Below are 144179 nucleotides of genomic sequence, written 5' to 3' on the forward strand. Positions count from 1 at the left end.
GGGAGATGAATCGTTGCTTACTGGATCCATGGTACGGTGATGCAGTGGACTGTTTATTTTCAGCATACTTATTGTCAACTTTAGAGCCTGATGCTATCCCAAAAGTGCCCATTTTTCTTTCAACATGGAAGGCGGGGTAAGTGGGTACTTTGGGGCTGTTATTAGGCATAGAAGTGCCTCAAAAACCACCTTCGTATGGGGCTGATCATGAAGGAATGCGGGGCTGTCCAACACCTTGCTGAAAATGCTCATTCTTACAGTACTTTCTTGCATATCTCTCAGCCAATTCGATTGCATCGAATAGTGTGGTAGGTTTTTGGGCCATGACATCGGCCGATAGGCTCGGTTCCATTCCATAGATGTACTTGTGCAATTTAGCATCGTCGCTAATGCTCTCCACATACATGGTCAAGTTCATGAACTGATTTGTGTATTCATGTATAGTGAGGTTACGTTGGTGAAGAGTGTACCATCATCTTGCCAACCGTTCTTTTTCACAGGGGACACAAAAACTTGGACCATATGCATTTTAAAATCTTCCTAGTCAATGAAGTGCTAATTCTCTCAGTTGATATAGCACCACCATGTGTGGGCAAGCCCTTCCAAGTGGAGAGAAACAAATTATTTTCTGATCATCAGTGCGGAGGTAAATATTCAAGTAGGACTCCAACTTGGATGTCCATTTCTCCAAGTTAGATAGTGAGGGGGATTGCCCATTGTACTTTGTTAGGATGACCTTGCCATGCAGATCATTGGGGCCATGCTGCCCATGAAATCCTTGCTGTCCATACATCCCTTGTGGTGCATTAAGCCCATGTTGTGCATTATAACCATGCTGTCCATGATTGCCATGCTGGCCATTTGTACCATATTGTCCTTGATGGGGCTGATTCATATGGGGTGCATGGGGCCTCCTAGGGAGAGCAGGGGAAAGCTGGGTACATGGGGGCTCCTAGGGAGAGCGGGGTGGGAGAAGGCCTCAGATGGATGTTGGCTGCATGGTGGATGGGGAAATTCAATAGGGGCTCATCATGCAAATGAGAGGGTTCCCCAATCTCATAGGTAGAAGGGGAAATTCCCCTAGCGCCAAGTATACCATGTGGACCATGCAACGGTTCATGATGTGGAGGACATCTAGACTCATGCCTAGAGTCATTGGTCTTCTCTTGGATTGCATCCAATAGGTGTTTTGCCCTCAGGCAACTATACCAAATCCCATGTACCATTTTCAGCCAAAGCTGAATATTCCTCATCCATAGCAGCACGCCAATTCTCATCTGCACAACTGCCTCATCAAACTTGGTTCTCTAAAACCTGTTACTTTTGTCATATAAGCATAATGACGGGCTGAATATCCAATGTAAGTATACCTGTCAACAGGTTGTCTGACCCTCTCTGATCTCCTGAGCTGTGGCTCACTGTGAGCTTGCCTCTCATGAGACAACACATAATAGCTCTGCCTAGCACCTGGCTTCATAACAGACGGAATCCCCAATTCACTGTCTAAGCTGTCACTGCTAGATGAATCATAACCTATAGTGAGTGGACCTGTTACATCTTCAAAAACCTTTTCTTTTCCCTTATCTGTTCTCCCCCTCACTGACATATCCATGTCAGTGGATGCAGTAGTGCGACTTCGTAACCGTCCTGTCCAAGGACTCACTGTAGATGATACATCACCAGTCTGACCACTCATGGAAGTACTCTCTGTAGGAGTATTTTCAGCATGACCCATACTGGGTGAGCCATCAGTAGGCACTGTCACACGATTCCCATACCAGGATGCTAACTCATCAAATACCACATCTCTGCTTATGAGTGTCTCAAACTTTTCACTGCCTTAGGATCCAATTTCTTCCTCTTCTCATCCGGTATATGGCCATATGCAATGCTACCAAATACCTTCAAGTGTGAAATATCAGGTTTATGACCATACAGCCGTTCACATGGAGTGACATCATGAATCCCTGTTGTAGGGGTTTGATTCAGCACACATACAGCAGTCACCACTGCTTCAGCCCAATAACCATTTGGCAGACATTTTTCATTCAGCATAGCTCTAGCTGACTCCATCAAAACCCTGTTTTTCCTCTCTGCAACACCGTTTTGCTGCGGTGTATAACTGCATGTGAGCTGTCTTCTGATCCCATGTTTAGCAAGATACCTGTCAAAGTAGTTTGAGACATATTCACCTCCTCCATCTGATCTCAAGCATGATATGTAACAGCCCAATTCATTTTCAACATGTTTCTTGAAGTCTTTGAATGCATCAAACACATCATCCTTATGCTTCAAGATATAAAGCCAAGTGTACCTGCTGAAATCATCAATAAATGAGACATAATACTGTGCACCGCCAAAAGAAACATTATGTGAAGGACCCCAGACATCAGAGTGCACCAACTGTAAAGGCCTAGTGCTGTTTTTTACATGTCTCATGAAAGGAAACCGTGCCTGCTTCCCAAACTGACATGCAAGGCATACATGACCAAAATCATTATACTTGAATTTAGGTAATCCAAGTACTACTTCTTTCTACTGCATGGATTTCAGCTTTTGTACATTGACATGTCCAATCTGCTTGTGCCAAATCTCTACATCCCGAATGGCACTCTCATCATGTGCAAACATGGCTGCCTTGAGTCCCGAAATGGTCGCATCCAATGTAAACATCCTGTCATCCTGTCTGCCCTTGGCAATTAACTTGCAGCCATTTCCATACTCCTCAATGAAACACCTATCTTTGTTGAACCTCACTTGCAAATTCTGTTCTGCCATTTGACCCACAGACAACAGATTCTTTCTTATGGTTGGTACATGTAATACATCATGCAGGCCTTTCTTCTTGCCATCAGGCATCATAAGAGAAACAATCCCTTTATGCTTTATGTCATGTTGGGTGTCATCCCCAGTACATACATGACCATGTGTACCTGCAACCATCTCATCAAACCACTCTCCATGTGGGGTCATGTGGTTTGACGCTCCAGAGTCAATGTACCATCTGTCATCTCTATCATGTCTCGATGCATTTTTTGATACATGCTGCATGGCAAAGAGTCTATCAACTAGCTCATCATGAGCACCACTGGAAGATGCATAGTGCCCATGCTGTCTACCCTTTGCCTTCATATCTCCCTGCTTCTTGTAACAATCCTTTGCAATATGCCCATATCGGCCACAATAATGGCAGTCCTTGTCCCTGTTGGACTGATCAGACGACTGCCATGAACCAAATCCACCACCTCTACCTTGGGGTGATCTCCTCCTACCTCTAAATCCACCAAATCCACGCTGGCCTTGTGTATTTGCACCATGCCAATTACTCTGCTGCTGCTACTGTCCATAAGTATTACGAGTGTCACCACGACCTCGAAATGAACCACGACCTCTAGATCCTCTGCCACGCTAGCTAGAGTATAACACGGTGTCTCTACTCTGAGATGCACTAGAACCTGTATTCAAACCAAGTTTGACTTTCTCATGCAGCAACAAAGCAACTAGCTCTTCCCAGCTAGGGGGCTCTTCTCTGACAGAAATGGAAGTGTCAAAAGCTTTATACTCTTTGCTTGAGCCATTCAAGGCAACAACAATCATATCATCTTCTGATACACTTGAGCCAATAGTAGCAAGTTGATCAGCTTTGGTCTTAATCTCCGTGGTATACGTCTGGATGTTCTTGCCATTCCTAGACATGTTGTTGAACTATTGTTTCAACTGGATCTTTCTTGCATGTGTCATGGTTCCATAATTTTTCATCAGTATGTCCCAAGCATCCTTCGGAGTCTCACATCCAGTGATTTGAATTAGCATAGCATCAGATATACATAAGGAAAACCAATGCAGCACCTTGCATGCTCTTTCATTCCATAGCCTGTAGGCTCTTTTCTGTTCATTTGTTGGATTGTGTGCAGGCAACTTAGGAGGAACTTCATCTCCTGTACATAAATCCCAATAACCTCTACCAACTAGAAAGTTTTTCATTCTGAATTTTCATAATGCAAAGTTCTTATTATCCAACTTCTCTCCAACTATCTGAGTGATATTGTCAGTCCCATGTGCATTAGCCATGATGCAATAGATTGTCTATCAAGTGCCTAACTCCCTGCAGTCCAATAAGAATGACTGACTAAGGTCATCCGTAACAGTTTATGACAGTTTTCTGCACTAAATTGCAGAAAAAAACCAAGGTATTTCAGCCCACTGACACCCCAAAACAACCCACAAATAAGTGGTCTCAATTGTAGATATAACTATCAATACATAAGCTATGTGTTTGCTTCAGCTTAAGCTTCTGTAACCTCACTGCCAGGGTACATACATGCAGTCTAAAAACTGTAAACTGTGAGTAACCAGTAGCAATTTCAAGTCCAAAACTGAGTGGTAATCATGTCATACATGTTCCAAAATCTCCCAGGTAGCTGCTAGTACATTTTGCAGTCAAGACATGAGCATAAAGGCACATAATAGTGCATAACCAGCACATACAAGTGTCAACGAATTCAGTTGCAGGTTGCAGTCAACCAAAATTTAGCATAACAAGCTCCAAACCACTTCAAAGTGTCTTCAATCCAAATCATACATTTGCTCCAGTATGACAAGGTCAATGCATGACTATGTAGTGACCATAGACTGTTTGTCTCTAATGAGCAAAGTCATACATTACTTCTGCAATTTGTACTCAGCCAACAAGATAAGATTGCATTTGCTTCAGCTCCAAAAATTTCAGCATTCAGTAGCACTTAATGCTTTTCTCAACCCATAAACATTCTGACATACACATGTCAGTACATACATCTCATAGATGTCACCAAATATCAAACTATGCTTCAGTAAGGAACAAATGCTTGCTGTCCATATTAAATGACAGTTTTCAGCCTGTCTGAAATGCTCCACATCTGAGTATTTCAATTACAAAAATCAGCTTGTAATGGATCACAACAAGTACATATGATCTCCAGCATATATTTATGCTCCAAGAGTGCTTCTGGGCTTGTCAGAGAGCTTCCAAAGCTCTTCAATGTGTTGCATATACCATGTATACTGTGTATACAGCAGTGCTGCCCTTTTTTTCAGATCTACCCACTCTGATATGAGCTCATGTAAGAGCTTAAGGTCAAGCATTTGCCTCTTGCCATCTTAAAATTCTTCATACATGTCATAAACAAGCATTTGATGACCAAATGCACCAGCATTTGATGAAGTGCAGCCCAACAACTGAGTGCAGGAAAAAGGCGTAGTTCAAACAGATCTGATGCTGATGGAGCACACCCTAGTGCTCAATACACCCTTCACAAGGCTCTGAACAAGCCACAACCTGCAGCTTGACCCATAGAGTAGGTAATCACTCAATGCATACCTTCAGCTTACAATGGCATTCAGCCTGTTTGAGAAAATGACACAAGTCTTCAACTGTAGATCATCTTCACTCCCTCTTGCTCCAAGAGGTCCACCAAGTAAGGCTTTGATACCATGTTCAAAGAAGAGAGAGAGACAAGGAAAAACACCATATCCATGAGCCTTCAGGCTCTCAAGCTCACTTCTTCATGTTCCACACACTAAACTGAAAAGCACACACTCAACAAGATAAAGTGACCTAGTGTAAATGTAGACTAGACAGACTAACTCTAGTCAGGTCACTAACTGACTACTAACCCGACTTATTTAATGTAGTCACATGTAGACAGCTGTACACACTAGCTGTCATAGATGTTGGTCATAGATGAAGACACACTGACGGTGAGCTTGATTTCTAACATGGACCCATCTAACCAGGAGGTCCATCATCAATGTCCGCATGTGTTGAGCTTGTCATCTCAACACTAAATGCAAGAAAAAATCATAAGGGAAATACCTACACTACTACAACATGCTTTTCCAAGTCCAAAAACCAAAACTCTACTTGCTAAGGAGATCAAATACCTCTTCAAACTCCCTCACTTCCTACCTATCTACCTCAAGCACGGGTTCAGGGAAAACACTACTTCGATGCTTGATTCGAAGTGCACAAGCGCTCAAGACTTGAATCTGTGGTCCCGGCAATGAAACCAAAATGTAGAGGCGATCAACTGTCGAGACCCATGGACCGCTTATTGCTTCAAGCGTTCCAAGCCAAGCACTAATGGCTACCTCTCACATAGCTGATGCGCTATCCATCTCTATGGGTGTAGTGAGCTTACCTCCATGCCTGATTGAGTTATCTCCTCTCTCGAGCACTCCGATAGCTCCACGATCCAAGTTCAAGCTTCAAGCAAGCTCCATGCTCCAAGCTCCATTGCCACGAGCAAGAGAAGAGAAGAGAAGAGAAGAGAATAGAAGAGAAGAGAAGAGAAGAGAAGAAGAGAGGAGAAGATGGAGAGCTTCTCCACCACGGTCCCTCACCCTTACACACTCACTCCCTCACACTCTTACACTCCCTCTCTCAAGCACAAGCTCAAGCAAGTAAGAATAAGAAGAAGAAGAAGAAGAAGAAGAGGAGAGCCACTTTTGGCCACACACAAGAACGAGCTTCTCATTTTCTTTTCAACTTTATATACAGAACCCTAAATCCCTTTTGGGCAGTCATTCCCTTATCCCCTTTTTTACATGGCCATAGGCTCTTTTTCCCATTGTCCTCCTATCTTCGTATCACCCATCTACCTTTACAAATTGCACGTGTGAGAACTTAGCACTCTTAAAATAAATCAAGGTGACCTACTCTTTGTCTTTTTTACAAAAATATTGACTTACACTTTTTCTCGTGCGTCTTTCTCCTTGATTTGGGACTTTTCTACACTTCTTATGTTTCCAAATTCTTCTTGGCGCATCTTTGTCCTCTGTTCACTTTTGCCTTGGCCTTGTCTTTTGCTTTAGATTTTTCGGCTTTTTCACCTTGTTCGTTTGAGGGTTAACAAGAAGAATGGAAAAATCAGAGTTTGCATTAATTATAAGAAAGTCAATGTTGTGACGAAAAGAGACAACTATTCACTACCACATACACTGAGCATATGCTCAAGAGAGTGGCTGGTAAAGAAGCATATAGTTTCTTGGATGGCTTCTTAGGTGACAATCATGTGCAAGTCCACCCCAATGACAAGAATAAGACTGCATCTGCTACCAAATGGGACGTCTTCGCCTACATGGTCATGCCTTTTGGGCTAATAAATGCACCGGCCATGTTCCAATAACTCATGTGTGTCATCTTCAAGGACATGCTTAGGAGAGAGTTAGAAGTGTTTGTGAATGATCTGTGTGTTCACTCGAGTTGGCAGGAACACCTAGACAAACTCCGCACAGTCTTTGAAGGATGCAAATTGTATTATCTCTTGTTGAATCCCCTTAAGTGCCAATTCTAGGTGAAACATGGATGCATTCTAGGGCACGTGGTGTCCAAGAACGACATTGCCATTAACTTCCCAAAAATCAAGGTTATTGTCGATCTCCCACAGTCAACCAACTACAAGGGAGTTTAGTGCTTCTTCCTAGGACATACGAGATACTATTGTCAATTTGTGTTGAACTATGCGTTAATCGCTAGATCACTCTACAAACTGTTGATAATATTCTAATCGCAAGATCGCTAGATCGCTATTTTGTGTCAGCCTAGAGAACACAACTTAGACTATCCTATGAGTTTTGCTAGCAGACATGGTCTAAGTTTTGCCATAAAAGAGAGGGTTTGGCCATGGTCTTTGCCATAAAGAAATTCCGACATTATCTTCTGGAAACACATTTCACCTTCTTTGTTGACCATCAAGCCTTGCTTTATCTTGTAAATAAACCTTGCGCTACAGGACACATTGCTTGATGGTTACTTTTACTTTTAGAAATTCCAACATTATCTTTTGGAAACACATTTCACCTTCTTTGTTGACCATCAAGTCTTGCTTTATCTGGTAAATAAACCTTGCGCTATAGGATGCATTGCTTGATGGTTACTTCAGCTTTTAGAATTTGGCTTCTCCATGGTGGTATGCAAAGGAAAGCAACACTACATGGCTAATCACATGTCTCGTATACCCATGGGGAAAGTCTCTAGACAGGGTATAGTAGATGACTTATCAGATGCACATCTCTTCAACTTGTTTAGTGAAAAGGACTTGTTTAGAGACGACTCAATGACTTGTTTAGAGACGACTCAATGCCATACTAGATGACACGGGACTTAGGTGACTTATTCTCAAGATGAAACCCTATTAGTTGATAGCCGATCAAGTCTATACATTAGGACAAGATGGATTGCTACGACGATGTGTGTGCAAACATGAGATGCATGACGTACTTACGGAGGCACACAATGAAATCGCAGGAGGACACTTCAATGGAGATATGATATCATGCAAGGTACTGCAGTCTCCCAAGTGTGGTGGCCCACACTTTTTCGTGATGCAACACGATTCGTGAAGCACTGTGATGAGTGCCAATAGACGAAAGTATCAATTTGCAAGGACAAGATGGGCTCACCCTAATCATTGCAAGATAACCATTCGAAAAATGTGGAATTGACTTCATTGGGTCAATTAGTCATGCAACACAATACTTGTAGGCAAAGTACATGATAGTCGCCATGACTACCTCACAAAGTGGACAAAAGCACAAGCCACAAGGAAAAATGATATAACCACGACCAAATTCCTTTGGGAGCAAGTAATCTCACTATTCAGCTGCCCCATTGAGCTAGTTAGTGATCAAGATAGGCACTTTATCAATGAAGTGATTGCCCACCTCCTATCTACCTTGCTAATCATCCATAGGAAAGCTGCACCCTACTACCCTCAAGCTAACACCCAGGCCGAGTTCACAAATAAGATCTTAGTGAATGTCTTGACTAGGGTAGTCTTTAATTCTCATAGTGATAGGGGCAACAAGTTGATGGCAGCTTTATGGGCCTATCGAACATCCTATAAAACAGTTGTGGGACAGAATTCCTTTAAGTTGACCTATGGAATTGAAGCTATTCTACCAGCAAAATTCTTTGTCCCTAGCGAGTGGCCATCCAAGAGAGATGGGATGGAAAGGAGGCACGAACGGAATGCCTAGTTGAGCTAGAATGCCCGAATTCTAGCAAACAATGCGTTGATTTGCAAAAATGTATGATGTAAGACCTTGTTTGACAAGCATATCAAGCACATCGAGACTTTGATAAGGGTGACCTAGTGTTGTTATAATTAGTGAAATGCCATAAACAAAATATGAAGTTTAGGGGATTAGGGCCTTTTGGAGTGTACAACATCAACTGAACTAGCAATGTTGAGCTTGAAACCCTAGACGACGAGGGCATAGGCTTCTTTAATGGTAGTCGCATAAATAAGTATTGCCCTCCCACACATCCATCGCACAAGCCTCCAATGTTAGAGTCCCTTGTGGACATACAAGTTGCCAAAATGATCACAGACATTGAGGACAAAGATGAGGAAGTAGTAGCACTTGCTTACCTATGCATAATAGTCATTGTCCCATAAACTCATACCTTCGATGCCTTGATCGATGAGGGAGCTAATTTTAATATCCTAACTCATTATCATTGGACTTGAATTGGTCAACCACAACTACAACTCACGAATGCTAAACTCAGCCAATTTGGGGGTCAATCGTATACCCTTTTGAGAAAATGCAAAGTCGTACTCTCTCAAGTTTGAGAGTGTACCCATGGTCTTTTATGTGTTGCCAAACACAAGGGATGTCAGTAAGAAATCACTGTTACGATGTGCATTTAAGAAGCAAGAACATTGATTACAAATCACGGTGCATTCACCTTCCCACACAGCTTTCAGTAAGGGCAGTGCAGCCATACCAAAGCCTACAAATCCACCAATAGAGAAACCTACAACCAAGCCTAAGGAGGGGGGGCATGACTTGTCACAACCCAGCAAACCTCAACACTAGCGCATGATTGAGAGGGCAATCAAAGCCAATGAGCCCAAATTCAAATGGGTACCTAAACACCTAGGACCACCACCTAGAAATTTGGAGACACGAACTTGCAATGCTAGAAACTCATATTCAAGACCTAGGAGGCAAAAAAGGCACTATAGGCATCGACACACGATTAAGCTGTGATGGGTTCCCAAAACCTTGTTGCAATCATAAGGCTATTATGAGGGCAATACCTAGATGTGGGTGCCGAAAGCCAAGATTGCCAAGAGCACTGCTCAAATGCAACCCTCAAACTTGTCTAGACAAGCCAACAACACATTTAAGGAGCTGAATCCACAAAAGACTCAAGCTGCGAAGCCCATAGAGCCCAAATCCACTATGCTTGCAAGGCCTCAACAAGTCTATCCATCAAACATGCAGCTTGTTGCCTCCAAACCACCTCAACCTAGCATTGCTAGTGTTTCAAGAGCCTCATAAGCATCTAGCAGCACAATGGCAAAATTGCAAACTATGACCATTGCTCGCGAATCAGAACAACTGACCCTGCCAACTCCATAGAAGCTGTAGCCATCAGCCCCGTTGAACTCTCTAGCCCAATTACAAACCCCAACCTCTTGTGCTAGACTTAAACACTCTTACAAGCTATGATCTCGACCTTAGACTTAGCTAAGAATACAGGGGATAACTTGGTTACTTGCATTCGATGCTTAGATGCTACATTCACCATGCTTGTTAAAAGCTATGACCGATTAGAATTAGGTCTTTTAAAAGAGCCTTTAGCAAAATTGAAGTGTGCATGCTACCTTGCTCCTGGGAGGAATCTGGATTTATATACGTTAAGGCTCCCATGGTGGTGCCAGACAATGAGATCTCTCACGAGCAAGAGCACAAACAAAGACTCATCACATCTTATGACACATGCACGATCTCCACCACGACCCATGAAATTGAAGTGTTAAAAGCCCTAACCAACAATGATTCTACATTCTTGCATAAATGGTATGCTCTCCAACTCCAATGGGAACAACAGTGCTACTCCATCATGACCAATGTAGAGCAAAGAGGTGCAATTAAAACATCAGAGTATGATCCAACTTACATGACTCCCACCTCATTTAGAGTCTTAGCCATCACTCACCATCGGACTTTAGATGACCATGAACTCACCCATCCCTATCTAGACCGCATCCTGACTGAGGAGGAATTACATATTGCTAGCCAAGTCACCTCTAGTGACTTTCTAGCAAATGTCCTGACCTACATAACATGTGCTGGCATTCAACCCTTTGACATGGACTGCCACACCCACTTGGAATACAATCCACACTTCTATACTTGGCTTATGCAGAAGTAAAACACTGTGAATGTGCGCTGACTGCCCTTAACCCTTCACCTCCTAATCCCAGGAAGGATCCTTCTCCTTTCCAAGGGAGGAGGGGCTAGGGTGGAAAAACATACTTTAAGTAAGGAAAGAAAAACATATTATGGAAAAACATACTTCAAGAAAATGTTCATGGACTTTTATTGGATTGTGCGGATTGCTTGAAGAAAAATTGTCTTTTTGTACTTAAGCATTTCATGTTCTTATAAGCACATAATCATTCTCTACTCATCTTCCTATACAAGGAATAATTTAAGAAAACTAATGGTGAGCTATGGTGTGATGACATGGACACACAATGGTAGGTCAGGAGAAAAGCAGCAAACTTCCATTCTTAGAAGAGCAACAAGCTAAGTATGGCTTGTCAATAGAGATAAGGGCCTCCAATGAGTTCTTCAGGCATGTCCTAAACTTGGAGATGTGGCCATGAAAGAACAGGTTGACAAACAGATAGTGAATCAATGTAATCTGCAGAAGTACCTGGAGAAAGTCAGGCAAGCTGTGGATTATGAAAGGTGTGTGGAATTCCTTCAAACCTTCAACTGTAACTATGCGATAAGAAGAGAAAAAACACTAGGTGTTGCCCAAGCTGAGCTTTGAGTTAGTGGAGAGAGCATTGGGCTGGCCAACAAGGTTAAGAGATAGCTCAGAAGGGATGTGTATAATATGCTAGGAATGGACAAGATTCTGGTCCACACCAACGATGGCATCAGCCTTGCCGACATCCTAGATCTGAAAGTCCAACTACAAGTGAAGATGGTGCATGCCTTGTTCTCGAGTCATGGGTACAATGCACTAATGGGTTGGATCAACACACCTATGCTGGAAAGCATTGCAGCCGAATCCCTGGACGAAGTGAACCTAAATGGCTTTGTGTGAAAGACGATAGATTGGCCATAGGTGGAAGACTAGTAGGAGGAGAGTCTTCAGCCTTCAAGGCAAGGAAGAAGTCATCCTCTAAGGCCACAACCATAGGATTTGGTGGGGTATTGATGGCCATAATCCAGGAGGTAGTAGGAGAGGTGCGAAGCGAGGAACAAGTTGGGGAGACAGCTGATAGGCTACCTTTTCACAAGCAAGCACAATCCAGTGAGAGAACGGTGAGTGAGGAAGGAGAGTATGATGCATAATCTAGCCAAGGAGGGGCAGAAGAAGAAGGAGACGACTCCCCAAAAGAAGATGGAAGAAGAGAGAAGGAAGAAAGAAAAGGCCGACTTCCTCAAGGCACAAAAGGAGTCCAAGAAGGCCAAAGAGGAGAGAAAGAGAAAGGTAGATGAAGAGGTTGAGAAGCTTAGAAGGAGAGAAGATGAGGACATAGCCAGGGCTATTCGCACGTTAGTAGAGTAGCCCTCCAAGGAGGAGGAGTTGGCTACCATACGCCCTTTGAGAGAAGAACATCTAGGAACTAGTGTCCAAGTGCCAGACAACATACAAGGGCAAGGGCTTACTTCACCCAATCTCCCCCGCATTCATGCTGCCTACCCCAGCTACCACAACCACCCAGAGTAGCACGATGCCCAAAGTAGATGCTAGCAATCTCATGGCTTGGGTGCAGTTCTTGGTGGACAGGGCATAGAAGACAACCCCAGATGTAAGCACACGAACCCCAGTGATTGGAACCAAGAGACAGGCAACTATGGTGGATGCCACCTTCTATAGGTTGATGAATACATCAAAGAACTTCTCTTGCAACTAGAGAAAGCAAAGGAGGATAATAAGATAACAACAGTCGAATTAGAGGTTGAGAAGGAGACACTAGCAACCTACTAACTCGAGAAAACACGCCAAGTGGTGAGTTAGAGGTTGAGAAGGAGACACTAGCAGCCTACTAACTCGAGAAAACATGCCAAGTGGTGAGCTATCAGAAAGAAATAAGTGAGCTTAAAGCAAGCTCAAGGCTAAAGAAGGAGAAGAAGATAAGTGGCTGAAAGGGTTGGAGGAAGAGCATCAGGAGCTAATTGGCCTGCAAAGGCAATTCAAACTTCTCATAGTCCAAAATGAAGAACTAACAGGGCAAATGTACAAAATTCAAGAATCCATGGATCAGCTCACAATAGAAGAAGTAATGAAAGCTCTAGAAGGAGGGGAGCATTAAAAAAAAAATGGATGAAATGATAGGTAGGCTGATGATGGAAGTGGAAGAGAAAGGGAGATTAGAGAGAGAGATCAAATACTGGAAGAAGGAGAAGAAGACAATAACAAAAATTTGGAAAGAGCAAGAACTGACCATAGCGGCCCGAGTGGAGAGACAGAATAAAAGCTTGGAGAAGATGAAACAGAAAGTCAACGAATGGGTGACGAAGAGTGAGAGAAGAGTGAAAGACCTAGTGAGCCACCTGGCCCTTGCAAAGGGAAATAGAGTATTACCAGAGAGCAAGGCAAAGGTTGCATAGACAAGACTAGAAGCCCAACAATGTGCCTTCCTCAGCACTATATTGGATGTCACGCAGTCAGAGGAGGAGGCTACTATTGAATCACTAAAGAAAAAGCTAGAGATCACCTGTAGAGCCATAAGACATGGGCTATGTCCTCAACCCTAGGGAGAAGGGACCAGATTAAGCCGACAAGATGAAAGAGATTATTTGCTAAGGACATGGCTAACGATCAAAGAGGTGGACCTACTAGGCTTCAAGGAAGGAGAACCACAAGAGCCCATGAGCGAAGCTGAAATGTAGAGGCCACTTCTAGAAGTAGGATTGGAATTTGAAATGGGATAGCCAGACGAGGAACTAGTATTGCAACCTCCCTCTCTATGACCAGAAATGCAGCAACAAGAGGTGGACACCACTGCCAAGAGAAAATAGAACTCAAGAAGAAAAGGGTGAGGATATTGGAGCACGCAAGGAGAAGATTAAAAGCCCAACCAACAATAGCCCTGGAAGCACCCATTCCACCACAAGTAGATTTCTTCCCAGTGGATTGGAATGCAGAGCTCATGGTGTGTGAGCAAAAAGAAAACGGCTACCAACCCTTCGACTTCACTTTTGAATTCCCCTCTACCCTATGCAAAGTGCTATTGACCAAAGTGGTGGAGGAGGTGATAATCATGGGAGGAAGGCTCGGCAATAGGTGGAACCAGGAGAGGGAGAAGAATTCGACACAATGGGGAATGGAAGCACCCGATTTTTATTGGAAAAATAAAGTCATGGATGTGCCCATGATAGTGAAAGGCTACGAGTCCCAACCACAGTGGAGAAGGATAATCTAGGACAACAACATGGATGCTTGGATGCCATTTTGCAACACACTACCCTTTGAGAGAAATAACCCCACATATATGCCATATCCAAGAAGGGTAGGGGTGGAATTTAACCCTGACATCTACGGTAGATATGATTTCCCAAAGGTATACAATGTAAATGCCACCAAGTTGGAGGATGCCTTGACCTTCTTTGAAAGTGACCTATGGGACTCAATTGCCATTTTCTCAATGAGCTCACTTTTTGTCCAGATCCCACCTTTATCACTACTTGTAATTATCTTAGATTACTTAGGGTGTTACTTAGATGGTATCTTACACCCCACAGGAGTACCACCTCCCACCCCTATTTTTGGATCTTATTGTCGGCATAGATAGCTGTGCGATGGCTAGTTTGATGATGCAAGATGCTCTCTTACCATATTTTTGCATGGCCCTCTTAGAGGACATGAGCGATAGCCACTTCACTTGATGCAACCATTCATTTTTGTCAACAACTCCTCTCCAAGTTAGAATAAACCTAAAGGGATATATGTAGGGAAAAGCCTTCCTTAACAAGTCCCTTAGGCCCCCAACTCCTTCTCACGACCATGATGACGAAGATTAGTTATTTGTTTCCTTTTTTTAAAAAAGGGGGAAAAGGAAATAAAAGAGTAATAAAATAGAGAAAAATCACAAGAGAAAGCTTGAAACTCACTACATGAGCACCAGAATCACTGCTCTTAGGGGTCCTCGAGTTAGGTACACCCAATTGCCTTGATTGAATGGCTTCGTCCCTAACCTTGTAGCCCCTTTTTTGATTGCCCACCTCATGCTTGAGCGCATCAAGGGTAGGACATACCTAGGGAGGTCACACTCTTCGCCTATGGTTAGACATGTCTCCCTAAGCTTCACCCATAGCACCACCCTTATGCATGAACTGGGTCCTCAAGAGTGGGACAACACTTAGACTCAATCTAGCTCCTAGTTCCACTAGTATGAGCACATTACATCACAAGGTAAGGTAGAGACATCCCCTAGCCAGCACACTTTTCTTTTTCTTTTAGGTATAGACGAAGGTGACCAATCACCGACCTTAGAGGCCCTATCATCCACGCGTCGGTATACCCTCGGCCTCCACCACCTCAATCATTCGATAAGCTTCTCTTCCATGGCCCATCCCCACAAGGCCTCATCATTGACCCAAGCAACCACCCTTCAACTCATCGAGCCCTCATCAACAAAGCACCACAAGTGCCATAGAACTAGCACTCGACTAGGAGGGGGGTAATGTTAACCCTAGAATAGGACAAGAAAAAAGAAAAGCAAAAATAAATCCAAGAAAATTTCAAAACATGGACCCAATGAAGTCAACAAGAAGGAGGAAAGGCAAAAGGTGCAAAAGTAATCTCAAAAAAATGCAAAAGATGGAAGATGCAAATTTAAATGAAAGACACCCCTAAAATTTTGTAAAAGAGAACCAGGCTCCCTCCTGTGCAAATTGTAAAATCTAGATGGGCATAGGTGAAGGGATAAGGTAAAGGGAAGGGAATAGGAAAAGAGGACCTTGATAAGACGTTCGGTCATGTAAAAAAGGGGATGGGTGCCCAAGGGATTTAGGGCTTGTATATAAACTCAAAAAGTAAATGAGAAGCTCATTCTTGGTGTGTGGCAAAAGTAGCTCTCTTCTTCTTCTCTTCTTCTCCTCTTGCTCGTGCTTGTGCTTGTGCTTGAGAGAGGGAGTGTGAGAGTGTGAGGGAGTGAGTGTGTGAGGGTGAGGGACCATGGTGGAGAAGTTCTCCATCTTCTCCTCTCTTTTTCTCTTCTCTTGTCTCGTGTGTACGGCTATGGTGGATGGAGCTTGACGGTAGAGGGTTGACCTTGCTTGAGATTGCATTACAGATTGTGGAGCTACCGGAGTGCTTAAGGGAGGAGGCTACTAATTTGAGCATCAAGGTAACCTCACTACACTCGAGGATCGGAGGCGTATTGGCTAGGTGAGAGATAGACACCATTAGAGCTTGCTTGAAACACTTGAAACAATAAGCGGTCCATGGGTCTTGGTGGTCAAGCGTGAGCTCCCACTTCAATTATATTTTGCATTAAAATACATGAAAATAAACTTACATTTTTAAAACTTCACATATGGTATCTAGGACCCTCTAAAGATAGTTGCATAACTACTATATACACCACTACTTCTCACAAGTATATATTGATGAGGATATAATATAATATAATTATTTCTAGTAAGTCTGTGCCAACTATATGTGCTAGGTGCTTTGGAGTTTGTTATCAAGCTTGACAAATGCCAAATTCTGAATGGACCCAAGTTGAAGAGAGTGGGTCTTACATTGATGCACTACACAATGACTTATACTAAATATTACATACTTGTCCCTCCATTTAGTGTGTAGTCAAAAAAATAAATTTGGTAGCAAGTAGAAGTTGTGCCCAAGAAGACCCACAATATTCTCTCCTAGATCTTCCAACAAACTCCTTATCTAGGGTAGAATTCCTAGCAAGGAGGTGGTAAAAAGCTCTATGTGAAGAAAGTCATAGAATTCAATTTTAATTGGCACTTGAGTGGTGATCTTAAGACACTAAAGTATATGTACAGTTGTGACACTAATGCATTAACATCCTTGCCTTATGCATTTTTTATGAAAGCAAGAAATTATTCTAGGGCATCAAAGTGATGTCATGTGGAACGAAAGAGCATTGGCTAACAATAGAAAGGTTCCACCAAATAGGTCATGGATTGATAAGAATTGGAAAGCCATATTCCAATTGACATTGAGAATGTCTATTTTTACACTTTGCATTGCCTCATGCGTGTATTTGATAAGCTATTGAAAGCATGCCAATTATGTATACACAATGAAGCCTTCCTGTAGACGTGAAGTAGGTATTGAGAAAATCAAGGAGCTATTAAATTCATTAAATGTATATTGAGGAAGGGTTAAGATTCAAAAGGACTAGAAAGCATTGGGCATAACTTATGATGTAGCACACAAAATATCAATGAGTGAGGCAAAGGGCAGAGATTCTTGAGCAACATGACTAGCAAGCCATCAAAGTTAAAGTGGGAGCTGTGAAAAGTTTTATATAAATATAGTACATATTTGGAAAGAGATACCAATCTTAAGAATGATCATGCCAAATTTTGATTTTTTTTATTATAAGGAAGCGTATATAATGCTAAGATTGTCAACAAATTCTTCTATTTAATCTGAATTTCATAAAGTAGTCTACAATTTTACAAAGCTAGCTGTGAAAGAAACCAATATCACCCACTACATGGTACCTATTCAACTTTACTATTTACATTATTTTATTTTTATAATTTAGCATTCTAAATCTAATGAAAATGGAAACATAGTCTTTTTTATTTTTATAATTTGACATTTCAAATCGTACCTTCTTAAGGCATCCTTCTTGAAAGCCTCCTGGCCCTTTTGGCAACTTGCAAATTCATTCATGTTGAATGTAGCTTATATTAATAAGATATTAGCTCAAAATAGTATGCAAAGTTTAAAAAAAACTCTAGATGGATGATTGTTGCACTTTTTACTCATCATCTTGGACTTGGACTTACCAATTGGTTTTTTTTGGGGGGGGGGGGGGGGGGGGATGAGATTTTCACAAAAACAACCTAGTTATTTGCAAAAGCCATCATGTGGTTGATGTAGTTGGGAGGATCATAGGGCACCTAATCCTCATTGGAATCCTCAAAGGCCACAACGTACTCTTGAAGTTTATATATTGGATAGGACATTGCAAGCTTGCATCATGGCACAAGATGGTATCATAATATTTGATGTTGGGACAAAAGACCTAGTATAGGTTTGATCTTCATACGAACTCTGTGCCTTGGAGAAATTACATGAAATTAGCAAAAGTGCGATCTATTGAGGGGGAGGTTAGAAGGTAAGGAAAGGGGTGTTTAGGAGAGTAGTGGTTGGACACTTTAGAAACTGAAAATGAGGACTAGGTATTGGTTTATATATACGATGTAATGTTAATTTTTTTTTAAAAAGGCATCCAAATTTTTGAACAAAAGATATTTGAAAAGTAAATAGACCAAATTACAAAAGGATCCAAGATACATAATGTTAACAAATCAAAAAGACATATAACAAGTGAAAAATAGAAACACTTAATATATTCACCACGAGTTTTCGATACATCATCTATCTTGACATAAAATTCTACTTGTTATAAAGCACTCAATACCATGCAATTTTTCTTTATTATTTTGTCCATCTAAAAAATATAAAATATTTAATTTGATTTAGAAAGTAAGCTCACCTTCCTACTAGGAGTTTAAAAGTCGAAGCTCTTTATACTTATGCTTGCCATTAGTATAAGATGCTTTTGTAGTTTAATAGGCTCCAACAATCACTCATCATTGTGACTAACTCAAGCGTTCCATATGGCATATGAATTTGAATATCAAATGCTTGTCCCATGTCTTCGGAGGTCTCCAAGGGAATCCACTGGTTTACCTTTGTCATCTAGCATCAGTAATAGAAGTGCGTGTATAATGATGAATGTGCAATCAAGCAATGAAGTTTACACTAGGAACCACCACTCTACACAAAAAGATGTCACCTTTGTGCACCTTGTACACCTCATCCCATCCTTCTTTAAAGTTAGAATTAAAGAAATCCTCACTTATATTCTTACAAATGAACATGGAGGAACAATGATGTGTATTAGTGATTTTGAAGATAGGAATAAAATATGAATTGACACAAACTATGAAAGGTCCACTATACTTTAAGCTCTCTTGGTTATAGCTAGTTGGTGGTCATAAGGACACATTTAGTCCTTAAATGGGAACTAGAGTACTTTCATAGTGGGAATCTTAAATGTTGTGTACCATGGGACTACTTGTATATTGGGAGCTCCCATTATCCTCTATTTTCGACAAGTCTTGTGGTAAAAAATGATCCTCAATTCTAGCCCTAATCAAACCATTCTATCATACCCATAGCATACTCGAAACATCATATTTCATCTTCCTATTTTTTCTCCAATTTAATTTATATCCTAGCCCTTATTTAGAGTGAAGTGAGTGAAACTTAGAGATGTTCTTGAGTATTTAGTGATTCAAATGATCTCCCTACATGTTAATGAATCTATAGAAGCATAGACTCATCATACTTGGAGCTTTTAGGACCTTTATGACACTTTAGATCCTATACTTTGGGAAATATGCTTGAAGACATCTAAATCACTATGGCAACTAGAAAAAATGCAATAGTAGTCGAGCAAGGTGCATCTACAATGGTAGCAAAGAAAACCATAGCTACAATGTGTTGGAATAAAGGCCAATGTGGGTGGTTGCTCATCTTACTCACTAACCCCAACTCATCTTACTCATACTCTCTCTCTCTCTCTCTCTCTCTCTCTCTCTCTCTCTCTCTCTCTCTCTCTCTCTCTCTCTCTCTCTCTCTCTCTCTCTCTCTCTCTCTCTCTCTCTCTCTCTCTCTCTCTCTCTCTCTCTCTCTCTCTCTCTCTCTCTCTCTCTCTCTCTCTCTCTCTCTCTCTCCATCTTTGTGCAATATCTATTCTCCTTGCATGTCCAACAATTGGTACCAAGTGGGCTAGGGCTACCAATATAAATATTTATGGTCTCCATTTTGGAACAAATTTACATATGTGAAGAGTTTGATAAAATCTTCTGTGAGCCTATAAGGATTGATTATACGTCCTTTCTTTATTTGAGGCATTTTTAAACTCCCTTTTTGACTTGTAAGTGCTACATATGTTGTTTTGTCTTTTTTTGCAATTTTGCATAAGTAGTTCAGAACCTATAAAACATGTAACTCTTATAATGCCCACTATAGAGATGATGTACATAGATTATTAGACATTGGAACATAGTATGCGATAGTTAGAAACAAGAAATTCTAGATTGCAAGTTGCTTGACATAAATTATAGATTTCACAAATTTGGAGTTTATTGTTAGCTACGATTGTATGTAGCAAGTACTGTTATTGGAGTATAGACTTTGATGTATATACTAAAGCAATTCTTGAGCTACATATATTACCATACTATCCATTCATATTTTCTTATCAATGAGTAAGAACACTGTTTTTTGATATACTATAGTGGTTCTAAAGAGATCAATCTGCTAATATACTTCCAATTGGATGTTGTTATGCTGTTATATCTATGAGAAACTATTGATATGATATAACTATATGCAATGATTTGCATAACATTTAAACCTACATTTCATTGAATTGTTAATTAACCCTATTTTGCTAGTTATCACCAGTGCGTCCCATACCACGGCCTCTTGAAGAGGATCTACCATGTCCCCTTCTTGAACTTGAGTAAAATACTTAGACCTGCTCACTATTTCTTTTAGATAAGTCACCCTATATATTGATTTCTTTGGTAATCGTGTGAGAGATCAACTCATCAAAATTTGAAAATGACTTTCGTACATATGTAGAAGTGCAAAATGATTTTCAAGCCTTCTCATTATTAAAACCACCCAAAGTAGATGAAACCAAATAATCATCATTATGCATTGCATCAATCGCTACCAAAGCATGTACAATGCTCCTCACATTAAAAACATACTCATTGACAGACATTTTCCCTTAGTATTCAACTCTTGCTTGAGTTAAATCTTCTATGCCTTTGTATTTACTAAAAATATGTGCTCAAAAATTGTCTGAGCACATGTGAGGTTTTGGCATTTTTGATATACCCATCATAGTATTATAAATAAGTGTATATAGCCAATAGATCACCTTTTTTTCCTTTGCATTCCATTTCTTTCCATGCCTTTAATTCATATGTAGTTGCAGGGTTACTCAACTCTAGCTCCTTTTCTTCACTTAAAATGAACTTCTAAAGATATTTTCCAATAAGGAAGTTCATCATATATGGAACTTCCATGATGGATAGTTGTTCTTGTCAAGAATTACGTGGTGGGGGGACTTGTGTTTACTGTATTTACCGCAGCACAGAGGAGCGGGAAAATGGAAAAAAGTAAAAAGTTTATTGTATTTACCGCAGCACAGAGGAGCGGGAAAATGGAAAAAAGTAAAAAAGGGAAATAGCAAAAAAGGCACAGGATAAAGGAAGGAAAAGGCGTCTTGGAAATTTAAATGCTCGGGCACGACCCCCGAAAATTGAAACTTTTAAAGTAAGTGAACATCTCCCTTTTCTTATGTATAAGTAAACCCATACTTTTCAAGTATGATCATCAATGAAACATACAACAACTCATAGTTGTAGTCATTGTAAAACTCCACATGCCAGAATGTATAATCTCAAGTGGCTTCTTGCATACATACTTTTCATGTGAAAATGCATGCCTTGCATGCTTTCTGAATTGACATGTTGCACATAGTTTATGCATCCCATCAACTCTAAACTTTAGTAAACCATCCACAATCTATTTTGACTATGTATATTTCAGTCTCTATACATTTACATAGCCAATTCGCTTATGCCAAATCTCAATGTCAACCCACAACACTTGAATCTTGTGCAAACATAGCAACATGGATTTTAGGCAAATCTACATCAAGAGTAAATAATTTTCTTGTATGCTTACCTTTTGCGATCAACTTGCAACCATTCCTAGGATCCTTTACATAACATCATTGAAGGGATCAGCCTTGAGTGGAAGCATGCAAGTGGAAGTAAGAGATATGGTGGCAGAAGCAAGAAAGCAAGAGCAACAGACATAGGATGTGGGAGCTCTAATAGTCACAATGTGTGACCGACCTTCCCTTATTCAAATATCACTAAAAGAATAAAGAATGAAATGATAGTGATGGGCACCCACCATTTGCAATGTACAGATATGTAGATATACTGTAAATGTAATCAATACATGGATGATTAGGCACATGTGTCTTTAACCCCAACAACCTTCCACTTAAAGGTGAATGTGCCCCGAGTGAGGAGAGAACAAGAAAAAAGTGACAAGGTACAAATGTATATAAAGTACAATAGGATGAGGAAATATGTCATCTCATCCAATGCCCATTAGCTTCGTAAGAAAGGCAAAACACTTTGTTGAGAGACTTTTAGTGAGCAGATCTACATGATTTTGGTAGTTGATATATTGACAAGCTTCATGGACTTGTCCTCAATGACCTCTTTAATAAAGTGGTAACACACCTCAATGTGCTTTGTCTTTGTATGGAAGATCAGCCAACTAAATGGCACTCATAGAATCTGAATCTAGTCTAGGGACAACATCAATAATACTAAGGTCTGTAACCAAATAGCCTAACCAGAGCCTCCTCGCAAGCCTCAATGGTTGCAACATACTTAGCCTCTATAGTGGATAGAACTGTGCATTTTTGCACCATGGACATCCAAGAAACAACACCTCTAGCAAAAATGAGGACATAGCAAGTGGTGGACTTTCTATTGTCTGTGTCCTGCATAATCAGAGTAGACATGGAAGTCCCCTCCTTCATACAAAGGTCCATGAGTTACTTCAGCCAATACATCTAAGATGGAGGACTCTGCTTATCATAGACATTACAAATCTTACCCCATAACTACCACGTGGTCTGCCCATCAAAGACAACATGATAGTAGACTTGCTTAGAGAGTAGAAAAATCATTGTAGATCTACATAACTCATCCAATTCAACCCAATCCTTTGCATCATAGTGTTCAAGCTTTACATCCTCATGTCTCAATGGATTAATATGTAATTTTTGCACTACAACCTATCAAATTTGTGCCTTTCAAGCTATAGTTGGTGCCATCCAACTTCTCAATATTGAAGATAGCACTATCATTCGGCCCACCAGCCATAATGCAAGAAATGAAAGCACAATCCAAGACAAATAGGATGCAATAAATGATAGCAAAATAGTCCAAAAGCATAGCCAAGTCAGTGTGTAATAGAGGAAAAATTTCAAGGAGTAGGGTCGTTCACTAATTGCCAAAGGATGATAGTCAAGTTAAGGCATTTGCCATCATAAATTATGCATAAACCTACAATTATAGCAAGTGTGAGCAATCAACCGATAAAATCCAATCTGCAACAACTGCCAAGTATATCCTACAAGAAGGGGGATATGTACAAACCACTAGTAGTCATCACTAAGCATGCAACCAATACCACGATTTGTAAACCTCAATGTGTCCGAGAGAGATACATCTAATAAGAATAATTGTCATGTATATAGTAGATCTCAAAGGTAGCAGAAGAGAACTACTACATACACAATTGATTGAGCAAGTATAAAGAGGCTCAATACATAGCCAAGCACGATGAATACATCACTCACAACAACTTGACAGAGATAGGTGCAGGCTCAAAACATGAATCAAATCAGTCCACTAGGAAACAAATGCATCCAAATAGCATCCAAAGAGCATAGACATAACTCAACCGAGTCCCATGGTCTCATTAAGGCAAGTTCAACTACATAAAACTAACACTATGCTCAAATGCAAAGGATCCAAGTAGCATAAGTAACTCCCACTCAAACAAAACGGACTGCCAAATGAGCAATGTAAGCTCAAAACATCAAGTACATGGCATCCGAGCATCCAAGATACATGAAGCATAAGCTAGGAGCATAAAATCCAACAGAGTATTCAAGCTTGTAACTACATAAGCCACAGAAGTAACGAAGGCATGTAACCATAGCCAAGATGAATGCCACCAAGCTTAAAATTGAGGCTCAAGAGCTTTCAATAGCATATTTGGATATAGACCATCAATGGCATACGTCAATAGACCAAATGAAGCATCTGAATGACATCCAAGAGCAATTTTCATGTGTAAAAGCTAGATGTCCATTGTATTGCAACACTTAAATGATAGTGAAATTTGAGCTATTATGGGCTCAAATCAGTCTCAAAAGCATTCTAATACAATGTCATAACTTCCCTCAAGCATCATGGTACCAAATGAACATCGGTAGACATAAACGAGAGCTGCAAACTCTAAGAGTATGTTGTCCCAAATGTTATTACAACAAATTGCCATGTATGATAGTGAAGGACTAAAGTATGGAAGCTCAAATCCAATGCCACATGCTCAATACCAAATGACGAGGAGGGTGGCAAGCAATGCCCATTGAATGCCAAGTGCTACAGGAGCCACGGGGGGGTTACCAATGCCTATAGGAGATCAGAGAAGACGAGGCCTTAAACAAGCGCACATCACACCAACTGGTTTGAGGATACTACCGTGGTTGTTGGTATCTTTTGAGCACTTAGTGAAGATCAATCAAGTCTATATAGAGCAAGTCTCAACGGGCCTTAACAAGTGTTGGAGTAGTAAAGCATCAATGCATACATTGTAATAGGGAAGGAGCCATCGTTGCCTTGAAATGAACTACTGTAGGTATTCACAGGATGAAGCAAACTGAAAGGAAAAACTCCTTAGTCTCAACTCTGATACTAGGTAAAGGGATGAATCTTGAGTGGAAGCACACGAGCAAAAGCAAAAGCAAGAGCTATGGTGGAAGGAGTAAGAGACACAATATGTGGAAACTCCAATGGTCACAATGTGTGACTAGCCTTCCCTTATTCAAATGTCATTGAAAGAATAAAGAATGAAGTGACAATGATGGACGCTCGCCACTTGCAATGTATAGGTGTGCAAGTACTGTCAGTGTAATGAATACATATGCAGTTAGGCATATGCACCTTTACCCCCAACAAGCATAAAATGTAAACACAACTTGCAATCCTAATTCCATCATCTTACTAACAAAAACTAGATTCTTAGTTATGTTTAGTACTTGGAGCACATCACTAAGTACTTTGTTTTACCATTTCCATACTCAAGGGAACATTCCCAACGTGAGTAATGGGTTGGGATGTATCATCCCTTGTCTCCACATAACCTAGAGACACTAGAATATGCATCTCTCTAAACCACTCTCCATGAGAAGTCATGTGGTTAGACACAGTTAAGTATACATACCATACATCATTCCAAGATGAATGATCAGCACTCATAGTATTTTTTTCCCTTTTCTAACTCTTCATATCAAAAGCTGCAAGCATAATCCCCAACAAGCATTTTTTGAAGTGCAGATACTCAAAAGTTGTCTATTAAGGCCTTTTGAGGTCAACATAGGGCCCAAAGTTATATTTGATGGCCAAAAACTAACATTGGGATTTAGAACGTGTTTTTTCATTCCATTATCATCCATGAGGAGTCATCAATGGCAGTGCTTTCACCAATCATGTTGGCCTTCTCCAAAGTTATTAGTAATAGAATGGAGATCCCTCTTAATCGTATATTATTCCTTGCTCCTAAAATATGCTTCTTGTTGCAACTACATTGTAGGTTGGGTAGCAACCAAGCAAACACCATCATATCATAGTGATGGATGGTACAATGCTTTGGAGGAAATTTTGATCCATTTGTTCAACATAATCTTGGAAATTTCACTTTAAGTAGTCTTGTTTTTTAAAACACTTACCATTTCTACTATAGGTGGTATTAGCAATATCAACTTCCACAACTTTCTCCCTACTTTCTTTTCATAATTCTTGTGCACCAATCCTATTCTCATTATTACTATAATTTTCTTCATGTTTGTCACCCTCATTCTTTAATCTTGACCACCTCCTTACTAAGGTTTCATCTCATCCCTAGAGGGGATGTTGGTCACACTCGTTTTTGTCACCATAACAACCAATAACATCTTAGGGGTTTGTGTTGTGTGCGTGTGTGTTTGTTTGTTCGTGTGTGTGTGTCTGTGTGTGCATGCACGCACGTGCACGCATGCACACACATATAGAAGGGGGAGAGGGGGAGGGAGAGGAGAGCTTTTTATATAGGAACAATTCCAAGATGTATCTAAGACATATTCCTATCACAATTGGTTGTCGAAAAGGTGGAAGCCCTATCAAACCTTTTCTACTAAGAGCCTACTAACAAATGGTTTGGCATTATCTCATTAAATGCACACACCAACTATTTCATATAGGCTATTTTACTTTTTGAAAGAAAAATCTAAGTGTCACATCAATTTTCTTTGAAGCTACTATTTTCAATGAGTGGACTAGAATATATAAATAACATGTGATCTCTTTAATGCATTGTGATAAGTATACTAGAAATGATACACTTTATTTCTTCTAGATTGTAAAGCACTATCAAGTTTCTTAGTTCAAATTTCTAGATATTAGCACATAGGCATCTTTCATTGCAATGACTATTCCTACTTACTATTTATCTAAAGTTTTGCAATATAGGTACTTGATATTTCTAATGTGTCAAGATAATGCCATTGATGCGGCCATGCTATCAAAATAGATCTTACAAGTGGTTTGAGCTTCAATATTTACTTCCTTGTAAAGATGATCACCTTGGACACCATTGATGTTAGGTGATGCATGATATCTTCCTATGGTAGAAGAAGGCCACTTTGTGTTGGCTAAAAATTCAAGCATTTATGTAGTAAAATACCATAGGAAGAGTAAGTTATCACTCAGACAATCTAAGTATAAAATATAAAGTATGATTCCATGTCCCACTTGAAAGCATGTTACAAGTAATTTGAATGTGTAAAGTAACTTTCACCACTTCATTTTTATATCCATGTAATGGCATAATTACAAAATTGTTGGGGAGGTGCTTTCTAACTGGCACACTTACACCCTCAATATGCATAGTTGATTGGAAAGTTTAAGATAATGGACTTTCTAAAGGAGAAATAACAATTTCTATATATAAAGTTTTTTATACAATCAAATTTCAATAAAAAATGAGGTCTCATGGGCGAGGGAATGGCAACTTTCTCAAAATCTTCAAATTTTAAAATTTGAAGTCATGAAGCTTAAATTTTACAACATTTCTAAATGTGAAATACATAAGTTGAGTAAAAAATTCATAAATTTGTTTATTGTGCTAGCTAACAAAATGGTTTTTGTGACCACCACTTTTCATCTTTCAACATTTCTAGAGTCACATAAATGTGGAAGGCATAACTTGATTAAAAAGTCTTCCCAAAATTTGTTTATTGTGCTAGCTAACCAACTGGTTTTTGTGAACAAAAATTTCCACCTACTGTGGATGAAGTTCTTTTTGAGGAATGAGGAATTCGACTCTCCTCTAGCAAAAACGTCCTTTAACAATAAGTTCTCCCTATGCCTTTTGCATAGTCTTGCATCCTCGAGGGCAATGCTCTAATACATCACATGTACCCTTGCTTTAATAGAATGTCACATTTCTTCTGTTTTGTTTAGTATTATGGAAGTGATAAAAATGGTGGCATATAATCATTTATCCTAGAACCACTCATATATTGTTGTATTTTAGAGAAAAGAACATTGAGGACCAATGTGGACAATGAGAGACAACTAAGGATGAGGTGGTAATTGTAACTCCACTAGAAGTTTCACGATTGCATATTATTAGATCTTATAGGTTTGATTTCATTATTAAATAGTTCCAAACTTAAGGATATTTTATCTAGTCTTTACAAGCAAAATAAGGATAAAGTTAGGGGACATTGCAAACTTATGCCAACCAAGAAATTGATCTTAACCATATTCCAAAATGAAGAGAGGAAAACAAACACTACACCTTTGGACCCTCTCTATTCTGCAATGGTACACTTCTAGATATTTGGTAAGCAATTCTCTTTTTTTGTTGGTAACATTACCTTATCATTCATTAGTAATAAAATTTTGTACATCACTATCTATGTTTATTTCATGCAACGGTATGGCATCGAAGTGTTGATGCAAAGGCATCGATGTAGAGGCACTCATCTATTTGACCTCCTCAATTTTCGAGCCATGATTAGGAAGTTGCTCATTGTGGTATTTTAGATGCCACTCTTGGCGGGGAACAACTAAAAGGAGTGGTGAGGATGAAGTATGTGGCCAAAAAGCTAAATAGAAAGATGAACCCCTTTTTGAGGAAGTATTTATGGAGTTGGTAGAGATTGGGGATAGAGGGGTATTAACAATTAGTAAATTGTTAGTTAATCTTGTTAGAGATTAGTGGTAGAGGGTAGTGGTAATCATGACTAAATCATTTATACTTGTGAATTGATTGTAGCTCACTAAATCACTTTCTAGCACATATATGCATGTCTTGTATACCATTGGCTAAATTTAGTATGCCTAGCCAAGTCAATATTAATGTTCTTTATATGATGCTATGTAGGTGATATGGTTTTGAACACTAAAAACTTTTATGATGCTATGTAGGTGATATGCTATGTAGGTGATATGGTTTTGAACACTAAAAACTTTTATGATGCTTACATATCTCCAAACAATAAAAAGCACATATGGATAGATATCAAAGATTGCAGTTACTTGACTTGTCCTATCTTTTACTCCAACTGTAACTCCTTGAACCTATTGGTGCATTTATGACATTTCCAAATACCTACTTCAATCATCGAAGCTCAAAGAGGAGCAAAATATGAGCTTAACACCTTGCATCTGTTGTCTTATTGAAAACATGTCACAAATTGTCAAAGGGCTTCTATGATTAGGCATGGTGTTTCCAAGCTATGAAATGTGTAACCCACACATGTAATCGATCCTTCATCATTGTAGGTTGCTTCAAAGCCTTAGAATGCCCAAAGTTCTTACAAAGAGCCCTTATGTTATTGAAAAATAGACACATCACAAAATGCATCATCTAGTTCTTGATTCTAACTTCTATAGAGCCATTTACTTATTGGTTTGCATTGGCATGATCATCATGACTTTGGAATCAAGCAAACTTTTGTGAACATGTAAACCAAGCACGACTTATCAATCTTTGAAGTTTGGCATTCCTTGGAAACTTTGATCAGATTCTTTGAGATACTTAGTCTTCATGCACTTTGCACATTTTCCCCCTAGTACCCTTTTACTTGTACCATGTATTGATGTTATAACAAGTATTAAGAGTTAATGCTAATGGAGCTCCATGGGATTGTAAATACTAAGTCTAATTATTAAGATAATGATGGAAGCCTTGACCCTACCTAGAGCCACTCTAATATCCATGGAGCCTTGCATAAATATTCTTAAAACAACTTGGGTGCATGGGCTATCGCCATAGCTAAAGGGTGGCTCGTTTATCATATGGTTGTCACCATTGTTGTGGAAGAATGTGGGTGAAGCCTCAACAAAAATGTCACTTAGACACACAAAGATAGAAACACTATACAATAAAGACACTTATACGGTCAAGACTTTGTAGCATGCTTCGTGATTTTGACTAGTTTAGACATTTTCCACATATTGTGGGCCATTTATTATATTCCCTCATTTTTCAAATATGTGAATTGTAGTGCCACACATGCCTCAAAGGAGACAATATTTTAAAAGTTGACATTAAAATGGTGGTACCAAAACGTCTAAAGCTTACAAGGACAACCCTTTAAATGTTGGGATCAAAATCATGGTGCCAAAACAAATAAAGCTTAAAGAGAAGCTAGAATTACAAGCGATAGGTTGGATCAAAATACAAAGCTCACAAACAACCTTAGAAGAGTCACAAAGAACGTACACTCTTATAAATAAATGAAATGATGACTTTTTTGAGGCTTTAGAGGCATTAAGATTGTACTCATGGGGGGCCTCATCTTTTGGTAGAGAGAGAAATTGGAAACATCAAGAAAATATAGTTCTTTTGCTTGCAATTCAATTTGCAACAACTAGAATGTTGTTTAGTCGAGAGGCTAGAATGAAAGTAAACAAGTAATGTGTTGATTTTGCATTTTCATTCCAATATGTAGGTACGTACTTGTGTATAAGAAAATCGTACGGCATAAATCTAGCCATACGAAATTTCCCTCGAGCTTTAGAGGTTAAGCCTTGATTGTTCGATGAACAACCATTCTTTCTATAAGATTTGGTAAAACCATCTCAAGGTCATTTGATGAGAGAACAATTTTTCTCATCTTTAGAGGTTGAAGCCTAGATCGTTTGATGAACATCCATTCATTCTTTAAGATTTTGTTCAACCATATGAAGGTCATTTGATGAGTGAGTAGTCCCCATTTTACTCAAAACACTAAGAAAAAATTAATGGACATTAAATCATCATCGCAACACGTGTCTTTACATGAATGGGATATAGAAGTTGCATGGCCCTACTTTGAGTTGGACCCAACGTTCTTGTGGAAATGTGCTCTTTCTTTCTCCATTCTTTATTATATGCTCCCCTGCAAAATGAAAATCTCCTAATAATAAGCACCGACCAATAAAACTTGCAATGAATGCATTGAAAGCAAGGAAAAAACCTTGTGACATTTGATATCGAGGAACTTGCATTATATGTGGGTAACATATCATAAAGTGAACATAAAAACCAATTTACACTAGAGTCACATGATATAGTGACCAACAATTTAACTCTACAGAGCCCCCAACAAGGCACTACGTATAAAACAAGGTTAAGGTTAGGACACAAAACACACTTGCTCCCACCTTGCATTTTTCATGTGTGCGTGCTTGTGTCTTGACCTTTGGTTAGACCATGAGAGGCTTCAAATGGAAAAATCTATAACACATGTTACACATTTTAAGGGATAGAAATCACTAACTATGGGTTTAGGCCGACAACTTAGAAAAGTTGCCCCTTTAGTTTACTTCTGCAAATGTTGTCCAAAATAAGGCATGTGACCTTTTCTTTTTAAAATTGTTTCAAGAATATTTGTAATCAATAATAGCATTTGTAAGCACTTTCCATCTTCTAGTCGATTGAAATAAAGTAATCCTAGCGCATGAGTAAGAAGTTCCTAAAACAATGTTCACGTAGAACTAAGCTTTGAGTTTTAGGGAATTAATTTAACTAGGAGAAAAAACCTCACAATTGCATAGAGAAAGGTTTTGCACTCTCAAAATTTATGCTCAGTTTAACTGTTATGTGACAAAACATATAATGAATTGGGTGAAGTTGAATGTCCTTTTTGTTGGGTGCAGGAGGAAATGCGAAAATGCATCACATTTACACTGTCTTATTGTAGTTTTTAAATCATCTAGTCACCCCGTTTCAAAAGTTTGGATTGCTAAAGGTAAAGGTCCTTGTATCAACTCCTAAAAATGTTTTCTAAGAAGAATACTTTTCTTGAAGCATATTGTCTAGCAATTTTATGTCTTGTTCTTTTAGGCAAGGAGGCAAGTTCATACAGTGTACCGTAGTATTTGTATCATCTAGGAAAGGATCCCAATGAAGCTTTTTCAAAGGCTTATACATTGTGAATGATTTGTAAAGTGTCAACATGGAACATGTTTTGTTCATAGTCGTGATGTTAGCTGCCTCTATGTGGGGATCACTATAATTTTTATCTGACAGAACAAACTTGTCTTGCACCCTCGAGGGGTCAAAGCTTGCACGTTGGTGATATTTCTCCCCGGAGCCACCTAGTGGGATAGTGAACACCAGCAAAGACGCATGTAATGTATCCACGGAACTGGGCTGCCACTTTGGGGGTACCGGGATTACCAATCAACGTTGGAAACATTTCCATGAATGCTATAAAGTGTCCTCAAGGGCATATATACTCACAAGAAACCTAATGTTGCACTGGCAAGAAATTTAATGTGACTCAAGAGACTTTAGTCTTGAGATGTTGTGTGATGTGAGGGCATGTTACGGTAAGGAACACGGCGACCTCCTCAAATCAAACAGGACCCGGAAAGAAAGAAATACGGCGGAAAGGTTTACAAAACAAGGACATTTGCGATGTCCGAAGGAAGGAGCGGTGCCGAATGTGGCGCCCACAACCCGCCCCTGCCCAATGTTAAAGGTGACGTGTCAGAAGCAGAACCCAACGTCGTATGAAGTACATTCATAAAATAAATAATAATAATAATAATAATTGGATGGAAAACGGATTTCCAGTCGCCGGGGGCGCAACTTGATTATCAACAATTATAATATATTAAAGGCCACGTTTTCTTACAGCTAATTGCTTTGTCAACTGGGATATGGCAACTTGCAAGCACAAGGGTGACGTCTCTCGCCTCCCCCCACCCCCCACCCCCCTCCCCTTCTGTCTCTCGCGCCTCTCGCGTCTCTGCGTGCGTGTGTCTCTGTCTCTGTCTCTTTCTCTTTCTCTGTCTGTCTGTCTGCGTCATATCCCTGCTGCCTGGACTCTAATTGCCCGCCTAGCAATTAAGCTTTCCAACTCAGAACATCCTTTTCCCCCATCCACCTCCCTTCCTTAGGGTTTTGGCCTGTTTCCCCCCCCCCCCCCCCACACACACACACACTCTTTCCTTCCCTCCATTGTCACCCCCTTCCCCCTAATCATCCATAGCTTCAACCCACATTGAGCACCCCTCTAATCGCTCGCCAAAATTTCATCCCTTTTGCCCAGCCTGCATGACCCTGCCCCATGGCTAAACCCAGTAGCCTGGATCCCGAGAGCAGCAGCGCCAATGGGCCGTTGGCGGAGCCCCTCCTCCGGAATTATTTCAAGAGTGCCAGTGGCAAGCGGAAGCGGAGATCCAGACGGTCTGATGTCTTCAGGGGGAGCATCGCCATTGCTGTGGCCTGTACATCCGTGGTTGCGCTCGGGCCTGTACAATTTGGGTTCTGTGTGAGTTCTGATGCTTCCCTCTATAAGTTTGCAATCGATGTGTCATAACCCAGACAGGGGAAATCTGTTTTTGGAGCACATTGCGGAGTATGTTGATGCTAGGACATCATGGATCGTGATAATTTTCGCTGTAAAGCATTGAGGACTTTGAATTCGCATCAATTTAACCGCAGTATCTTGCACAATAGATTAGTTTATTTATAAATACTCACCTCTCGTGGGATGGGCATCTGGAAATTCTACCAAAAATCGCTCTTTCTCTTGCGATGATTCCATTCATTAGCAAAGCCTATCCGGTGGTAACATCCCTCTGTAAGCATGGATTCGGAAGTGGAAAAGGCAAGGGAAGAGTTTCTATTCACCAATGAAATGATGTCACAGTATCGAATTGAGATCCATTGACCCCAGTGCTTACCACTGAATCTATTGAGAACCAACAACGGCATGATGTGGTGAATTGCTTCCAACCTGTAAATACAGGCCTTGCACACCCCCCTGGCCTGTTACACTTTGCACAAGACGTATTCACAATGAAGGGAATCCCAGAGGTTCTGTGCTCATTCACTGCCCGGCAAGTTTGAAGATTGATGCTTGCCTGAAAAAGATTCTTGCAGCCATGTACAAGGAGCTGCATGATGTATCTCATGTTTGGCAGTTATGCTACGGAGATATTAAGCCCCAACATATTCTTAGTGTGATATGGCATCGGATTGATCTGGAAATGTCCATTTTGGAACATCACACTGAAAGTCCTGTACCCCACACGGGGCCGCATATACTTGCAGTGTTCTGCACATTGGGTTGGACAAGACTGGTTTAGGTTGACTCTATCTCGTTATAGCATATTATCATTTCATGAACTCAATCATTGTTGACACTCTGGCTATTCATGGCAAATTTGAAACTTTTCTAGTGTGACATGTTTTAGGTGGATGCTTAACTCACATTTCATGTGTCACAGACATTCTAGAAATCTCACATTGGGTGTGCCAAGATTTTGAGTTCAAAAGAAAGGGGGCTTCTTTACGAGTTTATTAGCATGCTGCTGCTGTTACATGTAGCATATCATGAGATTTGACATGGGGCAATGCTAGTGAGAAGACAATGGAAAGAGTGAACAAGAGAGTTAAGGCAATAGTAGCATAAACAGAGGATTAATGAGCATAGTTCAATAATGCCTACTATGACTATGATTTCAATGTTTACACCAAAGTGAGCCTCCAAATAGCTTTCACAAGGTTGGAAGGCATAAAGAAGAGCCAACTGAAGTGAGCACCAAGAGAAAAATACAAAAGATGACTACCTGGTTTGGATCGACTAGGGCTGTCTTTTATATAGGCATAAATAGAAGGTACCTAGGAAACAAAACTGGAGTACCAAAATGAGTTGTAAACTGGCCTGAGAGGCTTTTATGTTGGCCACAATGAAGGAAATATCTCCAATAGTGTGGAATTATCTCTGTTGAGTGAAATTCCTAGTACAGTGACTAGGCTGCACTCTACATTTCTCACCCCCACTCGCATTAATGTTGCACAAGGTAGAAGGAGTAGAGTCATGTCCAAGAGGCACTCAACATCACAAAGGATAGACCATGATTCACTAACCATCTCTCAAGCACCAATATTGGGTTCCTCCAAAGAGAGAAAATACAATAGATACACCCAAAACACTAAGAAATTAGATGAATGTGTCACATATTCACAGTGATTGTATTGCATAGTGGTTATCATACATGCTTACTTTTGTACCACTTGTACGCCACTCTATGGTTGTAGTATGTTAGCATTTATGATGATTTCTTATATTCATGCTGCTCAGCTCCTGGTTGTGAACTTTGTTCCGGTTTCATTGCATCTCTTGCATTGCTTGTGTTCTTTGATTATCATGTTTTGTTGTTCTTTTGCTTCTAATGTCTTGTGTTGTTTTGTCATGATATTGGATGTTTATATTGAAGGAGTCTTGCTTGTGCTGATGTATGGACTAGATTGGTGTTGCATGTGAGCTGCTAGTTTGAGCTGTAATGTTGGCAAGAGGTTGCTTGCAGTGAATTCTATTCACGTGGCATGTTCTTGTGAGAGTGCGCTGCGGAAGAAGGAATACAAACACGGAGGGAGAGAGAGAGAGAAAGCAGAAAATAAGGAAGAGAAATCTGCACTGACTGAAATGAATGCTGAATACAAACGGGAAGGCGGAAGGAGACTGATCAGTCTCTGCACGCAGCCCACAGCGTCAGTGAGGGCACCAGATCAGGCTGATGATGATGGCAGCACCACCACGGGGGAGAAGGAGTGTCGGAATCTGCAAGAAGACAAGTGATCAAGTGGGGAGGGGGGCTGCCTATAAATAGGCAAAAGGACAAACCCTAACCCTAACTCTAAAATGGGCGCAAACCCTAAAAGTGCCCTAAAATGGGCGCCCCACATCAGTGACCAAAAAAGTGGCCGGGCAGCCAGTGGCTACCCACTAAAAGAGGCCAAAAAGAAATACACATCCTAAGACAGCCAGTCAAGAGTGACTAGCCTCCCCCATCATAACATATGACAGACATGTCAGAGCTCCTAATGTCCTTGTCTGACTCAGATTGAGGCTCACAGGCAGGAGATGACAAGGCATGACAAACATGACTGCTAACACCCCCTCTCAGATCCTGGATGTGGCTGAAGGCCGAAGAAGAAATAGATGCTGGGGTGGCAAGAGGAATGCCAATGTCGATGAAGTCCGTCGATGTAGATTGCCGCTGAAGGAGCTCCTCACGATCCTGGGAATCCCCCTCTAAAACACTAGGGGCTAGGGAATCCACAGCCGCATCACTGAGATCGTCCCCCTTTGAAAGGGATGGGGGGTACGAGGGAACCACCGGAGGAGAAGGTGGGGGATGGGAAGGAACCTGTGGAATAGAATGTGCACAAGCGGGAACGGGTGTAGCAATAGACTGCCGCAGAGGACCCTGCATCAAAGAAGGGGAATGAAGTAAGAAGGCTGGTGTAGAAGACATCAAACCGAGGCGATGGTAGCTGAGTCAAAAGAATCATAGCCATGTCTTCAGAAGATATTGTCCGACCGAGGGATGCAAGCTCATCCCTCATATCCTGTAATCTGTTGATGTGGTCCTTCATGGAAGGACTATTATCAATAGCGAGCATCCGCAACTTCTTTTCGAGAGATATCCGGTGGGCAAATGTCTTCTGTTGATAGAGAGACGTGAGCTTTCTCCACACGTCTGCTGCAGTCTTCAACCTGTGAACATGAACAATGACAGAATCTTGCAACCTCAGAAAGAGGAAAGATCTAGCTCTAGAATTGAGCTGATCCCATAAGGCTGCACAATCCAGAGATGTCCCATCTGCGGGATCCACCTTAGGCCGGGGAATAGGAACAGAAACAAGCTCCCAAAGATCGAAGGAGTCCAAGATACACTCCACCTTGCAGGACCATAGAGAAAAGTTGGAGCCATCCAACCGGTCCTCTTTGGGCAGCTGAGGAAGTACGGGTACCTGGACAGGGGGTACCAAAGGCTGCATCTTGGCCCACGGGAAGGGGCTCGCTGAGATACATGAATAGAAGGGGGACGGGAAAGAGGAATAGACTCCGGACGACGGTCCTCGTGATAGAAATCACGCCTTCGTTCGGATGAGCGTCGAGACAAAAGCTCGTCATCTGAGTCATCAAAGCCCGTAAACTGATGATAAGACATCTTCGATATCTGCAAACACCAAAACACAAGGGAAGGTTGTCGGTGCTGAAACACAAACACCAGAAGCTCCTGAGCTGGCCGCCTTGCACAAAACGCAAGGATGATGTCAAACGCAAGTGTTAACGATGCAATCACCACAGAAAAACAACCTCCTGCCTCAAAACGCAAGGAGAAATGAGGTCGCCAGCTTGGAGGAGTGCCGCCAAAGGTTGAGCGCAGCCACAGAAGCTGAAAACGCAGCTTGGTGGAGTGTCGCCCAGCTAGAGGAGGGCCGCCTAGGCTGAAAACACAAATTTTGGGGATGACGCCAGCAGCAAACGCAAAGATGTGACACCAAAACAGGCCGCCTTGATCAAGAAGATGGTGCAGAAGGTGACGCCTCTGCTGTTGGAGACGTCTTGACCAGCAAACGCAAGGTTGTGGGTGTTCTCCCGCGTAGATCTCAGCTCCGTGTACTCTCCTTCGGCTCTTATACCATGTGAGAGTGCGCTGCGGAAGAAGGAATACGAACACGGAGGGAGAGAGAGAGAGAGAGAAAGCAGAAAATAAGGAAGAGAAATCTGCACTGACTGAAATGAATGCTGAATACAAACGGGAAGGCGGAAGGAGACTGATCAGTCCCTGCACGCAGCCCACAGCGTCAGCGAGGGCACCAGATCAGGCTGATGATGATGGCAGCACCACCACGGGGGAGAAGGAGTGTCGGAATCTGCAAGAAGACAAGTGATCAAGTGGGGAGGGGGGCTGCCTATAAATAGGCAAAAGGACAAACCCTAACCCTAACCCTAAAATGGGCGCAAACCCTAAAAATGCCCTAAAATGGGCGCCCCACATCAATGACCAAAAAAGTGGCCGGGCAGCTAGTGGCTGCCCACTAAAAGAGGCCAAAAAGAAATACACATCCTAAGACAGCCAGTCAAGAGTGACTAGCCTCCCCCATCGTAACATATGACAGACATGTCAGAGCTCCTAATGTCCTCGTCTGACTCAGACTGAGGCTCACAGGCAGGAGATGACAAGGCATGACAAACATGACTGCTAATAGTTCTGCATTTGGTGGCATGTTATGTTGACATGTGGCTGGAGTGACACGTTTGATGATGCTTGTGATGGATTGGTGTGCTTATCTCTGCTGACTGCATTAAGCTGTGTAGCTGTTGACTTTTAACTTTCTTCATTGGTGAATGGCTGGGTGTATTTTGGCTTTGGTAACTCGTTGTGTTGACTCATGTTTTTTGGTTGCATGTGCTTGTGTCATGTTGCTGGTGTTGTCCTGGCATTGTTTTGTGGTTAGGTGCTTCATGCCTTCTGCATGGTTAGAAGTTCGCATTTTGAAAATGATGTGGTCAGCTTTGACTTTGTGTTTATGCTCTCGTTCATGTGTGGAGTTATTGCCTTCTTTGCAGGTGTCATCACTCGGACTTTTCCTCATATGTTGCTGAGAATCTATGTCTTTATATTTTCCATAATCGGTATTAGGTATCCCTAGTTTATATTTTGTGCGTCCTTCCTTTGTCAGCTACATTAACATGCAGGTTTTGTGTATAAGTTATTACAGAGGCTTAAATGCATACTAATTTGTGAATCTGAGAAGAGAAGGCTCTAGACATAGAAGGACATGTAACCTCTTAGATTTCCAAGTTTCTTCTAATGAGTTTGTTTTTGGTGCACCATCACACAATCCAGCACACCCATCCCACCCTCTTCTTCCATCCTTCTATTTTCCACTATTTCCACCCACACTTGTCCTTTTCATCTACCTCCTACCCCTATGAACTTGGGGTTTTACTCTTTCTGGCACACATATGTTGAGCCACTAAATTTAGGGGTAGCACTAATCTAAATTATAGTGCATTAGTCCCTATTTTATTCAACTTAAAACAGCCCCCAAAAGCATTAAATGCTGCTTATTGAAGATATATGGCTTTATATTTGAGCAGTAGGAGAAGTGCACCAAAATGCTCTATAAAATAGAGTCACTTGTGAGCATCCCTGCAACCCACTTGATCATTCATCATTTAGTCTTCAGCTTTTAGCCACCTATCCTCATACTGCTTCCCATACCCCATCCAGGGCTGCTGCTGGCTTGTTCTCATCCTGTCTCCATCTTCAGCCTATTGCTGCCCGTCTGGAGGACATCTGTATCAGTGGTGGCTTCTGCTTGGCTGCCACTCTACTTGTCCACATCATTGTTGACCTGCTGCCCAGCCAGATCTTATCATTTGAGCCATTTGCTGCTGCCATTTGGGCAGCTACTGCTTCATTTAAGGCTGCCCTGGTGTGCCTACATCATTGACCTTCATGTGTCATCATTTGACTAGATGATGTCATCTCGACTCAGACAGCTATATTTCACTACCATGTGCCTCCATTTTGCTGTTATCATCATTCTTAGCATCAGGATTCAGTTCCATAGTGGAGTTTGCCATTTTTCTCCCTCTCTTCATCTCCAACACCACTCTCAACTCACCTTACCCCAGTCCTTGAGGTTTGAGGTCCTTGTTGTATCACATCTAGCATACACACTAATTCATTCACTCATCTGAGCATTGTGTAGGTCTTGTTCCACTATTTTTGTACTTTCTACATTTCTTTGTCTGTGCTCTAGCATTTCTTTACATGGTATTAGAGCTAGGTGCATGGTGCTTATACTGACACTTGAGCGTTGATAAGAAAGCTTGGCACGGAAGGGCACGTGACAAGGCAAGAAGAGATGTCTTGGCCATCTTCAAGAAAGTAGTTTTCTTTGGAACCTATCTCGTCAATGTATCCCCTGTTAGCCTGATTGTGTTAGTCATGTCAGTCTGTCATCTCTTGGTTGTGACCTCCTGTCAGAGTCTGACGGAGACAGGAGCTCTGGCAGTTTGGGTGCATTTTCTTTATTTGTGGGCTTCCTCTGTGCATTCCTAGGCCAGTTATTGCTTTCCACAGTTAGGCCTACAACCGCTAGACATGCTCTTTGTCATTTTGGATTTTTACAGGGTGTCCCCTAGTTTTTCTGGCATTTCTTTCTATGTGGCCAGCATTTATTGCTGGTTAGCTAGCATTTTTAGCCTCTACTGATGCAGGTTGACCAGATTTGGGCATTAATGGCTATTTAATAGCCATTCCCCCACTTGGCAGACATGCACTCTCTTCAGTCTTCAGTCTTCCCCTTTGTAGGTGCACACTTCGACACTCCAACTCCGTGCTTGTGCTGCCATCATCATTAGGCTGATATGGTGACCTCACTGATGCTTTGGGCTGTGTGTAGGGGCTGATCAATCCATCATTATTGTATTAGCATTCTTCTTCAGTTAGTGCAGTATTCTTCCCTCATCTTTCTCTTCTCTCTCTCTCTCTCTCTCTCTCTCTCTCCCTCTCTCTGTGTGGCATGACAAGATGCTGGCGTGACAACTCTCTGGCATAACGGGATGCTGACATGACGACTCTTTGGCGTGACGACTCTCTCTCTCTCTTTCTCTCTCTCTCTCTCTCTTCCACGTCAGGTCGCGATCTTGTTTCGCCTACAACTCCATGTCAGGTCCAGTTCCGATTACCGCGACTCGTCCGCCTCGATTGCCACGACTTGTCCGCCTCAACTGCCGTGACTCGTCTGCCCCGACAGGCGCCTCGATTGCCACTTGCTTGTTATGACTCGTCCGCTCCGATTGCCACCTCGACTCCCGTCTTGATTCCTGCTAGCTTGTCGTCCGCCCCCCAACTCCCGTCTTGACTCGTGGTTGCCTGGCTTGACTCCCGCCTGGTGTTCAAGGTCGTGCTTGTAGTCTACGCTTTTCCCGTGTTACTCGCGATTAGGCCCAACACAACAAGACGGAGTTCGCCCCCAAAATGGAGAAGGTCCAGATAGAGCAGATGATTACCAATTGTTAGAGAGGATCACAGCCAGGCAGGTACAGCCAGGCAGGTGCAGTCCAGTCGGACTGCTGCAGTCGGACCTGCAGCAGTCGGACTGCCACGTGGCAGTCCGACTGCCTGCAGCCATTTTATTCCTGGCTGCGCCCTATTTTGGCGCCCCGTTCTAGGTGATTTTTCACCTATTTATTGCTGACGTTTTCAGCAGTCTGGCCACTATTCTCTGTCGCAGATTACAGACCGGTGCCGTGCAGATTTCTGTCTCTGTTCACAGATTTCAGACAGCAGACAGTGCAGACTGCAGCAGACTTCGAGGTGGACAGCAGGTCGCATCGTCGAGGTGTAGACACGCAGTCCAGCGCACTGCGCCGGTGTATATCTTTGTATTCAGCATTCTTTATACAGCAGATCTTCAGTGTACACTGTCTCTTTCTCTCCCTTCTCTCTCTGCGTTCTCTCTCTCTCAGTCCTACGCTTCCGCACCGCTGCACTCTGACATGGTATCAGAGCAGTGTTTGAGGGCTGACTGAGCGCAGAATCAACCTGAAGAGGAGTTTCCATCGCGACACAAATTTGCGTTTTTTGCGTTTAAGGGCAGACAGGAGGGCTGCGCCTTGGAACAAGGCTGAAACGAGTGTGGGCGCACAGGAAAGGAGTACAGGTGGTGGATTTGCTGCTGTTTACTGCTGTTTGACGCGGAGAAAGTTTGAGTTTTCAACCTAAAAGTGCAGGTTTTGCTTTTTCATCGCCTCCGGCAGGTGAAGAAGCTTCGGGACGCGGAAGAGCCTTAGCAGGCTGAGTTTACCCAGTCAGAGGGGGCTGCTTTTGCGTTTGAGAAGGCATTGCAGGTGAAGATGTCTACAGAGATGGACTTGGAGTTCCAGGCGATTATGGACTGGAAGGTGCCTGTCCTACCAGCTCTTCCTACAGATCAGAAGCTCGATGGCGACAACTACCGCATTTGGCGCGTTATGATGTTGGCCATTCTGGAGTCCTATGATTTGGCGGAGTTGGTACAGGAAGATGTTGACCGGCCTTCGGTAAGAGATGAGTCCAAACTCTCTTCCGATGCTCATGCGGAGTTGGCCAGGGCCCAGTCTCATTGGGACAAACTGAATGCCAGGATTCGATCCTTTCTCTTTCTATCATGCACTACAGCCGTGATCGCTCACATCGAGCACTTGACGGTGGCTCGTGAGATATGGCTGGAGCTTGATCAAATGTACAATCGGATGACCCTGATGAAGAGGGTTTCTTTGGAGGTACAGATGCGGACCTTGTCCGTCAATAAGTCTTCTTCGCTAAGGGAACACATTAACAAGCTAAGGCAGCTACAGATGCAGGTTCAGAATGCGGGGAAGCTGATCTCCTCCGAAGACATGGCGATCACACTATTGTCCCAGTTGCCGCCACGATTCGGTACATTTTACTCTGCCCTTATTGCTTCGGGGCGAGAGTCTACTCTTCGGTGGGAGGAGTTGGTTCCTATGGTCTTGGACCAAGAGGAACAGTTAAAGGGACAGAATGCTTCCAAGACGGAGGCGTTGACAGGTCAAGCCTCTCAGAAGAAGGGGAAGGACCAAAAGAAGAAGAAGGGGGATAACAAGTCCAAGAAGGACAAGGAGAAGGACAAGGACAAAGACTCCACATGTCATATTTGTGGAAAGACTGGCCATTGGAAGAAGGATTGCCTTGACAAAGACTCCAAGGACACCAAGAAGAAGGATACTAAGGATTCTGGAGCGGTGGTTGCACCCTCATCAGCTGCATTTCTACATCTAGTTGTCATTGAGGACGCTTTACCGAATGCTTCTAATGCTGCGCTGACGGCTCCCCAAGCTCGAGAGTGGATTGTTGATAGTGGTGCCTCACGGCACATGACTCCTTCATCAGATGGTGTTGCCCAGCTGCGCCCTTCACGTGGGCAGGTTCTCATTGGAGACAGCTCTTCAGTCTCTATTGCAGGTCGGGGTCAGATGCAGCTTATTCCGGATGGACGAGGTGGCACCCATACCTCAGAGGTTTTGCATGTACCAGGATTGGGGTACCATCTCCTTTCAGTCCATAAGATTTGCTCCCTTGGTCTTCTGGTGGAGTTTGACAGTTCTACAGTGCGAGTCCTTGATCGTGAATCGAGGAAGGTTCTATCATCTGGATATGAGGAGAACGGCATTTACAAACTGAAGTCTTCCACTGCCCTCTCTACTCTTCTTCTTACCTCACAGTCACAGTCTGAATTATGGCATGCTAGATTTGGTCACCTGAACTATGACTATCTTCGGAAGGCGTCACGGGGACAGCTTGTTCGAGGGTTGCCGGATATAGTGGTGAGCCAGCAGCCATGTGTCTCCTGCATAAGGGGGAAGCAGCATAGGGATGCCATTCCCCACACCGCTTCGCGGCGGTCTACTTCACCGATGGAGTTAGTATCTACGGATCTATGTGGCCCTATGAGGAATGAGTCCCTGCGTGGGAGCTCGTACTTCATGCTGATCGTGGATGACTATAGCAGGATGACATGGGCCTACTTTTTGGCACTAAAGTCAGAAGCTTTCTCGCACTTCAAGGATTGGCTTCTCTTTGAGGAGAACCGATCAGGCCGGAAGTTGAAGACCTTGCGATCCGACAAGGGAGGTGAATTTGTGTCTAATGAATTTGCTCGGTTTTGTGCAGATAGAGGAATTCACCAGGAGTTTGCCAATACTAATACTCCTCAAGAAAATGGTATTCTAGAACGGAAGAACCGCAGTGTGATCGAGATGGCGCGCACCATGATGGAGCTCCGACAGACCCCTCAGGTTCTGTGGGCCGAGGCTGTGGCTACTGCAGTCCACATCCTTAATCGATCCCCTACTTCGGCCGTGGAAGGGATGACTCCATTTGAGGCTTATTTTGGGACGAAGCCAGATGTTTCTTACTTTCGGGTCTTTGGGTGTGATGCCTATGTTCACATTCCCAAAGCTCACCGTGACAAATTCAAAGCGGCTTCCCGCAAACAGGTATTTGTTGGCTACAGCTCCCAGTCCCAAGGCTACCGACTGTATGATCCTGTCAAGCGGGATGTATATACTAGCCGTGATGTGCGGTTTGTGGAGGTTCCGGCTTCTTCAACGGGTGAGGAGCACCCCGTTCTTGGAGATCCAGGGGAGAGTTTGGCTCCTTCTACAGTTCCACTGGAGCCTGTGCCGTTTGATTATGATTCTGTTTCTGACACAGAGTCTACTGTTCCACCGGATCCTTCTGAGGAGTTACCACCGGTGGACATTCCAGAGTCTTCTACTGATGGAGAACGACGAGGGGAGGTTCGGCCTCCTCCTCGCTGGGCCCGTGACACACTCCGTGATTCAGGGATCGAGGGGGTTCCTGAGGAGTGGGGACCGCAGGATGGTCCGCGGCGGTCACGGAGGCACCAGGCACATTCTACGGAGCTTGTTTGCTCCAACTATTGTTTGATGTCCCGTGTTATGCAGGATCGAGAGCCCACCTCCGTGAAGGAGGCTTTACAGTCCGCCCCATGGAAGAAAGCTATGGAAGCTGAGTTGGAGGCTATTGAGAGGAATGGCACTTGGTCACTCGTGCCACACCCCCCGAAGAAGAAGGTGATTGGAGTCAAGTGGGTCTTCAAGACCAAATACCTCAGTGATGGTACTTTGGATAAGCACAAGGCTCGCCTTGTTGCTAAAGGTTTTGCACAGCGCCCAGGGATTGACTGTCATGACACTTTTGCCCCCACAGCTCGTATGGCGACCATTAGAGCTGTTCTTGCTTTGGCTGGTCATAGGAGATGGCCTGTTTATCAGCTGGATGTGAAGTCGGCCTTCCTGAATGGTGATTTGAAGGAGGAGATCTACGTTGAGCAGTCTCCTGGCTTTGGTTCTTCAGATGGGAAAGTCTACAGGTTGAAGAAGGCCCTGTATGGTCTCAAGCAGGCCCCGCGAGCTTGGAACGAGAAGATTGATTCGTTCCTCCAGACTCAGTTGGGATATCGGCGGTCCAAGGCCGATCCGCAGCTGTATGTTCACACTTCCGAGGATGGTTGTGTGCTGTTTGTATTATATGTTGATGATTTGATTGTCACAGGTGATGATGCACAGCAGGTCCAGGAGACAAAGTCAGCTTTACATCGGACGTTCGAGATGACGGATTTGGGGCTACTCCATTTCTTTTTAGGCCATGAGATTTATCAGTCTCAGAGGGGGATCTTTCTCTCCCAACAGAGATATGTACAGGAGCTCTTGGTGTCTTTTGAGATGGAAGATTGTCGGGCCCTCTCTACTCCTATGGATCCGAACTGGAAGGCCACTTCCCACTCAGCTTCTCCTTTGGCGGATGCTTCCCGCTATCGACAGCTGATAGGGTCTTTGATTTGGCTTCTCAACACCAGGGTTGATCTATGTTTTGCTGTTGGGCTCTTGGCAGGGTTCATGAGTGAACCTAAGACGGTACATTGGTAGGCTGCTCAGAGGATACTTCGGTATCTGAGGGGGACGTCTGATTTGGGGATTCATTACCCCGCAGGGACAGATGGGTCAGATCTTGTACTTGCAGGTTGGAGCGACTCGGATTGGGCCGGTGACGTGGACCACAGGCGGTCTACAACAGGTTACTGCTTTACTTTGGGTGCAGGTGTTATTTCTTGGAGTAGCAAGAAGCAGCCCACGGTAGCCCTTTCGTCTACTGAGGCGGAGTATCGAGCCGCGTCTTCCACCACATGCGAGGTTGTGTGGCTTCGGAGACTATTGGAGGAGCTTGGGTGCCCCCAGACTCGTCCTACGTTGCTGCGATGTGACAATGAGAGTTGCATTGCCTTGGCGAGGAATCCTGTTTTTCATGCCCGGACGAAGCACATTGAGATCCAGTACCACTTCATCCGAGAAAAGCTTTTGGATGAGACCATCACTGTGGAGTATTGCAAGACGGAGGACAATCTTGCGGATTTGTTTACGAAGGCGCTTCCTCAGGCTCTACTTCGGCAACATTCCAGATCCCTCAGGCTTCTGCCCTGCCCAGGCTCTGAGAGGGGGTGTTAGAGAGGATCACAGCCAGGCAGGTACAGCCAGGCAGGTGCAGTCCAGTCGGACTGCTGCAGTCGGACCTGCAGCAGTCGGACTGCCACGTGGCAGTCCGACTGCCTGCAGCCATTTTATTCCTGGCTGCGCCCTATTTTGGCGCCCCGTTCTAGGTGATTTTTCGCCTATTTATTGCTGACGTTTTCAGCAGTCTGGCCACTATTCTCTGTCGCAGATTACAGACCGGTGCCGTGCAGATTTCTGTCTCTGTTCACAGATTTCAGACAGCAGACAGTGCAGACTGCAGCAGACTTCGAGGTGGACAGCAGGTCGCATCGTCGAGGTGGAGACACGCAGTCCAGCGCACTGCGCCCGTGTATATCTTTGTATTCAGCATTCTTTATACAGCAGATCTTCAGTGTACACTGTCTCTTTCTCTCCCTTCTCTCTCTGCGTTCTCTCTCTCTCAGTCCTACGCTTCCGCACCACTGCACTCTGACACCAATGCCATCAAAGTCAAGGAGTATGACAACGGACTGAGCATAGTCAACAGGCAGCTGAACGATAAGATTAAAAAGCTGGAATTGAAGATAGAAGCCCAAGATGGGGAGATTCAATCACTTAGGGAGCTACTGATTGACATTCAGCTCAACCCCAAGCTAGAGGAAGGAGAAATCCAACCTAGCATGATCGAGGAGCTCACCCACATCAAAGAGGAAGTACAACTCCAAAAAAAGGAGACGACGATGGAGGTTGTTTCTTGGTAAGAGATGCTTAAGAAAACCCAACAGCAAAGTAGAGGAGGCGGAGCAATGGATTCAAATTGCAAAGAAGGGGAAACACCTAGCACACGCACCTACAACCATAATCAATGACACATTGGAGGAGGAACAAAAAAGGAAAATGAGAGCACTCCATGTTCGAGTGGCGAGGCTGAAGATGCATGAAAAAGTGGATGAGGACACCAAGGTGTTATACACGTTAATGAATATTAAGAAAGATACACATGTCTTTGCTTGGAGAGTAGGCAAGAAAAGCACAGAAAGGGAGAGCTCAAAAGAGCGTGCACTCATTCTTCGCTTCCCCACCATGGAGGCTAGGAGAGACTTCCTAGTTCAACACCGTACATTGAAAGGGACCGGTGTGTTTTTGGGTGACGATCTCACACCCCCAACTAGCCCACATGAGAGAGTGCATGCCAAAAATTAAGGCAGCCAGGGAGGAGGGCAAACTTGCCTTCTACAGAGAAGGGGGAGTGGTGGTCATGGAGAGGTGCCACAAATGACGGCGTGAGATCTATGGGACCAGCCTTGCAGTGGCAGTTTGGAACTGTAATGGAGCCCCCCGATTGGATGTGGAAGCTTTTGAGGAGACATTTAGAGTGAGAGATATAGCGTTCTACTCATAGACACATTGGGGACCACATACTACACTTTCACAGGTGATAGGCTATAGGTGGGAGTCAGCTTGTAGGAAGGAGACACGCACATACCACAGTAATCGCGGGTCGGGAGGAGTGGCAGTATTATTCTGGGAGGAGCTACAGCAAATAATCCAAGTGGCATTGTATGAGAGAGTTGTGGGAAGAGTCCGGACACCTGAGGGTCTTTCGGTATCTATTTACTCCACCATTGGGGTGAAGCAGGGATGCCCTCTCTCTCCGACATTATTTGGCCTGTACATGGATGGGATTGCTGATTACATGTCATAGGAAGGAGATAGAGGAGCTCCACTAGCTGGCACTTGGATACCTCTCCTATTGTATGCAGATGACATTGTATTGACAGCTGACTCTCTAGGAGGTCTACAGAGACACTTGGATGCATTATACTCCTTTACTTTGGATAGTGGGCTTGCAGTGAACCTTGGTAAAACCAAGGTGATGGTATTTAATACTACACCACAGTGGGTCAGGAGATTAGTGCCTAAATTCACATATGGATCTGAGGAACTGGAATATGTGGATTCTTACATATACCTGGGAGTTTTATTCACAAGCCCACCTTTTCTATGTGAGAGGCAACAGACACTAGACTGACTCGCGGATACACAACACTAGGTGGTTTGGAGAGGATGTGCTCATAGGTGCAATTCCAAGAACCCCGCACCAAGCTATGGCTCTTCGATACACTGGTCACATCCACACTACTCAGATATGGGGGCCCAGTCTTGACCACCGTAGCAGATCAGGCTGCACTTATGACGGATGGAGGTCGATGGAGAAACCCCTAGTGTCCATGATATCCAAGATGATCAGATGTAAGGTCTCAGTGCCACATGAGATCATCAAAGCCGAGCTAGTAGCTACATCGATTGTGGTAGAAGCCCTCACTCGATCGGTTGCATACATACATAGCCTATGGGACTTACCCAGATATAGATATGCACGGTTGGCCCTTGAGTCCTCTAGGCAACTTGCTAGAGAGGGTGATACTTCATGTTGGTATGCACAGATGTCGGCGTGGTTTGAGCTGCATGGCTTTAGCATGGACAAGTTACCCCCCTTCCAGTACTCCCTTGATGCACCATCTCTTGATCTGAGCAGGTTAGAGATTTGCAAGATCATCAGGATGGATCTTAATATATCATTTCATTTCTCTCTCTGTGTATGTGTATGTTTGTGTCTCTCTTCCGTTGTGCACTCTCACATGGTATCATCGTCTAAGTGAGGACACAGTTTGGAGATTTCTTGCAGAAGAGCATGCTTTCATCGTGGAGCAGCCTAGATTTCTCAAACATAGATTTTCAGCCTCTGTTTACTACCTGAACAAGTGGTCTATTGCCCGTTTGCACCCTGAGGCAACTAGATAATAGTCTCTAGGGACTAAGGGGCAGCTTTTTGGCATCAGGCTGCATCAACTATTGCGTTTTGATCAAAATGCAAATTTGCATTTTTGCAAGTGTTTCCTACTTGGTGCAAGCATTAGCATATTGCTGTAGGCGAAAGCTTTCTATTGTAGGCAAATGCTTTCTATTGTAGGCGACAACTTTTTGGTGGTAGGCGATAATTGTTTCTCTATCAAACACAGCTTTTTGGGTGATTGCAGGTTCGAAGATGTCTTACTAGTTCACAAGCTTTGACGACTCAAAGGAGGAGCTTATTTCTAGATACTCTTCTTATTGGAGACACGATTCTCGCGCTTATAGTCAGCATGAGGAGTCACCCACACGTCCCCTCTCTATTCATCTTTCACAGAAGGCTTCATTCTCAGTGACGATATTGTCCTTGATACCTTCGGTACTACAGGTGCCTGTCTTACCTTCATTACCTAAAGAAGACAAACTCGATGGTTCGAACTATTCGTTGTGGTCGTGTAAGGTGGAGTGCGTACTTGACACCTTCAATCTTTGGGCTCTTGTTTCAGATTTCTTGTCCTATCCTTGTTAGAATATCAAGCTCTCGTTACTTTTCAGTTAGTCTATCTTTATGTGTGTAACTGATATTAGCTGGATACAGCTGTACATGTGTGTGACATTCAATAAGTTGGTGTAGTCAGTGACTTAACCACAGTTAGTCTTGGTTAGTGATACCTATGTGTGAGTCTCTTTCAGTTAGTATGATGGAAGAATAATGGAAGAAGAACAACAATAAGTTGAGGCTCATCTTCTGCTCCACTCTGTCTCTCTCCCTCTCTTTCAACATGGTATCAGAGCTTGAACGCTTGAAGCCTGAAGGCTTGCCAGTGGCCATTTGACATCAAGACATTAGATTTGAAAAAAACGTCATCAAAGGAGATTGTGCATGGCGTCTGTTTTTTTGGAGAAGGTATATCTTGCTACAGGTTTTTGAAGAAACGACTCGCGATTCCTGATCGTTTCGACGTGGTCTACAACTTTGCAGAAGAAAGTTTTTTCAAATTCCTCACAGATTTTGAGATATTCAGCACGGATCTATGTAGACTGGTTGTTTACTGTATATGTCCTTATTATCATGCATTTGAGCATGATATTGGAGTGTTAAATGCTCAGTTTTGGAGCTTATTTGCAGGCTGGAAACAGAGAACTGGTTGCTGTCCTGAATTTGGAAACAATATACCTACAGGGTTGAAGTATCCGTGATGCTTATTTGCTAGTGACAAATGGTTGGATCATACCACTTGAGTGGTAGATGCTTTTGGGATATTGTGAGTGTTGAAAGTCCAAAGTTTGGACTGATTTGTTGCTGGTTATACTAGGGTATTGACTGGTTATTGTCTGCAGGAAGAATACCTATCATCTTTACTTGACATACATGCAATATATTCTGACCGGTTGGACATGTATCAACTCCTGCATAGAGTGGCTGAATGAGATGTTTTGGGGCTGTTTTGAGGTTTGAATATTCTTGTTTTAACAAAGAAAATACTGCTGGTTATAACAGTGGGCTGGTTGTATTTGGTACTGCTACTTGTATACACTACAAACATTGATACTTGTATGGATATAGTTTGTTGCTGGGATGTTTTGCCACTATCATAGAATGTTTTGAACTGATTTGAGCTTGGTTTATGCTCAGTTGACTGTGGTTTTTTATTGTTGGAATATAGTTTACAGCAAGCAGGTTGTCAGGAAAACTGTCTTGAATTATAGGAAAGTGCCATGAATAACAGGAAACTGGTTCTGAACTGTAAGCAAAGAAGTCAGATACTTACAGGTTGTATACATCACTGAATATCTAAGTTGCAACTATGGCAAATGCTCAAGGCAGTGACAATATCACTCAAATTGTGGGAGAAAAGCTGGACAATAAAAACTTTGCTTTATGGAAGTTCCGTACGAAGAATTTTTTGGTTGGCAGAGATTATTGGGACTTATGTACAGGTGATGAGGCTGAACCTGAAATGCATGAAAGGAATCCGACAAATGATCAGAAAAGGGCTCATAAGCTATGGACTGAGAGAGCATGCAAGGTGTTACATTGGTTTTCTTTATGTATATCAGATGTTATGGTTATGCATATTACTGGATGGAGTTTTCCAAAGGATGCATGGGACATACTCATGAAGAATTATGAAAATGTAACACATGCAAGAAAGATTCAGTTGAAGCAACAGTTCAATAACATGTCTAGGAATGGCAGAAGCATTCAGGTCTACATTACAGAGATCAAGAGCATAGCGGATCAGCTTGCCACCATTGGATCTTTAGTGTCTGAGGATGATATGATTGCGGTGACATTGAATGGACTTGACAAAGAGTATAAAGCATTTGATATGTCTATTTCTATGAGAGTTGAATCCCCTGATTGGGATGAGCTGATTGCTTTGCTGTTGCAGGAAGAAGTTAAGTTTGTGTTGAATACAGGTTCTAGTACGTCTCAAAGCAGAGATATTGTTCTTTACTCTAGCCAGCGTGGTAGAGGTGGCAAAGGCCGTAGCTCTTTTCGAGGTCGAGGAGATACTCGAAATGCTTATGGATAGCAACAACAGAATGCTTGGCATGTCACAAATACATAGAGACAGCGTGGATCTGGCGGTTTTAAAGGCAAGGGAGATCACCCCATGGTGGAGGTGGTGGATTTGGTTCATGGTAGTCAAATGATTTGTCAAATAGAGATAATGATTGTCATTATTGCGGTAGATATGGGCATATAGCCAAAGATTGTCATAAGAAGCAGGTTGACATGAAAGACAAGGGTAGAAAGTATGAAAATTATGCTTCATCTTCAGAGTTCTTGATGATCATGATGACAGGTTGTTTGCCATGCAGCATGTGTCTAAGGATGCATCTAGGAAGAACAAAGATGAGAGATGGTACATTGATTCAGGGGCTTCGAATCATATGACACCCCATGGAGAGTGGTTTGATGAGATGGTTGCAGGTTCACATGGTTATGTGTGTACTGGGGATGACACCCAATATGACATTCAGTACACAGGAATTGTTCCGTTGTTGATGCTTGATGGCAAGAAAAAGAGTTTGCATAATGTACTACATGTACCTATAATAACCAAGAATCTTTTGTCAGTTGGACAGATAGCATAACAGAATCTGCAAGTTAGATTTAATAGAAATGGATGCTTTGTTAAAGAATATGATAATGGTTGCAAATTGATTGCTGGAGGTCGAAGACATGGCAGAATGTTTACTCTTGATGTGTCAATTTCAGAATTGAAAGCAGCCATGTTTGCACATGATGATGGTGCTATACGGGATGTCGAGATATGGCATAAGTAGATTGGCCATGTGAATATACAAAAGCTGAAATCTATGGAGCAGAAGGAGATTGTGCTTGGATTGCCTAAGTTCAAGTATCATGACTTTGGACATGTATGTGATGCATGTCAGTTTGAAAAGCAAACAAGGTTTCCATTTATGAGACATGTACGGAATAGCTCACGACCCTTGCAGTTGGTACATTCATATGTATGGGGCCTGTCTCATAATGCTTCATTTAGTGGTGCTTGTTACTATGTATCATTCATTGATGATTTCAGCAGGTATACTTGGCTTTACATACTGAAACATAATGATGATGTGTTTGATGTGTTCAAGGACTTTAAGAAGCATGCTGAAAATGAGTTGAGCTGTAAAATTTCATGTCTTAGATCAGATGGAGGTGGAGAATATGTCTCTAATTACTTTGACAGGTACCTTACTAAACATGGGATCAGAAGACAGTTAACTTGCAGCTATACACCGCAGAAAAATGGTGTAGCAGAAATGAAAAATAGGGTACTGATGGAATCGGCAAGAGCTATGCTAAATGAGAAGAGTTTGCCAAATGGTTATTGGACTGAAACAGTAGTGACTGCTGTCTATGTGCTGAATAGAACCCTATAGCAGGGATTCATGATGTAACACCATATGAGAGGCTGTATGGTCATAAGCCTGACATTTCACACTTAAAGGTACTTGACATCATTGCATATGTGCATGCTCTTGATGGAAAGAGGAAGAAATTGGATCCTAAAGTTGTCAAGAGTGTGTTCCTTGGTTATGCATAAGACTGCAAAGCTTAGACGTGTTATGTACCATCTACACATGACACATTGATTAGCAGAGAATGTTGGGAATGACATAGAGAATGTGACCATGTATCGACAAATGGTGGGCAGCTTGATATACTTGACTATTACCCGTCCCGACTTATGTTATGCAGTGGGGCTGATTAGTCAGTTCATGCAGAAGCCTCGCAAGCCACATTTAGATGCAGTTAGGAGGATCATGAGAATTGTAAAGGGTACTACAGATTATGGGCTGTTTTATGTATATGAAAAATCTATTGACTTGACAGGGTTTACTGATGCTGATTGGACTGGTTGTACCTATGACAGGAGGTCACTGGTGATTGGGCAACAGTATGATTAGTTGGTAGAGTAAAAAACAGCCTATTGTTGCATTGTCTAGTACAAAAGCCGAGTACAGAGGAGCTGCCTTGGCGGATTGTGAAGCAGTTTGGTTGATGAAACTACTGAAAGACTTGGGAATACAGTTGGAGAGCAGAGTGAGATTGCATTGTGATAACCTCAGTAGTGTTATGTTGGCTAGTAATCTTGTCTACCATGCTAGGTCCAAACATATTGAGGTTTACTAGCATTTCATCAAAGAAATGGTTATTGCAGGACACATTGACTTGATTCATGTGAAGACTGAAGACTAAGTAGCAGATATATTTACGAAGTCTCTTGGTAAAGAAAAGTTCATATACTTCAGACAACTACTTGGAGTTTATTAGATGGTTTGAGCTTGAGGGGGAGTGTTAGAATATCAAGCTCCCGTTACTCTTCAGTCAGTGTATCTTTATGTGTGTGACTGACATTAGCTGGAAACAGTTGTATATGTGTGTGACATTCAATAAGTCAGTGTAGTCAGTGACTTAACCACAGTTAGTCTTGGTTAGTTATACCTATGTGTGTAAGTCTCTTTTAGTTAGTATGATTGAAGAATAATGGAAAAAGAACAACAATGAGCTGAGGCTCATCTTCTGCTCCACTCTGTCTCTCTCTCTCTCTCTCTTTCAACAATCTTAAGGAGGATCCCGCAGATGGAACTTCTATGGACCATGCAGCCTTGTGGAATTGGCTTAACTCTCAAGCCCGATCCTTTCTTTTTATGAGTTTGCAAGAAGATCGTGGCGGAATTGTGGATGAAGGTTGCGTCTTTGCATTAGCATAAGATGTTTGCCCACAAGATTTCCTTAGAGAAGAAGTTACGGATGCTTAGTCTCGATGAATCCTCCTCTATGAAGGAGCACATCGCGAAGATGGAGGACATTGTTGAGAAACCCTTCACCCTTCACCCGTAGTTTGCGTTTTTGCATTTCTCCGTTTTGCGTTCAGGGTTTGCAGCCCTAAAAAGGGGCGCCATCCTAGATTGACTATGCCTATTTATAGGCCACTCTCTCATTCATTCCTTACGGCTGATTCATTTAGTCCGTCACCTCTTCTCTCCAGCCTCTCCACTACCCTCACATCCCTTTAGGAGGACATTGCGGTTCGTGGTTCGTGGCTGTCTTTATCATCTTCCTTGTGCTACGGCACCCTTGTTCTCTTGTATTACATTCACTCCATGATTTAGATCATCATTCCATTCATCAGAGTCTTTTTTCTCTTCTCTTCTCTTCTCTTCTCCATGTTTGCCGAGTTTACTTCGTGTTTCTCCCCGCATACCCTACTGTCTCGCTCGCACGTCATCTTTTGACATGGTATCAGAGCTGGATCTGTTCAAATAGTGGCAAAGATCCTCCACTCCAGTGAAGGCAAAGATCGGTGGTGGGTTTTCCGCTGCATTAAAATCTCGTTTTTGTAGATTTCAGGTGTTTCAGCTTGTTGCCTACACCCCCTTCACGGAGGACACCTCAGCCGAAGCTGTCCATTGCTGTCTCCATCAGTTGGTGCCTGATTTCTAGCTCTCTTCACGCAGTTTGGAGCTGATTCCAGCCAGGCGACTGCTGTTCCTGTGCAGACTTGCTGCTGTACAGCCTGCCATGTCATCACCGTCCTGCTACCTGCGTTTTTTGTCTTTCTCTCTCTTGCAAGCTATCCTGCTTATGTTTTTAGTCTTTCTCTCTTCTACTGTCTGCGTTTTTGGTCTTCCTTTCCCCTCACCTGCGTTTTTCTACTAGTTGTCTCTTACTACTTGTCACATCCTCCTCCCATTGGCAGCTCCCTTCCAGCCCTTCCACTTCCCTCCCACCCCTTGAGGTGGACATTGCGGTTCGTGCTTCACACTGCCCTCACACACCCTTGAGGCGAACATTGCGGTTTGTGGTTCATGGTGGTTGACCTCTTTCTTCTTCAGCAAGGCACACTGGTATCCATGGCTTCTTTACCAATAGATGACCAGACTACTGGGTGCTCCTACTGTGGCATCACCGGCCACACCACCGATGCTTGCCGACTTCGACCTTTGCTCCCCACCCCTGTGGAGTATATGTGTTTTCCACCAGGCACTCCTTGTGCCATCGCTGCTTTCTGGGCCACAGGGATGGTTTTGCATTGGCTATCAAAGTACTATGCTCAAGGCAATAAGACACATCCGATGTGCACTAAGTTCTTTTGAGCACATGGAGGATCGATTGGTGCTACGATCTCTTGGAGATCGTTGTCGCAATGCCAGCGGCAGTCTTCTCCCACTTATTTTTTGATATAGTGGCTTCCATGACCTATGAATCTGCAGTCCGCTCCATCGAGAGATAGTGATTGTTTGATACCGTCTCCTCATCCGTCTGCTTCTTTGAGAGACAGTGGCTGCTCGACTCCTTTCTTTTCTTCGGCTATCCAATTTGCTCCACTGAGAGACAGCGACTGTTGCCCACCTCTTGCTCATTTTGAGCCCCACCTTTCCCCACCCTCGACTACTCAGGTTCGAGTGGCTACCTCTGGGAGCTTTTCGGCACCCTAGATTCCTTCTTCGGCAGGACCAACAGCACTTCCTTCATCATCAGACATTTCGGAGTTTGTGATCCATGAGTTTTTGGATTCCCTATCTACTTCAGAGAGGGATTCAGAGGGGAATGTTATTTCTTTGCCCTTAGAGGGGGCATCTACTTCTTCTTCGACTTCAGCGGGGGCCCCTCCACCTCCCACCTTAGAGGGGAAACCTACTCCACATGAAGTTCTTCACCCATCCTCTACTTTCATGGGGTGGGTCTCTTTGACTAGTCATCTCTTCTACTGATACCTAGGATCTTTAAGTACCACCTAGATCGAGACCTCGGAGGTTCAGCCGCGACTTGGTGATGAGGCCTTCGTATTCCTTCCAGCATGGATGCACGGAGCTAGTGGCTTCTGTCTGGAGGTGGTGTTTCGGATTCTCCAGTTTACTCTGTCTACTGGTCTTTACTGTAGGTTTCCTTTTCGGTGGAATTCTTGGATCTTAGGGATCCTCTACATCTTCTTCCTCCTCTTCTATTCTTGCCTTGGTCACTTGGTTAGCTCATTCAGTCCGTCACCTCTCAGAGGGGTTGGGGCCTGTGGTTTTGGCTCCACCAAGGCATTTACTGCAGGTACAGGTGGAGGGAAGAAGGTATAGGCCGAGGACAAGAAGTAGGAGAACAAGAAGGATAAGAAGGAGAAGAAGCTCAAGTGCCTACATTGTGGGAAGGGCACCTATCTCGAGGAGGATTGTTGGCAAAAGCACTTCCATTTGAAGCCAAAGGAGAAGGATTCGAAGGACTTGAAGGCTGCCCCAATGACGATAGAGCTTGTCTTTGTGCATGTATTTGCTGAGGGGGATATAGCTCTTGCTTTTTCCACTTAGGAGAAGCCTTAGCTCGTTGAGAACTGCGGGGCCTCTTCTCACATGACCTATTGACAGGATTGGCTTCAGGACCTGTGTGTTAGAGGAGACATAGTTACCATTGGTGACAATTCTATTGTTCTTGTTTGAGGAGTGGGAACTATTCCTTTATTGTTCGACATGTGGTCTTCTTCGGCCAAAGTTCTCTATGTACTGGATTTAGGTTTTAACCGATTGTTTGTTCATGGTCTTATACGGGTTGGTATCTGTGTGGTCTTTACATAGGACGCGGTGATAGTGAAGGATGCTTCTACAGATACTGTTCTTTGGATAGGCTCCTTGGAAGGTGAGCTTTACATGCCCATAGCCTTAGCTGCATGGTCTTCCCAAGAGCTTGGGCTGCTTTGGCACGCTCGTTATGGTCATCTTCACTTTGATGCGATTAGACGGACTTCTCGGAAGAAGATGGTGTAGGGACTTTTTGATTTCCTTCCTATTGACACTTTGTGCCCTAGCTGTTTGAGGGGTAAGCAGCATAGGTAGCCACATCACCAAGTTGCCACTAGGAGGGGCTTCTACCCCACTTAAGCTGGTTCACACCGACCTTTGCAGACCTATGGGCTTGGCCTCTCTTGGGAAGGCCAAGTATTTGATGTTGATCATGGACAACTTTAGTTGTTATGTGTGGCCTTATTTTCTAGAGTACAGGAGCATGCATAGTCTTAGGGGACGTAGGGAACACAGGCCTAGAATGCAAGGATCCTGTCTCGAAATAATGCAGGACGCGTCCCCATTGCGTCTTGAAAAGGGTGCATTTCCATGCAGTGGTCCATCACAAGGGGGGACGTCTCGGAACGAGTGGGACGGGAGGGATGTGTGGGATGGGACACAAGGGATGCCACGTGTCATGGGGTTTTTACTAGTTGGACTATTTCTTGTAGTCTTTAGTCCACTAGTTTTATTGTTTCTCGGCTTGTACTGTTTCTTGTAGTCTTTAGTCCGAGGACTCATTATTTGGTAATTACTGTTGGACATTAGTCTTCATGTCATATGGCATTTATGATTTCCTAGTTTTAACTTTTACTATATTTCTCAGTTTGTACTGTTTCTTGTTCAATGTTTACTGTTGGACTTTAGCCTTTAAGTCACACAACATTTCTCTGTCACCATTTGATATTGACAATTGTTGCTTTTATCCTTCAATTTGAGTATTCATTATTTATTTATGTTTCAATTTTCATGGTTCGTGTATTGTTTTAAACTTTTATGGGATATTTTTAGAAGGTTTTTGAGTTAAGCTATTGTATTTATTTAGTTTCTTTATAGATATTTCAATTATGTCTAGAATACATATATTTTTTAGGTCCTCATTCCCGTCCCCATCCCGGTCCCTATTTTTCTCTGCCCCCTCCCCCCCCCCCCCCCCGTTCTTGTTCTTGTCCCCCGTCCCCCTTGTCCCCTGTCCCTAATGACTATGAGAGCAAGGTGTTCTCCCGTTTTTGTGAGTGGAAGGTGTGCGTGGAGACACAGACTACTTCCAAAGTTCATGGCGTTTGAGCAGTATATGGTAGCGAGTTTACTTCTAACCTCTTTTCTTAGTTTTGAAGGGATCACAACATTCGCGTGTAGTATTCCTATCCAAACATACCTTCAGAGAATGGTGTTTTGGAGCATGTGAATCGGACCATGCTAGAGATGGTGTGATTGATATTAGAGCATAGGGGTCTTCTTCATACCCTTTGGGGTGAGGCAATGGCTACTGCGGCTCACATCTGCAATTGCTCCTTGACTTTTGCATTACAGGGTAGGACTCCTTACGAGGCTTTCTTTGGTTGAAAGCCTTCTGTGTCTCATTTTTGCATCTTTGGATGTGATGCATTTGTCCATGTGGAAAGAAGAAGAGGAAGACGAAGCATGACTCGAAGTCTAGGACCCATAAAATCCATTCCCCACTTCTCAAAAGGACCTAATGGCAAAATTGGATGCTGCTCATTTTGTCCAGATTCCTTGGATATCCATTCCTTTGACATTTATCATAGGCCTTAGCATACTAATGTGAATCTCTGATTACTGTTGGTAACCATAACCCACTCAAAAATATTTTTCTACTGGTTATGTCACCTAAAAAGTGACCTCCAAAACTTCATGTATGAGCTACATCAACTTCTTCTTCAATTAAGTTAAAGAAATACCAAAAGGGGCACAAATTTTGGGGCCAATAGGGTGTCCATTGTCCAAGATTGTAAGTTAATTTGAATTTCTTAGTTTTGTAATAAATGTTGTTGATGTAACTAAGTTGTAATTAGGGAATTATCACCCATCCACAAAAGGAAGGTTGGTTTCACTGATGCTCTGGCGCTATGCTTGGTGCTGCCATCATCATCAGGCTGATTTGGTGCCTTCACAGATGCTTTGGGTTGTGTGCAAGGATTGATCAGTCTATCATCATTGTATCAACATTCTTCAATTAGTGCAATATTTAGTATTCTCCCCTTATCTTTTGCTTTCTCTTTCTCTCTCTCTCTATGCTTCTCTTTTTGTTCGTGTTTCTCTTCCATTGTGCACTCTCACATCCCCCTCAATGGAGGCTTTAAGGGACTAGTAACAAACATCTGCTTCCTAAATGCAAGACCCTCCTCAGATTATTGAAGGGAGCCCTTTTAGATCCATATTAGTTCTCACATAAGATGAATACATAGAGCTTCTGAGATAAGAGTCATGAGAGAGCTGGCTAGTCAAGGGTTGAGCCCTCATCCACAAGGTACACCTTGTCATACTTCTGCCCCTTTGGCATACCATCCCAATGACTGTCAAAGCGGTCAAAGGTGCATAATAATTTGAGTACTATAAAAAGGACATACTGTCATGAGAATGGTGCCACATCCACTCTATCCAATTCCACTAGAATCAGCGGAAAGTATGCAAATTTTACTTCTGGTTGGCCTTTCTTTGTTAAGTTCTTCTAACGTGTAGGCTATGAGTGTTGAGCTAAAATAGGTGTGCTACTCCTTAAACCTTCATTAGCTCATCAAACAACCCGAAAACTCAAATGCACTTAGTGCGTTTTGGTGTTCCATAGGCAAATTCCTCACTTTTTGGTTAGTTTCTCATCTATAAATAGCGTGTGTGCTAGGTCACTTGCATCCTAGTCTATCCCCACTTCATCATCGCGTGGTTGCGAACTTCTCCTCTTGCTGCTGCCCTCATGGACAACGTTCAACAATCCTTCCATCTTTATGGGTTGCATTTACTAGCTGTCGCCAACTCCTCTAGCCCTTGTTGCCATCACTGCAGCCCTCTACTTGACTGGTGCAACCCTTGCTCAAGTGTACCTAGCTGCCACCCTAATCATTACGACTTGGTGGATTGTTGCTTTTTCTCCTTACAGATTGCTGTGCTGCTGTTCATCTTTTAGATCACTTTTCAACATCGGCCTGATCTGCATTTGCATCTTCACGAGGTAGTTCTTGTGTTTTTCAACACTTATTTTCATTAGCTTGTGCTATGTTGGTGGGTTACTCCACTTGGGATCCATCTCAAGTGGACGATACATTGTCACCTCCCTTGGCTTCATTCACTTGCTAATTCAAGAGATTTTGCTTTTAACACATCATAGTATTTTTGACTTCCACACATCCCTCCGACTTCACATATCCTTTTTGCTACACAATTATCTTCAAAACCACCCATTCCACGACACAACATCAGGGGTATTAAGAAACCACATCATTTGGTATAGTTTCCCTTATTCGTTCTCATTTTTGGTTTTCATTTCCAATCCCAAAAAGGCATTCTAGGGCCTTCCGAGAGCATAGCAGCTAAGAAACGCGTTTCTTTGAATTTGAAACTTACAAAACGTTTCTTAAAGTACAAAACGTTTCTGAGAGTAAAAAACGTGGGTGCTTTTATTTATTTTTATTTTTTTGGTGAGTTCAAACCTAAAATATGATTTTTTTGACAAAAACTATTGGGCAATGTTAAACATAATGATGATGATGTGTAATGACTTGTGAGGGCTCAAGATTTTGGATGAGAGACTCATTTTTTGTGATTTTGTTTAGTTATTGGACTTTGTCAATCTAGTATCTATTATTGTCTTGAGATTTGAATATTATATGACTTTAGTCTCATTTATGAGTTATTTATGAGATATTACGATTCATTCTCGATTTTGACATTTTGTCAGTTTGTTTTGAAATGAGAATCATGATGTTGCAACTTGACTCAGTCCATATTATAGATAGGCTATTTACATGTTAATTTCAATTTTCTTTGTATGATATGCGTGAATCATAATGTTTGAGTTCTAAACCATAGTATAGCTTGTCCAAAGACTAACTTTGACATAAGTGACAAGTCAATAATGGATCATGGATATGTAACGTATAATGTATTATTCTCAATTGACTCTATTATCACTCAAGCTCAATTAGCCATTCTTTGTCTAAGAGAGAGTTCCATAGAGGTTTAGAACCTCTTTTCCTAGTCAAAACTATTAAAAATCCCTATATTAAAAAACCCACGTTTCTTATTTTACCCCCTCTTGAAAGAAACTTACGAAACATGACGTTTCGTTTCTAAACGTTTTTGATGTTTCTGGCTGCTATGTCCGAGAGAGTTGGAGTGTCGCTCAAGAGACTTCAGTAGGCGATACTCGAGACTCTTTGTGTCTTGTATTCTGCACTACCCTTTCATTCTACACCACTTCATACTACACTCACCCACTGTGAGAGTGCGCAACAGAAGAAAGAACATGAACATAGAGACAATGGAATAGAGAGAGACTGCAAGAAAAGAAGAAAAAAATCTGCATAAAACAAGGAAAGAATGTTGAATATAGGAGGACTGATTAGTCTCTGCATGCAGCCCACAGCGTCAATGAGGGTACCAGATCAAGCTAATGATGATGACATCATCGAAGACGGAGGAAGATGATGGAGTTGAATAGCCAAATATCCCTAAATCTTGTTGACTTGACATTTAGAGCTAAAATATGACTGTGCAGTAGAAAAATGCTAAAAATGCTAAAAAGAATCTCTGAAATAGTGCACAATGTGTGGTAGGTAAGGCAAACTGGAAATACAGGAACTGCCCGAGAAATGCACACAAAATCCTGATTGGAGGAGAAAATGCATCGGAAGGTAATAATCTGAGTGCTTTAGAATAAGCTATTGCTTGCGTTAAAACAAGTGACAAACATGTTAGCTTCTAAAGTCCTTGTCTAACTAAGATTGAGGCTCATAGGCAAGAGATGACAAGGTATGACAATTATGATTGCTGACATTCCCTTTCAGATCTTGGGTGTGGCGGAAAGCCAAGGAAGAAATGGATCTTGGTGGCAAGAGAAATGCCAATATTGATGAAGTTCGTTGATGTGGATAGTCGATAAAGAAGCTTCTCACAATCTTGAAAAACCCCCTCTGAAACACTAGGGGCTAGGGAATCCATAACCGGATCATTGAGATTGTCCCCCTCTAAAAGGAATGGGGGCTATGAGGGAACCACCGGAGAAGAGGGTGGGGGATGGGAAGGAACTTGTGGAACAAGTGGTGCACAAGGGGGAATGGGTGTAGCAGCAGAAAATTGTCTTGGAGGACCATGCATAAGAGAAGGGAAATGGAGCCTACAAAGCCCGCTTTTGTGCCAATTGGTCGCTATAATAGCGCTTGTAGAAGAATCCTTAATACAAAACGACTTGCTCGATGAAGATTGTTAGCAGATATGTAAGTTCATGGTTAAGTCTACTGTCTCATATCTTGGTATATGGATTCCATTTCTCGAGTATCTCTTTGCTTCTGAGTTCCTTGTGCAGTGTTCTTTTCTTTTGCAATGTTTCTCTTTCTCTTTCCTTTGTCTCTTGTATTCAGCAGTTTTTCCACGCTTCCATTAGTGCATTGACTTGTGACAAAGACAACTTGGGTACCAAGCCTAGTAAGGCCATAAACTTAGAGTGGAAAGCCCAAGTTTGGAACATGAAGGGCTTGTGAAAGGGAGCTTGAAGCACGGTTGGGAAACAAAGGAAAAGTACCAATACTACTAATAGGCATTGATATAATGTTGCCAATAGTCACTGAACCCTTAGAAGGGCATAGATCTTGCAACAAATCTCATTGTGAAGTCATATGACTAGAAGCTTCACTATCAACAAGCCAAGGTCTCTTTGAAGGCAAGGCAATCATTGAAGAAGGCTCCTCCAACTCAACAATATGAAGGAACATAGATTTATGGGTAATCATTGGAGTAGAGATAGAAATCTCATATGTTTTAGCTCCATCCTTCTGTGAATAAATACCCTAACACAAAAACACAAATAACACCGTATGTCAAAAGCACATACTGATAGAAAAACACAGTTAGGGTTAGGGTAACTCAAAGACAATGAATATAGAGAATGAATGAAATGATATGACTATTGAATGTACAATGCTCATGTAGCAAACACACTATGTAGTGAATGAATACTATACCTCGACCTCCTGTATCTTAAGGATCAAGGCAGGGGTAATGAGCTAGAGAGTGTGTCGTACTTTGAACGGATCCCGTATCGCAGCAAGGCAACCTTCAAACGCCGGACACCATCAAACGCAACCAAGGAAGGCTGAATTTGATGTAGACGGCAGAGAGAGAGAGAGAGAGAGAGAGAGAGAGAGAGAGTAAAAACGCAGGTGAGGAGAGAGAAAGACTAAAAATGCAGGTGAGGAGAGAGAAATACTAAAAATGCTGGTTGTAGGAGAGAGTGAACAATAAACGTAGAATGCAGGAGAGAGAAAGACTAAATACGCAAGAAAAGTAGCAGCAACAGTCAACATGTTAAAATCAGCTTCGAAGAGTGTGTGGTAGGGTGGAGTGCTTAGGAAAGCATAAGAGAAATATTGGGATCGATTTCATATAGACATAACTAATTGTTTGACAGTGTCGTCGATGTTGATGAAAATTTATCGCACCCACTATTATCCCAATGCATGTCCTATATATTGTCTCGACCCCAACCAATCGGCGTTCATTCGTTGGGTCATGTGGTGGTCATACCGATGTTTATATACCACATGGTAAGGGCCTTTTCTATTATAACATTAACTCTTTATATCCTTAGGTGATGCAAAGCCAAAGCCTGACGGAAAACCTGTATGGGAAGGGAAGCTACAAGGTTTCAACCTAGAACCCCTATTCGGCTTCGTAGAGGCAAAAGTAACGTGTCTCGATATCATCAAGGTACCTTTACTACCCTGCAAGGATCCCAAGAATGGAACCCTAATTTTTCCCATTAGGACCTTCATGGGTATCTACTTCACAGAAGAGCTCAAATTAGTGGTAGAAATAGGGTATAAAGTTGAACTTAAGTATAGGTTGGAAACACGCACTATACTATTGTAGACAACAATGGCCAGTTTGGACCGCGATGTTCGCAGTTGGGGTTCGGGTACAGCAAGCTGAAATACCTGAAATCTAAACGAGATTAAGGATGAATGGAGGGCAGCATAGCTATTTATAGAAAGTTTGGGCCCTTCCAAGTGGGTTTGTGCTTATGGGATATAGACACTCTGTAGGAACACATTTCTTTTTAAATAAACAAGGTTTCTTTCTCATTTAAGCATGTTTGGGGCTGTTTAAGTGAAGCTAATGTATTTTTAGCTCAACACCTCTTCTCAAGCCCAACAACAGTGTCATGAGAAGTAGACTAGTCAGGCCCTTTTTTTTTTCTTGGTCTTTTATTTCAAGATGTCCCACCCCAAAGAAGCCAGAGCATTAGACAAAGAATGCCTGTTGGCTACCCAATGGCATACTAAGACTATAGAAGCGATGGTTATGTTATCAAGGGAGTCTAAGTGATCACCCTAGAGAGGCCAGGGCATCGGACAAAGGGTGCACATTGGTTGCCTGGTGGTAAGTCCTACAAAGGTGGATGGAATTATATATATATATATATATATATATATATATATATATATATATATATATATATATATATGTATGTATGTATGTATGTATGTATGTATGTATGTATGGAGAGCTTTGTAGTTTTGATAGATTGAACATTAAGTGAAGGTTTCAAATCACTGTTCGTCCTATTGTATTTGTGTCCTAAACGGGAGAGTGATAAGGGATGGTTAGACCTGAGACCTTCGCAGAACAAGCATACTATCCCTACCAGTAGTAGGTGTCGGTGAAGAACGAAAATGGCTAAGGTGTGGGTGACACAAATATAGCAAAGATATGAAGCAAGCAAGACAAGCAAGCAAGCTAGGGAGAAGTGCCTTGAAAATTGGCATGTGCAATGCCACGAATGTGGTGGATCCTGGATGTGGCTAATGTCTGGAAGCTATGGAACATGGAGCCCTTGGCTATCAACTCGGTAAGAAAAATGGGTCATGTGGTATAGGCCATTAGGCTGTGCCTCACTGTGAGCAATTACTAAATCAATTTGAGAGTCAAGGACCTTAATTATGGTCGCTATAAAAAAAACTGCTTGTCCAAATTGACAAAGCTGCTGAACAGATAACAAGATAACTCCAAGCTGAGGGACATAGTATATATTGTCCAACGAAGCTAGATCCGAACCCTTGTCAGTGGCAGAACTGATGCAACCTTGAGTCTGGATCTTGATCGAGGAGTTGTTTCCTACACGGACCCTGACTCTAGGGGCTTAGGTATGGAAGATGTCCTCTATAGGAGTCATGTGATGTGTAGCACCACTGTCCACAATCCAAATAGGTGTTGATGTGCTCGGCTATGATGAGTGGGCCTTTGCGGTAATCTCGTCAAGAGGCAACTCACAGATGTGGATGAGACTCGCATTGGATGTCTCTATGGAGAAAATGTGGGCCTTTGCAAACCAGTTAGACAAGCCTTGTGGAGTTGAGAACATTGTCGATTGAGATGGCTGACCGGTGGCAGTGTGGATTTGACCTTTCCATTGCCCCTTGCCATCACCTTGCCTCCCTTGAGGAGGGTTGGTCGATTGAGGGGCAGGAGTCTGTGACTCGGGTTTTGGTGCCATGCCTCTTGCCTTTGATCGATACTCATTGCCAAAATGGCGAGCCTTGCAACAATGTTGACAATACCTATTCTTTTGAGGTACATTTTGCCACCCGGGTTTGAGTTGAGGCCTGGGAGTTATCCTTGTGATTCCCTTGCTTGATTTTGATTTTGATTTGAAGTTTGATTTGGTGTACCCTTACCTTGCTGCCCCTTCTGAGAATGAACAATAAGAGCCCCCTATGAGGGATTATTCATGTGAAACTAATCAAATAGCCGTGCATAACGCAATAGCCGATATTCAAATTCATAGAATGTGGGTAAATTGGATAAAGAAACCACTTGCTGCACAAAATTGAAGTATTTATGTAGCAGCTTGTTAAAAAACAATGTGACCTGATCGTTAGAGGACTTAGGAGTCCGTGTAGTAGAGAATTCGGCAAGAAGATGGCGATACTCAGCCAACTGGACTTTCAAGTCATTGTGGTTAGAGATTTTGAAGTTCTGAAGCTCATGGTTAAGATTTATTTGATGGATCCTATGTTGAGCCGTATAGCGGTCAGTTAAGTGTGCTCATCGCTTTGATGCTAAGTCAAAATGTTGAAGTTGAGAATGAAACTTAGGTAATAAGTCTTGCATCAGCTCGACAATAGCGGAGGCATTCCTAGCTTTCCATGAGCGGACGACCTAGTATGGAATAAGTGTGGGATTTGGCTGGGGTTCCAACTCCTATACAAGATTGCATAGGTTCTGTGAGTCTAGGACATGTCTCATCAAGTTCAACCAAGTTGTAAAGTTTGACCCGTTAAAATGAGTCTTGTCATTGAATGTATGCTTGGCGAAAGATGAGGTGGAACCATGAGGTGTCAAGAATGTGGGGTAAGGTGGATGTGGAGGATAAGATGGTGGTGATGGTGGTGGAGGTGTCTGATAAGGAGGAGGGGGAAGAGGTGGATAGACAGACATAGGTTGTGAGTGTCCAACGAGTGCCGATTGATATGGAGGCACTGGAACATGAAATTTTTCATAAGATTCTAGCAGAGATGGAGGCATTGGGACATGTAAGCCTTGTCCAAATGTTGGCTGGGACGTAATGACCAAAGGATCCACTAGGTAATGCCATGGAGGCAAACTGTGGCACTAGTTGATCCACACTTGGGAGAGATTGGGGGGAATACCCAGGCTGCAATGATCCCGAAAGTGTGTGAGAAAAAGGTGGAACACCATTTGGTTAAGGAAGAGATGAGATCCTAACGGCTGTGCCTAAGTTTGAAGAATCCCCATGTGGTGAATGAAAACACATGCGATCCTACATGAGAGGCAACATGCGGTGTACTTAATGGAGGTTGAAAGGATGTGGGTGGGATGGGAGAGAGATTAAATGGATTTGTGATAGGTGTAGATATGGGAAATAATGTGGGTTCCTTTTGTCCATTAAATGCATTAAATTTAAATGATGATGATGAAGATGCACCTACTTCATTTTGACCTTTGAAAACAAAATTGTTTGAAGGAAAAGAAGGGAAAGGAGTACTCATAGTTTATTGTTTCAACTGCTTACCTAGTCTTGAGTTCATAAAGAAATATTTGTCTTCCTCATTACTCGTAAATTGGAAATTGTTTTGCATACGTCCTTTATCATGAAAGTCATCCATACCAATAGAAGAAGGGGAATCATCATCATCATTAACATTATCTGAAATGGTAGAAATATTTGGCACTGGAGAGAATAAGTATGAAGGCAATGGAGTGTACTCTATGCTAGTTTCCACTTGCGGATGGCAAGTCCTAAGCGGTGATTTCACCCTCCTTGCATGGTTACTAGATTGGTGCATCAAATCTAAAGGACGAAATTCAGACTTACCTTCTATTTTGCTGGGCTCTATGTATCAAAATGAGATTGTACTTAGCTGCAATGATCTCATAAGGTCGTGCAACTCCATGGTAGTCCAATGTCTGTCCAGCCATGTAGGGAGCTTGTGAAGCAAGTTGTGAGGCCCGCTCCTACTCGTTCCTTGATGGATTTAGCTCAGATGTGAGAAGTGGTGCGGAAGTAGTGTTCGAAGTTATCTGCCCTTCTGTTGTTCTTGCTTCTTGTGTAGAGCTTTCAGATCAAGGCCTAGGTTTCTCTCAGAGAACTTGGCTCTGATACCATGTGAAGAAAATGCCCTAACACAAAAACACAAATAACACCGTACGACAAAGTACAAATTGATAGAAGAACACAATTAGGGTTAGGGTAACTCAGAGACACAATGCTCATGCAACAAACACACTATGCAATGAATGAATACTGTACCTTGAACTCCTATATCTCAAGGATCAGGGCAAGGGTAATACTGCGATGTCCTCCGTGTCCGGGGTGTAGGCAGCAAGCTGAAATACCTAAAATTTGCAAAAACGAGATTAGGGCTGAATGGAGGGCAGCATACCTATTTATAGAAAGTTTGGGCCATCCTAAGTGGGTTTGTGTTTATGGAATAAGACTCTCTAGGAATGCATTTCTTTAAGTAAAAAAGGTTTCTTCCTTAATTAAGCATGTTTTGGGGCTGTTTAAGTGAAGCTAATGCATTTTTAGCTAAACAGGAAGATGATGGAGTTGGAGTGTGCACCTGCCAAGGAACGGGGAAGATGAATGAATGATTTGCCAACTGAGTGGGGGAGGCTATAAATAGCCAAATATCCCTAAATATAGCCGATTCGAAATCTGGGACCAAAATATGACCAACCAACATTTAATGCTGGTAAAAATGCTAGAAATGCCCAGAATAGTCCTGGAAATAGCAGACAATGCCCAACAAGTGAGTTACACTAGGAAATACAGAAATTATTTGGAAAGGGACACAAAATCCTGACCGAAGGAGAAAATGTACTGCAAGGCAATAAAATGAGTGCTCTAGAATGAGCTACTACCTCCGTCAAAACAAGTGACAGACAGGTTAGCACTCCTAAAGTTCTTGTCTAACTCTGAGGTTCGCACAGGCAGGTGATGACAAGGCATGACAATCATGACTGCTAACATCCACTTTGTGAGACCATCATCTCTCTCTCCTCCCTCCTTCCGCCATCATCATCTCTTGTTGCTAGGTGTCAATCGCTTTCATCAGGGCTGCGTTTTGGTGGTAGTCTCCCTCTTCCTCAGCTAGCGCTTCTCCTCTAGCTTTGGTGAGAGCACTAATCCTCTTGGTGTTGGCTTTTGATAGCTGGCATCAACTTCTTCTCCTCCAGGCAGCAACATCAGCTTGCGTTTGGCTATCTAGACTCTCCTCCATCACCTAGCGACTTCCTCCATAATCTTGGTGTTAGAGTTGCAGCCCTTGCACCTCGCGTTTGGTAGTTCGGAGGCTCCATCCATTTGCATTTGCTGCATTTGGGATCTCCACTATAGTTGGCAACTTTCTCCTCCACCAAATGTCGACATTAGAGGCTGTCTACATTTGTGTTTTCAGCTTTTGACTCCTCCTCCACTAGCGGCGTCACTCCCCTGCAGTTGGTGTCAGTTGTTAGGCTTGCGTTTGTAGACTTAGAGGCTCCTCACCCTTGATGATAGTCTCCTTGCTCCGAGTAGCACCAGTCTCCATTCCTACATTGTAGATTCAAAGTCTCCTCTTTGACGGTAATCTCCTTGCTCTAGGCGACACTTCATCATCCCTGCGTTTGTAGGCTCAGAGGCTTCTTCGACAATCTCCTTGCTCCAAGGCATCCTTTGTGGTACGGCACCCTTGTATCAGATTCATTTCATTATTTCATTCATTCATCTGAGTTTCTCTTCTCTTCTAAGTGTTTGTCGCACACACTTAGTGTTTCTCCTCACAAACCCTGCAGTCTCTTTGGTTGCTCAATCATTTCTTGACATGGTATCAGAGAAAGAGGCACTCAGTGAGCCTTGAAGATCCTTTGCATTAGAGAAGGCAAAGATAGGTTGCAAGTTTGGTGTCAAATTTGATTATTACTCTACTTCCATTGAGTCACTGGGAGATATCCTTATTCTCCCTCTTACCCTCCCTTTAACAGGTTGCCACTTTGGTACCATGGTGTCTCTACCAATAGATGGCTTGTCTACTAGGTGCTCCTATTGCGGTAAGACTTGTCACACAACCGAAGATTGTCAACATTGACCTTTTCTCCCTACCCCACCGGTGTATATGCGCCTTCCACCAAGAGTGTCACACTATCAGCTGGGGCCTTGTCACCATCTGCTTGGTTGCCATGCCATCCCGAGATGCGACAACCTTTGGCTAATGACCTTGCCTCGTCGATCATTGACATGCTACCGCTTGGACCTGCCGACACAGACCTAGTGATTCCTGCCAACAGTAATGTCACAGCATTTATTTGCTGCCTTTGGGCCAACACGCTAGACATTAAAAATTGTTTTCAAATATTGAGTCTTTTCTCATTTGTCTTCCAACTAGGCTGTCCATTGTTCCATCTAAGCACGAATTGTGCCAAATTTGGGGGTTTTCACCACACTCACCCAATTTGGATCAATTTTCAGCAAACTTTGGGGATTCTCCATTAATTTCACCAAATTCTTCATTGAATCGAAGAAATTTGGGAGTGTCATTATCAAGTTTGGGGCTTTTCATCAATTGGTCAAATTTTTCCCAAATTTCACTGCCAAATTCAGGGCTTTTCAAGAATTTGGGATTCTTCATTGACATTGAGGCTCAATCCATCAAGGGGCACGATAGTCGTCACTATTCGGATGAAAAATTCACAAAGAATATTTAAATTCTGCTTCCATTTCCTGATAAAATTTGGGGCTTTTCAACTTTCGAGCCCAATTTCACCCCAATTTCTTTAGAACTTTGGGGCTTTTCTGAAATACATCAAATTTCATCAAAGTCAGGGTTCAATTCAGCTCGAGGCGTAGCATTCAATAGTAATTGGGTAATAATTTTATCTGATTTCTTTAATTTCTCTTCAATTTTGGGGCAACTTTTGGGGCTTGTGCCCAATTGCCTGTCTTCAGCATACATACTGTCCCTCCAAACATTGTCTTCATTCTGCTTCATCATTGGGCTGCCAAAATTCGGGGCTTTTGCTTCATATTACGTCCTTTGGCTGCCACACATTGAAGATGTCTCTTACGGGACTATTTGTTGCTATCTCCATCATGATTGAAGATGAATTTTATTATTTTGGCGTATTATTGGGTGGATTTTCATCAAATTCTACTGCCGTTTGTGTTATTGGAGCACTTTTACCCATTAATCTTTGATTTCAGCATATTGCTGATTGCAGCCTTGATCGGGTAATATTTTACTTCAGAAAATAATTATTTTTTGCATATTTTTCTCTCCTCTCAGTAGGAAAATAGCAAAAAAAATTATTTTTCTTCGTATTATTCGACTTCTTTGAGGTAGGCAGCATCTCTTCTATCAGCGGCTTATTATTATTCCGGCATTAATTTTCTATTTCTTCACTTGCAAAATATTATTTTTTTGCTGAATTCCACTCATGGCCAACAATAATAATGATTTGTTGGGCATGCTTGGTGCAGACAAGCTTGATGGCACCAATTACCCAACGTGGGCTTACATGATGCAACTGTTAGAGATCATAGCCTGTTTGGCAGCAGCAGGGCAGGTTTGGTGGCAGTCTGCACAGTCAGACTGCCACGTGACTGCCTGCAGCCCAGTTGGCCGCATTTAATGCAGCCGACCTGTTCTGGTTGCGCCCTATTTCTGGCGCCCTATTTCCTGGCAGATCTTGGCTATTTATACCCGACGTTCCCAGCAGTCTTACACACTTCTCTGACGCAGATTACAGACCAGTGACGCGCAGTTTTTGTCTCTGTTCACAGATTTCAGACAGCAGACAGTGCAGACTGCAGCAGACTTCGAGGTGGACAGCAGGTTGCATCGTCGAGGTGGAGACACGCAGTCTAGCGCACTGCGCCCGTGTATATATCTGCATATCTTTGTATTCAGCATTCTATATACAGCAGATCTTCATCGTCCACTATCTCTTTCTCTCCCTTCTCTCTCTGCGTTCTCTCTCTCTCAGTCCTACGCTTCCGCACCGCTGCACTCTGACATGGTATCAGAGCAGTGTTTGAGGGCTGACTGAGCGCAGAATCAACCTGAAGAGGAGTTTCCATCGCGACACAAATTTGCGTTTTTTTGCGTTTAAGGGTAGACAAGAGGGCTGCGCCTTGGAACAAGGCTGAAACGAGTGTGGGCGCACAGGAAAGGAGTACAGGTGGTGGATTTGCTGCTGTTTACTGCTGTTTGACGCGGAGGAAGTTTGAGTTTTCAGCCTACAAGTGCAGGTTTTGCTTTTAGGACGCGGAAGAGCCTTAGCAGGCTGAGTTTTCCCAGTCAGAGGGGGCTGCTTTTGCGTTTGTGAAGGCATTGCAGGTGAAGATGTCTACAGAGATGGACTTGGAGTTCCAGGCGATTATGGACCGGAAGGTGCCTGTCTTACCGGCTCTTCCTACAGATCAGAAGCTCGACGGCGACAAATACCGCATTTGGCGCGTCATGATGTTGGCCATTCTTGAGTCCCATGATTTGGCGGAGTTGGTACAGGAGGAGATTGACCGGTCCTCGGTAAGAGATGAGTCCAAACTCTCTTCCGATGCTCGTGCGGAGTTGGCCAAGGCCCAGTCTCATTGGGACAAACTGAATGCGAGGATTCGATCCTTTCTCTTTCTATCATGCACTACAGCCGTGATCGCTCACATCGAGCACTTGACGGTGGCTCGGGAGATATGGCTGGAGCTTGATCAGATGTACAATTGGATGACCCTAATGAAGAGGGTTTCTTTGGAGGTACAGATGCGGACCTTGTCCGTTAATAAGTCTTCTTCGCTACGGGAGCACATTAACAAGCTACGGCAGCTACAGATGCAGGTTCAGAATGCGGGGAAGCCGATTTTCTCCGAAGACATGGCGATCACACTACTGTCCCAGTTGCCGCCACGATTCGGTACATTTTACTCTGCCCTCATTGCTTCTGGGCGAGAGTCTACTCTTCGGTGGGAAGAGTTGGTTCCTATGGTCTTGGACCAAGAGGAACAGTTAAAGGGACAGAATGCTTCCAAGACGGAGGCGCTGATAGGTCAAGCCTCTCAGAAGAAGGGGAAGGACCAAAAGAAAAAGAAGGGGGATAACAAGTCCAAGAAGGACAAGGACAAAGACTCCACATGCCATATTTGTGGAAAGACTGGCCATTGGAAGAAGGATTGCCCTGACAAAGACATGAAGGACACTAAGAAGAAGGAAACCAAGGATTCTGGAGCGGTGGCTGCACCCTCATCAGCTGCATTTCTGCATCTAGCTGTCATTGAGGACGCTTCACCGAATGCTTCTGATGCTGCGATGACGGCTCCCCAGGCTCGCGAGTGGATTGTTGATAGTGGTGTCTCACGGCACATGACTCCTTCATCAGATGGTGTTGCCCAGTTGCGACCCTCGCGTGGGCAGATTCTCATTGGAGACAGCTCTTCAGTTTCTGTTGCAGGTCGGGGTAAGATGCAGCTCATTCCGGATGGACGAGGTGGTACCCATACCTCAGAGGTTTTGCATGTACCAGGTCTAGGGTACCATCTCCTTTCAGTTCATAAGATTTGCTCCCTTGGTCTTCTGGTGGAGTTTGACAGTACTACAGTGCGAGTCCTTGATCGTGGATCGAGGAAGGTTCTATCATCCGGATATGAGGAGAACGGCATTTACTAACTGAAGTCTTCCACCGCCCTCTCTACTCTTCTTCTTACCTCACAGTCACAGTCAGAGTTATGGCATGCTAGGTTTGGTCACCTGAACTATGACTATCTTTGGAGGGCGTCACGTGGACAGCTTGTTCGAGGGTTGCCGGATATAGTGGTGAGCCAGCAGCCATGTGTCTCCTGCATTCGGGGGAAGCAGCATAGGGATGCCATTCCCCACACAGCTTCGCGGCGGTCTACTTCACCGATGGAGCTAGTATCTACGGATCTATGTGGCCCTATGAGGAATGAGTGCCTGCGTGGGAGCTCGTACTTCATGCTGATCGTGGATGACTATAGCAGGATGACATGGGCCTATTTTTTGGCACTAAAGTCAGAAGCTTTCTCGCACTTCAAGGATTGGCTTCTCTTTGAGGAGAACCGATCAGGCCGGAAGTTGAAGACCTTGCGATCTGACAAGGGAGGTGAATTTGTGTCTAATGCGTTTGCTCGGTTTTGTGCAGATAGAGGAATTCACCAGGAGTTTGCCAATACCAATACTCCTCAAGAGAATGGTATTCTTGAACGGAAGAACCGCAGTGTGATCGAGATGGCATGCACCATGATGGAGCACCGACAGACCCCTCAGGTTCTGTGGGCCGAGGCTGTGGCTACTGCAGTCCACATCCTTAATCGATCCCCTACTTCGGCCGTGGAAGGGATGACTCCATTTGAGGCTTATTTTGGGACGAAGCCCGATGTTTCTTACTTTCGGCTCTTTGGGTGTGATGCCTATGTTCACATTCCCAAGGCTCACTGTGATAAATTTGAAGCGGCTTCTCGAAAACAGGTATTTGTTGGCTACAGCTCCCAGTCGCAAGGCTATCGACTGTATGATCCCGACAAGCGGGATGTGTACACTAGCCGTGATGTGGGGTTTGTGGAGGTTCCGGCTACTTCAACGGGTGAGGAGCATCCCGTTCTTGGAGATCCAGGGGAGAGTTAGGCTCCTTCTACAGTTCCACTGGAGCCCGTGTCTTTTGATTATGATTCTGTTTCTGACACAGAGTCTACTGTTCCACCGGACACCTCTGAGGAGTTACCACCGATGGATATTCCAGAGTCTTCTGCTGATGGAGAACGACGAGGGGAGGTTCGGCCTCCTCCTCGCTGGGCCCGTGACACACTCCGTGATTCAGGGATCGAGGGGGTTCCTGAGGAGTGGGGACCGCAGGATGGTCCGCAGCGGTCACGGAGGCACCAGACAGATTCTACGGAGCTTGTTTGCTCCAACTATTGTTTGATGTCCCGTGTTATGCAGGATCGAGAGCCCACCTCCATGAAGGAGGCTTTACAGTCCGCCCCATGGAAGAAAGCTATGGAAGCTGAGTTGGAGGCTATTGAGAGGAATGGCACTTGGTCACTCGTGCCACACCCCCCGAAGAAGAAGGTGATTGGAGTCAAGTGGGTCTTCAAGACCAAATACCTCAGTGATGGTACTTTGGATAAGCACAAGGCTCGCCTTGTTGCTAAAGGTTTTGCACAGCGCCCAGGGATTGACTGTCATGACACTTTTGCCCCCACAGCTCGTATGGCGACCATTAGAGCTGTTCTTGCTTTGGCTGGTCATAGGAGATGGCCTGTTTATCAGCTGGATGTGAAGTCGGCCTTCGTGAATGGTGATTTGAAGGAGGAGATCTACGTTGAGCAGCCTCCTGGCTTTGGTTCTTCAGATGGGAAAGTCTACAGGTTGAAGAAGGCCCTGTATGGTCTCAAGCAGGGCCTGCGAGCTTGGAACGAGAAGATTGATTCGTTCCTCCAGACTCAGTTGGGATATCGGCGGTCCAAGGCCGATCCGCAGCTGTATGTTCACACTTCCGAGGATGGTTGTGTGCTGTTTGTATTATATGTTGATGATTTGATTGTCACAGGTGATGATGCACAGCAGGTCCAGGAGACAAAGTCAGCTTTACATCGGACGTTCGAGATGACGGATTTGGGGCTACTCCATTTCTTTTTAGGCCATGAGATTTATCAGTCTCAGAGGGGGATCTTTCTCTCCCAACAGAGATATGTACAGGAGCTCTTGGTGTCTTTTGAGATGGAAGATTGTCGGGCCCTCTCTACTCCTATGGATCCGAACTGGAAGGCCACTTCCCACTCAGCTTCTCCTTTGGCGGATGCTTCCCGCTATCGACAGTTGATAGGGTCTTTGATTTGGCTTCTCAACACCAGGGTTGATCTATGTTTTGCTGTTGGGCTCTTGGTAGGGTTCATGAGTGAACCTAAGATAGTGCATTGGCAGGCTGCTCAGAGGATACTTCGGTATCTGAGGGGGACGTCTGATTTAGGGATTCATTACCCCGCAGGGACAGATGGGTCATATCTTGTACTTGCAGGTTGGAGCGACTCGGATTGGGCCGGTGACGTGGACCACAGGGGGTCTACTACAGGTTACTGCTTTACTTTGGGTGCAGGTGTTATTTCATGGAGTAGCAAGAAGCAGCCCACGGTAGCCCTTTCGTCTACTGAGGCGGAGTATCGGGCCGCGTCTTCCACCACATGCGAGGTTGTGTGGCTTCGGAGATTATTGGAGGAGCTTGGGTGCCCCCAGTCTCGTCCTACATTGCTGCGATGTGACAATGAAAGTTGCATTGCTTTCGCAAGGAATCCTGTTTTTCATGCCCGGACGAAGCACATTGAGATCCAGTACCACTTCATCCGAGAAAAGCTTCTGGATGAGACCATCACTGTGGAGTATTGCAAGACGGAGGACAATCTTGCGGATTTGTTTACGAAGGCGCTTCCTCAGGCTCTACTTCGGCGACATTCCAGATCCCTCAGGCTTCTGCCCTGTCCAGGCTCTGAGAGGGGGTGTTAGAGATCATAGCCTGTTTGGCAGCAGCAGGGCAGGTTTGGTGGCAGTCTGCACAGTCGGACTGTGCAGTCGGACTGCCACGTGGCAGTCCGACTGCCTGCAGCCCAGTCGGCTGCATTTAATGCAGCCGACCTGTTCTGGTTGCGCCCTATTTCTGGCGCCCTATTTCCTGGCAGATCTCGGCTATTTATACCCGACGTTCCCAGCAGTCTTACACACTTCTCTGATGCAGATTACAGACCGGTGACGCGCAGTTTCTGTCTCTGTTCACAGATTTCAGACAGCAGACAGTGCAGACTGCAGCAGACTTCGAGGTGGACAGTAGGTTGCATCGTCGAGGTGGAGACACGCAGTCTAGCGCACTGCGCCCGTGTATATATCTGCATATCTTTGTATTCAGCATTCTATATACAGCAGATCTTCATCGTCCACTGTCTCTTTCTCTCCCTTCTCTCTCTGCGTTCTCTCTCTCTCAGTCCTACGCTTCCGCACCGCTGCACTCTGACAGCAACATGTTCTTGTTGCGAAGAATCTATGGCATATTTTCAATGGCACCGAGCAAAGGCCAACCTCTCCAACACCAGCACCACCTCTAGCCTCCACATTGCAAGGTGGCTCTCATGATGCCGAATCATCTTCCTCTTCGACAACGGTCCCCACTCAAGATCAAATTCGATGTGATGGCCATGATGCCCAAGTGCATGCCTCAATTGCTTTATCGGTGAAAAAAGGTATCATTCCATGCATCCAATCATGGAAGATAGCCAAGGATGCATGGCAAAAGCTTGCATCATTATATCAAGTGTGCAATGAAGCTCGCGTTGCTTACTTACGTAAGCAATTGGGAGGTGTTCACATGGAAGAATGAGGTAATATGGATGCCTATCTCACTGGCATCAAATATCTTATTGAATAATTATTAAATATTGATGAAAAAGTTCCAGATAATCAGCTTGTTTCCAGCTCTCTTAATGGCCTACCAGATTCATATCAAGGTTTTGCTACCACCTTGTGGTTGGTAACTATGGGCAACTAAGTTACCTATAGTTTTGACCAGCTTGTATCTCTTTTATTGCAGGAAGAAGAAAGCCCTCTCAACGGCAATGCTATGGGCAACCAAGTTACCTATAGTTTCGACCAGCTTGTGTCTCTTTTATCGTAGGAAGAAGAAGCATGGCAACCGAACTAGTCTTTTCTACCCACCACTGTGGAAAAGGTCTAAATCATGTGAAGTACAAGCATGCTGGTCAAAAACCAGCAAATAACCATGCTGGTCATTTGTCTTCTTCATCAAATAATTCCTTCAAGACATCTTCCCATGTTGGTCCATTCTCTTTCCATTCCTCCAAAGGTACATCCTACAAACCAAAGAAGTGCAATTATTGTCAAAAGACGGGCCATGACATCATTGAATGTCGTAAGCGCACGCACTGTATTAGAGAAGAAGAAAAAGGAGTATGGTCTCGTTGTCACCAATGAGATTGCCAACCTCGCCAAGCACAAAGAATATACTTTCTTCATTGCATGTCAGTATAATCCTTCTATATATGATGCATGTTTTCTTATCACTAATGTGGCTTCTACTTGGTATTTCGATAGGAGTGCTTCTAAGCACATCACTTCTTGTCGAGAATTATTCTCATCCATTTCTCATATACCTAAGGGGGGGGATAGTCATGTATGCAAACAATGCCTCTTATGCAATTGAAGGCATTGGTACTATGTAAGTTAATACTATTTGTGGCACTTCCATGGCGTTACAGAATGTTTTCTATGTGCTAGGCATTAAGAAGAATCTCATTTCCATTTTAGCCATTGCAACTTTAGGGTTCTTTGTCATTTTTGATCAAGGTTGCAGCCATACGTACCTATGGATCGATCTGTACCGTACGGATCGTATTGTACAGATCTGTACGCGTACGGATCTATCCGTACGTTTAGTTTTTTTGAAAACCCCTTTTTGACCTTCAACATACGAATTTGGGCTTATTTTGGAATTTCGCTTGCAGCGCTCTGTTTCACTCTGTCTTTGCACACTGTGCACATTGCAACCAGGTAATTCTCGCGCTCTCTCTCGCTCATGGCCTTGGTCCCCCATGATGCATCTTTGTCTCGTAGTGCTCTCTCTCTCTCAACCGCGAGTGGCCAATGTACTACATGATTAATCTCGTCTCTCTCGCTCCCTCTTAAGTCCCTCTCCCTCTCCCTCTCTCTCTCTCTCTCTCTCTTCCTTTGGAGTATGCTCTAAGCTCTGTCTCTCTCTTTCTTTGTGTCACACAGCTTCTAGGATCCAATATGCCGAAGCCATGCGACCCCTACTGGCAGGAGCACACCAATGTCATCCGTGTTATTAATATGCAGACCAAAGTTGGTTCTGGCATGCGTAGATGGTGAAGAAATCGATCAGGCATGGAGATAGAGATAGACAGACCTTACGCTCTGAGAGAGAGACAAAGAGAGTGCGAGTAAGCATAGTAGAGAGTGAACACGTTTTTTCGGTACAAGGAAGAGTGTACCACTTTAGGTTTTAGATTGATGTATGTATGAAAGTATAATGTGCTAAGGGTGTGTCCACACCCGTGCACATATAAAAGGCATGATGGCCCTTTATTCCCAACAACCTCCCACCTAAAGGCAATGTGCCTTAAGAGAAGAAAAGAATAAGCAAAGTCTAAGTATGTAGAAAGCTGAAATAAATATATCTATCCAACTCCCATCATCTGTTGGCAATGAGCAAACTGCTCTGCTGGAAGACCCTTCGTGAGAAGGTCTGCAGGATTATCATCTGTATGCACTTTGACAAGCTCAATGCTCTTGCTGTCAAGTACATCTCTAATGAAGTGATATTTCACCTGTATGTGCTTTGTCTTTGTATGAAAGATAGGATTCCGTGCTAGCATGATAGCACTCTGACTATCACAATGGAGAACAGGTAACTCTGTGATGCCAAGCTCTCCCACCAGACATGAAAGCCATAAAGCCTCCTTGCATGCCTCAGTGGTAGCTACATACTCTGCCTCTGTAGTAGACAATGCAACACACTTTTGTAGCCTGGAGATCCAAGAGACCGCTCCTCCTGTGAAAGTAAACACATACCCAGAAGTGGATTTCTTGCAGGCCACATGACCAGCATAGTCTGCATCCGTAAAGCCAACAACAGATGCCTTCTGCTTTCCAAAGCAGATGCACAACTCCTTTGTGCCTTTGAGGTATCTCATAATACCTTTCACTGTATCCCAATGCTTCTTGCCAGGGGTTGCCATGTATCTGCTAACCACTCCCACTGCGGCCATTTCAGCCTTCTCATCATCAGATGTAGGGCTGTTCTCTGCACTGAGTTTCACATATGGAGGCAATGGAACCCCAATTGTTTTCCCCCCCTCCATATTGAAACGTAGCAAAACTTTGGAGATATACTCTTGCTGAGATAGATAGAGTAAACCTTTAGATCTATCTCTGAGTATTCGCATGCCAAGAATGTGATTTGCATCGCCCAGATTCTTCATGTCAAAGTTGCCATGAAGACTTTGCTTCAATGAATCCAAGGCATGAGTATCCCTGCGAGCAATCAGCATGTCATCAACATACAAAACCAAGATAATCACGCTGCCATCTGCTGCCTTCTTGGTGTACTGGCAGTGATCCACTTGACTTCTATGAAAGTCTTGGGACTGTATGAATGTATCAAACTTATGATACCATTCTCTTGGTGCTTGTTTCAGCCCATACAAACTTCTTTTGAGTTTACAGACCATTTGTTCTTTCCCTTGTTCAACAAACCATTCAGGCTGCTGCATATATATGTCTTCATGCAGATCACCATGTAAAAATACAGTCTTTACATCCATCTGTATGAGCTCCATATCCTCAACTGCAACCAAGCCCAAAATGGTTCTCAATGTAGTCATCTTGACTACTGGAGAGAAAATTTAATCAAAATCAATTCCATGCTCCTGCTTGTATCCCTTTGCAACCAATCTTGCTTTGTACTTTGGTGAGGAACCAGAAGCGACCTTCATTTTGTAAACCCATTTGTATGGAAGGGTTTTCTGCCCTTTAGGCAACTGCACCAAGTCCTAAGTGCCATTTTTGTCAAGAGATTCCATTTCTGATAGCATGGCTTTATACCATTTCTTGCTGTCATGTCTGTCCATTGCTTCCTTGAAGCAAGACGGTTCACCATAGTCTGTCAACATGACATACTCAACCACATCAATTGCACCAGGAACAAATTTGTCAGGTTGTCTAGTAGCCCTAGACGATCTCTTGACCCAATGGTCATTGTTTGTTGGCTGTTCCTGCAAATTTTCATTTTCAGCATGCTGTCCTGGCATTTCAGCCTGCAAATCAGCATTAACAGCTTGCTGTCTTGGCTGTTCCTGCACATGTAATGGCTCACTTTCATGGGCAATAGCTGGCTGATCATTTCCAGCACCATTTCTTGCATTTACAGGCTCATTTACAGCAGGTATTTGCTGCTGTACAACGGGCACATTTTGCTGTCCAAAAGGTATTTCTTCCCGAAATACAACCCTACGGACCTCCTCAGTCTTTTCGGGTTGTTTGTGCATGCGATCTTTCCGGAAGATAACGTCATGGCTACGTACTATTTTCCTTTTCTCGGGATCCCACAATTCATACCGCATTTCACCCTCGTCACCATATCCTAGGAAAATGCATTTACAGGACTTTGGCTCAAGTTTGCTGCGTTTTTCTTTACGAATGTGCACAAAAGCCTTGCAGCCAAACACTTTTAGATGAGCATATGAAGGTGGCTTTCCCGACCACGCTTCTTGGGGAACTCCCTCCCACACCCAACAGACCCCCCCCCCCCCCCCCCCAACCCAAAAGACCTGTTCGGTGACCGATTAATCAAGTGAACGGCTGTCATAACGGCCTCTACCCAAAAACCATGGGGTAATGCAATATGAGACAGCATCGTACGGACCTTATCCTGTATGGTCTGATTCATACGCTCTGCAACTCCATTTTGGGGTGGATTATGAGGGGTAGTGCGCTCCCTCTTTATCCCTTTGCTGTCACAAAATGCCTGAAAGGATTTGGACACATATTCCCCACCATTGTCAGAGTCAAGACACTTAAGTGTCTTATCTGTCTGATTTCAGCGAATGCCAAGAATTTTTTAAACCTGTCAAGCACTTCATCCTTGCTACGAATAGGGTAAACCCATACTTTCCGTATAGCATCATCGATAAAGGTGACAAAATATTTCTTTCCCCCTAAAGATAATCCTGGCATTTGACATACATCTGAATGTACTAACTCTAGAGGAGAAGATTTCAAAGAAAGAGACTTTTTGTGAGAAGTCTGTGCATTTTTGCCATAAATACAATGATCACAGTGCTTAAAATCAGCATAAAGAAGACAAGGCAAGTAACCCAAATGAGAAAGCACTTTCATTCTTGTTTGACTTATGTGTCCTAATCGACCATGCCACAAAGAAACACTTGGTTGCTCGGTCACGGCAACAACATGGTCACGCACACTAGATACATGAAGTAGATACAACGTACCACTCTTGCAACCTCTGGCAATAACCCTAGATCCCTTACAGATCTTCCATTTTCCATCACCAAAGGTGGTATGAAAACCATCATCATCTAGCTGCCCTGTGCTGATCAAGCTCTTCTTGAGCTGAGGTACATGCCGTACATGCTGAAGTGTAAAGACAGAGCCATGCTGAAACTGTAACTGCACACTGTCAATACCTGCAATCTCACATGCATAGTTGTCCCCAAGATGGACAACACCATGTCGACCCTTTGTATATGCGGAAAACCACTCACGATGAGGGGTGACATGAAAAGAAGCACCTGAATCAAGAATCCAGGTATGCATGTCATTGTTTGTATCTGCAAGTAGAGCATGTGCCCCAAAATGTGAAGAGACAAAGGGTACATCACTCCCACTGTCACTGTCATGAGTGACTACATTTACCTCTTCAATTTTTACACTGCTTTTCTTAGGTTGACTGTTCTTCTTCTCTTCCTTGCAATCATCTGTTTTCTTGCCTTTTCCTTTCTCTTTCTTCCATTTGTAGCGGTCACGTTTAAAGTGACCTTTCTTGCCACAATGATGGCATTCAACATCTTTGCCACGTGATTTATTGCGTCCCTTGCCATCATATTTGCCCTTTTGCTGTGATATGCCCCTAGTATGCAAAGCACTGGAAGACTTACTGGATGCATTGTTTTGTCAATTCATCTCTTCCATAAGTAGAGCACTCTCTACATCAGCATACAAAAGGATCACATTAGAATTGCTCATGGCAGTCGTGAATGTATCCCAACTCTCTGGTAGAGTGCAAAGCAAGAAAGTAGCCTTAAATTTCTCATCAATCATGAAGTTCAAGGCAACCAGCTGGCTGAAAATGGAGTTAAACTCACTCAAGTAAGTAGACATTGCTGTAAGCTTTTTCAGCCAATACACTTTACTTGCAGCGCTCTTCTGTGCATACAGTTCTTCCAGTCTAGTCCATATAGCATATGCAGAATCCAAACCTTCAATGTTGAAGAGCAAGGCATCAGAAATCGATAGCGCTATGGTTGAGCGTGCAAGCTAATTCAACTCATCCCAATCGTCGTGATCCATATCCACTGGCTTTGCCCCTTTAGTTTTGATCGGCTTTGCCTTCTTCTTTTGTAACATGATATTGTAGGACTGTTTTTGCCACACTGCAAAATTATGTGCGCCTTCAAGCTTCTTTATATGCATCAAATTACTGCTGTCATTGCTGCCAGCCATGGTTTTCAGCTCAAAAGTGACAAAAAAATCAGTAAATGCAGGCCCAAATTGTCACCCAAGTGACCAAAGTACAAACAAGTACCAATCAGCAATAAATGACTATGCAGAAGTATAGATTTCAGATCTGTAATTCAGTTTTCAGAAGCACCAAACCAAGTGCTACAGCATTATCCAAGTGATTATAGCTGTTCCAAAGGGCATGTGCATCACATTACATGAGAAATCCCAAAATTTCAGTTGCAATTTCTGTTGTATGTGTACCCACAGGCATAAAATTTGACACGAACGGTCAAAAGCCCCAAAATTTTATGCTCAAAAGCTTTGGCGATACCTTTGTGTGAGGAGGCTACAGATTCAAAGAGTGCTAGACGGAGGAGCATTCATCGGGGGAAGCTGCCTGTTTGTACGCAGCGGACTCGGGCGAATGAGGCTGTCACTCTCATTCATACTCAGAGGGAGCCAGGAGATGATGATGTAGCACATGGATCTCATGATACATCTTTCATGTCATCACATGTGCCCATGATGACAGAGTCTGAGTATGACGACGAGGGCAATGTCTTGACAGATGGGGACTTACTCTCTTCTGGTGCATCGTCATCATCATCATCATCATCATCTAATGAGGAGTTTTGACTCTTAGATTACGTTTCATTGTGGAGGCTAGAGTCTGGACTAGCCCTTATGGGCCTTTTTGAGGACATTTCTATGATGTAGTGTTGCAGCTTGCTATGTAGTATGTGCATTGTATTCAGTTTGTTTTGATGCATTTGCAGCCTTTTAACATGGATGAGAGTCCAGACTTTTGTTGTGTAAACATTGATTCATCAGTTTATATAGAGCTAAGAGTGGTGATTGGTGATTAAAGATTGATCTCTGATTGAAAACTGGTTTTGGTATTTGATATTTGATTTTTGAAGTAACAAGTTTTACAATGTGCGGCAAGGGTTTTGTGATTACTAATCAAATGTGTATTAGCAAAGACCTTATTAGATTGTCTTGTAGGCCTCTCTCACAATTTAAAATGTATTTGGATCTTTTTATGTTTATTTTGATATGAAATGCCATATAGATTGATATATTTTACAATGGTATGTATTTTTACGTACACAAAAATTTTATATGTACGGAACAACGTACAAATACGCACTGTACATTATGTACAGTACGTACACATCAACCTTGTTTTTGATGGCCCTTGATGTGTGGTATATGATGATCAAGTTTCTTTTTTCATTGTCTTGATAGGTACCCTCACGAAAGGACTCTATCGTTTTGATTCTTATGATCAATACCTTGCTAAGTATCCCATCGATAGTGTCTTATTAACAAAGGAATCTTTTCATGATACACATTTATGGCATCAAAGGCTTGGCGACATAAACTATTGAGAGCATTGATGAAGCTCTAGAGGATATGGTTAAAGATCTACCAAAAATTTACTTGTCATCAAATCTCATTTGTGAAGGTTGTTTACTTGGTAAGATGCATAGATTCTACTTTCCTAAGGATTCTCATATTCATTTGCCATCTATTTGTTAGTTTGTCTATGTTAGTCATGTCAGTCAGTTATCTCCTGGTTGTGGGCTCTTGTTAGTGTTTGACGGAGGCATAGGAGCTTCGACACTTTACGTGCATTTTCTTTAGTTGTCGGCTTCTTGTGTTCATTCTTAGGTGTCATGAGGACATGCATTTTTGAAACCTCACTTAACATGTGGATTAAATTTTAATCACATGATTAAGTAAATGTTGCATATGTGAGGTGCAATTGGGATTAGAGTAAATTTACGAGCCCGGGACCCAAGAAAATCACGGGATGTCAAAGGCAAAAGTTGCTATAAGTTATGTTGCATAGGTACTTGGTGGTATTTGGTATCAATTGTTGGCTTAGGTCATTCATTTGGCCATAAGTGTTAGTTGGTAATGCTAGAGATGTGGCGTTTAATAGTATCTAATGCCGATCTAATGGTCAAAGATGGCATAGAGAGACTCGAGAGTGGAAGATGCTTAGCCAATTTAATTATTGGCCAGTCAGATAAATTTTTTGGGCATTGAAATAATTATTAGATTAATTTTCAGTAATTAAAGGCTGAAAATTAATATTTAATGATGGATAATGTTGAAAAAACCATTTGGGAAGGGTGCCACTATGCAAACTTGCCCATACAGGCTGGTAAAAGGCTGAAGAAGAGGAAAAACGAGATCATTCTTGTTGTAGCAAATGTGGGAGAGTTGTGAGCAGCCATGGCTAGCCTATTCTCAGCCATTGTAGCTAGCTACGAGTGAGTTTTGAGCAGGTGATTGTAGATTCGGATCCTACACAGTTGGGCGATTGTATCCAGGTACAAGGTGACATCTGGTTTGGATGTCTCAGCTCTAGGCGACAGCATTTAATGTTGTTGTGGCAAGGCAGCAGGTGCGTTTGATTGATTTTCAATCATTTTTCATGACAAAACTCTGAATTTTCTCTCTATAGCTTTCTCTCTCATCTCTCAGCCATTTCACACCTTGCTTCGAAGATCTCAGCATTTGGACCGTTGGAGGCTGAAAAATTGCAAATTTCTCTGCTAGAAATTAGGGTTTAGTAGCAGCCTTGGGAAGCATGCCAGAAATTGGAAGCTCCAAGACTTGGAACTAGCCAGCCATTGAATTTGGGGCATTTTCATCGTCTATGAAGTGGGTGAAGGCGAATTAAGAATCCGAATCAAGGGGCCAAACAGATTGAAGACTTGCTGGTCACTTTGGACAGCAAGGGAAGTTTGGATTGTGAAGGGGATCGGGAGAATCCCATTGTAAATCAACTTCTTCTTCAATAAACTTAAAGAAATACCGAAAGGGGCGCAAATTTTGGAGCCAATACGGTGTGTATTCTCCAAGATCAATAGGTAAATTTGTGTTTTTCAGATTTGCATTTATTGTTTGTAGTTGTAATTAAGTTTAATCAGAGATTTATCACCTATCCACGGAAGGAAGGTTGGTTTCACTAGGTTAGTTTCTACTTTCAAGTTTCCACAGTTTGCCTACACTTGCTAGACATTATCATTGTTATCTGGGATTATTTTTGGGCCTCCCCTATTTTTTTTGGCATTTTTTTTGAAGTGACTAGTATTTATTGCTGGTTGGCCAGCATTTATGGCATCTACAGGTGCAAGTAGCTAGTTGTTTGGTCTTCTAGCCATTTATAGCCACACCCTCCACTTGGCAGACACACATACTCTTTAGTCTTCAGTCTTCCGTTTGCAAGTGCACACTCCGAGACTTCAACACTTTGTGCTTGGTGTTGCCATTGTCATTAGCTTGATCTAGTGCCCTCATTGATGCTTTGGGCCGTGTGCAGTGAATGATTAGTCTATTCCCATTGTATCAACATTCTTCTTCAATTAGTGCAATATCTTTCTTCATCTTTTGCTTCCTCTCTCTCTCTCTCTTTGCTTTTCTTTGTGTTTGTGTTTCTCTTCCTTTGTGCACTCTCACATGGTGTCATCGCTTAAGTGAGGACACAGTTTGGAGATTTCGTGCAGAAGAGTAGTTTTTCATCGCAGAGGAGTAGCCCAGATTTATTAAACATAGGTTTTCAGCTTGTGTTTTCTGTACTTACTGCGCGTACAAGTGGTTAAGTGCCCAGGCAACCTTGTCTAGATATTAGGCGGCTCTAGTTTTAAACATTTTGTAGCAAACACAAATTTGCGTTTTGTAGGTGGTAGCTTTCTGGCATAGACGACAACTTCCTGGTGTAGGCGGCCCCCTTCTGGTGGTAGGCGACAACTTTTTCCTGACAGACAACATATCTAGAGTCCATGTAGTTGATTGCCTTCTGTCTCCATCCAAACATAGCTTTCAAGGTGAGTGCAAGATCAAAGTGTCTTACCAATTCACGAGCTTTGATGACTCAGAGGAGGAGCTTCTTTTCATACACTCTTCTGATGAGAGATACAATTATCACGATTATAGTTGGTGAGAGTCCCCCATTGACACTTGTCTCCCTTCTATTCATCTATCAAAGAAGGCTTTGTTTTAAGTGAAGATGCTATTCTTGATATTCTTGGTGCAGGTACTTGTCTTATCTTCATTATCCAAAGAAAACAAACTTGATGGTTCGAACTATCGCTGTGGTACTTGATACCTTCGATCTTTGGGCTCTTGTTTTGGATTCTATTTCTTGTCCTAAGGAGGATCTAGCAGATGGGACTTCTATGGACTTTCTAGCCTTGTGGGATCGGCTCAACTCTTGAGCCTATTCCTTTCTTTCCTATCCCCTTTGACGGATGGGAGTACTTCTTCTTCTTCATCACATACTTTCACCCCTTTAGCCTCCCCTTCGGAGTCTTCTAGGGATGCTCAGCTGTTAGAGGGGGAGCCTTCTTTAGATGAGGAGGATTTACCTTCCCTTGGTGAGGGGGAGTCCCTACCACAGATAGGTGCATTATAGGTACCGGAGGCTACTCAGTCTCTCTCATAGCAGGATAAGCCTATTCGAATTCCTCCTTGGTATTGGCGCTCATGCAAGATTTAGGTGTTTCTCACTTTCGTGCTTCTCCTACTGGTCCATCTAGATCAACTCTCTTACAGGCACAGTGGAATAGTTTACTTTGTGTGAACTATGCTCTTATATCATAGATTCTTCATGACAATGAGTCTACTATTGGTCCTAAGGGTATCAGGGCTTTCCTTATGAAGCATCCAAGATTGAAAGGAACTTCTAGCCGTAGACAATTTGCTCTTCAAGCTCTTGAACCCGCATGGATCACAGTCCGATAGATAGAACTAGTTGAGAAGGCTTTTGCATAGGATATTTGGTATCAGACCATGCAAGAGGAGCTCGATTCTATCGAGCATAATCAGACTTGGTTGTTGGTTTTGCAGCCCCCGAAGCGGAAGGTGATAGGTGTGAAGTGGGTCTATAAGACCAAGTACCTCACAGATGGCTCCTTGAACAGACATAAAACTAAGCTTGTTGCTAAGGGTTTTACACCTACGGCTCGGATGTCTACTATTTGGGCTATCTTGGCTCTTGTAGCCCACCAACACTGGCCTGTTTATTAGATGGACGTAAAGTTATCCTTCTTGAATGGTGTCCTTGAGGAGGAGATAGCTCACCCCTCATGTCCTCCATCTTTGTGATGTGCTCCTTCATAGAGGAGTCATTAAGACTGAGCATCTGCAACTTTGGAAAGGGGGACCATGTCTATAAATTATGGAAGGTCCTTTTTGGCCTAAAACGGGCTCCTGAGGCTCAGTACTAGAGGATTTGGTTGGCTCATGATCCCAACCTATACTTCAAGGTTGAGGGTAATAGGTGTGTTTTGCTCATCGTGTATGTCGATGATCTTATCATTACCATAGTTGTCAGGTACGAAAAGTACGGTATGGTACGGTATGATACAGTACTAAATGGTACCTTAAGATTTTATAAGGTACGATACGATATTAGTACGAAAAAAAAATTAACTTCATTATTTTGAACTATAGATGATAGAACAGATGTTTAAAGTTTAAATAGCAATGCTATTGGAGTATATAAGATGAATACTTGAGGGTAACACGCCAAAACCTCTATGGCATATGCCGCATGTGCAACATACGCTACAACTTACAAGTACATACATAGGAGTGGATATATCATACATGAATGATCATACAAATAAGAGGCATGTATGCTCGAGAGAGAAGGTTGAGAGAGAGAGAGAGAGAGAGAGAGAGAGAGAGAGAGAGAGAGAGATGAAATGACATTAGATGATTTATTAATGTCTACAAGAGGCCAAAATGACTTGTGAGACCAACAGTTACCTAACAAACCACCAAAGGTTTTGGTAAAAGATTTATGAATTTTGTTATGGTTTTGTTTAGCATTGCTAAGGCTAAAGTAGCTACCGATGATACATTCACTAATTCGTGTACTCTTAGAAGGTACATTAGGCCAAGCTATCCTCTAGCCTAGTTTTATTAGCAATGTGTACTAATGCTTTGGGTTGGGTGTGCAAAATGAGCTGTGAACAAAGGTAAAATCAATAGGATTAAGCTACTTGATGATTCTCAAATGGTGCTGAATTTATTTATTGATGACACTAACATATTGTGAAAAATGATGGAACATCAATTAGAAACATTTGGAACTGCTTGAATACCTTATGTATGGCCTTTGGCTCTAGGATAAATCATAACAAAACATGTATGAGGAGTCTAATCAAGCTTCCATCCCCTTTCTTGGTTGATTGATCAAGGCTACAAAATCACCACCACCACCATAACAACAACAGTCAACAATCCAAATCACCACCAACAACAACCACCACGCCCCAAAAAAAAAGTGCTTGTTTTTTGGTACGAATTTGTATGGTACGGTACGAACCGTACAGTACGAACCAGTTCGTACTACGTACGAGTGCAACTATGATCATTACAAGGAGTTATACTCAGAAGGTTGTTGGGAGGCAGTGTTTACTTGGGTGCGACGGGACACCACCTTTGAGCTGACGCCCAACCTTGGGGTATGACATCCCTTTAAGGGAATCCGCCGGGATTGGTAGTTTTAGCTGGTGAGAGTCCAGCACTACTTGGGCTCCTGAATCGGGGTGCTAGGTGCCTACCCACATTCCACCCTTTGGGTGGAATCTTCCAAGGATGTTGATCTTGAAGGAAGTAGCGAAATCATAAGCTAGTGGTACAGGGTTCCGCCTTTGAGTCTGATTAGGCACTCGGCTCAAAAAACAAAAAAATAAAATCATATTCCATAGATTTTGTGATAAGAATTTGACACGACGGATCTTGGGATCCTACACTTCTTCCTTGGGTTGGAGATCTATCAGATGGCATAGGGCATTTTTATTTCATAGCACAAGTACATGACCAAGCTTCTCTTGAAGTTTGGTATGGCCGATTGTGGGCCTATTTCTTGTCCTATGGACCTTGAGTCCAAGGTTTTGGCAGCCAGAACTCCCCTTACAGATGCCACAAGTTATAGATGTCTTGTTGGCTTCCTCATTTGGCGCATTCACACTCGGCTAGATATTTCTTTCGTTGTGGCATTGTTATCTTCTTTCATGAAGTCTTTCTTCACAGCTAGTTCTGGCCATTGTAGACTACTTCCTCTTCAACCCAAGAAATGCATGAATTACCAAGTATGAAACAATTACCACTAATGGACCATAGCAGCTAGAAACGTCAGAAACATGTTTCGTAAGTTTCTTTAAAGAGGGGGTAAAATAAGAAACACAGATTTTTTAATATAGGGATTTTTAATAGTTTTGACTAGGGAAAGAGGTTCTAAACCTCTATGGAACTCTTTCTTAGACAAAGAATGGCTAATTGAGCTTGAGTGATAATAGAGTCATTTGAGAATAATACATTATACGTTACGTATCCACGATCCATTATAGACTTGTCACTTATGTCAAAGTTAGCCTTTGGACAAGCTATATTATGGTTTAGAACTGAAACATTATGATTGATACATATCATACAAAGAAAATTGAAATTAACATGCAAATAGTCTATCTATAATATGGACCGAGTCAAGTTGCAACATCACGATTCTCATTTCAAAACAAATTGACAAAATGTCAAAATCGAGAATGAATCATAATATATCATAAATAACTCATAAATGAGACTAAAGTCGTATAATATTCAACTCTCAAGACAAGAATAGAGACTAGATTGACCAAGGCCAATAACCACACAAAATCACAAAAGAATCAATCTCTCATCCAAAATCTTGAGCCCTCACGAGTCATTACACATCATCATCATCATGTTTAACATTGCCCAATAGTTTTTGTCAAAAAAATCATGTTTTGGGTTCCAACTCACAAAAAAAAAAACGCCCACGTTTTTTACTCTAAAAAACGTTTCGTACTTTAAGAAATGTTTCGTAAGTTTCAAATCAAAAAAACGTGTTTCTTAGCTGCTATGTAGTGGACACCCTTGTGTCAAAACAACTAGCCCAATCATTGTGTGTAAAGGCATGCGAGCAAAGAGTAGTGCCTTTAGGACTGAAATGGCCTGATGTTTGATTGCCTTTCAGATAATGAAAGACACTTTTAACTGCTTGCCACTCACAAGGTCCAATCAACAGTATGTCATCCACATAAAGAATGAGAATCAAGAGGCTATCGCCATCTTTGCAAACATAAAGTGTGCTTTCAGTGTGTGAATTACTAAAGCCAAGAGCAATCAAATATGTATGTATCTTCTCATACCATGCCCTAGGTGCCTACTTTAAACCATAGAGGGCTCTCTCATGCAAATAACACACTTTGCTTTTTGATCCTTTTTGAACAAAGCTAGGAGGTTGAGTGACATAAACCTCCTCATGAAGATCCATTCAAAAAGTTTTCACATCCGACTGATGTACATATCAATCATAATGAGCAGCCAAAGCAATGACATTGCAAATAGTGGTCATACGTGAAGTGGGTGCAAATGTCTCATCATAGTCAATCACATGCTAGTGGGCATATCCTTTGGCAACAAGATGTGCATTGTAGTGATCAATGCTACCATCAGATTTGCATTTCAATTTGTAAACCCACTTGGTGTCTATAGCACGCTTGTCAGCAGACAAGTCACATAACTTCCATGTGTCCTTTTTATCAGTAGAGTTCAACTCTGATTGCATAGTTGCCATCCAATTTTCATTTTTAAGGCATCATGTAGAGAAACAAGTTCTTCATTGCATGTAGCGGCTACAAGTGCATGTGCAACCAAGTTACCTTGTGCATGGCGAGTGGCTGCTCTAGCTCTATTGGGAAGAGGAATAGGCTGTTTGGTGTCTCATAATGTATGTAAGAGCCATCTGGGGACTATTTTAGCTTCTTGAATAGAAGCCCTCTCATCGGCCACTTCATAATCAATAATGCCTTTGATCAATGGGCTCAAAATCAGGTTGCTGTTTAGCATGTGTTTGCTGCTGTAAACCCTCAATAGGTTGCTGAAATTGGCCAAAATCAGGTTCACTTTGCTGAAATAAAGGCAGCACACTGTCAAACATGTCCATAGGCCCCACATTGGGTTGATTTTTGTGGTCCATGAAGGGCTGACCAGCATGTTTAGTGAATACCACATCTCTACTAACAAAAATCTTGTTGGTGGAGGGTTGATACAAGCGGTACCCTTTACTTTTTGCACTATAATCAATAAAAATGCATTTGACATCCTTGTCTTCTAGTTTATGTCTTTGTGGCTGTGGCACCAAAGCATATGTCAAAAACCAAAGACATGGATATGTAATACCATTGGTTTCCAGCCATTCTAAGCCTCATAAGGTGTACATTCAGCCAATGTGCTGTGATTTAGCACATACAGTGCATAGATGATAGAATTAGGGCAAAACTTTGGAGGTAGCCTATTATGTGATAATATACAACATGCCATTTCCATCAAAGTGCAATTTTTTCTTTCAACCACACCGTTTTATTGAGGTGTCTAAGATGTAGTACATTGATGGATAATACCCCTTTTAGGCAAAATGGAGTTAAACTCCAGTGACACATATCCCCCTCCAACTTTTTATTGGTACATAGTGTAACTCGCTTGCATCCACTACCATTTTCAGCAATGGCCAATAATGGTTTAAAAAATGCAAACACTTTTGATTTGTGCTTCAAAGCATATACCCAACAATGACAAGCGATGTCATCAATGAAGGTAGCAAAGTACAAGTATCCTTTGATGGGTTTGACACACATGGGGCCACAAACAATACTATGCACAAGCTATAATTTCTTATTAGCACAAATATAACCATCCTTGGGAAACGAAGCATGGGGCATTTTGCCAAGTATACAACTTTCACATACATTGTGAGTAGGTGCTTTCAACGGAGGGAGATCAAGCACTATATTTTTGCTTTTTAGGTGAAGCATACTACTAAATTGAGCATGCCATAACTCAGTGTCATCTACAATGGTGACATCAACATGTATGCATTCTTTGATGCTCTCCTCTTATATAAATCAAGCTAATAGAGTCCATTGTACAAAGTACCAATGAGGCATCCCCATCACTATAGTCATAGATTCTATATTGATTCATGTGGACTTTAACCACAAAATTAGCACATGCAATGGTTGAAACTGAAAGCAAAATTTTCTCTATGCTTAGCACATATAATATTTTTTAAAGCATGATAGTTTTTCCATCCACTGCAATGATGAGAATCTTACCAATGCCTTGAATTGCATACGAAGCATCGTTTGCACATACAACAGATCCCCCCCTTTGATATATCTGCATATGATACAAACAAGTTACCAAAGGATGTTATGTGCTTAGAAGCTTCATTGCTAAAATATCATGTGTTGCAATTTTTAGTTATTGAAAGACCATGCTCATGTGAAATAGGATCATATGAGCAACACAAAACAAAGGATAGGATTGACCAATGTGCAAGGTGGTCAAATGTGCGGTTACATCCTTCACATTTGTTGAATTTTCAGCAATACTTGTGCACGATTGTTTTTTTCTTTCACTTGCGATCCTCTTTCTGCATTATTCAATAAGATGCTCCTTTTCTTGCACTAATTGCACTCCTTTTTCTTAGCACCATCATCCTTGTGCTTGAAGAGCCCATAGAAGAAGCCGCTTTGCCTTTTCCCTTTGAGTTTGAGGGCTGCCATGACTTGCCTTTGTTTCAATGGTTGGCTGCAAATGCTTGGTTATCCATACTTATATTAGAGCGATTCAGCCTTGATTGCTCTTCTTGCAACAATAGTGATATCAATGCATCAAATGTGTATGCATTAGCATCTCCTTGCAAGTAAACAAAGTGTAGTGGCAAAGCTTTGATAAGTGACCAGCCAAGACTGTAGATACAAGAGATGCATCGGGAATGATTTTATCAATATTGCTTCGTAATGTCCTTGAATTGTGTAATGTATGTATCCACAAAATCACCCTCTGTCATGTGCTCCATCTCAAGCTTCTTACACAAATAGGCCACTTGAGTCTCATTGTGCACCTGACACAACAAAGCTAGCTTATCCCAAGCATCCTTGACCATTGTGCACAATCGAATATGCGGGATAACTTGTCTCTTGCATGTAAGTGCAATCAAAGCATGAGCTCGAGTGTCACGCCCATCCCATTTCAACTGATCTACTATGGGAGGTGCAAGAGGAGTTGGAGTTGAAGATCCATTGGCGATTGTGGATGAGCTAGAAAAACTTATGACATTCTGTGTAGCTAGGCATGCAAGCCTAACTCATGGACCACATATATAACCCCAAAGCTGCTTGGCAACAATTACATACTTCATCATGTGTGCCCACTTGGGATAATTAGTGCCATCCAATTTGTGCGAGTCCCAAAACATGTTGAGTAAATCATTTGCACTATGATTGCTTGCTGAAATTTTTGGCTTCTTTTGTAACCGGTTGTTGTCCGAACTACAAATGTAGTTGCAACACAAAAATAAAGCAAAGAAAGGATAAAAAACTCATAATTTTTTGAAAAATGGATGGTGTTGATAAAGATTTGCAACGGAAAGGGCTCCAATGTGCATGAATGCCAATGAAAAGGTGTAATGGGCCTCAATATCAATGAATTTGGGAAATTTTTGCAAAAGTCCCAAATTTAGTTGGTGAAATTTGAGCTTGAATGTGAAAAGCCCCAATTTTTGGCACAAGACCGAGCAATTTTTGAGCATAGAATGTAGAATCCTCGAAATTTTGGTGAGATTTGGGGTTTTTAGGTAAAAGCCCTAAAATTTTTAAAGAAATTTGGGAAAATTTGATGCTGACAATCTTCATAACCCTAATTGAGTGTTGTTATGAAAGCAAGGTTTGTGCGAAAGCGGTTATGGTACATTGTTTTTGGAGCTCTTGAGCATTGTGAACCTCCCAGTGGTCTTCCTGTTGATTGAGACTAGGACAACTATGAGGAAGCTACCCTTATATGTGATTTCGATGATACCCATGTATATTCTACTATTCTTCGTTGTATCTCTAAAGTTCTTTTGGCGGCCACCTCTTGTAGGACCTCTTCTGCGATATGGGTAAAGCTTTAGATGTTGTACGAGACTTTCTTGATCATTTGTGTAGTTACTCTTTATCGGCAACTCCAACAGATGAAGTTTGAGCAGAACAATACTATCTAGTCATTTTTGTTTCAAGTTACACAAGTAAAGGATTAGCTTCAACACATGCAGTTTGCCCTTCGAAAGGCTCATCTTGTGGGAATTGTGTCCTACAAGCTCCCTTAAGAGTTCAATGGAGTAGCCAATGCCTTGTGGGTCCAGATATTATCAACGCCCGTGAACTTTATTCATATGTTCTTCATGATGCTTGAGTATGATGTATCTTTGCAGTTATAGGGGAGGCTTCTATCTCAGTATGGTTGCTCCAATGAGGCATTTACCGCTTCAGAGAAGGGTGATAGGAAGAATGTCAAAGGCCAATGTTATCATTGTGATAAGAAGAGACATTTACGCAAGGATTCTAAGGAGTTCTTGGTTTCAAGGAAGAAGAAGGAGAAGTAACAACAATAGGATATAGACTCCTCTGTTTAGTCATTCGCCTTCTCGGACTCTAACTCAGATCCTTCGGCCAAGGTCAAGGCCAAGGCCAGGGTGCCAAAGGGATCATCTTCTTTGCATGGTGGGAAGGGCTTGATAGCCTCTCTTTGTGCTGCTTTCTAGTACAATTGATATGATCATCACTTCCGACTCTCTAGTGCAAGAGAGGGAGCGTGAGAGAGTGGTGAGATGGAGCTAGTGAGCCTCATCTATACAGGTATATAGATGCACACGTTCCAGAGAGGGACTTTCTTGACGTTGACGCATCGACTAAAGTCTGGTAGGTTTTGAAATCTTGGAGTTGGGATTGCCTTCTAGATCCATGATGGGTTGTTTCTTGAAAGTGAGAAGGATTGACTCCTCGTCCGAGCTCACATGAGGGGACACCTTGGTAGTCTTGGCCAAAGGTAGGGGGTATGCTCAAAGGCATTTTTGATAGGATGAATATGTATACTATTGTGAGGTATTGATGACAAACATAGGAGGTGCTATGATTCTTCTCTATTTTCAGGTTGTGGTATGATTGGCATTGACAATTAGCTTCTCTCTGAGCACCTTGTGGTGGCTTAATTATTTGATCATATATATTTTGGCTCCTCCTCCACATTCATTCATTCATTACTTGGAGTTCTAGTGCATGCCCTGTTGGAGAGAGGGAGCTGGTGCTAGTGTGCACACAGCCAATGACTCATTGTTGTACACGACTATATCGTGTTTGGTATATCGATTCCATTTCCCGAGCACATCTCTGAGTTGTTCTTTGCAGTGTTCTTGTGTTTTCTGTTTGGTTTCTCTTATTGTTGGAAAATGGCAGCCATCTATGGAGAGAGAGAGGAGAGACAATGACAGCAAGAGAGTGAGCTGAAGCAAAAAGAGAAAAGTGTACTTGCTAGAACGAAAGATAGAGTGAAAGTACAACTTATGTTTAGGTCAAGGGTTGAACTAACCAGCCTTCCACCAACTAACTAGAGTTAGGTTTATTTTACTCTAGAGCTTAGTGTCACTACTTTAAGTTTCTAAGACACTAGGTGTACACACCTTACATTGACACTTTAATAAGTGTCCACACCACACAAATTACATTGGGCGAACTAACTAGAGTTAGGTTTATTTTACTCTAGAGCTTAGTGTCACTACTTTAAGTTTCTAAGATACTAGGTGTACACACCTTACATTGACACTTTAATAAGTGTCCACACCACACAAATTACATTGGGCGCTGCCCATAGAATCGGCAAATTCTAACAACCCCCTGCAGTGCCGATGTGATGAAGTACAAGGATGATCAATCACCAAAGGGTAACAAGTTTAAGGACTTTCGAAAAGCCTCAAACTTCTCGCGTGGTAGTGCCTCAGTGAAAATGTCTGCAACATTTTTTTTTGTGGGTATATACATCAAGCTGATCTCTCTTGAATAGCATCTCTCAGTGACATAATGATAATGCACCTCTATGTGTTTCGTGCGAGCATGAAACACAGGATTTTGTGCTATTGCAATAGCACTCTTAACTATAAGAAAGAGTGGGTGTAGGACCCTCCAATGGTAAATGTAGATCAGCCAACAATTTGTGCAACCATACACATTCCATTGTTGCCGTGAAGGCTGCCATGTACTCAGTCTTACAAGACGAGGTAGCCATTGTAGGCTGTTTCTTGCTTAGCCATGAAATGCATCAACGGCCTAGAAAGAAACATCATCCACTAGTAGACTGCGTAGTGTCTGTATCACTAGTCCAATGTGAATCATTGTAAGCTTGTAAGTGCAAGTCTTCCCTCCTAGGAAATAATAATGCATGTGACTGAGTACCTTGCAAATATCTGAAGATCCGCTTAATAGCTTGCCAATGTATGGTCTGTGGGCTATGCATATACTTGCTCACCTGAGATACTGCATATTGAATGTCAGGGCGTGTGTTGCAAAGATAAGTAAGACAGCCAATAGCCTGGCTGTAAATTGCAACATCAGACATCTCTTCACCATCATGCATAGACAACTTTAAGCCTGGCTCCATAGGAGTGCACATAGGTTTGTAATCTTGCATACTAAACCTATGTAACAGCTTATCCACATATTGTGACTGTGACATGATGATACCATGTTGATTTTGGGTGAATTGAATCCCCAAATAATAGTATAGGCAGCTCGTATCTGACATAGCAAATGCATGTTTTAATTCAGCCTTAAAATCTGCAATTTTTTCTTCTATGGGTCCAATGAGTAGCATATCATCTATATAAAGAATGATAATTAGCAAGTCCCCCCCCTCATTCTTAATGTATAGAGTGGGAGCAGTTGGACTATTTTTGAACCCTTTGCCAGTCAAATAAGCATAAATTTTGGAGTACCATGCATGAGGAGCCTATTTGAGACCATAAAGAGCTTTATGCAGCTTGCATACCATGTGCTCTTTCCCTTTAACCACAAACCTTGGAGGTTGTGACACATAAAACATCCTCATGCAAATCCCCATTCAAGAATGCTGTCTTAATGTCCAACTGATGTACTTTTCAGCCATAATTTGCAGCCATAGCAATCGCACATCTCATCGTACTCATACGGGATGTAGGAGCAAAAGTTGCTTCATAATCTATGCCCTTCTTCTGTGCATAGGCTTTTGCTACCAACCGTGTTTTGTACCTGTCAATTGTACCATCAGCCTTGCGTTTGAGTTTAAAAACCCATTTTGTGCCAATGGCCTTCTTGCCAGGTGGTAAATCCACAAGATCCCATGTAGAGTTAGTGGCAATAGAGTCTAACTCATCCTGCATGGCCTGCATCCAATGTACATCTTGCTGAGCTTCGTCCAAGGAAGTAGGCTTATGGTTTTCTCGAAATTTCTGGAATTTCCAGTCTATTTCAGCCATCTCTTCTCGAATCTCAGCTCGTGCTGCCCTAAAATTTGGGGCTTTTGCTAATTTCTGCTCCCGAAGTTTGAATTGACAACCAATTCCAAGAAATTTCTCAATTTCTTGGACATTCCCGCCAAAAATTTAGGGCTTTTGCCCGATTGGAGGCCCTTTGCGCAAGTTGTTACCAAAATAATAGAGATTGTGCAATTTCTTCCACATTGGCTCAAGAAATTTGGGGCTGTTCAGTTTTTTGGATCCAACACACATCACGAGGCAGATTTCAGCCGCTTTTCACTGCTGACACGCATCCCAAGGTGACATTTTTGAATAAATTCTAGCTGTAAGATACAAATTTCTTCAATTTCTTTGAAATTTTAGAAAGAAATTTGGGGCTTTTGCCAAACACGCACTCCAAGGCAAGCAACAAGAAGTACAACATCATTTAATTGCTGTTACAGTCAGATTGGGCAGAGAATTTTGGGAAAATTCAATAAATTTTGGTAAGAATCAGCATTAAGTTGTTGTATTTTGTACTTTTGTGGGCACACATTTTGAGGTGGGTGTGGTACAGCACTACAGTGCTGTAATTTACTAGCTGAGTGCTAATTTGGATGGCATTGTGCACACTTTGGAATTTGAGTGACAGTTTGGTACTTGTTTTTATCTTCAGCATTGAAGTATTTGGCTGCAGATTTTTGTCTATCATTGACAGCATGGCACATCACGGGAATAATGATCAGAGCAACATCCTTGGTATCCTCACTCAGGAGGACAAACATGATGGCTCAAACTACCCACCGTGGAGTTTTATGGTCCGTAACCTTCTTGTGGCAAAGGACTTGTGGGACTATGTTACGGGTGATTTGCAGCGACCAGGAGGTCTTGCACCTCAAACACCTCAACATAACACTCCAGGACACGTTGCTCGTGGTGGTATTGGTGCTACTACTGCTGCTGCCCCTCCTCTCCCTCCTACCGAGGATCAGAGGAAATGGGACTCAAAAGATGCACAGGCACTTTCTTTGATTGCCTTGTCAGTGAAAAGGACAATTATTCCGCACATTCGGTCTTATAAGACCTCAAAATCAGCATGGGATGTACTTGAGCGTATGTTTGCATCACGCAATGAGGCCAAGATATCCTATCTCCGTAGAGAATTGGCCAATGTGACCATGGATGAAGGTGATAGCATGACAGAGCACCTTACTTACATACAGGATTTGCGTGAGCAGCTACTCAATGTTGATGAGGTCATTCAGGATGTTGAATTGGTAAACATCACACTGAACTCTCTTCCAGAGTCATATCTTGGTTTCCACACCTCTTTGATGTTATCTTTGAGGGGGGCGGGGGGGGGGGGGCAACAGTCCCTTACATTTGTGGAGTTGGAAGGCCTCTTGCTGCAAGAGGAACAGACTCAGAAGAATGTGGCATTACGTTCAGGTGATGTGGCTATGCTTTTCAAGTTCAAAGGCAAAGGAAAAGTCAAGCAAAATGTAAAAAATCAGCAAAAGGGTGATGCTGGACAGCCATCAAATAAGGTTGTCCAAGACACAGAAAAGACTGAAAAGAAGGGAAAATGCCATTATTGTAAGAAGCCCGGTCACTATATCAATAAATGCAAAAAGAGATTGGCCAAAGAGAAGAAAAGAACTTCGGTTTGGCTATCCAAGAAACATCAGCCAGCAAATCTACTGATGATGATACTTCAGCTAACTTTTTAGAGGAGGACCATGCATTTCTCACATGCAGTTATGATTCTTCAATGGCTGATTTAGCATCTAATGCTGCTAAAACGCAACAAACATGGTATTTTGATGATGGGGCGTCAAAGCACATCACTTCCAGGAAGTGTTTGTTTACCTCTTTGCATTCAGCCCCTGCTAGGAAGCGTGTTACATGTGTGAATAGTAGCAGTTATGATTCTTCAATGGCTGATTTAGCATCTAATGCTGCTAAAACGCAACAAACATGGTATTTTGACGATGGGGCGTCAAAGCACATCACTTCCAGGAAGTGTTTGTTTACCTCTTTGCATTCAGCCCCTGCTAGGAAGCGTGTTACATGTGTGAATAGTAGCAGTTATGATGTATGTGGCATTGGGACAGTCACTATTATTATTGCAGATGGTTGTGATTTCATGCTTCTAGATGTCTTGTTTGTTCCTGGCATTACAAAGAACTTGTTGTCTATCTGTGCTTTTAATAAGCATGGCTTTCAGGTCATCTTTGAGGATGACAAATGCATTGTTAGAGACAGAGAGATGGATTATGCACTTAGGCTATCCGGCACCCTGCATAAGGGTCTATTTTTGTTGGATACATATGACAGACAGTCTCATGATGCTTTAGCAGTCACTATTCTTTCGCCTGCTATGGAAAATGCAGAGCTATGGCATGCCCGCTATGGACACATGAGCTTTGGGAGTTTGATGACTCTTCAAAGATGTCATATGGTAGATGCATTGCCTCCAGTGGAGACTCCACCTCCTCATGCATGCGAGGGATGTATTTTGGGCAAGATACATAGGTTAGCCTTCAAAAAGGATGGTGCAATGCGTGCTGTCCGAAAAATGCAGCTTATTCACTCTGATGTTTGTGGTCCCATGAGGACACGTGCACTTGGAGATCATCAGTACTTTGTTACATTTATTGATGACTACTCTCGGTATACATGGGTGTATGGGCTGAAGACAAAATCTGATGTGTTCATGCATTTTAAACATCTTGTTGCAAAGCTTGAAGCTGAAACTGACTTAAAAGTGCAGACACTTCGCACAGATAGAGGGGGGGAGTACATGTCTCGTGCTTTTGAGATATATTTGCTTGATCATGGCATTACGCATCAAGCCACTGTTAGAATGACTCCTCAGCAAAATGGTGTTGCTGAAAGGAAGAATCAGACTCTTATGGAGATGACTCATTGTATGCTTAAAAGCAAGGGGCTACCTCATAAATTTTGGCTAGAAGGCCTTCAGCGTGCAAATCATGTGTTGAATCGTGCACCCACTAAGGCACTGAAGACGATCACACCGTTCGAAGCTTGGCATGGCAAGAAACTCAAAGTAGACTACTTTCGGGTGTTTGGTTGCATAGCCTATGCACATGTTCTAAAAGAGCTTCGTGGGAAGCTTAGTGACAAGGCTGTAAAATGCATATTTATTGGCTACAGTTTGGAGAGCAAGGGCTATCTCTTGTATGACCCATGCACGAAGAAAGTCTTTGTCAGTAGGGATGTCCTATTTGCTGAAAATGTTGCATTTTCACATGATCAGTTTCAAATGCCAACCACCAATGATATTGGTGATGTCTTTGAGGGTCTTCTGCTACTTAGTTTGGAGTCTGTGCCTGCTGTAAATGGCAGGACAGACTTAATATAGCAAGCTGATGCTGCACCATATACTCCTGAACAGCAGAGTATCGATCATGGTTTGCCACATGCAGTGGAAGAAGCAGTACAAAATGAAAGGGCTGCTGTAAATGCAGCCAAAACAGTCCCAATATGGTTGTTACAGACTCTCCAGGAGCGTAAAATGGATGCTCCTATAACTCAACACACTAGAAGGGCTGCCAGAAATGCAGCAAATGATGCAAGAGGGGCACATTTGATTGATTTTACGAAAGTAGATGATTGTGATGAGCATGTGTTTATGAGCTCACTATCAATTTTGAAAATTAAGGTTTTCTGCAATTTTTAGGGTTTGCAGAAATTGGCGGGCAGAACTGAGAAAATGGTGGGTAGAGCTGAGAAAATGGCGGGCAGAGCTGAAAACAGCAGTAGCTCTTCCAAAACAGCAGCTCCTCAGGCTGCGTGCGGGATTGTGCATTGGACGGTGTGCAGGGCTGTGCGCAGGCTGAAAACAGCAGATTTGGAGCAGATGACTGAGCTGGACAGATCTAGAGCAAATGGACAGATTTGGAGCTGATGGCTGAACTGGACAGATTTGATCTGGAGTAAACAAGAGATGGTTCAGCTATAGCTCCTCCTCCACTTCAGCAGCACCTCACAGCAGCTGAAAACTCTTCCTTGAGCTGAGAACCAAGCTGGCAGCAGTAGGACTTGGGCGGGATGGCACCGGTTGACGGTGGCTAAACGGAATCCGCATGTACAAGCTGCTCTGATACCAAATGTTGGAAAATGGCAGCCAACTATGGAGAGAGAGAAGAGAGACAATGACAGCAAGAGAGTGAGCTGTACCAAAAAGAGAGGTGTACTTCCTAGAATGAAAGATAGAGTGAAAGTACAACTTATGTTTAGGTCAAGGGTTGACCTAACTAGCCTTCTACCAACTAACTAGAGTTAGGTTTATTTTACTCTAGAGCCTAGTGTCACTACTTTAAGTTTCTAAGACACTAGGTGTACACACCTTACATTGACACTTTGATGAGTTTCCACACCACACAAATTACATTGGGTGCTGCCCATAGAATCGGCAAATTCAAACACTTCTGTCTTGTGTTCAGCAGTTTATTTCAACATTCTTTCATGCTTTCATTGCTGCATCCACTTCTGATAGGCAATAGCACTGTTGCCATGTCTCTGTTGATCCTGCATTGTTGTTGCTTGGGTCTTAGGTTGTTCGGTTTGCTTTGGATGGGCAACTGGATTTATTGCCTACGCATCACAGCCTGCCACATACCTACTGCCACACACCTGACCTCTAGTCACACGCTGGCTAATTTTGTTGCATTTCTCCTTTTCTTCTTTGTGTTGACTTTGTATAGATCCTGCAGCTGAAACCATGAATATGGCATCTGCGTTGTGATACCATGAAAGTAATCTGAATATGGGAACTCTTACTGCCACCCAACTCACAAAAATGGAGGAAATAAGTATTTATAATGAAGTGTCAACTAGCTGCTGAATACAGTGTGTGTAACTGAAGAGTGTCTGATATAACTAACTGATATATATTGGCAATGATAGAACGCTGCTTGAAGTGCATCAATGCCCAGAAGTTTGTTGGATTCCACAGTCAAAATATCATATATGGGCATGCCAAAATGTTGTTGGAAAGTATCATAACATGATCTAGGATTGGATGTGGTGATACACATGATTGTGTTGTGGCAACTTTGACACACACATTTGGTGGATACTTCTGCAAGTAGGACTTTTACTTCTGGAAGGTGTTAGCGTGGAGCATTTTCCAATGTTTGAAATTACTCCATGTGTATTGTCATTAATAGTATTTTCAAGCAGTGATTCCAAGAAATGAGTTACTCTTCAGGGCTTTAAACCATGGGCATAGCAGCTTGTAATAGTGATGTCTTTTTTGAAATCCTTGGCTGTCAGCAAAGGAAAGATATATGAGTAATGGATGCTTGATTTCAGATTGGTTTTGAGTATTGGATGCTTGATTTCAGATTGGTTTTACATCCCCTACACAGACAGCTATGATAGAATCTTTAAGTCTCACCACAGCACAGGTAAGTTTTGAGAATCTCTAAAAGTGTAATTTATGATGACAGAGTACTACTTTGTGTTTGTTATTCCTCACGTCAAACTAAATGATGTGGCTACAGTTCTCTCTCTTTGGTTCTCTCTCTAATATTGGAGCAATGTTGGGTGCATTGATAAGTGGACAACTTGCCGAGTACTTAGGTCGAAAAGGGGTAAAGACTGTTGATTTGGTTTTATTTTGTAAAGAAAGGACATCTGAAACTTGAAGCTAATATAATCAATTCTCACAGTCATTGGTTTGCGCGGCACTTCCAAATATAGCTGGATGGGTGGTGATTGCATTAGCACAGGTGAATATGTGTATGTATTTTGGTATCAGTTGGCATAGAATGCAGTGTGTGGACTGTTATGTGACGATGATGTTAAATGTTTCATATGGGCAGTGTAGTATTTCTTGGAAGAAAAGTTATTACACCTCTTTGTCTATCTGAGCAGGCTCCTCCAAGTTTGTATGTTGGAAGATTGTTGGTGGGCTTTGGAGTTGGTGTAATTTCTTTCACAGTAAGTGCCATCGAGCATTTGTTTAGTTCTGTGGGTGCTATGCTGGAGTTACAAGAAGCTACTGAATATGAAATAGTTCAGTATGTAAGAACCTATAAGTTACTGAATCTAGAAATGGAGTTGTTTTTTGTTTAGAGGTTTTGTGCCATCTCACCCTTACAGAACCTTGCAAGGAACCATTAAGGTTGTGCCATTGACTGTACTCTGGATTCAACTGATCAGATAAACCTTTTAGGCTTGAGCATCGAAATTGATTATTTGCAGGTTCCCATTTACATAGCTGAAATTGCTCCAAAACATTTGAGAGGATTGCTTGGCACTGCAAATCAGGTCTGATGTTCACTACTTTGTGGCATTCTCTACTAATTATCAATCGTTTATGGGCTTGAGCAGATGTGTTATCTTGCAGTTTTCAGTTACGACAGGTATACTGCTTGCATATGTGCTTGGGATTTTAATTCCATGGCGAACTCTTTCTTTTGTAGGTAAGTAGGATTTATGCAAAGTGTTGATCAATCTGTATCAAGTTTACTGGAACATCCTGGCATTAAACCCGATTTTGACATCTTATGACTCAATGCTTGATGTAACATTTTATTTTCTATCCAAGTGTTCAAGCAATTATTGTTCTTAAGTTAGGGTCCCCTACATACAAAACCTACTTTCATGACAATTGTGTCCATTTCTTGCCAATGGAATTTATATAGGCACATACAGGCTCTGTAGTTAGAATCGGTAGTGCAACCCTTGTACTTCCAATTTGCCTGATAGAACACAACTGTTTTGTGCTAGGTACATGATATGAATTTACGATCTTGATTGTTTTTTAAAGGTATCCTGAAATCCCAACACTATAACGTCATTTAACACATACAAGTATTGGTGAATTCCCAAACTGTGTGGGCTTGCTTCAGATTATCAATTTCTATTCTTCTGTACAACATCCATTGCTAGTGTGTTGATTCTCTGAATTTTCGGGAGTCAATCACTCCAAATCAGTGGACATTCATAACTACTATCTGATTTTTAAAAAAATTATGATTTTCAGCTTGTTAAGAAGCATAAATTGAAAAATTATTAGCATATTACTTCTTGTCTTGAAGGTCTATTACCTTGGTGAAACACAAATTGTAGTCTTAACTTTTGACATTAAGTTAGCCTTCTTGTAGCCTGTAAATCAAAATCATAGTGTGGCCTTGCTATTACTGCATAGTTGATTTTCTTGATATGTTCACCATCTTGAATCTTGATTCTCGGCAATGCTGCATGTAACATTGTTTTTTCTCTGGCATATGTCTCAACCAAATGTCAAGAGAGAGGTAAATAGGGTTATAGTCACATATTTGTTCAAAATGCAGACTATTCATCTGCTCTTGTTGTTGCAGGTGCTTTACCCTGTGCTTTCTTATTACTCGGACTTTTCTTCATACCTGAGTCACCAAGGTGGATGGTGCGTAAAGCATATGTTTCATTTTTTTTTGCAAATAAAATGTGGCTGATTATATCACTCAAAAAAACTGATTACAACGGGAGTGCTCATGCTCAACAGACTAGCTGGAGCTGATGCAAAGTCACAAATACATCATGAATACAAAGCATATGTTTCATAAAAAGAGACGGAATAACTTTTCTTCAGCTGATTGCCCTCGTTTTTTTCTGCATGGTCATTTTAACTATCAAGCAATCTTTACAGGCAAAGAGAGGCTATACTGAAGCTTTTGAAGCTTCTTTGCGAGCTCTTCGGGGGAGAAACAGTGATATTACTCAGGAAATTTATGACATAGAGGTGAGCCTCTTTAGATTTGAGAAGAACTTGTGAGTTTGTGAAAATAGTCTTGCTTGTTGTCCCTTGTTTCTGATTTTCCCTTCCCCTCGTTCCTTCCGATAACAAAGGTATACAGTGATCAGCTCTTCCTCATCATGTTAACACAGGCTACACTTGCAATCTGTATTAGATGGCAAAAATTCAAATTAACCTGCTGTCTAACAGACCTCTTGAGATGTTGAAATCTAGAGAGGACTATTTAGCTTCATTTGTATATTGACATGTTTGGTAGGAACTTTGAAAGCTTATGTTTGTCTATAATCGAAGTCCATGACTTGTGTGATTTCTTTCTGAGTCTGTGTAGGAGAACTATGCTGCTGTTATTTAAACTAACAGTTAATAATCATCTCCTATTCTCATTATAATGATCTAGCCTGTACAATCCTCCTTTTGGCAACATAAAGAATTAACTTTTGTGTATACAGGATTCTGTGGAAGCTTTGAAGGCACAACCTCCTGTCAAGCTAAAAGACTTGTTGCAGCAAAAGTATTTTAAACCCCTAGTGGTAAGCTTGGCATTCATTTCAAAATGGATGTTATGATCCAGGAGCTCCTGTTAACCTTTTGTATTTGCCTTGTTGTAGGTTGGTGTTGGTCTTCTGTGTTTACAACAGTTTGTGGGAGTAAATGCACTTCTGTTTTATGCAAGCTCAATCTTTGAGTCTGCTGGTACAGTTGTTTCTTTAACGTCTCTGTTTTTAATGCAGTTATAGATGTGCATTGTGTGTTTGTGGTTGTTGGTTGCCTTAAAAGTGTACTGTCGTTTTTCAGGTGTGTCAGCAGGCAGCTTAGCATCTCTTGCTCTTGCTATTCTTCAGGTTTGTTTACCTAGTGCAAAGGCGCAGATTGGTTATGTACTTAGTCCATGATTATGTATGGAAGCTGTGTAGAGTATTGATGCCGTCTCTATGCAGGTAGTGATGACGGGGGTATCAGCAGTTTTGATTGACAAGGCTGGTCGGCGGTTATTGCTGATGGTAAGCCTGTAGAACCCGTGAGGGGATTGCTGTTGAAATGTGGAGCTATGTGATTTTACATGAGGGCATTGCACTTGTGCTCAATGTGTTGCTCAATGGGCAGGTGTCATCTGGGGGGATGAGCGCCAGCTGTTTCCTTGTTGGACTATCCTTCTATTTACAGGTTATGTAGTTAGGATTCTTCTGAAATGCGAGTCCTGATTTAGCTTCAGGGTCTCAAGATTTACTGATACTGTGTTATACCACATGACCAGGCCCATGGGAATTCTACTATCCAAACGTTTGTGGGCATTATGGCTCTCGTTAGCCTACTGGTACTTTTGATGCTTCCTTGTTACAGTTAGATATTCATCAAGCTTTTTTCAATTTATGATCTTATATTTACTTGCTGCCTCCAGGTTTATATAATTTCTTTCTCACTTGGTCTTGGAGCTATTCCATGGATCATTATGTCAGAGGTACACCTGGTTTAGACTTTTATGAGTGAATATATGTATGGGCATGTAGAACTTCCAATGGTTTACAAAACATTGGTTTTGTTATTTGTGGTATAAACGTGTATATATAGGTGAAACTTTTGGAAACTCGGTATAACACTCTGAACCGTATAAATTGTTTTCAACATGGTTCATAGGTTTTCCCTTCTAATGTCAAAGGGATTGCTGGAAGTCTTGCAACCTTGTCAAATTGGTTTGCCGGCTGGATTGTCACAGTCTCCTTTAATACAATGCTTGACTGGAGTTCTGCAGGTGAAAGACAGTTAATGCAAGTTGCTGTTACTAGACACGAACCTCACTTAAAATATATTGATTCATAGCTCTTGTTTTTGCAGGATCCTTTGTTATCTTTGCTTGCGTTTGTGCAATCACCCTAATATTTGTTGCCCTCAGAGTACCTGAAACCAAGGGAAAAACTTTGGAGGAAATTCAATCATTCTTCAAATGATCAGCAGAAAGGTGAAATAGTTTTTGAGGTTTTTATGTAACTCTTTCCCCCTAACAAGGACTCTGTGACAAGGCCATGTACGGCACTGCATTGCTGTTTGATGGGGCAACTTTTCCGTAGTTGGCTGACTTGTAGCTGGAGGGTGACATCACTGAAGTTGGCCGGGCCAGACCATTCAGAATTCCAGTGGTGGAGACAGTGTTGCACCATACTGTTGTTCTTTATTCCCTCTTTGGGGAAGAGTGTAAAGTGACCAACAATTCATTGTCTGCCATGTTAGATACCTATTCGGGGAATGTAATGAAATAGGTGAGAATTCTTTTGTTTACGATGAATGCCAAAATGTAAGAGAGCATTTAAATTAAAAGTGTGGTTTGCTCCACGTTACCGCTCGAAAGAGTGCTAACTTTCAAATATAGAGTCATGGTTTTTCTACAGTGCCCCATTTGGCACAAGAATTGACTAATGAAATTATGATTATTCGGTTCCTCCTGATTTCCAGAGACTTTGATCTATGATTCGATCCATTTGGCACAAGAAGTGACTAATGGATTTGTGAGTGTTTAGCCCTTGATGATTTCCAGAGATTCGGTTTTGTACTCAGGGATATAATAGCTTTTCTTGTGGGATGCTTGGCTATTTACCATGTGGGTTTGCAATTGTGAGCCTCTTTAAAGCAGTATTGTCAATGTTAACTGTATGTCACTGGCTTACTAGATTATGAAATATGGTTTGGCACTATATATAGAATTGGGCTACCCAAGTTCTGGAATAGAAGTGGAGTTCAACAATGTGCCGTTATCCAAATCAAATAAATGTTCTTGACAAAATAACTCAAAATAAATGTTGTTAACAACATAACTTTCAAAAGTTATATCAATACATTTGTTCCCAATTCATGAGTACCCTTTACACGAGCGACCAGTAGTCATACAAGTTAGTCTGGCCTGGACAAGTGAATAATCAGGGATTAGTAACCAAAACATTTACAAAGAGCTTCAATATGAACACTTTCAGGAGCAAGTTGCTTTATGAACTGACATGGTATTCTTTATTTCCACCTTAGAGAGTTGACACACCATTCTCTTCCCAGGCTGTTTGAAAGGCTTGGATGTTGTAGGTTGACATTGGAGAGTAAAAAATGTGACTAGATTGTAATTGCGTACCTTGAACATTTAGATCCATAAGTATTGAAAGCATGACGACATTTCTCTGTAAGTATTACTAGGCGCTCCGCGCCTAGACTCAAGCGCCAGGGTGGGCGCGATTTTGCAGGCGGGGGCGGGTGCTGGACGTGTGGCACCCGTCCCGCGCTCTCTTTTTTTTTCTTGTTGGGGAGGTGGGGGGTTGCCACGTGGCACCGGCCCCCCACCTCTCGTTAACTAATAGTATAGATTATACCAGTCACCCTCCATTGGTTGAAGCCACTTAACTTTACAATAATACATGCAATTTAGTGTGCGCGCGCGTGTGTGTGTGTGTGTCTCTCTCTCTCTCTCTCTCTCTCTCTCTCTCTCTCTCTCTCTCTCTCTCGCGTGTTGCCAAACAATGGGTCTTTGTAAGACTTAAAAGTCTAGATGTTATGCATAATCCTTTGTGAAGCAAGTTTTAAGAATTCTTCCAGGACAAGAAAGTAGGTGAACCAAACATGCCCAAATTTTTGGAGTATATTAGAGAAGCAGTACGTGATTTGAGATTTTTTCTAAGTACGTGATTTGAGATTATGTGTTAGGACTTGAAATAATATGCATTACATCAAACCCCATAGCCTTGTGGCTATGAGTGACTAACAAGTACTAGATACACTCATTATAACACTTGTAATTGCATAGTCCCGAACTCCAAGCAAAAGAGTCATCCAATAGACTTGGTACACAAGCACCATGTATTTTCATACATAGCACCTCTTGATTGAATGTAATGGCCTCTTTAACTTGGGTGTCCTAAAAATATGCAGCTAATTGTGACAATTGGACAATAAAAGACTTGTGCATATTTTGTTATGATAGGCCATTGATTTTGTGTTTTTTTTAAAACAATGGGGGGCATCATAGCAACCCTTGTCCTATCTACTTGTCTCACAAATGTGAATGATATGGTATATTAAGTGACGGAAATCAATGAAAATAAATGTTTCGGGGTTGTAGAAGATATTTCATGATTTTTTTCTTATTTTTGGGTGATTTTTCAATAAAGAAGATTTTTCCAAAAGCAAATTGATATAGTCATAGAACCAAGAAATAAACATATATTTCATTCCACGAACAATTAGGAGTCACACATTCACAAGCTATGTGAAGAGAGAGATCGCTTGTGTTAATTTAGCGATTTTTCGTGGTTCTTATGTTATGTGGCATTGCAACGTGACTCAAGTGTCACTGACGTGTTTATCCACATGTGATGCACTCCATAGAGGCTCCATTGTACTCTAGAAAGCACTTTCAACCATCTTCACTCCTCACTCTCATTTGCAAAGCCATTTTTCTTGTATGAAGAACTAGTGGAGAGAGAGAGAGAGAGAGAGAGAGAGAGGAGAGTGAAAATTGAAATTTTGACATACTCCAAATCAAGCGATGTAAGTAGCATCATTGCAAAGAATAGGCTTTATTTATATGGTTGCATGCTTCATTTAAGTCAAGATTAGGAAGGAGAGAATAAAAAACATGGGTGCCATGATGGCATGATCTTTATGGTAGTTTCTTCCTCATCCCTTCATGTCTATGGCTTATTGTTTTTTCACATGGATGCCTTTTTCCTTTGTGTTCACACCCTTTCACATCTTGACAAAAAACTGGTCCATTTAAAGGGTTCCTCTCCTTTCTCCTCATAAAGGCATCGTCATAAATTTGGTCCCAAATGTATTGTCTTGGCAAGGAATCAATGTTTGGGCACTCCATCCCTTCTCGTAATGCCGCCTAGTGCTTCATTTTGCTTTTGGCTTTAAAGTGCTTCATGGATTGCGCTTTTTCCACCTTTATGGACATGCCTACTTCATATCTTCTTTCTTCATTTTGAGCCCCAAATAGAGTTGTGGATCTTCGAAAAATGCTTTAAAATCCTATAGAAATGCTTTGTGTTTTCCTTAGATTCCACTCTCATTTATGGCCACATGATAGGTTGCTAGGAAGAGAAAGCAACCACTAGAAATATGAAAGATAGATCACTTAGCTCCATGCACATGGATCATAGCCAAGAGTGAGATGAAGAAGGATAGTCACTTTAGTAAGGTAACTAGCTTAGGTATGAGTTCCTAATAGTTGGGTTCTTGGCATAATGAACCCTTCTAGTGTAGTGAGGGGTTGGCTTTTGAGAGAATTGCCTATGGTATGGATGAACTAAATATTCCATCACTTAGAAAGCAAAGAAATAAGCTAGAAGATAATTATGGCCTTGGGAGGGCTTGGTAGATTCTTGAATTCGAGTGGGATGAGACCTAGCTATGGGGTCAAAGGAAGTATATGAAAAATCTTCGTCACCTACTTGTGAGATTTTTCCGTGGTTCTTGGGTATGAGAGAGACCTAAGGGCGGATCCCTTAGTCTCCTTGGGGCATGGTAGAAAATAAAATAGACCGACAAACTACCCTCACTAAATAAATTATAAAATAAGTGTCGATGGACTAAAATAAATATCAAAGGATATAGAGTGTTATTTCGCTAGAAGTACACCTATTCTCCATTAGGGCTCAGCTAGAATGTGACTCCCTTTTGACTTATGAGCACAAAAAATAAAAAAACGACTCTCTTGGCCTAATGAGATATAGAAAAACACCACACACTTAGGCTTTTAAGCTAAATGCAATTGATTGTTGGCCAAACCCCTTGCATTAACAATGAGGTGCGTCTGAAGTATATATCAATGAACAATCTTATGTATCCATGACAAGATAGGAAGATGGTCAATAGCCACTCGACTCATTACCCATACGACCATCATGCCACCACCAAAAAGAGACATTTTAGCTAGTAACCCCCAAAGTAGTCTAGGTCTCATTTGATCATGTAAAGGTAAAAGACCCTCTCGACCATAGTGAAAGAAGAGATCCTCAACAGATGTATACTTAGCTAGGGAATCCATAAAGTGGTTGCATTTGTGAGAGTGCGCAGCGAAAGAAGAACACGAACACAGAGGAGAGGAGAGAGGAAGCAGAGAATGAAGGAAGAAAGTCTGCACTGACTGAGATGAATGCTGAATACAATGGAATGGACAGAACAGTCCCTGCACGCAGCCCGGAGCGTCAGTGAGGGAACCAGGACAGACTGGAAGCAGAGGCAGCACCAATGCCGGAGACGGAGACGGAGGAAGTAGTGCTGTACCTGCAGAGAGTGAATGCTGGACTGACTGGGGGGGCTGCTATAAATAGCCCCCAGCCAGCAAACTGGCCGACCAGCTAAACTGGCCGACCTGGCTAGATCTGGCCGACTATGGCCAGATCTAGTCCGACTGACCAGAACTGGTCCGACTGCCCAAAATAATGGGCAGTCAGCCCAGAAATAGCCCATATTGGGCTGTAAAATGCCCAAGACTGCATGCTGACTAAAGCAGCCTAAAAACATACTGACAGAGCTCCTCTGTCTCCTGTCAGACTCTGACAGGAGCTCACAACCAGGAGATGACAGACTGAAACTGAATAAGAGCAGGCTAACACCCCCTCTCAACTCCTGGGAGAGTCTGAAGACCCAAGAACCGCATGTGATGAAGCAAAGAAGCCTGAGGCAACGGCTTCGTAAAGAGATCAGCTGCATTGGCCGCAGTAGGACAATAGACCACCACCAGCTCCGAATCCACGATCCGCTCTCGAACATAGTGATACTGAACCTCAATGTGCTTCGTACGAGCATGAAACACCGGGTTCTTGGCCAGAGCAAGAGCACTCTGGTTATCCACGCGCAGCTCTGTAGGTCCGGTCTGGGAAAAGCCAATCTCCGTGAGTAAGCGACGGAGCCAAACTGCCTCCATAGCGGTCGAACATAGGGCCCGATACTCAGCCTCTGTAGAAGAAAGTGCCACAGTAGGCTGCTTCTTGCTGCTCCAAGAGACAGCACCAGAACCAAGAGTGAAAGCATAACCTGTAGTGGATCAGCGAGAATCCACATCACCTGCCCAATCAGAATCACTCCATCCAGAAAGGGTAATCCCATCTCCATACATAATCTCAAAGGATCGAGTCCCTTGCAAATAGCGAAGAACCCGCAAGGCCGCCTGCCAGTGATCCTGGGTAGGAGTCTACATAAAGGAAGACAATAAAGCCACCACAAAAGAGATATCCGGCCGAGTGTGAAGTAGCCAGATAAGAGAGCCGACAAGGCACCTGTAACGGGTGGGATCAGTAAGAGGAACTCCAGCTGTCAAAAGCTTGGACTCAGGGTCCATAGGGCATGAGATAGGCCGACACTCAGCCATATCAAACTCCGAAAGAAGCTCGGAGATGTACCTGTGCTGCGAGATAAAAATGCCCTGTGCCATCTGATAGATCTCCAGACCTAGAAAGAAGTGAAGGATCCCTAGATCCGTCATGTCAAACTCCTGCTGTAGAATGGACCGTGTATGCTCCACCTGCTGAGTGTCACTCCCTGTAATGATAAGATCATCCACATACAAGATGAGGAACACCGAAAGAGAATCCACAACCCGTAAGTAGAGGTTGGGATCATAAGCGGAGCGCGCAAAGCCACTCTGTAGAAAGAAGCGGTCAATCCGCTGGTACCAAGCACAAGGAGCCTGCTTTAGGCCATAAAGAGCCTTCCGCAGCCTGTAGACATGATCCTCCTGCCCCTGCACAAGAAAACCAGGAGGCTATGAAACATAAATCTCCTCCTCAAGAACGCCATTCAGAAAAGCAGACTTGACGTCCATCTGATAGACAGGCCAACGGTGGTGAGCAGCAAGAGCCAAAAGCACTCGGATGGTGGACATCCTAGCTGTAGGAGCAAAAGTCTCAAAGTAATCCAACCCTGCACGCTGGGCAAAACCCTTGGCAACAAGCCTAGCTTTATGCTTGTCCAAGGAGCCATCTGCAAGATATTTGGTCTTAAAGACCCATTTCACACCAATCATCTTCCGTTTCGCGGGACGCGGTACAAGCTCCCACGTATGGTTTCGCTCGATGGAGTCGAGCTTGGCCTGCATAGCCTGTCTCCAAATATCCTGTGCAAGAGCCTCCTCCACAGTGGAAGGCTCAGAATCCTGAAGAATCTGTGACATAAGAGCATAGTTCACACATAGGGAACTGTCCCGCTGGGCCTGTAAACGTGCTGATCGACGAGGACCTGTAGAAGAAGCAGGAAAGTGAGTAACACTTGAATCCTGCATGAGCCGGCGATACCATAAAGGAATCCTGAGGGACTCTGTCGGCTGGGAGGGAGACCGGGGGGTCTCTGCAACCTGTAAAGCACCCAAATCGGAGAGGGACTCCCCCTCACCGAGAGAAGGTAGATCCTCCGCATCTGAAGAAGGCTCGATATCCTGTGAAGATCCCGAAGTGGTGGAAGAAGAGCTCGTAGAAGACGAAGGCACATCCACCAAGGGGGAAAGGGAAGCCGAGGGAGGAGGAACTGGGGGGTGCTAAGAGGCATCCTGGAAGGAAGTGAAGGGAGAGAAGGTGGGGGGGGTCCGTCGATGATGAAGAAACATCTGTAATAGAACCATCAATCGGATCCTCAGAGGCCGAAGCCTCATCAAAGATCACATCCCTGCTCACCTCAACCTGCCGAGTCGTCGGGTCGTAGAGCCGATAGCCCTTCGTGGTCGTGCTATAACCAACGAAGATAAGCTTTCGCGACTTAGAGTCGAACTTCGTCTTCCTCTTCTTCTTGTCCACATGGACAAAAGCATCGCACCCAAAGATGCGAAAATGGGACACGGAAGGCTTCTTGCCAAAGAAAGCCTCATACGGAGTCATGTCCTGTAATGCCGAAGTCGGAGAGCGGTTGCGGATATGCACCGCTGTAGCCACCGCCTCACCCCAAAGGAAATGAGGAAGACTCCTATGCTCCAGCATAGATCGGGCCATCTCAAGCATGGTCCGATTCGCATGCTCCACCACACCATTCTCTGATGGTGTGTTCGGATGGGAATACTCCACCCAAATACCATGATCCCTGCAAAACTGAGAGAAAAGATGAGAAGTGAACTCTCCACCGTGATCAGCTCGAACACCACGGACCTTGGAAGTTGTTTGGGTCTCCACAAACACCTGCCACTCAACGAAACGGGAGTACGCCTCGCTCTTGTACTCCAAGAAATAAGGCCACACATAACGACTAAAGTCGTCCACAATCAGCATCAAATACTTGGCCTTCCCAAGGGAGGCCGTGCCCATGGGTCCGCAAAGGTCGGTATGAACCAACTCAAGCGGAGAAGTAGCCCGCCTAGAAGCAACCTGCGGGTGAGGCTGCCGGTGCTGCTTGCCCCTCAAGCAGCTAGGGCACAAAGTGTGAAGAGGAGGGAAATCAGGAAGTCCCTCCACCATCTTCCTCCTAGAAGCCCGGCGTAGAGAATCGAGGTTCAGATGACCATACCGAGCATGCCAGAGCAGCCCAAGCTCATGGGAAGTCCGCGCAGCCAAGGCTATGAGCGTATAAAGCCCACCCTCCTGTGTACCTGTCCAAAGAGCATCACCTGTAGAAGCATCCTCCACTGTGACTGCATCCTGAGTAAAAATGACTCGGGTACCTAACTAAGTAAGACCATGCACAGACAATAGGTTAAAACCCAAATCAGGCACATAGAGAACTTTGGCGGAGGAAGACCGCCTGTCAGAAAACATAGGTAAAGTCCCCACTCCATGAACAGGAACTGTAGAATTGTCACCGATGGTGACTGTACCCCCTCTGGAACCAAGATCCTGAAGCCAATCCTGACGGAAGGTCATATGTGAAGATGCTCCACTGTCGACGAGCCAAGGCTTCTCCTGTGTGGTAGAAGCTAGGGCAGTGTCTTCCTCAACAAAGAGATGCACAAATGCAGATTCTGTTGTGGCTGGGGCTGCCTTCGAGTCCTTCTCCTTAGGCTTCAAATGGGGATACTTCTGCCAACACTTCTCCTCGGGATGAGTGCCCTTCCCACAATGGGGACACTTGGGCTTCTTCTCCTTCGCATCCTTCTGGTCTTCCTCCTTCTTGTCCTTGGCCTTCTCCTTCTTTTGTTTCTTCTTCTTGCCACCACATGTGCCAGCCGTAAATGCCTTGGTGGAGCCACTGGCTCCCACCTCTTTGAGTCGCTCGTCATGCTCCAAGACAAGCGGGGAAAGCTCCTCCCATAGGAGAGTCTCACGGGTCCTCGAAGTGATGAGGCTGGTGTAGAAGACATCATAACGGGGTGATGGCAGCTGAGTCAACAGAATCATCGCCATATCCTCAGACGATATTAGACGACCAAGAGAGGCTAGCTCGCCTCGCATATCCTCCATCTTCGTGATGTGCTCCTTCGTGGAAGAAGAACCATCAAGACTGAGCATCCGCAACTTCTTCTCCAGGGAAATCTTGTGGGCAAATGTCTTGTGCTGATACAAAGACGCAAGCTTTGTCCATACTTTCGCCGCGGTCTTTAACCTGTGAACATGTACAAGAACAGAATCATGGAGACTCATAAAAAGAAAGGAACGGGCTCGTGAGTTGAGCCTATCCCATAAGGCTGCACGGTCCATAGAGGTGCCATCGGACGAATCCACAGGGGGTCGGTCGATGGGCAAAGAAACAAGATCCCAAAGGTCAAAGGTATCAAGAATGCAAGCCACCTTGCATGACCATAGGGAATAGTTGGAACCATCCAACTTGTCTTCCTTCGGAAAGGAAGGGAGAATCGGCACCTGGATAGAGGGAATCAAGGAAGGCATCCGCACATCTGATGCAGTCTTCACGGAAGAAACCTTCGCAGTAGAGGGAACCCTCTGAGATGCATGGACTGAAGAAGGACGAGTGCGAGGAGGGTCTTCCCGATGTCGAACTTCACGATAGTCCCGCCTCCGCTCAGAGGAATGATGAGAAAGAAGCTCATCCTCTGAGTCTTCAAAGCCTGAAAACTGGTAAGACATCTTCCAATCTGCAAAATACCAAAGAAAAGTGTGCCGCTGACGAAATAGGACCAGCAATGTGGTCACCAACCACCAAGACGCAGGCAGAAAGTGCCTACGAACACCTGGATCTGCAAAACGCAAATAGATCTGATGTCGAACACCAGAATCGAGACCACCAGCACCGGGAACAAGCCCAGACAGATGTCGCCTGCAGGAAAGGAGCAGCCGGGGGAAGAAGCGACCTGCAGAACAGCAAAACGCAGGCTGTAGGAAGGTCGCCCTGCAGCAGAAGAGGTCGCCTGGCAGCAAACGCAGGGTTGCTGCGTCACTGGATGATGTGGTAGCCCTTATGTACAACAAACGCAGGCTGTACAGCCTCCTGATGTAGTCGCCTGGCTAGGATGGACCTGTTGGCAGCCGCCTGAAGCAGTCGCCTGGCTGTTGTGGAACTGTGGGCAGCAGTAGTAAGGTATTTCTCTCGTCCTCCGTGCTCTCAATCAGGCGATGATACCATGTGAGAGTGCGCAGCGAAAGAAAAACACGAACACAGAGGAGAGGAGAGAGGAAGCAGAGAATGAAGGAAGAAAGTCTGCACTGACTGAGATGAATGCTGAATACAATGGAATAGACAGAACAGTCCCTGCACGCAGCCCGGAGCGTCAGTGAGGGAACCAGGACAGACTGGAAGCAGAGGCAGCACCAATGCCGGAGACGGAGACGGAGGAAGCAGTGCTGTACCTGCAGAGAGTGAATGCTGGACTGACTGGGGGGGCTGCTATAAATAGCCCCCAGCCAGCAAACTGGCCGACCAGCTAAACTGGCCGACCTGGCCAGATCTGGCCGACTATGGCCAGATCTGGTCCGACTGACCAGAACTGGTCCGACTGCCCAAAATAATGGGCAGTCAGCCCAGAAACAGCCCAGATTGGGCTGTAAAATGCCCAAGACTGCATGCTGACTAAAGCAGCCTAAAAACATACTGACAGAGCTCCTCTGTCTCCTGTCAGACTCTGACAGGAGCTCACAACCAGGAGATGACAGACTGAAACTGAATAAGAGCAGGCTAACAGCATTTTCAAGGAATAAATGTGTTAGTGACTTAAATGCCACAAGCATAGCTAGTGTTGCACGATAATATATATAAAGAATGGGATCACAAATACTATAAGTCCCATTCAACCGATTGATTACCAACTACGAGTCATCCTTTACCAACAAACATTAGATACCTCCATATTTAGCAATATTCAATCCCATCAATAAGTCATTGTATACAAATATGTTGTTGATCAAAATTCACACCCAAATAAGTACTAAGCTTCATAATGACTTGATGTCAGGGGACTATTATGATCATATCAATGTTAGCATACCTAGGTGGCCCTCAAGAAGCTCCATCAAAGTGTAGAGTGTAAACTTCAACTTCATCGATGTGCCATGCCATGTAAATAAACTATTTGTGCTTATGGTAATCAAAATCAAGTAGGGATGGGGGGATGATCGATTGGCTTTATACCCCCTTTCTCATTGAACTCAATAGGGATGCTAGTAAGAATCTTGCTACAAACATGTTTGTTGAGATATCGAGCTCCACTCGTGATACGCCAGGGTGACCGTTGTGTATTTATGTCACCGACTTGTCAGTTGCAGATGCGGTTGGTACACCGCCCCTGAATAATAGCTACATGATAGCTATCCTTATCTACTCTAGTTCGTGGCTCAGTTAGTATGCCACCTTAGTTAGTTGAGTTTGGTTTGAGACCCATATCTAGGGTTCTTCTATTTCTTTGTACTTGAGTTCTTTTGGCTTACACAACTAAGAAGAGAAAAACTGTTTTCAGCCTCCACCCTTGTGTGTATTCCCCCATTGTGCAAGCAAGAAAGCTACAAGTGAGACTCCTTCCTTCTCTCCCACAATCTTGACATGGTATTAGAGCCTTGTTCGTGGTAAGGAGCTCAAGAAAGCAAGCCAAGCTCGCGGTGTTCTGGTAAGAGGAGCAGTGTTGCTTTCATTTTCTGTTTTGGGAGCAGATCTCTGCAGGTAGCACAGCCGGAAATTGCAAGAGTGCATTGTCTCAGGTTGAGACGCCCTTCGCGGTGAAGCAAGAGGGCAGTATATGCTGCGGGCGAGAGCTTTAGCTCTCGGCGACCCTGTTTTTTTGATTTGAGGCCATTTCGGGGCCTGTTTTGGAGGCGGAAGTTTTCTGCACGCACTCAGGAAAAGGCCCAGTTTTATGCTATGAAGCCACTGTTCTATAGGTCGGTGAATAGTTACTGTAAAAATTGCATTGTATGCTTGTGCGCAGAGACATTGGGAGTTACAGAATCATCCCTGTTTCCTGTTGATGCAAAATCGTCACTAGGAAGTGACTGTGTGGTCAAATACCACTTTCGCCAGTTTTGCAGATTTTCCCTTGTGAGGGTGAAGTTGTGGTTTTTGCGGTGACAGAATTTTTTGCAATCTTCTGTAATGGCATCTGATTCTCTTTCACAGATTGTCACTGAAAAGCTTGACAAGAACAACTTCCAAGCATGGAAGTTTAGAATGACGAATTTCCTTATGGGAAAAGGATATTGGGAATTTGTTGCAGGAAATGAAGAAGAACCAGTTCTTCCTGATGTTCCCAATCAACAGCAAATGCAGGCATTTAAAGCATGGCATGAGAGAGCCAGGAAAGTTATGTATTGGCTGTCTATCAGCATTTCAGACTCTATGATTGTGCATATTCAGGATGCAAGTACGCCAAAGGAGGCATGGGATACTTTGTCAAAAATGTATAGCACAAATACGCAAGCCAGGAAAATGCAGCTCAAGCAAGAGTTGCACAATGTGCAAAGAGAAAATATGAGCATCAACGACTACCACATGAAGGTGAAGAAGATTGCAGATGCACTTGCTTCCATTGGGTCACCAGTGGAAGATGATGATTTAGTTTCTGTGACCTTGAATGGTCTAGGAAAGGATTATGCACAGTTTCGGACATCCATTTCAGTTCGTGAAAGATTTCCTGATTTTGAGGAGTTGATTGCTCTTCTAATTTCTGAGGAACAGAGAAATGGTGGTGCATCTTCTTCAGGAGGAACTTCAAAAGAAGCTGTCTTCTACTCAAATGCTGGAAGAGGTAGAGGCAGAGGTAGAGGAGGCCGATTTGGAGGCCGTGGTAGAAATCAGAATATGCAGCAAACTCAAGAAAACCAGTCCTATGGAGGAGGACGTGGTAACTCTAGAGGCAGGGGGAGCCAAAGAGGTCGTGGTGGATGGCAAAGAGGTCAAAATGCAAACAGTAATGTTGAATGCTACTACTGTGGTAAAATGGGTCATATGGCTAAAGACTGCTATAAAAAGCAGAATGACATCATGAATGGAAAACTGCAACAAGGGAATTATGCATCTTCTAGCAGACAGGGTGATGACAGAAATGAGCATTTGTTCATGGTGCAGCACATGAACAATTCTGTGACAAGTGTAGAAGAAAGCAATGATGTATGGTATGTTGACTTAGGTGCATCAAACCACATGACAGGTCATGCAGAATGGATGGAGGATGCAAGGAAAATGGAAAAACCAGGATTTGTGGAGACTGGTGATGATACTGCACATCCTATTGTGCAGATTGGAAAAATTCCCTTGTCTATGCAGGATGGGACAAAGAAATACCTGTCCGATGTATTTCATGTCCCGAATATCACCAAGAATCTGGTTTCTGTCGGTCAAATGGTTGAGCAGGGCTTGCAGGTCAGATTTAATCCTCATGGATGCTTTGTTGAGGATATGAAAAATAAAGGTCACTTGATAGCAAAAGGAAAGAAGAAGGGCAGAATGTTTACGTTGGATGCAGACATGTCTGAATTGAGTGCAGCAATGTTTGCACATGGGACCGGTGTAGTTGCAGATATTGATATCTGGCATAAACGCATTGGTCATGTTAATGTACAGCGACTTAAATCAATGCAGGTCCAAAATATTGTTGCAGGATTGCCAAAATTCAAGGTTGCAGAAATGCATAAGGTATGTGAAGCCTGTCAGTTTGGAAAACAGGCAAGGAAACCATTTGCTAGACATGTTCAAGAGAGTGAGAAGCCATTGGAATTAATCCACTCTGATGTGTGGACTACTAAAGCTGCATCTCTTGGAGGCTGTCATTATTTTGTCACTTTTATTGATGACTATAGCAGAAAAGTTTGGGTGTATTTTATGAAAAAGAAAAGTGAAGTTTTTGGGCATTTCAAAACCCTTAAAGCTATGGCTGAAAAAGAAACAGGTCTGCAAATAAAATGCCTAAGGTCAGATGGAGGGGGAGAGTACCTCTCAAATGAGTTTGCAAAGTTCTTGCAGGAGCATGGCATAAAGCAGCAATATTCATGCAGTTATACCCCACAACAAAATGGAATTGCAGAAAGGAAAAACAGGCATATTGGAGAGGTATCTCGTGCCATGCTCAATGAAAAAGACTTGCCAGATTTTTATTGGGCTGAAGCAGTTGCTACAGCAGTCTACATAATGAACATGACTCCCACTGCAGCAATACATGGAATGACTCCAGAGGAGAGGTATACTGGTAGGAAACCAGATATTTCTCATTTGAAAATTTTTGGTTGCATTGCCTATGTACATGTGCCAGATGAGCTGAGATCCAAGTTGGATCCAAAAGCTGAGAAGTGCATCTTTATTGGTTACTCTCTGCAGCAAAAAGGGTATAGATGCTAACCCTTCTACTCGTAAGTTTACAGTGAGCAGAGATGTTGTTTTTGATGAGATGAGTAGCTGGTATAAACCAGTAAATGTGATTGATGATGTAGATGCACAAAATGGTAATGCTGCACAGAATTCACAGCAGCAGTCACAAAATATTAGTGGACCTGGAGCGTCCTCTAGCAGTGGTTCACATTCTTCGCCATGGACAGGCAGATTGAGATCATGAGAATCTTCTCAAAGTAATGCAGATAGTGGTATGCAGGTATCACGAAAAGGAAAAGAGAAGGTTGATCAGCCCATGTTTGATGTGAATGCAGGTCACTCTTATGTGGATGGTGAATCCAGTGGCTCAGAACAAAGCATTGATGATGAGTTGGGTATTCCTTCTATTGTTACACTTGGAGTAAGGAAGACCAGGGATGTTTTGAGAGCACCTGGGAGTGAACCTACTTTGCGCAGGTCTACGAGAGCTAGATATCCTGTGGATAGGCTGAAATATGATGGATTTACAGCCATTCACTATGCATATATGGTCAAAGTGATACAGGAACCAGAACCCACTTCTTTTGAGGAAGCCATGGGAAAAGAAAAATGGGAGAAAGCCATGGATGAAGAAATGGATGCCTTGGAAGCAAATGCTACATGGGAATTGGTACCTTTGCCTAAAGGTAAAAATGCAATTGGCTGTAAGTGGGTTTATAAGGTGAAGCACAATGCAGATGGTTCTGTGAATAGATACAAGGCAAGATTAGTAGTCAAGGGGTATGCACAAACATATGGCATTGACTATGAATAAACATTCAGTCCGGTTGCAAGGATGGCAACCGTAAGAGCAGTCATTGCTATGGCTGCATCAAAGGGATGGTCTTTACATCAGATGGATGTAAAGAATGCCTTCTTGCATGGTGATTTGCAAGAAGAGGTCTATATGGAGCAGCCACCAGGTTATGTGCATGCTGTTCATCCTGAGTTTGTTTGCAGGTTGAAGAAAGCCTTGTATGGCTTGAAGCAAGCACCTAGAGCATGGTCTGATAAGATAGGATAGTACCTTGTCACTATTGGCTTTCAGATTTCCAAGGCAGATTTCTCACTTTATGTGAGAAAAACAGAGAAAGGTATTATGCTACTTGTCATTTATGTTGATGATTTGATTATGACAGGTGACAGTGATGAAGATATCCTTCATGTGAAAATGCTATTGAAGCAGAAGTTTGAGATGAAGGATTTGGGAGAGCTACGTTATTTCTTGGGCATTGAGGTGATTAGATCACCAAGTGGGATACAGCTCTTGCAGAGGCAGTATGGATTGGACATGCTGTCCAAATATGGGATGACAGGCTGTAAGCCTATTTCAGTTCCTTTGGAGCAGAATGTGAAGCTGAGCACAGATGCAGGTGAGCTTCTAGAAGACCCTACTATGTACAAACGCATAGTAGGAAGCTTGATTTATATGACTATTACCAGGCCAGATTTGAGCTATGCCGTTGGATTGGTAAGTCAGTTTATGCAGGCTCCAGGGAGACCACATTTGGATGCGGCTAGATGCATACTCAGGTATGTGAAGTCCACATTGCAGTATGGACTATTTTATGAGATTGGGGTTCAGATACAGTTGCATGGATACACTGATGCTGATTGGGCTGGTAGTATTTCTGATAGACGATCTACCAGTGGATATGTGTTCTCTTTTGGGAGTGCTGCAGTCACTTGGAGCAGCAAGAAACAGCCTACAGTTGCCTTGTCGAGCACAGAGGCTGAGTACAGGGGTGCAGCAATGGCTGCATGTGAGGTAGCTTGGTTGCATAAGCTACTTTATGATATGCATCAGTCTACAGATGGGCCAGTTGTCATTTATTGTGACAACATGAGTAGTATACACTTGGCAAATAACCCAGTCTATCATGCTAGAACAAAGCACATTGAGGTGCATTATCACTATGTGCGGGAGAGGGTTTTACTAGGTCTTATTGATCTAGTTTATGTCAGCACAGAGGATCAGGTAGCTGACATATTCACGAAGGCATTGGGCGTAGAGAAGCTGCGCAAGTTCAGAGACCTGCTTGGTGTGCAGGAATTGGGATTGAGCTCGAGGGGGAGTGTTGAGATATCGAGCTCCACTCATGATACGCCAGGGTGACCGTTGTGTATTTATGTCACCAACTTGTCAGTTGCAGATGCGGTTGGTACACCGCCCCTGAATAATAGCTACATGATAGCTATCCTTATCTACTCTAGTTCGTGGCTCAGTTAGTATGCCACCTTAGTTAGTTGAGTTTGGTTTGAGACCCATATCTAGGGTTCTTCTATTTCTTTGTACTTGAGTTCTTTTGGCTTACACAACTAAGAAGAGAAAAACTGTTTTCAGCCTCCACCCTTGTGTGTATTCCCCCATTGTGCAAGCAAGAAAGCTACAAGTGAGACTCCTTCCTTCTCTCCCACAATCTTGACAATGTTATGGACCATACAGAAGAAGCAGAGGAAAACCAAGGAAGCCCAAGTCAAAAAGTGAATAGAGAAGCTCATTCTGGCAAGTGAGAAAAGTGGAAGAAAAGGCAAGCTCAGAAAAAACGTAGGAGAGCATCGAATATTCTAGCAAGGTGTATTGAAGATTCTAGCAAGATGCACCAAAGATTCTAGCAAGGTGCATTGAATATTCTAGCGAGGAAAGTGCAGGGGGTGAAAATTGTAAACGTAGAAGTGTAAGAGCAAAAGAATCGTGAAAAAAAGGAAGACATGAGGAAAGAAGACTTTGGCTAAGACGATTGGTCATGTAAAGAAGGGGATGGGTGCCCAAGGGGATGAGGGCATGTATAAAAGTCAAAAAGCGAATGGAAAGACTCATTCTTGGTGTGTGGCTAAAGTGGCTCTTTTCTTCTCTTCTTCTCTTCTTCTCTTCTCCTTGCTTATGCTTGTGATTGTGTTTGAGAGAGGGAGTGTGAGAGTGTGAGGGAGTGAGTGAGCAAGGGTGAGGGATTGTGGTGGGTACTCAATCGAGCATCAAGTAAGCTCACTACACTCATAGGATCAAGAGCGCATATGGCTATGTGAGAGGTAGCCATAGAATTTGTCTTGAAACACTTGAAGGAATTAGTCAGTGGGTCTTGGTAGTCGAGCAAAGGCTCCCACATTTTGGTTCCATAGTCGAGACAAACAGATTCAAGGTTTGAGTGCTTACACACTTTGAATCAACCATTGAAGTAGGGTTTTCCTTGAACTGGTGCTTGAGATAGGTAGGAAGCGAGGGAATTGAAGAGGTATTCGATCTTCGTTACAGGTAATTTTTTTGGTTTTTCGGATTTAGGGAAGTAGACTAGAGTAGTGTGAGTTGTTAGTTGCAATTTGAATGCATTTAGGTTTTAAAAAAAAGAGAGAAATACATAGGAGGATGTTTGCTGTAATAGCATGCCCAAAATATGAAAAAAATAGGGAAAAGAGAGCTTCAACGCATATGAGAGAAGAAGGGGAGTGGAAGACTGAATAACCAAGGGTTTAAGAGGCCAAGAAATAGAGTTCATTTGCGTGCATTTAATTGAGAGAGAGAGAGAGAGCTACAGGGTAGGAGCACAGATTTGTGTATTGATTTGCGTTCCCGCATTCCCAAGCTCTCCAGGTATGTTTTGGGTGTTGTTTGAGGCTTGTTAATCAGTGTTAGTACTTTGGTTGCAATCGTTGTTGTTAACCCCAAGTCAAGAAGGCAGAAAAATGAATGAAAAAGAAGGAAGAGGATGGAAAAAGAGCAAAGACACGCAGGCGGTATCTAAAGCTAAGCTGGGACTAAAAGCATAATTTTAAATGAAAGGCGCCTCAAAAAAACTCCAAAAGCTCATGTAAAAGAGCGCCAGGCTCCCTCCTGTGCCAATTGTAAAGTATTAGATGGGTGTATGCTAGAGGCATAAGGCTAGAAGAGGAAAACAGAGAAAGGACCTGGCTACAATGGCCAGTCATGTAAAAAAAGGGAATGGGTGCTCATGGGATTTTAGGGCTTGTATAATAAGTTCAAAAAGTGAATGGAAGCTCATTCTTTGGTGTGTGGCTAACAAGAGCTCTCTTCTCTTCTTCTCTTCTCTTTGCTTGTGTGTGCTCTTGAGAGAGGGAGTGTGAGAGTGTGAGAGAGTGAGTGTGTGGGAGTGAGGGATCAAGAGGGTGAAGCTCTTCACCATCTCCTCTTCTCTTCTTCTCTTCTCTTCTCTTCTCTTCTCTTGCACGCGCGGTTATGGTGGATGGAGCTTGGAGATGGAGGAGGCTTGAGGATGCTTGAGCTAGCATCTAGGATCGTGGAGCTATCGGTGTGTGTGAGAGAGAAGGAAACTCATATCGGCATCAAAGGTAACCTCACTATACTCGTAGGATTGACGACGCATCGGCTAGGTGAGAGATAGCCATTAGAGCTTGCTTGGAATGCTTGAAGCAATAAGCGGTCCATGGGTCTTGGCGGTTGAGTGAAAGCTCCCACATTTTGGTTCCGTTTGCTGGGACCAATGGATTCAAGCTTGAGTGCTTGCGCGCCTCATATCGAGCATCAAAGTAAGGGATTCATCCCCGAAACGGAGCTTGAGATATGTAGGAAATTAGGGTGTTTTGATATTCGAAACAAGTAAGTGTTTTGGCTTAATTAGTTTGTTTGATGATTGAAAAACATGGAGAAATCATTTCAGTTTGTTGCTTTCAATTCTTGTTGCATTTAGCGTAGGATAGGATTAGGAAATCGAATTAGGAAAGGGTAGGGTTTGCCGTTGCAAAATAAGGCATAAATCATACAAAAAAATGACAAAAAGCTTGCTCGAATGCTTAATGTCGGCAAATGAGTGATTGGGAGCATCAAAACCTTACCCGGGAGGGGGTTTAAGAGCTAAGAGGCCAAGGGAGAGCTCATTTGCAACCATTGCAAAGAGAGAGAGAGAGAGAGAGAGAGAGAGAGAGAGAGAGAGAGAGAGAGAGAGAGAGAGAGAGAGAGAGAGAGAGAGAGAGAGAGAGAGAGAGAGAGAGAGAGAGAGCCCGCAAAGATTCGATTTGATCTCATCATCGGAGAGCCTACCGCTGACCTCAGGTATACCAATCACTTCCCTTGGTACCTTAGTTAGGATCTGGAAGTTTGTGCTTGGAGTGATTGTCTAAATCGTGAGATTTAATTGAAATCATCGTCACGCAGCATTCATCGCGTCGCGTTCGGCCCGTCCGAGCAGTCGTTTTTGGGCCGAGTCCTAGACTCGGTCCTTAGTCCTTGCCATTCGGCCGACTTGGCCCGAAAACCCTAATTGGCCCTCGGCCCAAAGTCCACTCGGCCCCATTTACCAATTCGACCCTCGGCCCAAGACCCAATTCGGCTCTTCGTCCAAGACCTGACTCGGCCCTCGGCCCAAGACTTAAATCGGCCTGGTCGAGTGACAACACTCGGCCCTCAGCCCGCGAAAGGTTCGGTCTTCAGACCAGTGTGATTCAGCCCATCCGAGTCACCCACTCGCCCCTGCAATTTAGACCAGTTGGGTCGAGTGTGAATTTGTCTCAAAATTTTAGAAGTTTGACCTAACCGAGCTAGGGCTCAGCAGCGCAAACTGTCGCAGGTCCTCCTGACACTCAGAACTTGATTCTGGCGCAGGGAATAGACAAAATCGTAAGGCGCAGCCGCTTAGCAGCTTGAGTGGGCTATCACGAGACCTAGAGACCTGGAGACCTAGAGGCAACCCGCTGAGCCATAAAACCATGATTGGACAAAAAAAAAAGAGCAAGGCAAAGTAACATAAAAACCCTAAACCACATCAAGACGGCTAGAGAATTGATCGACAAAGTCTATCGGGCCCAAAAAGAAGCGAGAGTGTATAAGACACTTAGAGATTGGTTGCCGTACTCACCTTGAATTTCCGCACTTGAAGTATACTTAAGGAAAACTGAAAGCCTGATTAAGCACAAGTGCACTGAAAAGAACACACACACTGAGTGGAGATAAATTGAGGGTTGTATCTAACAAGTCAAAGAACTCACTCAAATAAACCACTAAAGGAACCCACCAATAGGAGAGGACCCAAAGGCATAGACAAACCATCAACACGCGAAGTAGGACCAAGCAAGTGGCGCCAACGAAGTGGATTTGACAAACCTACTCAACCTGATCGATAGCTTGGTGGAGTACGAGAACTCGACTATGGCAGAAGAAAGCTTAGACCACTGGTCTAACGACAAACTCGACTTAGGCGTCTTCCCAGATGCCATTCAGCAGATGGTCAGTAGCTACGATGCACACTCCTGGTATGAGTACCGCGGCAGGACAACAGATGCTATCATCGCAAACTTAGAAGAAGAGAGAAAGCTAGCCCATAAGGCATTGTAAAGCATAGTTGAATACAATAGAGACCAGCAGGCTAGGAGCCGGAGGCAAAGCACGGAGTTGTGTGAGGTGTAGCGGGTGCTGAACTTAGCCGGTAGAAACCGAACGGATCACGAGAGGGCCCTAGAAGGGGACTTAACGCTGAGCGAGCTTCTCATGAAGCGACTACTAGCCAACACCGCAGTAGAGCAAAGTGCTGCAACATTGGCGACATCACTGCTGGCAGGATTAGGAGCAACCCAAGGCTCTAAGAGCTAGTCTAAAATCCCAATAGTCGCAAAGCAGCTCGCCAAGTACCAACCCCACGACGATCCATACAGCTTTGTAGAGCAGTTCGAGCATGTCTGCGAAGCCAACGGCCTCAGCGACCTGACTTAGCGCTCTTAAGCGTTTGGGCTCTGCTTAGGTGAGAAGGGTAGGACTTGGTATACAAGCTTAGATGCTGCAGAGCGAGCCAATTTCAATGGCCTCAAGAATTTCTTCATCAAGAGATTTGCGGAGCCTGGATACTCTGACAATCTGCTAGTACGACTGATGAATGTCAAGCAGAAAGAGAAGGAGGACATTCGTGATTACGTAACCCACGTGAGGAGTCTCTTTAAGAGAATCCCTATGGGCAAACGTCTGACTAAACGAGCAGTTTCGACTGTATTCATCAGCGGAATTCGAAACGAGAAACTGTATATGGCTTTGGCAGCCAATTCAAGCTTGTAGCGAGACGCGTTAGCTAGGGTTTTTGAGCAAGCCATCTAAGTTGATGATCAGTTGAAAGAGCGAAGCTCTAGGAGCTCCAACTCAGAAGAAACCAACTCGTGAAGTTTAGAGAGAGTGTTAGCCTCTAGTGAATGACCAGCCCCATCATCTCAAGATAAGGGGAAAGCCACCGAGACAAACCAAGACTTGGCTGATGTCAAGCTGGAGATAGCCAAGCTGCAAGACATGTTGAGACGTCTAACGCGCCCACACGTTCAATGCGTGTATTATAGCAAAAACCACTTGCTAGCCGAGTGTCAAGATGCTAGGTTGAGGCCTTGCGCTAACTGCGGCAGGCTCAGTCACGACGTCGCGCATTGCAGATTGCAGAGAAGACTTTCGTACTCGTAATCATATGGCCAGCCTTACTTAGCGAACAGGCCGCAGCCCCGTTGGCCCTTTCTGCACCTAACGACATTAAGTCGGTTGTTCCTAGGATGGACATAAACCCTGTAGGTATACCTAGACTGCCTGGTCCCTACGTGACCCATCCACTGAGAGTGACGCTCTAGTCCACTACGTGGAAGAGCCAAATGAGGAAGATACTTACTTATACCCTTATGTCTCTCATGACGGCGAGGGGAACACAGTCCTTATGGATTATCGACCAGTACCGGTGATGGCGTTAGAGAGAGGACGAGGTAGAGGCCTAGGAGGGTAGACGCACGATCCAATCATCTGTTGGACTTGTGGTCACCCAGGGCATGTCTCATCACGTTGCCCTGAGAGGTAGCAGCAGAACAGAGACAAAGCTGACCTAAGGTGCGTTGAGTGTGGAATCACCCATCTCTTCGTCGATTGCCCAAAGTAGGGGAAACCTTCTTCAAGTTCAGCCAACGTACCATTTGTCCCATTGGGGCTGTTTGGTGTCGAGAACCTCAATGGGGAGGCCACACCTATCCCATTGCGGGTCATGACTTGTGCCCAGACGAGGCATGCCAACATATCACTACCAGGACCTAGCAACCTCGATGTAGCCTCGATAGGAAAGAAGAGCCACAGGTAGAGAAAGAAGAGTTCGGAAGCTAAGATTGCACTAAAAACTGAGTGCTACAACTCTCCGTGTTGGAAAGAAGATCATGGATGCAGAGGCAGAAACTTCAGCCCTCAAGACGGCCGAAAAGGGAAGTGCCAAGGTAGGGGAATACTCGCATCCGAAGTGCCAACTCGTGGCCATAGAGAAAGTGAAGGATTGGGTGAAAGAGACCCAAGAGCACTTAAGGGACGCTGAGCCCATCCTAGAGGACGAGATCGATGATCTCCCCAGCATAAGCATGCCAATCTCACCCCCTCGACCAAAGTCAGGAGATGCGACTGCACCACAAGCAGCACTGCTTAGGCCAAGCCTTGATGCTGCATGCCCGCAAATCAGTCATGGCCATTGTCCAGGACAATCCGGCTTAAGAGAGAGACGAGCAGCCAACAGCCTCCTTACCATGTTAGTGACCACCCGTGTGACGTTAAGCTTGGGAGACCTGCTTAAGCAGCATCCCACCTTATGGCAAGACCTCAAGTAGTGGGTTGAGGGGTCACGAGAACAAGCTACTGATCTGCACGACCATGATGTAGAAACACAAATACCAAGTCTAACGTTGCACTCTGTGCCAAAATCCTTGCATGTTAATGCTTTTTGGGAAGGCACCGAGATGCATGCAGTAATACCGGTCCTAGCCTTAGGCGACACAATGAGAAAGGGGATTGTAGACACGGGAGCTGGGTTAGTATATTGAGTAACACAGTACTTCTTCAAACTTGGGGAAACCCACCTATCGAGACCGCTCGGTTTAATGTCACATTAGAAAACGACATGAGAGTGAAGCCATTCGGGGTACTTAAAAACTGGCCAGTGAAAATCACGTGTCCAGTTCTCTATCGACTTTATAGTCATGAAGGGGGTGGACTACAATATCCTATTAGGCTAACCATGGATGTGCAATGCCAGAGTTATTGAAGATTGGGGTAACAGCTTGATCTTCCTTGGCAACAGAATGGAAGCTGTGAGGGTGGAGATGGACACTTGGAAGACTTCACCAGTTGACTTGGATGCCATCTCCACGATGCTCAAAGGTAACGCTCAAGTCAAGAAGTCTTATGGGCCCTTGACCAAGTATGTCCCATGCCCAAAGGATGAGCGAGATTGGATGCATGTCCTTGCTACAGTCGACCTACCGTTCTCGGATCATGAGACGTATGAGCAAGCCATCAAGATGAGGGGCAAATCTGGTGGCACGCCCTCCGTACCAGTTTGCATGATGGCAGGAACCCTTCGTGGGAGACCTAAGCCCCTCACCTTCCAAGTGCAAAACAACAAAAGAGAATTCTAGGAGGTTCTGGAATACTTAACGAACAAGCTAGCTAACAATCCAGCAGCAAACTTTAAACCACTCTAGGATCTCTTAGATGAATCCAAGTGGCAATGGACCAGGGTGCATGATTTAAACCTTATGTACAACTAGGCCCTAGTCTCGGATCAACGACAAGAGATATACCAAGCCCTAGGAGACGACAAGCAGTCTGACGTAGAGGACCCTGATGTTGAGTACGAAGATTGCCAATCCTTCAGTGAGACGAAAGTGAGGGTGAGATAGATGCCGTAGAATACGACACTGAGGGACATGAAATAGAACAAATACGGGTAGACTCCAAGCCATAGAAAAAGAGTGTCTCCTTCAGGATAGAGCGGGGGGTCATGCACATGGATTGTGATCGCACCTGGTTAGAACACGTAGGAGCCATAGACTTGGAGCAAGCAGGGCTAGCCCAACCAGGAATGATACCAGTGCTTAGGACAGAATCATCATCTGAGCTGTGACCACCAAGGGAGACCACCTCTTCTAGCGAAGACAGGGAGTTCGACTCTGAGTCGGAGGTCAGTTCGGATAGTGACCCAAAAATTCCTAGGCCTTCCAAGACCCGACGCACCAAGGGGGACCTACCCGTTCACCTGAGGCGCATATGATTGAAGCAGGAAAGGGCGAAACAATCCAGGGACACACGAATAGATGAACAACGAAAACCGTAGGACCTCCCTAAAAGATTTACAAAATTCAAGAAAGGAGATAGGGTAGTGATCCTGTTGGGTGCCAAACAGCATGGGTAGACGAGCGAACCAATCGAGGGACCAGCCAAGGTCAAGGAGGTGAACTTAGCCTAGGAAGGGGAGACACCTCGACCAGCCTTCATTACCAATGACTTGACTGAGGAAGAAGAAATGAGTCTTGTCGCTTTCTTGAGAGAGTACGCAGACGTATTCGCTTGGTCCTTGGAAGAGCTTAAAGGGGTAGATCTGAGTGTAGTGACTCATAATATACCCATGACACCAGACGCAACGCCGGTGAAGCAGCGATCGTACCCAATGAATCCAAAACATGCTCATGCTATCAAGAAAGAGATTGATAAGTTGATGAGAGCGGGATTCATTTACGAAATTGAGTATACGGACTAGGTATCACCCATAGTCATCGTGATGAAGAAAAACAAAAAAATTAGAGTGTGCGTCAATTACAAGAAGGTGAACGCTGCTACTAAAAGGGACAATTATCCATTGCCATACACCGAGCACATGCTTGAAAGAGTCAGGGGCAAGGAGGCCTACAGTTTTATGGATGGCTTCTCAGGATACAATCAGGTGCAAGTGCATCCTGCCGACAGGGATAAGACTGCCTTCGCCAGCGAGTGGGGCGTCTTTGCTTACATAGTCATGCCTTTCAGGTTGACTAATGCCCCTGCCACCTTCCAATGCCTCATGTGCACCATATTTAAAGACATGCTTTGCAAAGAGTTGGAAGTCTTTGTCGATGACCTTTGCATTCACTCGACCTGGATGGAATACTTAGACAAATTCCAAGCAGTCTTTGAGCGGTGTCGCCTATATCATCTCTCCTTGAACCCCTTGAAATGCCAGTTTTGGGTGAAGCATGGATGCATCCTAGGCCACGTGGTGTTGAAGAACGGCATTGCCATTGACTTCTCGAAAGTCAGGGTTATTGTTGAGCTTCCACTCCCAATCAACTACAAGGGAGTCCAATGCTTCTTAGGCCATATAGGATACTATCGGTGGTTTGTGCTGAATTACGCGTTGATAGCCAAACCTTTATACAAGCTGTTGATTGTCTTTGAATGGACTAAAGCATGACAACAAGCATATGAAGAATTGAAGAAGGCTCTAACCACAACACCAATTCTACGAGTTCCAGATTGGACCATTACCTTCCACGTGCATATCGATGCTTCCAAATTTGCTGTGGGGATAGTGTTGTGCCAACTTGGCGAGCACAACCTAGACTATCCAGTGAGCTTTGCTAGTAGACAACTCACTGAGACGAAAATAAACTACTGGACGATAGAAAGAGAGGGCTTGGCCATGGTGTTTTCTGTGAAGAAGTTTCGGCATTATCTATTGGCTACACCCTTTACCTTTTTTGTGGACCATCAAGCCTTGCTTTATCTAGTGAATAAACCTTGCGCTACACGACGCATAGCTCGGTGGCTCCTTCTACTTTTGGATTTTGACTTCTTCGTGATTGTATGGAAGGGAAAGCAGCAATCTAACACCATATTGGGAAGATGACATAGTCTAAGTGCTTGAGCACAGACTACCTGAACGACCGATAGAGAAGGCAAGACTGAGGCGACTCATTCTCAAGATTCCAACCCTACCAGTTGATAGCAGGCCAACTGTATCGCCTAGGGCAAGATGGATTGATGCGCAGATGCGTGTGCGAGCATGAGATGCACGACTTGCTCTCAGAGACACACAATAAAATTGCTGGTGGACACTTTAGTGGAGACACAATGGCCCGCAAGGTGTCGTAGTCTCAACTATGGTGGCCAATGCTGTTTCGTGATGCAGCACGATTTGTTAAGCATTGTGATGAGTGTCAATGGAAAAAAGTACCGATTCACAAGGATCAAATGGAGTTGACCCCAATCATTGCACGACAACCCTTCGAAAACTGGGGAATCGACTTCATAGGACCCATCAACCCTGCTGCACAGTATTCGTAGGCCAAATACATCATTGTGGCCACAGACTGCCTCACGAAATGGGCAGAGACAAGAGCAACACGAAAGAACGATGCTTGAATGACTGCCAAGTTCTTGTGGGAGCAGGTGATCTCACAATTCGGCTGCCCCATTGAACTAGTCAGTGTGACCAGGGCAGACACTTCATCAATGAAGTGATAGCGCATCTCCTATCCACCTTCCTAATTATCCATTGAAAATCCTCTCCATATTATCCTCAAGCAAACGGCCAGGCAGAATCCAAGAATAAGATTCTTGTCAACATCCTAACCAAGGTAGTCTCTGCCTTGCGCAAGCAACGACTGGAATAACAAGCTGATGACAGTCTTGTGGGCTTACCGCACAGCTTATAAAATGGCTGTCAGCCAGACCCCCTTTAGGTTGACCTACGGAACCGAAGAAATTCTCCCTGTAGAATTCTTCGTGCCTAGCCTGAGATTCACACTTCAGGAGCGATGGGAAGGAAAGGAGGCATGAACACAACTCCTAGTTGAGCTCGAACGCCTCTTGGAGACTCGCCTTCTAGCCACTCATGCGCTCATATGTGAGAAGGCACAACGCAAGAGCTGGTTTGACAAGCATGTCAAGCAACACGACTTCGAACAGGGTGACTTAGTGCTCCTATACTCAGTTAAGGCGCATAAGTAAAAAATGAAGTTTAGGGGTCTTTGACCTTTCAAAGTTCGTGCAATCAGCCGAACGGGCAACGTCGAGCTCGAGACTCTAAACGGTGAGGGAATAGGCTTCTTCAATGGCAGTCGCATCAAGAAGTACTATCCTCCCACACATCCTTTGCATGAGCCACCAATGTTGGTACCGCTTGTCAAAGTGCAAGTAGCCATAATCACTGAAGTCGATGAGGAGGATGAGGAAGCCGTAGAGCCTGGATACCTGCACATCATGGTTATTGCCAAGCGAACATGCGCCTTCAATGCCTTGATCGACGAGGGAGCAGACTTCAATATCTTGACTCACTATCATTGGACCCAACTTGGCAAACCACCATTACAACCCACTAATGCCAAATTAAGCCCATATGGGGGTCGCTCATATGCACTTCTCGACAAGTGCAGGGCCACTGTTTCTATCGAGTTTGAGACTGTACCAATGATCTTCTGCGTGTTGACAGGCGCCAAAGACGCAGGCATGGAGTCGCTGCTAGGGCGAACCTTCAAAAAGCAAACTCTTTACAACATCGATTAGGATCTTCTGTGTGTTGACAGATGCCAAAGACGCAGGCATGGAGTCGCTGCTAGGTACCAATGATCTTCTGCGTGTTGACAGACGCCAAAGATGCAGGTACGGAGTTGCTGCTAGGGCGAACCTTCAAAAAGCAAACTCTTTGCAACATCGATTATGAGTTGCAGCACATCCACCTCGCCATAGGCAATGTTCGCATTGTTACAGCTTTCAGCAAGGGCTGTGCGACCTCACCACCGTCCGCAAGGCCACTGGTAGAAGTATTAGCAGCCAAATCTAAGGAGGGGATAGTGCTCGGCCATCGCCCACCAACTCTCAAGAATTGCTGCTCATGGCAACAAAAGCTAAGGCCCAATAGCCTAGGTTTCAATGGAAGCCTAAACAACCGCAATTGCCGCCTAGGAGTCGACACACACATCCTCATAAGACTTGAAGCTCTAAATCTAAGAAACGAAGGTGTAGTCATAAAAATCGGAGCATGATCAAGCAAAGATGGGTCCCTAAAGCCCTCTTGCACGCGCAAGGCTACTATGAGGGGAATGCTTGGATATGGATCCCTAAAGCCCACACGGTCAAAGGCACCACTCATACGCCGCCCTCAAGCTTGATCACCCCAAGTCCCATAGAACCTCAAAACCATAAGCCGCAGTGCTTTCCAGACCCACATCCATCAAGCTCATCCACGCACATGCCCAAGAGAGTCGAATAAGCCTATTGGCCCAAACGACATACATCGTCACATGAGCCATCACCCGCTAGAGCCAATCTGACTGCAATGATCCATTCTAAAGGCAGAAGTCCATCGGATGTAGCTGCTACTTTACCAGCCCTAATCTAGAGGTCCAATCGCAATCTCAAGAACACCCACAACTGCAACTATTCATTGTCAAAGGCTCTATTGCTATCAAACCCCAACCACCAGCACGTCTTAAACCCTCCTATGAGCGAAAATCATTTTTGACACTGGCCTCAGATCTAGCCGAAGATACGGGGGATGACGTGGTTGATTGCATTAGATGACTAGATGCCACTTTCAGAGAACTAGCTCTGAGCTACGATCGCTTGGACTTAGGCTTGTTGCCCGAACCTTTTGCAATCGAAATTCGTTCTTGGGAGAGGTTTGAACTTGCCTTCGCAAAAGTAGCTAACTCCGCTGATCTCTAAAGAGCAAGCCCTCAAACAACGCCTCATCACGTCATATGATCAATGAACCACTACTGCCATCACCAACCATGAAATTGCAGAATTATCAAAACTTATTGATATTGAATCCCCATTCTTGAGGCACTGGTACACTCTTAGGTTGCAATGGGAAGTTGAAGGGTGCCAAGTCATGACAAATGCTGAGCAACGCTGCACAATCAAAACAATGGAGTACGACCCCACCTACGTCACGCCAATCTCATATAGAGTGTTAACCACTCTTCATGGCTGACCCCTGGAAGAGCACATCAAAGGACACCCTTACCTCGATTGCTTATTGACTGAGGAAGAGCTACATATTGCTAGACACGTCGCCTTTGGTGACTTTCTAATAGATGTTCTCACTTACATCACACACATGGGCACTTGACCTTTTGATCTAAACCGTGAAGCTAAGTTAGAGTACAACCCTCATTTCTACACTTGGTTCCTATGCCAGTAACTCCTAGACCCATTGCAGAATGCCCCTGACCCCCTAACCTTCAATCCTAGGAAGGATTCTTCTCGAGCGGGAAGGGGAGGCGGTTGAGGTGAAATGCATAAACACGTAAACAAGGAGCGAGGTAGGAAAAATGGCACGAGAACTTTGAAATAAAGGGCAAAAAAGTTAAAGTTTGAAGGGAAGATTCTACATTGGATGGGATTTTAATGCTTTCATTTAATAAACATATAGAGTCTTTCTTTTTAATTATGATTTTTTCACTGAATTATTAATTTGGAAGCACTAATGGAAACTTGGGATCATGACAGAAACAAAAGATGTCGCAGCAAGACCGCGCCCACCGATTTCCGTTCACGTAGGAGGAAAGAACGCAATACCGCATCACCCTTGAAAGCCGCAAGCTCAAGTTCCGAACCATTCATAACGTAGAGGGTGTGATGGCCAAGGAGGAAGCAACCAAGAGAGTCATCGAGCAATGCAACCTCACCAAGTATCTCGAGAAATTTGTGCAAGAGCCTGACCACACGAAGTGTGTGGAGTTTCTTAGGACATACGACCCTGACAACGAGTGTGGCACCATGGTGGTGGGAAGGAGAGAAAATGCTAAATATGTGTAGGTTCACTTAAACCCAGCCTTAGTGGAGAAGGCATTGGGATTGGAGCCGAAGATAGAGAAAAAGCAGAAGAGGGATGCGTATGCCATGCTGAAAATGAAAAAGGAGGATGTGCTAACTAATGATGGCATCAGCATCTAGGACATTCCTGATGCGGAAGCAAGACTACAAGCAAAGCTAGTGCACGCGCTCTTCTCCAGCCAACGCTACAACGCCTTAATGCATTGAATCAATGTACTTGTGCTGGAGAATGTAGTAGCTCACACCTTGCAGGAAGTCGACTGGAACGGATATGTATGCAAAACCATTGACCAGGCGGCTAAAGCACTAGCTTTAGGAAGTACACCAACAGGTGGTGGGGAGTCCCCATGCCACAGAAAGAAAGAAGGCTTCGTCCAAGGCCTCATTCATTGCCTATGGAAGCATTTTGACTGCACTCATCTAGGAGGCAGTGAAGGAGACACAAGGTGCAGAAGAAGGAGAAGGAGAAACACCTGACAGGTCACCCCCTCACCAAGACCAAGAGAGGTCCAGTTGACAGGACCAAGAGTGATAAGGAGGGCAGGAACAAGAAAAACAATCGGGCAAAAAGCAGGCCAAGAAACCCAAGAAGAAGACGGCACAAAAGAAAAAGAAGCAGAATGAAGGCCACAAGAAGGAGAAAGAGGATTTGGAGAAGGCAAAAAGAGAATCCCTCAAGAAGGCCGAGAAGAGGGAGAAGAAGAAGAAACATGAAGAAGAAAAAGCAAAGGAAGAAGTCAACAAGGCTAAAAAGGTGTCGAAACAGGAGGCTGAGAAGAGGAAAATGAAAGAACAGGAAAAAAAAGAGAAATTGGAGGAAGAATACAGGAAAACTGAAGAAGAAAGGCAAAGAAGAGTTGCCGAGGAAGAAGAGGAACTGAGAAGGAAGGAGGAGGAGGACTTGGCCAAAGCTACACGTCGGTCAATCGAGCAGCAGAGCAGGGCCGATGATCTGGGAGCCTGGAGCCCGTTGAGGAAAGAAGGGCCTGGTTCTAGCACGCAAGTACTAGAAATCACACCGCTCGCTGTCCTTGAAGGCAAAGGCAAGGCCCTTATCCATCCTATCCCTACCCTCATGGTGCCTCCCACCGAACCAACCATCCTCACCCCTAGCATCCCCACTAGCGCAGAGGTCTCCAACTTCGTGGCATGGATGCAGTATTTTATTAATAAAGAAATGGCCGAGGGAAAGAGCACGGAGACTACAGCTACGTGGCAAAAGAGACTAGCCGCATATACTGAGTCAAAACAGGACCAGAAATGTCAGAAGGTGGAGGCCTCGACCACTCCAATCCACACAACAGTGACACCACAGGCCAATTACGACGAGTACGTCACCGATCTGCTCTCCCAACTAGAGAAGGCTAAGGAGGAAAAGAAGATGGCGGTGGCTGAGTTGGTGGCGAAAAAGGAGTCGGTAGCTACATTCCAGCTTGAAAAGACCTGCACAATAGCCATGCAACAACGAGAGATCTTTGATCTCAAACAGGAATTGAAGGCCAAGGAGGACATGGAGGAGAGCTATAAGCAGCGGCGGCTGGAGGATGAAAATCAGGAATTTGTGCAGATGCAGAAAGAGTATAAGCTCCTCCTGATGCAACATGGGGAATTGGAGTAAAAAATTCCAACATCAAGAAAATATGGAGGAATTGAATGCCAAAGAAGAGGAGAGAAAGCAGGAGAGGGAGCAGCAGCAAAAGGAGATCGCCGATGAGCTACACTTGGGAAAGAAAGAGCAAGAGAACATGAGTAGGGAAGTGAAAGACCAAGAACAAAGGCTCGTAACCCTGGTATAGAAGCAGGGAGAGAGCATGGAAGAAATGAACAAGAGAGCAGAGGAATGGGTAGTGCAGAACAAAAAAAGGGTGAAGACACTGGCACAGTGCCTCGCTTTGGTGGAGAAAGAAAAAATCCTCGAAGAGAGTAAAGGAGAAGCCGCCTAGATAGCCTTCAGCGCCCAGCAAAAGGCCTTCATTAACACACTAATGGACACCACCCACCCAGAGGAAAAGGAGTGATTGGAGGTGGTACAGAAAAAACTCAGCATCTCATGCAGAGCTCTGCACGCAGGGCTGCAGATGCCACCCCAACCTACAGAGGTTAGGCTGAGCCTAGAAGAGCAATGAAAGTACATGCTACTAGCCGGCCTAACCCCCCAGGAAATTGACGCAATGGGCTTTGAAGAAGGAGCACAACAAGAAGATCGGCAGGGGCAGGAGGTTGAGCTTGCATTTGATATGGGGAGATTCAGAGAAGAGGTGATCCCACAACCCCCCACTGCATTCCCAAGAGCAACAACAAGTTGGTCCATCTACGGAGAGACAAGCCACACTCAAGGAAAGACGGAGAAATTTAGTGGAAGAAACCAGGAAGCAACTAAGAGCCAGACCAGTTAATGTGCAGCCGTTCGCACCTCTCCCACCATGCCCTAATGACATCCCTGTTGGATCCCACGCAGAGCTGGTAATTTGGGAGTGGCAGGAAAGAGAAAAAGATCCATGTAATTATCTTAGGTTACTTAAGTTATTACTTAAGCAGGACCCAACCCCATAAGAACATGGCTTGCCTCCCCTCTTCTTTGACCCTAACGCCATCGACAGCTATGCCATGGCACGTCTGATGATGAGGGCTAACCTCATCCCCTCTTTTTGCCTAGCTCTCCTAGAAGATATGAACGACAGCCACTTCACTAGATGCAATCATCCTTTCCTCTCCACCACCTCCCTCCGCGTCCACATGAATCTGAAAGGATACATGCAAAGCTATCAATTTTTGAGCAAATCCATCCAACCCCCTTCTCCGCCATCAGACGAGGAGAATTAGGCACTGGTTGTCATTCTACTAGTGTAATCCTATTCATATTTATATTTAAAAAAAAGAGAAGAGAAAAAGCATGAAAGGAAAAGCAAGAAGAACATTACACATGGAATGGACAAAACAACTCACTTGTAGAAGCATTTAGTACCACATAAAGCACGATCACTGCACCTAGGGGACCTCAAGTTAGACGTACGCGGTGGCTTCGGTTGGTTGGCTCCACTCCTAACCCCCTAGCCCTTTTTTCTCCCCCACTTCACGCTTAGGGCCCATCAAGTGTAGGACATACCTAGGGAGGTAACACTCGCCCATGGTTAGACCTGTCATCCTAAGCTACTGGCACCGCACCTCCCTTTGCACAAATGGGGTCCTCAAGTGTGGGACATCACCCAGGCTAGACTGTGGTTAGACCCAACTCCCCATTCCACCAGCATGAGCACAATACACTACACAATAAGGTAGACACCCCCCTTAGGTAGAGCGCTGCACCTTTTCCTTCTAGGCATCACAAAGGCGACAAACCACTGACTTCGAAGGCCCTTGTCATCCACTTGCTATCCATTTGGCTTCTCCAACAAACCTCATTACCAAGCTTCCATGAGCACCCGAGTTTACCCTCACACGACTACTTTGCCAACTACCTATTAAACCCCAACACCAGCCAAGAGTGCCATGGGACTAGCACCCGTCTCGGAGGGGGGTAATGTTAACCCCAAGTCAAGAAGGCGGAAAAATGAATGAAAAAGCAGGAAGAGGATGGAAAAAGAGCAAAGACATGCAGGCGACCTCTAAAGCTAAGCTGGGGCCAAAGCGTAATTTTAAATGAAAGGTGCCTCAAAAAAACTTCAAAAGCTCGTGTAAAAGAGTGCTAGGCTTCCTCCTAATTGTAAAGTATTAGACGGGTGTAGGCTAGAGGCATAAGGCTAGAAGAGGGAAATAGAGAAAGTACCTTGCCACAATGGCCGGTCATGTAAAAAAAGGGGATGACTTGTCACACAATACGACTAGCAAACTAGGATAGCGCACCACTAAAGGTCGTTGGCAGACGTTGTAGCCACCTTTGAGGAAGAGAGGAGACTGGCACGGATGGCATTGAAATGCATGGCAAAATATAGTTAGGAGCAAAAGGCTCAGAGGCTACGTCATGAGAGGAAACTCAACGAGATTAATAGGATCTTTGCCATATCGAGGAGGAATAGAACGGGAGGCAATGGTGATAGGGACAAAGTTCTGGAAGTTGATCTTACACTAAGCGAGCTACTCACCAAGAGATTGCTAGACACTATTAGCATTGAGCAAAGTGGGGCAGTATTGATAGCATCATTGTTAGCTAGGTTGGGAGTCACCCCAAATGCCAGAAGCCAAAAGTAAAATACCCATGGTGGCAAAACAGCTCGATAAATACCAAGATGGGAGTGACCCTTATAGCTTTGTTGAGCAAGTGTGCAAGGCGAATAATCTCACAGACCCCACTCAACAAGCATAAGCATTTAGGATGTGCCTAGGAGACAAGGGATGGACTTGGTTCACCAGCCTAGATAACACTGAGAGCAATGAATTCACCTAGTTGAAAGATCTCTTCATGAAGAGATTCTTGGAGGCAGGATATTTCAATAACCTCATCATTAAGCTAATGAACGTTAGCTAGAAGAACAAGGAGGACATAGAAGACTACGTTACCCATATGAGGAGCCTCTATAAGAGGATATGTGCAATTGAGTGACCAATGAGAGAGTGATCTCAATTGTGTTCATTAACGGGATCCGCAACGAAGAGCTATATAAGGCCATGGCAAGCAACTCAAACATATGGAGAGATGTGCTTGAGAGAGTCTTCCAGGAATCTATCCAAGTAGATGACTTGCTTAGGGAGAGAAGCTCTCAGATGGCACAACAGGGTAGCAATGCAATTAGGAACATTGAGGGAGTGGTAGCAACTAGTGAATGAGTAGTTGCCGGCGAATGGGAGAAAGGAAAGAATATTGACCAAACCCAAGCGATCTAAAAGCGGAGGTGGCTAGACTGCAAGAGTCAATGAAAAGATTGATGCAACCCCACATGTAGTGTGTACACTGTGGGCAGAAATCACCCACCATCTGAATGCCTCGACCCTAGAACAAGACCTTATGCCAATTGTGGAAGATTCGGGCATGATACCATGCACTTTCGGTTGCCAAGACGGTTGCCTTACCAGCAATCTTACATGCAACTTTACTATCTAGGGGGTAGACAACCCTATTTGGGAAGGGGAACCCCCTTGGCACTCCCCATGTCCAATGAATCAAAGCCAGTTTTGCCAAGGACAGATATCAACCCTACAAGGATCCCTAGACCTCCTATCCATCGTTACCCATCCACCGAGTGAAGCCCTAGTGCACTTGGTGGAAGAACCCCTAGAGGAAGATTCTATGAAGAAGGAAATCAAATATTGATGGACTATAGACTAGTACCAATTATGGCCTTAGGTAGAGGAAGAGGAAGAGGCTTAGGAGAAACTCAAAACCCTAGACCCATAGCATGTTAGACATGTGGCCATCCAAGCCATGTCTCGACTCGCTACCCTGAAAAGGAGCAAGCCAATCGAGAGAAGGCCGATCTTAGATGCCGAGAGTGCAAAATCACCCTACTATTTGCTGATTGCCCTAGATGGAAACCACCCTCTAGTTTGGCAATTGTGCCATCAATACCATTGGGACTGTTCGTAGTTGAAACACTCAACGGAGAGGCTACGTGTATCCCATTGCATGTTATGACCCGAGCATAGACAAAGTAGGTCGGCATATCATTGCCTAGGCCTTGTAACCTTGATGCAGCCTCAATCGAGAAGAGAAGTTGTAGGTGAAGGAGGAAGAGAACCAAAGCGAAGAACACGCTTAAGACAGACAATGCCACGACTCTAACCACCAGGAAAAAGGTCACAGATGTAGAAGCGGAAACATTTGCTTTGAAGATTGTGGGAAATGGGAGTGCCAAGGTTGGGGAGTACCCCAGCCCAAACGCCAACTTGAAGCCATAAATAAGGTTAAGGAGTGGGTGAGAGAAGCCTAAGAGAACTTGAAGGATGCCGACCCCATTCTAGAAGGTGAAACCGATGAGCTCTCTAGTGTGAGAATGCCAGTTTTACCTACGCAACTGAAGTGAAGAGATGCATCTGCAGCTCGAGCAGAACCGCATAGACAAAGCTTAAGTGCCACAAGCCAGAGCCATTGGACAAGAAACATGGAATTAGGAGGGCAGCAAGTAGTTGACAACCTTATTAGGACACTAGTGACAACCCCTGACTTTGCACTTAGGAGACATGCTTAGGCAGCTCCTAATGTTGTGGTAGGAGTTGAAGAAGTGGGTGGAAGGACCAACTAGGCAAGAGGCAACTGACCTACATGACCATAGTGTAGTGACTCAGATACCTAGCTTGATGCTACACTCAAGGCCCAAGTCCTTACACGTTAATGCCTTTTGGGCGGGCACAAAAATGCACACAATTTTTCCACTCTTAGCACTAGGAGACACCATAATGAAAGGGATAGTGAACACGAAACTGGAGTCAGTGTACTTAGCCACGTGGTTTCCCAAGCTTGGAGTAACCTGCCTATCGAGAATGCTAGGTTCACACTAGCCAATGGGACAAAAGTTAGGTCATTCAAAGTGTTGAATGAAGAATTGGCCGTTGAAGATCACATGAGTCTAGTTCTCAGTTGACTTCATTGTCATAAAGGGAGTCAACTATGACATCTTGCTGGCTAAACCCTAGATGCGGAACACATGAGTTATAGAAGACTAGGGCGACTGTCTAATCTTTTTGAGAAAAAAAATGAAGCACTAAAAGTAGAGATGGACACATGAAAGACAATGCCAGGTCAGCCTGAACGGCATCTCCCTGTTATACTGAAGGGTGATGCTCAAGCTAGGAAGTTTTTACAGGCCGCTAACGAAATGTATCCCTAGCCTTGATGATGAGCAAGATTGGATGCATGTGATAGCCACCAACAATCTGCCATTCTTGGACAATGAGGAAAAATATGAGCAAGCTATCAAGACAGCTGGTGAGCCCACGAGGGAGCCCTTGGTACCATTATGCATGATGACTAGCCACTCTTGTAGTCGGACCACCCCTATCATGTTCCATGCCTCGAACAACAAGCCAAAACTCCACGAGATCTTAGAGTACTTGACAAACAAGCTATGTACAAACCCAATTGCTAACTTTAAACCCCTCAAAGATCTCATGGACAAACCTAAGTGGAAATGGACCAACTTACATGATCTGAACCTAATGTGCAAGTGGGCCTTAGTCACATACGAGAGAGAAGGAAGGCATGGAAACCTAGGAGATGACGAGAAGTTAGAGGAGGATAATTCAGATGACAAGTACAAAGACTGTTGTTCCTTTAATGAAGAGAGTGAAGGAGAGATTGACACAATAGAGTATGACATAAATGGACACATGATTGAGCAAATACAAGCAGATTCCAACTCGTGGAAGGGAGATACCTTTAAAATCAAGAAAGGAATCATACAAACGGAATATGATCGCACGTGGTTGGAACAATTAGGGACAATTG

General features: G+C 43.4%; 1 protein-coding gene and 1 pseudogene across 2 annotated transcripts; both read left to right on the top strand.

Moving 5' to 3' along the window:
- The first annotated feature begins 32407 nt into the window (after positions 1–32407).
- Positions 32408–107998, top strand: LOC148024207 (sugar transporter ERD6-like 4). Of its 2 annotated transcripts, none has more exons than XM_087693831.1 (18): positions 32408–32945; positions 103166–103228; positions 103325–103414; positions 103493–103552; positions 103698–103763; positions 104028–104093; positions 104173–104248; positions 105149–105213; positions 105457–105549; positions 106014–106094; positions 106173–106257; positions 106360–106406; positions 106503–106565; positions 106669–106728; positions 106820–106879; positions 106964–107023; positions 107200–107314; positions 107398–107998. In XM_087693831.1, the coding sequence occupies exons 1-18, from the start codon at positions 32742–32744 to the stop codon at positions 107508–107510; spliced, it is 1467 nt and encodes a 488-aa protein (XP_087549957.1). In that variant the 5' UTR covers positions 32408–32741; the 3' UTR covers positions 107511–107998. The 2 variants fall into 2 exon arrangements, with proteins under 2 accessions (XP_087549957.1, XP_087549958.1); XM_087693832.1 differs by lacking the exon at positions 32408–32945 and adding an exon at positions 83687–83918.
- Positions 33562–47032, top strand: LOC148024208 (uncharacterized; annotated as a pseudogene).
- Positions 107999–144179: the final 36181 nt, after the last annotated feature.

Source organism: Lygodium microphyllum, chromosome 15 (assembly GCF_053477565.2).
Source record: "Lygodium microphyllum isolate KBCC chromosome 15, Lygodium_microphyllum_v1.1.10, whole genome shotgun sequence".
Taxonomy (NCBI): Eukaryota; Viridiplantae; Streptophyta; class Polypodiopsida; order Schizaeales; family Lygodiaceae; genus Lygodium; species Lygodium microphyllum.

Excerpts from the sequence above, each read along its gene's own strand:
- LOC148024207 (XM_087693831.1), top strand. The coding sequence starts at position 32,742 with ATGGCTAAACCCAGTAGCCTGGATCCCGAGAGCAGCAGCGCCAATGGG. Across the intron at positions 103,415-103,492 it reads AGTACTTAGGTCGAAAAGGG|TCATTGGTTTGCGCGGCACT; the intron begins GTAAAGACTGTT and ends CAATTCTCACAG. Across the intron at positions 105,214-105,456 it reads CTGAGTCACCAAGGTGGATG|GCAAAGAGAGGCTATACTGA; the intron begins GTGCGTAAAGCA and ends CAATCTTTACAG.